Below are 121,896 nucleotides of genomic sequence, written 5' to 3'. Positions count from 1 at the left end.
CGGACCCCGCCCCGTTTACCACCACGAGGGCCCCGCCCACTCATTCGCCTCTGGGCGGGCCCAGGGTGGGTCGGGTCCTCGGGATTCTGCGGACCCGTTTTCTGCCCCATCTCGTCCTGTCCCCGAGGCGGACCCCGGGCCCCCTCAAAAGATGAGCACGTGTCCACTCCCGGCTTGAGTACGGAAGGTGGACTAGGCGGCGGCCCCCACAGGCCCCACCCAATGGCGCTGGCAGGAGACCGGGGAGGGGCCCCGGGCCCAGGCGATGAGTGAGGGGTGGTCGGCAGCTCGGCGGGTTCCGTGCCTTCCCTTCCCCTGCTCATCTCTCCCCTCCCCTTCTCTTCCCATAGCCTCGTGGGAGCGCGCCCCAGACGTAGTCAACCGAAACCGCGGGCGTCCCACTCCGCCTCATCCTCGGCCGCCCGGCAGCCCTCCCGCCCGGCCGCGCCTCGCCTCACGCTCTACGGGGGAGGCGGGACCAATCAGCGAGCGACGTCTCCCTTCCGATTCGAGGCCCCCGACGCGCGGCTCACACCCCGAGCACCGCGCGCGCTGATTGGCTGCGCGCGCCGCCGGTCCGGCCGGGAGGGCGGGGCGGCCAAAGGGAAAGAAGGTGGGGAGGTAGTGGCCCGCGACTCTCCGAACCCCGCTGGCGCCCCGACCCTTCCCGGGTGCTCGGCCTCCTTCCTTCCCTCCTCCGCTCACCCCGTCTTCCGTGCGCGCCGAGCGCTGCGCTCGGCCGGCGTGCCTCGCGCCCTAACGGGCGGCCGGGGGCGCCAATCAGCGGGCGGCAGGGTGCCAGCCCCGGGGCTGCGCCGGCGAATCGGCGGGGCTCGCGGCCCGGGGTGGGAGGCGGGTCTACCGCGCGGCCGCGGCGGCGGCGGAGCAGCTCCCAGCCAGCAGCCAGCGAGCGCCGAGCGAGCCGCCCGGAGGTGGGTGCGCCGCGCCGCTGCGGCCGGCGGCGGAGGGCGCAGGGCGGAAGCGGAGGTGGGCCGGCGGGAGCGGCGGGGGAGGGCCTGGCCGTCCGGGCGGCCCGAGGGGTGGGGGATGCGAGCGGGCGCGCGCCTGAGGGGAGGAGGGGCGGCGGCGGCGGGACGCGCGTCCCCACCCCCTCCCTCCGGCGGGCGGTGGCCGAGCCCGCGCCCCCTCCCCGCGAGCCGGGCCGCGGGCCGGGCAGTGGCTGGGGGGCGGGGCGGGCCGGGCGGCCGCGAGAGTGTTTTCAGTTCCGCCTCCAATCGCCCCTTCCCCTCTCCCCGCCAGCCCCTCATCCCATTCGGAAGAGGAAGGAACAAAAGGTCCCGGACCCCCGGCTCTGACGGGGCGGGACCCGGAGCCTCGGCGCGCAGGTAAAGCGGCGGCGCCCGGCGGGCCCTCGGGGCTAGGGGTGTGTTTGTGTCGGGCTCGGGTCGGCGAGGCTCGCCGCGTCACATGGCCGCGGGGGCTGGGGGCCGGGGTGTGGCGGGGCCGGACGGGCCGGAGGGGAAGGGGTCGGCGCCCGAGCTGCTCCTCCCGGAGCTGGGGCCGGCCGGGGCCCGTCCCCTCCGCCGCGAACGCGCTTGGTAGTTTGTGGTTCTGATTTTCAAAGCCGGAGGGACGGAGCTCTCGTTTCGGGAGTTGTTGGCAAGCCGTGTTAGGAGCGTGCGATACTTCGCTTCCACTTTCCTCCCCCCGCCCCGTAACCTTTGTTAACCATTATAGTCCCGGGGTTCTGAATTGCTTGTGTGTACTCTCACAAGCACGCACACGGCTGATACTCTGCCGAGATCCTTCTGCATTCACTTGTGAAAGTTGCTCTGCGAGCGGAGCCCATTAGTTTTTATCACACGCCTTTAGGAAAGCACGCTAATTGATTCGCGTATTTCAAACTTGGTTTACAAATTGCAACTCTGTTTTGTTTTCTCTTGGGGGATACTGTCCTTGGGTTGGGTACTTTGGGCTTTTACTTAACCTTTTTGTGGTTATGGTTTCCTTTTGATCCCAAACAAAAGGAAAACAATACCTAGGTTGGTTTTGTTGTTCCTTCCTCTTGACCTCTTAAAAGTTAAATACTACCGGTTTCTTGTCAATTAAACCTTTAATTAGAAAAGCATCTCCAGGTAAAACGAGTTTGGAAGCATTATTCCATCAAAATCGTGTCTTGTTTGTTACAGTTTGGAGTGTCCTAAAATTTGTTGTTTTAAACTTCTGAAGTAACACATGTAAAGTAACTGTTAATGGATAAATAAGTGGTCACACAAACTTAACTTGGGAGTAATTACATCTTTCAAAAGTGCTCCTCGAAATTTGAATTAATTTATAGAATTCTTCATAATTCTGTAATCTTTGTTCCTTTTCATTTTTTTCCTGGTTTTATATGAATGGAACCTGTATCACTGATCGTAAGGATGTTTTTCCTTGAGCCACATAAAATAATTAATTTGCTGTTACTCTGAAAATACATTTGCTTTTCTAGTTTTGACCCCCTTTAAAACGTTTTCTTTAGATAGAAGTGTAAGTTAAGTAGTTAAATGAAGTTTGAGGAGTTTTAATGTAAATACATAAATATGCGAAGCAGATGTAACAGAGATGGGAGACATAATGTAAAATAGATTTCATAAATGTATACTAGTTTGAGGATTTTTCTCATTTGCTTTAAAAAAACCATACAGGATATTGGAGGAATTTTCTCAACCAGAAGTTTATTTAGGAAACATTTATATTAAATTAGAAAAGTAGCACTGATTTTTGTTTTTAAAGTTCCTTAATTTTTGCCATAAAATTAGTCGTGGTAATAAATAAGAATATGTTGAGTCTAAGTGCTCACTTAGTACTCTTAATGTTAAAATTGAGTTTGAAGTAGTTCATTGGCAAGTTTTAATCAATGTGATTGGAAATATCCATTTCTGGGCTTGTTTAGTAAGAAATTGCTCTCAGAGCTTTGCTTTTATGCGTTGTAGCTGTGTCTTCTAAAGTGCTTTTGCATTGTAGGTGTTCAGCAAAAGTTTGCTTTTTCATGGTTGTAACTTACCTGTGCCTAGCCGAAAGTGATCAAATCTACACAATCTGTAAGGTTCGTGTAATAATAATCCTGTAAGAAACCATGAGGGGTAATTTCCTGTTGTTTGTGGCTTGTCAGGCCTGGTATGTGTTTTAACTAAGTAGGAATTTGGAGTTGGTTTTGTATATTTCAGCAGTCACTCTTTAATAGGAACAAAAGTTATTTCTACTTCAAGATGGCAAAAGGTCCCCTTTTCATTTTCATATTGTAAATATTAGAATCATATTGTTATATTCACGTTGGGGGGAGATATGTGGCTGCATAGCCTGCTGATCAAAGACCCATTTATTAAGTTTTTGTATTTAGGTGATATTTTCAGTTTTGGCTCTTATAAATGCCTGAATGCTCTCCTTATTCTATTGGTTTTGTACTTTAGGACTCCAAAGGCCTTGTTTTAGAGCAGCTTTTTTTATACAGGTGTTTTTGTAATGCTTATAAAAGCTGTATTTGGCGCAGTCCGGCAGATGGGGGCTCATTCATGTTCTTGGGATGAGAGTCATTTTTAGAGGGTGGAGAGGAGCATGTCTTTCAGATCCCTTGTCTTTTGATGGGAGGAGAGGAACCGTTGTTAAGCTTTTAGTTTTTGTGAGATGAAAGCTGTTTTCCACTAAGTATTGCAAGGGTATGTCAGAAGTGAGAAATCCAAAGATTTCAAAACCAATTCAGGACAGGTTATACATTTATTCAACAAATAACTTGTATTTATTGAACAAGTAGCATTTATTCAACAAGTAAAATAGGCTTTGCTGTGTGTCAGGCCGTGGACTTGGCAATAAAGTATCTAACAGGGAACAAGTATACCCCTGTTCCTTAATGGAATTAGAAAAGTAGAAACTCCTTCTATCTCCTGCCTTGTCCTCCAGTCTTCAGAGTAAGGAAATCACTTTATTGTACAAATTGAGGGAGCTTGCGATATGTTACTGAGCCAGTTTCTAAGGTATGCTTGCGTTGCATACTTTACCGTAGAGGACATTACCAGGGAAGACAAGTGTTAACTCATAGTGTCACTGGGAACAGTCTGTAGTTTGGGGAGGAGCTTGTCATCAGTTTTTCACTATCTCTACAACTGAGGATGTGGCCAGTGTTTCAGAAACACATTTGTTGCTGAACAGGTGAGCACTTGTAGAGCTAAACTTCCTCCGGCCCTAGTTTGACTATCCGTTGCCCTTTAGTTATAGAAAGTGGCTGGAGAAAGAAAGCAAACCTGCATCAGACACATTCCAGTGAAAGAATTGGAAATAAAGTGCAAAGACAATGACCGACATCGAGAGTAAGGATTGGGCTACAATCTCATGTAGTAGGACGGCCATGGGTTGTGGCATCAGAGAGACAGGCTAATAGTTGGTTTCTCAGTTACTATGTTGGGCAAATTGCTTAACTCCTGAGCCTTGTTTTTCTGGCTGAAAATGGTTGTAAGGATACCTGCCTCTTCAGGTTATTACGAGGATTAAATGATTGTGATTGAAGTACCTAGAACATTGCCTCAGACATAGGGTCCTCCCAGGTGATCTGTTGCTCTCTTGTAGCTTTCTTTTTTTTCTTTTTTTTTCTTGAGTTTATTTTGAGAGAGAGCGGAAGCACGAGTTGGGTAGGGACAGAGAGAAAGACTTCCAAGCAGGCTCCACCCTATCAGTGCAGAGCCCGACATGGGACTTGAACTCATGAACCCGGAGATCATGACCTTAGTGAGCCGAGATCAAGAGTTGGGCCCTTAACCAACTGAGCCACCCAGGCGCCATGTCTTCTGGTTGTAGCTTTCAGCAGTTCTTTTTAAGCTAAAGTTCTGGTGATAGGAGAGCCATCGAGACCCTTAATCAGAACCTGTTGGCATTTATTTCAGGTGTTTCTAACAAAGTTATCTAGCTTCTAAACCCGCAGTAGATTAGAAACGAGTAGATTGTGAGTAATGTGGGAGGTTAAGAGGAGTGGAGGGGGGGTGGTGGGTAGGAGGATGGGGAACTGTTTTAGCCTCTGTGTGTCTCGAAAGAAAAAAAACAGATAACAGCCTGGTGAGGATAATAGAGATAATCTACAGGACACAAAACAAATATTCAGAGCCTAACTAGCATGTCTGGGACCATTCAGTGCAGGACCAGACCTGAAAGCGTAGTAATGAATGTTCATCAATTAGCTTAAGCCATGTTTGGGAAAATCTTTTTAAGAGTGCAGTAATCTACATAATATGCTTTAGAGTGTCATTTGGGATGATTAGCAAATGTTCTTAAAGGGGTAGAACATTGTGCCATATAGAATGACTCGTTTTGTGAAAGATCCACAGGACCTACTCTGAGCAAGATGTTTTTCATTTGTTTTGCTATTTAGAGCGCCACTGTTCGTGACTGAGAAGCCTTTCATGCTAGGCCAGTAGTAAAGGTGATCTAAGTGCTGTAGCACCCCATGCCACCCCCTTTTTTTGGAGTAGGTCATTCCTTGTCAGTCTGCAGGGGTGTCAGCTAAAACATTTCACTCAGGCTTCAACAGAGAGTGTGCTGGAGATTTCGAGGACTGAACAAGTATGGACAGTTGGCTAGCCTGTCTGTTGAGGGCTTCTTGCCTCTTATGTGTGACTTTGACCCAGTATTTAGCCTTAATAATTTTTTTTTAGATTATTCTCCTTCCTACCCAGGAAGAGTTACGTTCTAAATCTGCTCCGTTAAAAGCTAATTGGTGACCTTGTAACACATCGCTTTAGCCATTTTTTTTTTTTTCCAGTAGTACACAAGTAATTCAATCTTACTCATTTAAAAATGAGTTTGAGGCTTATGGCTTGTCTCTGATCAATTTTGATCATTATTCCAGATTGTTATAATTGCGATGTATTCAATTAGGGCATATTTCAGTGCTGATTCTAGCTAGTCATGTCAAGGATAGCCCTCAGCTTCAAGTTTCTGTAATTTCATGTGGGGAGAATATAATTTTGCCAAGCTAGATGGATTTAGACACTGCCTTTGATTTGGCCAGATAGCCAGAAGTATTAAGCTAATTCTGTGACTTACATTCTAGAGTACACAGGGTGTACATTCCTCTTAGATGTAACTGAGCCACAGTAGTAGGGCTGGTGCCTGGTAATTTAGATCTCTTTAGTTTGGGCTCTTAAGAAAACAGAGATCCTAGTGAGTGACTTTAATCCCATTAAAATTTGTGAGTTTATTTCATTGTAATATGAAATGGTCACTAATCCTTCTAGGTAGTCCTGTGATTTTTCTTTTTCTTTCTTTTTTTTTTTTTTGTCCTGTAATTTTTCAAAATCTGGAATTACTTTGGCCTGAGGATGAGAGCAGCGGAAAGTAAGTGTAGACTTTAGTTGCTATCTGTTCAGTACATGTGCCCAGTTTGCGTCTGAAAACCTGCATTTCCTTAAATCTGGTGTCCTCCTCCTAACTCCCTTCCATTTTGGGGGAGGGCATAGTTTCAGGCTTAATGTGTTCAGTTGGTAAGGAAGAATAATCTTGGGGGGAGCCATTGGAAGTCCATCAAGTTCGTTACCTTGATTCAAAAAAGATGCCATCTGAGCAAGTAACATAGGAAATCTGTGATCTTGTAATTGCCTGTGTCTAAGGTAAAGTGCATTTTCATATGCTGCTTCAGCTCTTCCAAAAATTCTATAAAGAGATAATGGTTAGGGGCGCCTGGGTGGCTCAGTCAGTTAAGCGTCCTCCTTCGGCTCAGGTCATGATCTCGCGGTTTGTGAGTTCGGGCCCCGCGTTGGGCTCTGTGCTGACAGCTCGGAGCCTGTAGCCTGCTTCAGATCCTGTGTCTCCCTCTCTCTCTGCCCCTCCTCTGCTTATACTCTCTCTCTGTCTCTCAAAAATAAATAAATGTTAAAAAAAAAAAAAGATAATGGTTAAACTTTGTGAATAGTAAGGAAATGCTCTGTTTTAATCTCATGCTTCTTTACAAAATATGGGGCGGTGAATCTGATTTGCAAAGTTCACAGAATAAACTCCTGATAAATGCTACAATGGAAGCAGGGCCGTGAGCTTTCTCCCTTGATTTGAATGACCTATGGAAACTTTTTTGTTGACTAGAGATGTTCTATCTGTGGCAGTGAATGCAAATTTTCCATGCTTAGACCAGCCTTTTACTTCACAGACAGGTGGTTAGGCAGTAGTTCATGTAAACTGGCCATTTAAACTTTTATTTATAAACTGTTTTAAGTATCAGAGGGTTCAGCTTTGAGGTTTGTACGTCATTTCTGCTCTAAGTCAGTAGTTTTCAGACTTAACACGTGCACGCTCGCGCGCGCACACACACACCCACCCAGCCACCCACCCCTGTATGCGCACAACAGCACCCAGAACGTACAAAACATTATGCAATCTCAAAATGTAAGGGGGATGGACGGTTGCGGAAGTCCTGCCTGCTCAGTTGTCCTCTCCCGGGGGGAAACCTTTGAAGCTCCCCCTGAGGACTGATAGATCGCGGAGAAAAACCTTGGCTGTAGACCCGAACTAATATGGTAGACACTAGCCACAGGTGGCTGCTTAGCACTTGAACTGTGACTGCAGTAACTGAGGAAATAAATGTTAAATTTAATTTTAATAGAAAGTTTTGTTGAACAAGCCTACTCTAGACTTTGCTTTGATTGCACTTGCACACCCTGAGGACTGTAAGCGGCTGCTTCAGCAGGTCAAGACTCTGGGAGTTGGAAAGGCATTTGGAGTACTGAATCGTCATGCCGATTTGAGTCTGGGCCAGTGTGGTCTCCTAATAGTTGGAGAGAGAGAGAGAGAGAGAGAGAGAGAGAGAGAGAGAGATATATTTTTTTTTTTAATCTGGGAACGATAAACCAGCATGTAATTTTATGTTTACAAGCTGCTTACAGACATAAAGATTCCATACAACTCTTTCAAGGAGAAAGGAGTAGAACTCCAAGAATAGGTAGTCTCTTTACACAGCAGTCCCTATGTAATGTGGCCTTTCACTGAGCTAATGACCTGCTTTCAGGGTTAAATTCATGCTCTCACTTTAGGTTTTAACAGTCCATAAAATTGAACACATGCATGTTTTCTATTTGCTTTCATTTAAAAGACACCCATCGTTCTCTAGTGGGGCCACCTTATGTTTCCAATGGCAGGGTCTTTCCTTCCTGGCTTACAACTTTGGAAAAGAGCATAGTTACAGTGAGAATCGAGAAGTCAGTTTTTCAATGAGTTGTTGTCTATCTTTATGTATATATATTTTTAATACTTTTTTTATCCTCATTTCTTTGACTAAAACCATTGTCAAAATTCAGGTCATTAGTTGTTTTTTGTTTTTGTCTACCTGTGTAGCACATGTTTGAACAGGATTGCCAAAAATCTTATGGTGATTTTGTACTCTTTCTGGAAGGACCTTAGGTGTTTGAGACAGCACTATTACATTTGAAGTATTTTATGTTGAAAAATCTAGCTTTCTTTTGAAATAAAAATTCATATAGGTATTTGGGGAATATTTTGTATTTGTAATTTGAAGATATTTGAAACTTACATTTGCTTTCTATATTTAATCACTTCCTTTGTTCTACACTTGAACCTTGGAAACGTTTTTTGCCACTCTTTCATATTCGCTTCCTACCTCCCTTTCAGAAGTTACCAGTGAATTCTGAACAGCCAAGTTTAGCAGTCTTTTTTAGTTATCATGCTACTTTTTCCAGTGTTTGTCATTATTGACTAAACTCTTCTTTACTTAGATTTCTTAAAATCACACAGACATGCCAAAGCAGACACAGATTAGGCCCATTCCACCTGCTATAAATGTTGAATAAGATGTAAGAGTTTTCCTTGGTTATATAAATTTTTTCTCTTACGTATATAGTTGATCTAGAGAGGGAGGGGGAAAGGAAGGGAGGAGAGGGAGAGAGATGTTTCCAGGTACCAGAAACTTGGAAATCAGTCAGTGTTCAGGAAAAGCTGACTTTGGGGAGTTTACTAACGAATCCAGTTGCTAGGGATGAAGTTGTAATGATATGACTCTGGGAACTATGTGCTAAGTGTGTGTGTATGTATAAAAACTACTTCAGTATCATTCAAGTATCTGGCCTCTGGGAAAAACAAGCCTCAAAGCTCTCTATGAAGAAACTAGAAAAACACTAGTCTTTATAGATGAACTTACATATCACATGAAGACCAAACATGGTAAATAAAAAGATACCAGCTAGATGTAGAATGAAGGGCTTTTAAGATAGGTAATACATTATTACCATTCAAAATTCAAAAGGTACAAAAGGATATATGGTGAAAAGTCTCTTTCCGAGCCTGTCCCTTGCCACCCAGTTGCCTTTCCAAAGGCTAGTAACGTTACTAGGTTTTTGTGTAATGTTCCAGTAATTCTGTCCATATATGAGCAACTTTGTGCATGTATTACTTTTTAGGACAAAGGGTCACGTATTTTATATAATCATCTTATAGATTATTCCATGTCAGTACATAATGAGTACCCATTTACTTTGGTTTCAGAGTATTATTTTGTATGGGTGCTGTAATGTGTTTGACCAGTCTTCTGTTGACGGACATTTAGGTTATTTCCAGTCTCGGTATTAAAAACAGTGTCGCAACAAATAAACTTAGTTTATTCATCATTTTACACATACATGAGGTAGGTTTCTAGAAGCAGGTCAAAGGATATCTACGTTTATGTATTTATGGAATGGACTTTATTCATGTTTTTGAGTAGGTAGTACATGAATATGGTGCAAAATTCAAAAGGAACAAAATAGTAAATAATGAAAAGTAAGTCTCCCTGAAAACTCCCACCTCCTACTCCCCAGTTCTACTTTCCAGAAAGGGAACCACTGTTATGAGCTTCTTTTTGGTGTATCATTCTAGAGCTGCTGTGTCCCAGCATGTGGCCACCGAGCACTTGGAATATAGCGAGTCAGAACTGAGATGGGCAGCAAGTGGAAAATACACAGGAGATTTATAACATTTAGAACAAAAAATAGAATGTAAAGTATTTTACTTTTTAGTACTGATTGTGCATTGAAATAGTAATTTTGGATATAGTGGGATTAAGTTATTAAATTATTTAAATGATTAATTTTATATTTTTACTTTAGTTTTTTAATGTGGCTAGTAGAAAATTTACGATTATGTGTGGATGGCATCCTATTTCTGTTGGGCAGCCCTGGTCTAAAGAAACTGCACGTGTATACAGACATGTATGAATACGTGAGAATTTCTCAGGCAGTTTTTTTCTTCTTTTGCATTGTAGTCTGTGGGAGCAGAAATCTCTTGCTAAGGTGATGGTTAAAAGAGAGGTATTGGGTGGTTCTTTACTGTATCATTTACTCTTAATCATTTACGATGACCATTGTGGGGCTCATCACAACGCTTCCATTGACTTTTATGATGTTTGTGCACTTTGGAGAGAAGCCTGGCATTATTCTTGGCTGTATATTTTTGAACTTGCTCCCGTTTGCATTGGTTGCCTGTATACCTAGGACACAGCAGTCATCCTGGGATCCCTCTTCATTCTTGGTCATCTTATGAGGTTCCTTCACCTTTTTTCTTTGTTAGATCCCTTATTCTTTTGGCTCTCCTTCCTTTTAATGAAACATGTCTGTCAAGACTTTCCTTGAGAGAGAATGTACTGGGTAAATATCTGGAGATGTTACATGTCGAAAATACCTTTATTCTACCCTGGTTGGGTAATAGAATTCTCGGTTGGAAGTAGTCCCCCGCCCCGAATTATGAAGGCATTGCTCTGTTGACCTCACTTACACTGTTACTCTTGAGAAACCCAAAGCTATTGTGATTCTTTTTAAAATAACTTGTTGTTTCTGCCAGGAGACTTCAGACTTTTCTTTGTCAGTAGCATTCTGAAGTTTCACAGCCACCAACCTGGATGTATGTGGATGTGTTCTTTTCTATTGTCCTGAGGTCTTGATTGGCCCTTTAGGTCTTTCGGTTCAGGGAATATTTCTTGATTTCTTTGATTGACCCCTGCCCCGCTGTTATCTCTAATGTCTTTCTGAAGTCCTCTTTGGACAGTGGACCTCCTGAATTAAGTCCTTCAGTCCTCTTCACTTTTTCTACTATTTTTCATCCTACTGTTGTACTTTCTGGATTTCCTCTACCTTTCCAACCCTTCTATTGATGTCTGCCCTTTCTGCTATCAAGAACTCTCAAGCTATCCAAAGCTCTTTAATTTTTTTAATGTTTCTTTTATAAAACATGCTGCACTTGCTTCAGGGTTGCTCTTGTCTTCCCTCATTTCTCTAGCTATGTTGATGATTTTTACAATGATTTCTTCTCTCTGTATGGTCTCAAATCTCTTGAGTTGCGTTTTTCAGGTTTGGGCCATTTTTTCCTCAGATAATGAGAGTCATCCTTGATTACGAAGGTAGGGGTCCAAAAAGCCGATTGAAAACTGAGCCTGTGGGTGAGGCTTGTCTCCTTTCAGTTTCAGTGTAGAGTAATCTGTGTGGGCTGTTTGTTGGTAAACTCTCAGTATTAGTATCTGTACGTCTTTTCTCTTCAGTCGGGTCAGGCACCCCAGAGTCTTGATCTGACTAAATGGTAAAGGCCTGGCTGCTAGTATTTTGGGAGCCAGAACCCAGTGGAGGAAGGGATTGGGAGTCTGCGTTCAGCATGCAGTGTACTCGCGTTCATTTACTCCCTCTTTTCCCGGTGATCCCCAGGCCATCTCCTAGTCCAGTGAGACTGTTTTACTTTCTGCTGAGAATAAACATTTAGTCTTCTGGAGAGGGAGAGGAACAGGAACAGGTACTTAGTGACATAGATAGAGTTGGAGAGCAGATCTCAGGATCTAATTGCTTCTCAGATATCTCTCACCCAGTCCTGCCTTTTTCATCTCCCCTCTCAGAGCCCTCAATTTTTGCTGTGACTAGTGCTGTCTTTTACTTAACCCTTTGAGGATTCTGCTGTGAAAATCAGGATGTTTCCCCATACCTCGCTTAGAGTTAGTAGAGTTAGTAGTCTCTGATCTGTTCATCCATTCATTTTCCAGTTATCAAAATTTTACTTGCTTTCTTTTTTACCCCTCTCTGTTTGCATGAGATTGTCTTTTTCTAATTCCTTTATTATGGTTATTTAATAAGCTGTGTTTTCACCTGCAACCTACTGATGAAAGTTTTCCATTAAAAAAATTTTTAAGGGTATCTCCCCACCTTCCCCCCCCGCCAAAAGAATTGGAATTGAATGTATAACTCCAAATGAGGATGAGGGAGTGGAAATGAAGAAATTTGATCATTCCAACAGAAGGCAAAAAAGGAGGAAAAAGCAAAGAAGATGCAGAAGAATTACAAAACACAAAATAAGATGATAGAAAATTGGCCCAGGTATTTTAATAAAGCTTGCTGGTTAAAGGACAGTGGCAACTTAAAAAAAAACAAACAAAAAAAACACCTCAAATGCCTTTTATTAGTAGACACAACTAAAAGTATGATGACATAGTTTCAAAGTAAAGGAATAAAAAATATACACTAGGCGTTAGAATTTATATCTGAATCCATTTTGGTCTGCTGTAACAATTGGGTGGCTTGGGTGACTTGGGTGGCTTATAAAAACAAATTTATTTCTCACAGATCTGGAGGCTTGAAGTCCAAGTTCAGGGCACCAGCAGATTTGGTGTCTGGTGGGGACCTGCTTCCTACTTCTTAGACCGCTGTCTTTGCTGTACCCTCATCTGGTGGAAGGGAACAAGGGGATTCCTAGGGTTTTTGTTTTTTTTTTCCCCCCTGGGGTTTATTTTATAAGGACACTAATCACATTCACAAGGAAATGTTTGTGACTAAAGAACTAAAGACTAGCGTTAACTATACAATGTGATGAGTTAGGAAAAGGAAGGAAATAAAGTTGAGAAACATTAATGAAAAAAAAAAGTTCTAATCGGATCGACTGAACCAAAGGTGCCAAGTGGAAAAGACTACGTTTGCCAAGATTGATAGAGGAGGAACAAAAGGCACAAATGCATTAGAAATCAAAAGGGGATATGACTACAGACAAATTGAGATTTTAAAGCTGAGAACACGGTGAACAGCTTTTTGCCTTTAAATTTGAAAACAGAATGCACAATTTCTTGTAAAATAAATTACTAAAATTGGCTTAAGAATAAGAAACTTGACTAGATTATAATTTAAAAACTTAAATTAGACAACTACCTACACGAAAATAAAATTAAATAAAAACCCCAAACCAGGAAACCAAACCCCAAGTGAAAACCCCAGATGGGCAAGTTGTATAGAACATACGAAGAATCCATGATTTCAGTCTTACACGAAATGTTATAGGAAATAACAGAAAACATGATTTTGTTAGGCTACTGCAATCTAGATACCCCTGATGGGACGAATGTACTAGGCAAAGGGAAATGAATAGGCCACATCTCACTAATGAACATGGCAATAAAAATTTTAGGTAAAATATTAGTATTTGCTTAAAACAAAAAACCATAGCTAGTCAGGGTGTGTCACAGGAATGTAAAGATGATTAAACATAAGAAAACCCATAAATGAAATCACATCAAAGGAAAAAAGCCAAATGATAATCTTGATGGGTGAAGGGGAAAATAGCATATGATTATATTCTGTACTGATTCTTAGAAAACTAGGAGTATAAGAGAACTTGCTTAGTTTGAGCAAAGGGTGTTGGTTAAAAAAAACAACAGAAGTGTACATATGACATGATTCCAATTATATGAGTTTCTAGAACCGGCACAATTACTTTGATAGAAATCAGATCAGTAACGGGTGAGGAGGGTAAATTGAAAAGGGACACAAGAAAACTTGATGAGATGGTGGAAATGGTTCTATATCTTGATTAGGATGCTGGTTATGTGGATGTATATATTTGTCAGAACTCCTCAAACTATACATTTAGCATCTGTGCATTTCATTGTATGCAAATTAAGCCTCAATAAAGTTGATTTTTAAAGCCAATACATAAGTACCATGCATTTCTGTATACCAGCGACAATTTAAATTTTTAAAAGTCATTATTTAAAATGGCAACAGAAACTGTAAAATACCTAGGAAAAAATAAAGCCAAAATGTGTGGGACCTTAATGGAGAAAATTTTAAGGCTCATATAATTATAGGGAGATGTATATACTTGTGTTTATGAATGGAAGACACTATTATATATGTCAGTTTTCTTTCTCGTATATTTGGTGTCATTCCAATTAAAATCCCAGGAGGTGAAAGAAGTCACTTTCTCCAATATCAAGAAATATACTTTCACTTTAGTAGTTAAGACATGATGGTATTTGCCTTAAATCTAGATTAATGGGGAAAAAAAGAAAAGGACCCAGAAACACAAGTAGCATTGTAACTGCTAAGGAAGATTCAATATATAGTACTCATATACTTGGTAATCTTTGTTGGGGAGGGAAAGATCTCTACCTCACAACATACACCAAAATACACAAAGCAAAACTTGAGACTTTATGACTTTTAAAAGATGACAACATATGGAGGGATTTTTAAGAAGATACCCACGTAGGGGCACCTGTGTGGCCCAGTTTGTTGAGCATCCGACTTCAGCTCAGGTCATGATCTCGTGTTTCATGATTTCAAGTCCCACGTTGAGCTCTGCTCACAGACAGCTCAGAGCCTGGAGCCTGCTTCGGATTCTGTGTTTCCCTTGCTCTCTGTCCCTCCGCTGCTCGCTCGCTTTCGTGCTCTCTCTCTTTCTCTTTCTCAAACGTTAAAAAAAAAGAAAAACCCACTTCATTTAAAAAAAAAAAGATACCCATTTATACGTAATATTTAAAATATTGATTAAATTTGAGCACATTAAAGTGAAATCTTAGTGTAAAAAGCCACCAAAAGTCACTTGCTGGGTGAAGAGATGTGGCAAGTGTAATTAACAAAAGGTTATTATCCAGAATCTATAAATCAATCCCGTGATTTAAGAAAAAGGTGGTGAGTACCAACAAATGATTCAAAGGAATTGAATCCTGAAAAGTCAATAAACATGAAAATATCCTGAGACGACTTAGTAGTCAGGGAAGTGCAAAACATCAGCAACCCTCCGTGTCACACCCATCCTTTTGGCAAAAGTTCCAAGGGACTAAATAATGTCAAATGTTGGTGACTTGGGGCTAAAGAGGAACTCCTACTTCCCTGGCGGGAGTGACAGTTGCTAGAACCATGTTGACAGTATTCGTAGAGTCTGTGTGCATGGCCTACTCTGCAGCCTTTCAGCTCCTCGGCATATGTCCCAAGGCAGTGGCTTTCGTATGTTTTTTACAGACCCTCTTGGAAAATGTATCTTACGTGTGATAAAAACAATTAAAATTGTAAAATAATTAAATGTACTGTTTTCTATTTTATTGTCTCTACTTTTTATACTTAATTTTTGTCTCTTTTTTCTTTTGCTTTTTAAAAGGAATTTTTCAGAACCAACCAAATTGATTTCACGTTCACCAGTGGTTCACGACACTCAATTTAGAGAAATAGCAGAGGGTGACATACAGTAAAATGTCTGTTTTAATTGAGAGAGACTGATGTATTTCTCACTGCAGGTCTGCTCTTTTGATCAAGAAGTTTGAAAGTTTCTGCCCCTGAACAGCTCTCACATACGTGTGAGAAGGTACACAGACGACTCCTGGCAGCTTGTAAGAGTGGAGAATTGGAAACGATCTAAATAGGAATCAAAAGGAGAATGGACAGTGAGCTGTAATAGTGACACAGTGGCATGCTCTATGACAGCTGAAATGAATGAGCTAGAGTTCAGGATTATATATGTATCAATGTGGATAGTAATAGTGCAAAAAGCAAAGTGACATGAGCGGTATTAATGTGTCATAGAAATTTATAAAATGTGCAAGAATTTAGGGGTACAGTATGTACCCAAACCATTTAAGTGACAACAGGGGAAAATCAGGATGACGATGATCTCTGAGAAGCAAGGAGGAGGGGAATGGAAGTGGGAAGGGGTAGCTAGGGGGATTTGAGCTCTATCCATCTATCATGTCTTATTTCTTCTATCTGGTCAGAATACCCCAGAATGCTAAGAGTTGACAGAGCTGGGTGGGAGGCCCAAGGGTGTTTCCATATTTTTTTTGGTATGACTGAAATATTTAATTTTTTAGATAAGACACCCATTCACAATGAAACCCAAGTACTTGGAAGAATAAACAAATTAAACAAGATGTGTGAGACCTTTCCGGAGAAAATTCTGCAACTTACTGATGGATCATAAGTTCAAAATAAATAGAAATATCTCATTTGCATAAATAGGGATACTCAATATTATAAACATGTTGGTTCTCCACAAAGTGATGTAATCTCAATCCTGTGGGATTTTAAAGATAACTAACATACGTTTGAAAAACGAGGAGAGAGGGACTCACCCTGCAGATGATCAGCTTCCTAGAGAGCCGTAGGAAGTAAAACATTGGGATTCTGGTGTAGGTGTGAACAAGTACAATAAATAGAATACAAAGCCTGCAGTCAGACGTTGGTTTCTAGGGATTTGCTTTGTGACAAGAGCCACGTGGATTATTAAAGGAAAGATAAACTAATGGCCCTGATAAAGTAGGCTGTCCTACAGGAGATGTTTGGTCATTTTCTCACGCCTTAACCAAAAGCAAATTCTTGGTATGTTGGAAACTTAAATGTGAAAAGCAGTACTAAAACATCCACAAGAATATCTAGGGAGGGATATCGTTACATCAGGGGCCTTCATGCCTCAGAGTCTTCATTCGTGAGTAATGGTAGGATGCTTAGAATTGAGTTAATGCTTAATTACCTGATTCTGAGACTAACCTGTTGTGTCATAGAGTAAGCACTAGGTGCTTGGGGGCAGAAAGGAATTTCTTCAGAAAGAAGCAAAGTGTGTCCTAAAAGAGTCTAAAGTAAAAATTTGTGTACTCTAGAAGACAGTATAGGAAAATGAGAAAACATTCTCAGGATTTGGAGGTTTTTTAAAATCTATATTAAGTGATCAGGTTTATATCAGAATAAAAACAATAAGCAAAGAGCAGCGTTGGAGGCTCAAAGAAATGAACTATAGTTTAATAAAATACGTAGAGAGTCCTATTTGTAAAACTGTGTTATACAGTGATGAATAACTTGAAGGCTTTATTTTTGAGTTCAGGATAATCAGACCTTTTACTTAACTGAAACTTTCCAGTGAGTAATCTTCGAATCCTAGTTTTACTGATCTATCACTTGATAAGGTTTCTTATTGAGCTGTACAGATAAAGCCTTCCTGTTGTAATGAATCCTGCTTTGTAAGTCTCACTTATTGCTGGAATTAGGAACAGAATTAGTATCTGAACTTGTTTTTCACTTCTTGCAGATGTTGAAAAAAAATCTAATTTCAGTACAGAGCTTGCTGCCACACTATGGAAGGAAATCTGTATATTCCGTAAATGACTCATTTTTCAATAACTTGATCATAAATCTAGTTTTCTTATTCCATTTTGTCTTCAACTTGGAGCATATTGACATGGATACCTTGTAAAAACCTAAATTCAGTCCATTAACATTTCGTTTCAAGACTGTTGGCTAAATATATCTTAGCTATTTAAAACGTGCAACCGGTTGAAATGTATTATCAGCATTCCTGAAAAATATTTTACCGAATACTTTAAAAATTCTCTGGAGATAATTAGCCAGGTGTCAGCCAGCCCTGGTTACAAAGACATGACGACTGAAGGCTGTTAATGTTCGGTGGTTACATTGTTCCAAAGTGCTCATAACTGTTTTTCTAAGACATGGGACGCGGAGATTGTGTGGTTCTACTAGGCCATGAGGTCTCACAGATGACCCAGAATAGGCTTAAACTTTTCGGGTATTTATTCCCATGAAGAAATAAAATTAGAAAGGTTTCACAGAAAACTTTTAGATTCCCAAGAATACATCTGACCTCAGAAACATTTCTCCCAGAAGAAGTGTTTCTGTTACTACCTGTTACTACCACTGAGAATCCCTTTCAGTTTTGCTGATGATACGGTTTAATTTTTATTCATTTTCTTAGGCTGAATTCTCATAAGTGGATTAACCAAGTTCAAGTGGATTAACCTTGAACCGAAGGTATATATAGATCCTTTCAGACAAATTCTTGTTATATTTTGTTTGTTCTATCAGTTTTTCACAAGGAACAGGGACCCCCTCATGGAACTCAGAGTTTTGTTCGAAGGGTAAAATGGGTGTGGGGCTGGGACGGACCCGGAGAGTCGTCAGAAACCGAGCCTCGAGACTGGCTGCATCTGCTTTTTTCAGCAGGGACGGTTGTCTGCCTTGCTTGGGCACACTCTTGTCTGTGTGCCGACTACCCTCTCCTGAGCCTCTGCGGTCTTCGGTGCTGCCTTCTGGTCACGTGGGGGGCACGGTGACTTACACTAAGGCCTGTGTAGTAGTGACCCTGTAAACCGTAGCCTTCAGACTTGCTTCTCTTTCTGGGTTCCAGACAGCGACTCGTGTGCCACTACACGCTCTTCGGTTTGGTTGGTTAGTGGCAGTTGTCTGAGTCCTCCTTTTCCGGGGAATGTCCTCATCGGGGTGGTGAATTGTCTTGGGAATAATTGAAGGAGGAGACTCTCTTTGGCTCTGTGCTCTGGGCTGGCCTTCCCCTCCCCTGCGGCGTGCCTACCACATTGTTTCCTTCTACGCCATATTGTAGCGATACCTGCGGATTTTGTAACTCCTGGAAACTCTTTGGAAACATGCTGAACTTTCTGCCTGATGTTCTCGCTGTCCTCTTAGGCTTCTGCTCTGGTGTCCCTTTTCTGATCCCTCTCCCTTCTGAAGGTTGAATTAATCAGCATGTTCTCTGTGCTCCAAAAAGACTATGTCACATGGTCCTGAGGTTTACACAGCTGGCTCCCCTTTAGCATGCTTTGTGGCAGAGGAGGAATTCAGCAGAAGCCACAGATAGGCAGGTATACCTTTGGCTGCCCGGTAGTCCCAAACATCTGCTTCGGTGGATTATTACATGTGTTTGATGGAATTTTGTGTGTTTGCTTTATTTTTCAAGTTGTAGTTTTGTGTACTGGCTTGCTTATTTATGGGTAGTATATAGAGTCAACCACTGTAGACAGCTTAACCGTGCTACTCAAGTTCTCGCTGTTCTTTACTTACCTTACAAATCCCTAGCTCTGGGCAAACCTCACCTTCTCGCCATGTCTGCTGTATTGCTAAAGAAAGTCACAGAATCCTGCTTATTGGCTCCCTTCACATTTTTGGTGTCTAAACCACAGCTGGACTTTCAAGAGTTGCCAGGGCAGCATTGTTACATGGTTCCAGGAGATGTCCCTAAAAAAATGTACCCATTGGCCGGATAAATTTATGAAATTTGGCATACGGTATTGGCTCTTCTGGGAGACCCTTGGGACAGTGTGCTGAATTGGGGCTGGGGACCTTAACCTCATTAATTGTTCTTCCCCTTTGAGGGAATGAGTAGGATTATTTATTAGGTTGTGACCGTTATTTTCTAGCAAACTGTCCCAAGGCCCAAGTGTCTTCAGTTGGAAGACCATTTTGAGAATGGTCTTTTGAGAATCCAAAGTCCTTTTTTGAGAATTATATTTCTTTTTTTAGCAAATGTATACCTTTATCACAGCAACCTTACCACCATGCAGATTCCATGCAGTTTTCCATGGAGACAGTCATATCACCAGAGAATATGCTTCTTTCTTTCCAATATTTTTATTTTATTTTATTTTATTTATTTTATTTTATTTTATTTTATTTATTTTATTTTATTTTATTTATTTTTGTCTCTTGCCCTACTGGGCTGGCGAGAACATCCAGGGCTTTACTAAATAGAAGTGGCAACAGTGGACGTCCTTGTCTTATTTCCAGTCATAAGGAAAAGGGATTTAATGTTTCATCATTACATATGTTGCTAACTCTAGGTTTTTCATGGATGTCCTTTTTCAGAATAAAGAACTTCTTCCTCTTTTCTATTTCCAGTTTGCTGAAACTTTTTAATTGCGGATGGATATTAAATTAACATACCAAATGCTTTCTTTTTTTCTGCATCAGTTAAGAGAATCGTAAAGTTTTTCTTTTTTATTACGATAAATGAGGTGCTTTATTTATTTGTTTATTATTTTACCGTTGAGCCAGTTTTGCTCCGTGCGGTAAACCCTGCATTGTAATGATGTGTTTGTTACCTTTTCTGTATGTATAACTGAATGTGACTTGCTGATACTTGTTACAGATTTCCCCATCTAGGAACAGCAGACCTTTGCTTTGTGTTATTTCAGGATCTTGAGTCCCAGGCCAGTTTCTTGCTCCTGTGCCAGTGTCCGATAGCTTTTTCTTCTCCTTATTTCTCAGCATCAGTGTATCCTTGTCTGGGACTGGTGGTGACAGTGTTCCCTGCCTTCTTGTAGCACTAGACTGTGGTTATCGTTACAGGGGGAAAGGCTGGTGTGTGTGTAGCAGGTGGGCAAGTAGGTTCTGCCCCGTCCCCCAATAGTACCATGGCTTTTGCTCTGCTCTTCCCCTTGAGGCATGCTCTTTCCCTGGGCCCTAGGTGTGGGAGGTTTTCCTGATTCTCTCCTCCTAGTTGAAGGCTTTTGTTTCATTTGAGATGCTGCCAAGGCGGAAGAGCTCTCTCCCATCTTTCGCCCCATGCGAGTCTTTTTCAAGAGATCTCAGTTGAAGCCCTTGGAGAAGAGCTTATGAATGAGTGCAGGTTCCCCTTCTGTCTGGATCTTCAGTGAAGTTTTAGCTGTCATCCTAGCTGACACTCAGCCTTTATCTTTACTTATGTCTTTAACATTCAGCCCATTGACTGTGACTGTTTCCTTTGCGCTTGTGGGTTGATATCTGCCATCATTTCCAATAAGTTCTTGACCATTGTTTCTTCATGTATTTTTTTTCTGTCCCATTTTCTCTTTCATCTCCTTCTGGGACTCCAGTTAAACTCCAGTTAATAGATATTTGGTCTCAGATATTCAGGGTTTTGCTTTTTTTTTTTTTTTTTTTCCCCTCTTTGATTTTCAATTTGGGTACTGTTTGGCCTGTTTTCAAGTTCACTGTTCGTTACTGTCTTTTATTAAATTCATCTAAAGGAATATTTAATTTCTGTTACTATAGTTTTCATTTCTAACATTTCCCTGTGATTGTTTCTTTTCTAGCTTTAGTTCTGTAATGAAGTTCCCCGTTTCTTTAGTGTTTTTGTCATAGCCATTTTAGTCTGTTTGATAATTCTAACATCTGGGCCCTGTCTAATCTGATTATGTTAATAAATTCATCTTTTGCCTGTGGTTTGCTATTCCCTGGATCTTCTAATTTTTTTTTTTAAGTTTATTTTTGAGAGAGAGAGCTAGTGTGTGGGAGCAGGGGAGGGGCAGAGGGAGAGGGGGAGAGAGAATCCCAAGCAGACTCTGCACTGTCAGTGTGGAGCCTGATGTGGGGCTCCCTACCACAGCTGCAAGATCATGACCTGAGCTGAAGTCAAGAGCCGGACACTTAGCCACCAAGGCTAAGAGCCGACTGGGCCATCCAGGCACCCCTGTATCTTGTAATTTTTTACCAAAAGCTGAATATTTATGCAAAAACAGTACGGATTGAAGTAAATACTCTTTACTTCCAGAAAACTGCCTATTATTTCTCATGTTAGTTTAATAGACAGTGAGGTTAAATCCATAAGCTGTGTTGTCGGGCTAGTTCAGGGTTTTTGCAACTTTAGTTTGTTCCGGTGTTTTGAGAGCAGATTGAGACTTGACCTTCTGCAAGATTTGTTGTCTGAGTGTGGTTTCAGTTATCTCTTTGTGCTTTATATATGAGCCTTCAGCTTTCTTGAACCTTGGGTGGTTTCTCTGCTTTACAGCCAATTGTCTGTCCCTTAGTCATTCTGCAGTTGTTTTCGCTCTCGTCCTGCCCCAGGCGTTTGTGCGTGGCGAGGTATCTCCGTGCTAGTAACACCATTGCTTTTAGCAGTCCTTCCCTTGGTAGTTCAGTGTCCGGAGTATCTGGGTGGAAGTTTGGGTCTTAGCTCTCCTGTCTCACCTCGGCCCTTTGCAGCTGAACGTCTGAAATCTCTGGGGTTGATTTCTCTCCTTTCTGTCCATTCTTTCCCCCTCCTTGTCAGAGGACAGATTACTTGCATTTGAGGGTATCTCTCAGCTTTCCAGGCCCGTCTCCCAGCCTTCAGCATAATTTGGCAAGCCTGCAGTGGGGCCTAGTGGGAGTGAGTGGCTGGGTGGTACAGGTTTGCTCTGTGAAATCCTTGGAATTTTTGTAGATCTTGTCAGCACGCATGTTGCTGTTAAAATTTATGAAAGGGTAAGTTGGTTTCTCCTTCCCCTCCTCTGTGGTGGGATGATTCCTCCTTAGCCACTCCACCAAGAAGGAAACCATTGGGGGGCGGGGGGGTTGGGAGGGCTCTCTTTCACGGCTCAACACTTTCTGGAATTTAGTTCCACTTAGGTGGAACTTTTTTTTTTTTTTTTGCATCCTGAGCTTTGACAGGTTCAGAAAAACCATGATTTTGTAGCTTTTATCTGGCTTGTTTTGCTTGTTAAGGTGAAAATGATCGTCTGTTGTCATTTCTTCATCCTGATTAGAAGTGGGGCTCCTCCGAAGGAATACTTTTTACTGGGTAGCCTGGCAAATACCTGATCAAGTGTGCCGCCATCATTCTAGCTGGTTTTCTGTAGATGTTTCTTAGAGCTACGTTTCTAAATCTTCATTCTTCTCAAGTCCCAAGTCTCCAGTTCTGTCCTCAAGTGGTCTTGTCTCTTATTTTGGGATTAAAGTCATCCGCATTAAAATTTAATTATGGGGCTTATGAGGAGTGTGGGGAGAATTTATGGTAGGTGCAGCGAAAAACTAAGCACATGACAAACTGAGATAAGAAAGAGTTGTACAAAAAGGGAAACATGATTATATAGTAGTTTACTACCGGTCTCATCAGGTGCTAAACTCCTTTGGGAGATAATTATTAAGGCTGGAGGAAAGTGAGTGGTTGTGGTGTAAATCCTCACGTTCCGTAATCGGTAGATAATACTACCCTGGATGTTTCAGGGGACACCATCATGAGCCTGTTACTTGAGACATAAATAGCAAGAATAAAGGGTAAAGATTTGAGGAATTGTACCTCAGTGTGAGAAGAGGAAATGTATTTGACTTTAGTCACGACGCATATTGTTACTTAGACAAAAATGAAAAAATATTTTTACAAAGAGGCCTAATTGACAGTCTTCTTAAGGGATGGTAAAAGTGAACCAGACCTTGTCTTCACACACTCTGTTTACCTTTATTTTCTAATTCTTGTTGGTTTACTTCACACTTGATGCCTTTTCCCTTCTTCCAACTTTAGGTTTTACTTTATGATACTATGACGTTTTGTTTTTTAAGTTTGTTTCTACCATTCATTTAAAGTAGTAAAGACCTTTTAGGGGCGCCTGGGTGGCTCAGTCGTTTAAGCGTCTGACTTCGGCTCATGTCACGATCTCGCGGTCCGTGAGTTCGAGCCCCGCGTCAGGCTCTGGGCTGATGGCTCGGAGCCTGGAGCCTGTTTCTGATTCTGTGTCTCCCTCTCTCTCTGCCCCTCCCCTGCTTATGCTCTGTCTCTCTCTGTCCCCAAAATAAATAAACGTTAAAAAAAAAAAAATAATAAAGTAGTAAAGACCTTTTCGTAGGAGAAAAAGATCACTTCCGAAAGTTCCTGATTTGATTTCCTGCCTCCTTTTCACGTTCGCTTTAGATACAACATTGAAATTATTACTGGAGTTTGAAGTTAGCCTCTAAACCATCCTTTCCGTATCTCTTCTAGGTTAGATAGAGAAGCGTCTTTTCTCAGTGTGGGTTGCGGCCTTTGGTAAGAGCATGTCGTCCATCTTGCCCTTCACTCCGCCAGTCGTGAAGAGACTGCTGGGATGGAAGAAATCAGCCGGTGGCTCTGGAGGAGCGGGTGGAGGAGAGCAGAACGGACAAGAAGAAAAGTGGTGTGAGAAAGCGGTTAAAAGTTTGGTGAAGAAGCTAAAGAAAACAGGACGATTAGATGAGCTTGAGAAAGCCATCACCACTCAAAATTGTAATACTAAATGTGTTACCATACCAAGGTAAGTGTCGTTAGAGCAGAAGTTCGATGGTCACACTGTTAAATTGCTTAGAGGAATCCGAAGGAACGTCACTGAAATTTTGTTACCTTCAAGTCCCCTGTAAATCGTGATTTTATTAAAAGATGACAGCTATCTTTAACCTGTCGTTTCAGTTTTGTGTGACTAGTTAAGACTGGTTTATTTTACAGATCCTTTTCTTGAACAATGAGGTTTGACCAAGCAAAATAAAATACTTAGTTGTAGTGTTTCAGTCTTCACTGCGTTCATTGCCTAAATGCTTCACTGTAGCGTATCCTCGTGTCTGATTGAATGACATTTGAATAAAGAGTCAGAAAGCTTTTCCTGTCACTAGCGCAGCAGTGACTGACCGTTTTCTCTCCCCTTGGTCAAAAATTTGGTCAGTAAAGAGTTAACGGAAGCTGCTAACACAGTGATGAATTTTACTTCCATAATTTTTGCTTGAGTTGCAGCATGGCTTCTTAGAACAGTCTAGGAGGCAGCTTCTTAGATGTCTAGGGAGTCCGAACCTCACTCAGAGACCTACCTGCCTCTCGTACTGGAAGGGCCTGTTACTTAAGAGGGTGAAGTTTTATTAGCGTAAATCTAATTACTCGATAAGTACCACTGTCAGAAATACTGTTTCTTTAACAGAGAGGGTGTTTTTTAAGTGTTTCACTACACTCGTATGCCTTGCAGGGTTTGGGGAGTGGCAGCATACAGCATTTTCTAAAATGACGTGTGGCAGTGTCCTACGTGTAGGCTAGCATAAATAACGTGACCTCATTCTACTTCACAGGTTTCCCGTGAGCTGTGTGTGGCAAATGCAGTCAAATGCTTGTTGATAGTAGATCCCAGTAACACCAGCCTCTCTACTTGCAGATACTAACAGTAGGATGTTTCCTGCCTTATTTAGTCGGTTAATTAATTACCCGTTTCTTTTACTTTACCTGTTTCGTGTATATCTTCCAAAGAGTCGCTCTTTTGGTTTATGCTTCTGAGTGCCTGCTGAGTGCAGGGCACTGTTTCTAGACCCATGGGGATACGATACAGTATGACCAAAACAAAGTTCCTGCTCTTCTGAGCAAGGACAGATTGTAGCAAGTGGACAAATTGTAGAACTTGAGACGGTAATGAGTGCAAAGAAGACAATGAGGGATAAAAAAGCTGCTTTTGATTGGCTTGTGAGCCTCAAACCGGGCTTTGAGAAGTAGCATCTAGCTGGAGGAAGAGTCTTCTGGGACAGGAAGGAGCCAGTGTAAAGACACCCAGCTGAGAAATAGCTGGTTGTATTGGAGGATTTAAAAGGAGCCCCGTGGAAATGGAGGAATACAAAATGAGTACAAGACGTAGAAGGGGTCAGATTATATAGGGCATTGTAAGGCACTGTGGAAGTGTGGAGTTTAGTCTAAATACAACAGAAAGCAAATGAGGGCTTTGAAGCCTGGTTTTTAATTTAAAGTGTGTGTGTGTGTGTGTGTGAGTGATTGGACAGTGGGTCTGGAAGGAAGGAGATCAAGGGGCTAGTAAAGTGGTCTAAATTCGAGATGCTGGCGGCTGGACTGGCATGGTGGCTGTGCCGACACGTGAAGTGGACAGATTTGGATGGAGTAGACCTGAAGGGATTGGTAACGAATTGGCTGAGGGTAATTAGCCAGTTAGGACAAGTCAAGCTACATTTGTTAATTTTTCATCGTATGGTGTCTGGTATTTCAGTTCAGTAAACATTTATTAAACAACCCACTACGTGTGTGATAGGCTCTTCCTCACCGGAGTAAAAATTCAGTCTTTGCTTTTGAGTTGTTTCTAGAAAGGGGGATAAACTTGACAAAATAAAGAAGATAATCTCATGAGGTGTCATAGGTGTTAAGAAAGATGTTTGCTCAGGGAGTTATGTGCAGAGGGGAGGAATTTTGCCTACTCTGCAGCTTGTGGAAGTTTCCTTCTGGACTAGAATTGGTGCCAGAGTTGAATCTTGATGGGTGTAAGAGAGGGATTTAGTCAAGAGAGGCCCGGTTTGTCCAGAGGGGCGCTGTGGTCTTGAGAGGGATGGTAAGGGGGCTCTAGTTGAAGGATTTTGTGCCAACTAGTACTGAGTGTCCTGGGAGGCTCTAGATCGGGGGTGGGATGTGGTTGGGCTGAGGCTGTGTGAGGAATAAGGAACCACAACGTGAACCTGAACCTGAGCCTGAGTGGGTGAGGGTGGAGTCGCTGAAGAGTCTTAGCACAGCATTGGGCTGCGGTGAGGAGAATGCTCGTGACACTGTCAGGAGTGGAGGCAGGGAGGCTGGTGAGTAGGTTCTCTTCCTCCTCCAAGGGAGCGTGTGTGCAGGAAGACCTGGCGCCATGGTTTTGTGCGCCATCACTGGAGGCTGAAGTGGCCGGTGCGGGGCAGTCCTGACAGGGCCGAGCCTGAGTAGAGCTCGCGCAGTCCCTTCCTTTCAGGAGATCTGGTGGGTGGTGAGCTGGTGATTGAAATGTGTGGAGGTCACCTTGGAATTCTTTTCCTGTTTCCCATTCTTCTTTTGATAGCCTCTTTGAAAGATCCTTCTAGGGTTCTTCTAGGATTTATCATCATTCAAAAAAACATTTATTTTACTCTTTTACCTGAATAGTGAAACTGGAGTGGTGGTGGTTCATTGTCCTGTCTCTTTTACTGTCCAGAGTTCTTTGAAGCTCACAAATTTGACGTGTCTAATTTGGTGGCTTTTGGTTTTCGCTTTTGGAAGACATGTAGATTTGTTAATATCGATTGTTGTCATCAAGAAGTCTAAGTTTCTAATACTGTGGTTTGGTTTCGTGTATTTTATAGAGTTTGCCTCATTTTTTAGTAGTAGAACACTTCGGTTATATCAGATTATTAGCTATTTCTTAACGAAGTGTCCTTAAACGTTCAGGCAACTCTTTACTTATCTAGACTGTAATGTTTGAGGAATAGGAGTGGGAAAGTTCTATTATGGATAAATCCAAACCATAGTTTAGGCAGAATTATTGAAAATACGACACAAAATGGTTTTACTGTGTAAGTTGATGTACTTAAAATTGCAAGGAAATTGTTAACAAAAACACGAAGGTTTTACAAGCCTAAAAATACCAACAAGTTCCTCTGATGAACAGGAAACAAATCCCTTAATTTTTAAAAACAGCAAATGTTTTCTGTTAAGATATCTGTTTTGTTGACTGTTCATACTTTTCCCCCTCGACCCCTCTTCTTTTAACGTTAGAGTGGACCAAAGTTAGGGCAGAAACTGTCCTGGCTTCATGTCCCTCCCACCCCTCACGCAATTACTCTGCCTCCATGGCTTTGTCTCTGGAGGGATAGAAGCTGTGGTTAGGTATATATGTCACTGCCTCTTCCCTGTTGTTGAAGGTGGTGGTACAAAGTGATTCATTGGTAGAACGTCACCTTCCCAAGCTGCAAGGAGCTGAATAGTATAAAAGTAAAGTTTTGTGAGGTTTTTATATCTCAAACACTTTTGAGACCAAGGAATGGAAGACAACTCCGTTGTAAAATTAGAATGGCATTTGATATTTGGGTAATGAATCAATCAGAAGAAGAAAAAAAAAAAGGCTTCCAATGCATATTCTCTACAATAAAGCAAAATCTAAACTGCTGTAGGGTTGGGAACTCTGAAGTTGAAGGAAAAGGGCTGTGAGGTCTAAAAGGGCCATTTTATAATATCCATTATATTGTAAATGTGTAGGAATGAAGAATTCATTTTCATAGACGTGCGTTATAAGGCTTTCCTACAGTGGTGCTTTGACCATATAATCACATTTTTGATCTGTCATCCTAAGAAAATAGGAATATGGTCAGAGGTTGCTGGTGTTCATTGCAGTTTTGTTGGTAATAGCAGAGAATTAGAAAAATCCCAATCCTGATCCTTCATTTTCTTACCTCTGGTTGTAAAGGAAACTTACCAACCCATTTTTATACCAGAATTGAACATGAATAGTACAAGAAAAGTTTATTATACCAGTGTTACTTATAAAAACAGTTGCAAAAATTATAAATAAATATCAGAAACTAGAGTTATTGGGACGCCTGCGTGGCTCAGTCGGTTAAGCGTTCAACTTTGGCTCAGGTCATGATCTTGCGGTTTGTGGGTTCCGGCCCCGTATCAGGCTCTGTGGTGACAGCCCGGAGCCTGAGCCTGCTTGGGATTCTGTGTCTCTCTCCCTTTCTGTCCCCCCACCCCCACCTCAAAAATAAGTAAACATTAAAAGAAAAAAGTAGGGTTCCTAAAAACAAAATCACAAAATCATGACTAGGAAAGGTTTATTGCAGGAAGGCAAATACGATTCAACTGCAGGAAACCTATTAATATGAGATACTCCACAGTCATATTTAAGACAACTCTGGGGCACCTGGGTGGCTCAGTTGGTTAAGTGTCCAACTCTCTGTTTTGGTTCAGGTCATGATCTCATGGTTTGTGAGATCAAGCCCTGCGTTGGGCTCTGCACTGACAGCATGGAACCTGCTTGGGATTCTTTCTCTCTCTCTCTCTCTCTCATTCTCTGCTTTTCCCCACTCACACACATGCACACTCTCTAAATAAATAAATATTAAAAAAGAATAACTCTGATCATCTTGATGGATCTAGAAAGAGATTTTTATCAAATTCTGTATTTATTCATGTTAACAAATTAGAAATAGGAATTTCCTTAACTTGATAAAGCATACTTGTAAAAGTGTTAACACTTAACCATGAATCTTTAGAGAGAATATACCAAATTATTTATGGATACTCTAAAAAAAGGAATGTCCTATAATCTTTTCCTAATATTTATATATAAAAGTGTGTTTTATTTTTATAGCCAGCCCAATGAAATGTTTAAATAGGACTTTTGGGCAATACATAAACTATTTACTCTTTTTTAACCCTTAGAAGTCAATTTTTCTGTTAAAGGGTAATTGTATTTTTATTTTGTTAACAGTCTTTAGAAACATACACATTTATATCTGTATTTTCCTTCAAAAAGTATATTTCTTAAAAACAAAAAGTACGTTCCTAAAAAACAAAACATAAGGTGTACATGATTCAGAATTCACCCCTGTATGATAGGGTGGGAAAGGTCTCCCCTACCCAAGTGTCCCCATCTCCTCACCCACTTTCCCTCTTCAGAAATCATTGTATTACTGGCTCTCCGGTATCCTTCCAGGATAATGTGTTTCTTTTTAATGCTGTTACTGATTTTTGGTTTTGTTTTCCATCTTCTAAAGTTGTAAACATCAGAGTACTTTAAAGTAAATGTGGATTGTCAACTTTGATTTCTAACTTCGTATTCCTACCCTTTTACTTCTCTGTATAACCCAGGAAGAATTTTTAAAGAGAAGTCTTTTGAACCCGAGCAACGGGTTCTTCTTAAACTAGTTCTTTGGTTCTTCTTAAACTAGTTCCTTTTAATTTTTTAGAAGAGAGTAAGAATAACCCTCTTTCCCTCGTTCATACATAAGATATATGCAACTTGTCAGCGTGTGTGTGTGTGTGTGTGTGTGTGTATCAGCCATAATATGTGTGAGAGAACTCTGAAGTCTGGTAACCCATTGAGTCGGCTTCAGTACTGGATGAATGTGGATCCTGAGGCATGTGACTTACTTTTTACTGTTTCTTCACCTGTGAAAAGGGGTGGTAGATACTACCTGAGTACTTCCTCAGTACTATTTTTGGGTCCTTTGAAATAACGTGAGTTTGGTTTGTGAATTGTGAAACACTGTAACCACATGAATGTGATTTATTTGTAATATTCACATATAATCCGCGTCTTCATTTTCCTTCCATTTTTTTCTAAGAGGACTTTACACTAAGTTGTAGACATTAACTTGTATTGTCTATACTTAGACGAAGTTTCTGCCAGGTGACATTGCATTATGTATAATTTAGTTTATTCACACTACAGCATTTAGTCGTAAAATCAATCAGAACAATGAAGCTTTTCATAGATGCGAATTAGAACTTGGAAATTATGGGTAATAGCTACCTTTTATCAGCCTCAGCATCCAATTTGTCATTTTCTATGTGTTCTGTGTCTAAGTTGTGAAAGCACTTCTGATGAGGTGCAGGGTCCTGTGAAACGCAGTTGGAAATACGCTTTGCCTAGACCCTGCGCCTTTATCCGGTACCTACGTTTACAGTTAGGATTTTTGAGGGAGCTCCTGCTGCGGGACACTGGTATTCAGAGCTCTTTTGTGTACATGATATATTCTCACATGGACATTTTTATCACTTACCTTATCAGGGAAAACAGCCACCTGCTCTGGGACTTTTGTCTCTTCATAAAATCACTGAGTTGCACCCAGACTAATTAACATCTGTAAATATAACATTTAACACCTGATGCAATAAGCATTCTCTCCACTTGTTTTTTGTCCCATTAATGTAATGGCTTGGCTTTAAAGAATACATTTATCAACCTGGCTAAAATAATAGGCATTTAAGAAATTACAACCACCTTTGGTTTTGCCGGCATCCTTGGTCTGTGTCCAGTTGTACCTGGAGCCATTCCAGCTTTGCTCGACCATTTCTGTGTTACTAACCACATTCTGGGAGGATTGTAATTATTGGGGATGTTTAACCATACTGTTTACTCCTTCTCTTTCCTGTCCTGTGGTAGAGTGTTTCCAGGCTGATGTGATCCCCACTAGTGGTACACAAGAAAACGTACGACCATCTAAGGGACCTGAAATAGAAAGCACCACACATGGACTGTGGAGATGGAAAATAATAGTAAAACGCCAGTTTAGGGTATCCTGCAATCTTGTTTTAAATCCTCGCTGGTACTTGGGCTCAAACAACTAGATACCACATATTTCTTATGCTCTGTTCTTTTCGTTCTTTTTGTTTTCTTTTGTTTTCCCTTTTTCAGTTTGGATACTCTGTTGACCTAACTTTGTGTTTACTGATCCTGTTTTATGCTGTGTTTAGTCTGCTGTTAAACACATTTAATGAGTTCTTAATTTAAAATACCTTATTTTTCTGTTTTATTATATGTTCCTTTGATATTGTAAATTCTAACTCTCATTTGAAATTCTTCATCCATTTCTGTTTTCCTTAATCTTCTTTAATATTTATAATTTTTAATTTTTTTTTGAGAGAGAGAGAGAGACAGTGCAAGTGCGCATGAGGTCATAACCAGAGCCGAAGTCGGATGCTTAACCAGCTGAGCCACCCGAGCGCCCCTGTATTATTTTAATAGTTATTTTAAAGTTTGTTTGCCAGCTCTAATATCTGGATCATCTCTCGGTCTGCTTTCATCATTGTCTGTTCATTCTTGTGATTATTACATTTTCCGGCCTTTTACATGCCGTGTAATTTTGATCGTGTGCCATATATCGCACGTCAGGGCATTATAGGTGCTGCAAATGATGGTTTTCACAAAAAGTATTTGACCTTTCCTATGTCAGGTGGATGGAGGGGCTGATCGCTTTAATCCGATCGGGGTTGAGCAGGGTTGGGGCTCAGTTGCCATTTATTTGGATTCAGTCTAGCACTGGCTCGTACCTTTTCTTTGAATAGTGCTCTCCTGGGATTTTCATTGAAAGCCTGGCAGGTCTCTGTCACCTACTCCCTCAAACACTGCGGGAGATTCACATCTTTCTTCCATGGTTTGAGTTTGGCTAATGAGCCTCCTATTGATTGCATCTTTAAAATCTGGCAGACATCTTTGAGGGAGGAGAATCCTGTGACTGTCCAAAGTTCTGTTATTCAGTAGAGTTTCTCTTCCCAGACCGAGCCTGACCCTTACCCTATTCCTGGAATCTGCAGATGAGCCCTGGGAAGGGATGGCTCACAGTCCTCAGCTCACCTAGATGGGTTCCTTCTTACAACTTTAGTTCCTCCCGATCTCGTTACTTCAGTAGCTTTCCAATGTCTTTGCACAATTTTTTGTGGTTGTGGTTATCTTTTTCCCCCTAGTTGTTGCAACAGTAACATTAGCCTTCTGTGACCTGCTTATATCTTAACTGGAAGTAGAATTGTAACAGTATGTTCAAATGAGAATTCTTTGGTATGTTTTCAGAGACTCCCAATCTGAGATCAATAGATTGCAAGTAACCTACGTTCAAAACTGAGGTGCTATCTACCATTCAGATGTAGGACTTGCGCAAGGGGTTCCATGAGACAGGTGTTGCTCTGGTTAACCCATCACTCATCTCTAGGCGATATTCAAAAAATGCAGGAGTTTGTAAGAGGGATCCCATATGAGAACTTCTTTGGAGAGAATAGTATGTGCTGTGGCATTCCCCCTTTCTTTCATCCATATTGAGAGACTTCAGGGCAACTCACTCCTTTGACTTACTGAGGTTTGGGAAATAGACTGGTACCTGACTTCCTCCTGAAAATGGCCAACCAAGTGGGAGACCAGAGGGAGCTGCCTCTGCATCAGTAGAATGAAGAGTAGGCCCGGTGAGAACGGCCTGCATGTTCAGGGTTTGATGGATCAGAGATGCGTGAGTTTTCCCAGGGTCCAGGTAGACTTTACTAAGGTAGTGGCAGTTGTCTGGAAGTGATCAAGAGGCCCAGCCTGGAGAGTCAGAGTGACCCGGGCAGATGGGCCGGGGAAGTGCCTGCACTAGGAACGAGCCGCAGGTAAGAGGCAGCCCTGGGTTTCTGACCATCAAGGGACCTGACCACCACGTTACCATCACATCAGATTTCAGTCTGATCAGCCCCATGAGACTGTTCCCTTTTCCTCAAAAATTCCCTCTTCCTGCTGCTACGGGGCCCTTAACGACAGCTGGGGAGTCCCGGAGGAGGTGGAGTTAGCAAAATTGGTAGGATGAAGTTTTCACTTAGATCGGGGTAAAACGTTAGTTTATGAAAAGAGATCTGTTGTTACTCCATGTATCTGGGTATGACTACAACAGCCCGGGGTTCTTTCTGAACTGTCATGCGGGAGCGGGGAGAGCAGATGGACAACGGCTTGTTAGGGGTGAACCGATGTGAGAGAGGGCGGAGTCCACCTAGTCTGGCTTGTCTGGCAAGCGCTCTATGTTCTTGTGGTGAACACTTGGGAATACAAGTTTAGTGGTGCTGGCGATGGGTAGAATGTATGAGGAGAATGGAGGAGCGTTATATGCCATTTGCACAACACATAAAACGTCTTTTCCAAACACAGAATATTTGACCATGATACCAGTCAGCTTATCCAATGAGGCTTTATTTCCAAAGAGACTGTGTTAATTATGATTCAAATTTTCTTCTTTCACCATCTGCCCCCCTCCCCAAACAGTTAGATTAGTCTTTCAGAATCCAACTTTAGCTCTGCTTTTGGGTGGTTATGGGAAGCCCTGTGCAGTGGTGGTCCTCAGGCTCTTCGAAAATTAAGATCCTGAATAATGCTTACATTAGAACAGAAGTATGTAAGACTTTTGACTAACCCCCTCACCCTGTACCTTTTTCTTTTCTGAATTTGGTTTATTTGTAATGGCTTTATATGTCTGTAAGAGGATATAATTTCTCCCTGATTTGATTTACTCCCAAGTTTGCCAGGCCAGTGCCAGAGGGGGTGAAGGGAGGCTATATTTGTGTTCAGGACAATGTGAAAGTTCAGAAGTAGATACCGAACAAAAATTTCTGAGGCAAAATAATTTAAGTAACTAGAAAGAACTTTTTCCTCATAGTTTTTATGTGATGGCTTGTATAATTTGCATTAACACTTATAAATAATACATTTATCTTTATATATTACCTACGCATTTTAACTTCTACATGTAAAAGCATATTGTCAACTTCAAAGTGTGATACAAATGTGACTTGATTTTTATTTTGTAGAATGGTAATTTTTTTAATTGTCAAATTAAAAAAGCTTTCTTTACAACCGAATACAAGCATCACAAAAATGTATGACTTAGAAAGTTGAGTTTTCACAGAATTCTATTCTGTATTGCAATCCTCATTTTATGCATTTAATCTTTTAAAAGATTGGAATGGTATGTACTTACATCTTCTGTTGGGATTTTTTTTTGTCATTTATGATACTTTTTTAAATTGTTAAAAACAACATATATATTAAAATGAATTTAGAAAATCCATCAGCTACGTTATTTAAATGAATACTTCTGAGCCCACTTTATCGTTAGTTTTTTTTTTTTAAGTGAAAAGTTTGTTTTTGGATGAACTTGAAATATGTGAGCAACTATTTTTAGCATTGATATTTAAATCATTTGTAGGGACTTCTGTGGTGGGGACTGTTTGTGTGGGAGACGGTTTTCAAAGGCAGTTGAAACATCTGGCAGAGTCTCAAGGTAGTGTTCTAAACATAACATTTAGAGGTAAAGGTGAAGTAATTTTCCAATCCTTACCTGGTCTTTCTTCTAAGAAGAGCGCTACCAAAACCAGAGAAGAAGAAGAGTATCAACTTTGATTCTAGGGATTCTTTTGTCTCCTTCTATGTTGATTTGCGAGTGGCTGTGCCAATTTACTTGTCTAAAGAATTCTTTTTTCTTGAGAAAGTAACTCTTGGCGCGAAATGTCTAGTTTTTATAATTAAGGATAATCTACGAATGTTTTCCTTCTCTGGGATACTGTACCAAAGTTGTTGTTATTTTAGTTTTGTCTTGCTATGTTTTTATTACTTCTTTTTAATAACTATATAAGAAGCAGACTAGCGTCGATAATTAAGACTACAACTGGCTGTCTGACATGTTCCTTTTTCTTGGTGCTTCTGTTGCCTCCTTTGTCCAGCGGGGTTAATAGGGCCTAATTCGTGGGTTGTTGGAAGCTTAAGTGATATATGTGTCAGGTCTTCATGCTGATATGTACATTGTAAAATGACATCTCTGAAGTGCTGACATCAAGAAGCCATAAATGTAAATGTGTAGCTGTCTAATAAAAAAGCTTCGTGATACACGTAGTAAAACTTGATAGAATTAATGGATCAGAATCACAAATCCGCACTTATAGTGGAGAGTTCAGTTAGGCCAAAAAAAAAAAAAACCCAAAAAAACAGTAAAGACACAGAAGATCTAAGTTACACTATTAACTACTGACTTGATATTTGTAGACTACTGAATCTAATATCGGTGTGATGCACCATCTTCTCAAGTGCTCATGGTAACCTCACCAGAAAGACTATTTGCAGGGCACAAGTCTCAGTAAATTTTGAAAGATTGAAATCGACAGAATATATTCTCTCTCAACAACAGAATGAAATTAGAAATCAATACTGATAAAACATCTATTAAAATATGGAGATTAAACAACACAGTTGTTTGACCGATGGGTTATTTAGAAGAAAACCCTGAGAGAAGTTAGAATATAATTCAAATTAAATGATAATGAAATTACAGCATATCTGTTATGTGGGATGCAGCTGAAACAGTGCTTAAAGGGAAATTTCTAGCTTTAAATAACTACTAGAAAAGTTACCTAAGACTTTATCTAAGAAAGTATAAAAAAAGGTCAAAGAACATGGAGAGTAAGTAGAAGGGAAAGATAATAAAAATAAGAAATTGGTGACTAGAAAAGGGACAGAATTAATTATCAACACCAAAAGCTGGTTCTGTAGAAAGATCAAAAGTTGGCAACCCCCTCTTTGACTAATGACGAGAAAGATGAGAGAGGCCATGAACATAAATGACCTGTTGGAAATGAGAGGGGTATCTTTCTGCTACGTCCTACAGACATTTTTAAAAGCACGATATGCATACACTTTAGTAAATAACTTTATGCTATTAAATTTGTATGGTCAACTTCCTTAAAAAATGTTACCCCAGCTGATGGAAGAAGAAGTGGAAAATTTGGAGCTTACAAGAAACTGAATTCGTAATTGAAATCCTTATCACAAAGAAAACTCCTGGTATAGGTGGTTTTACTGGTAATTTCAAACACTGGAGCAAGAAATAACCTCAGTCTTACAGGAACTCAGAAAAAAAGTTATTTTATGAGGCCATCATAACCCCGGTGCCAAAACCTGACAGATATGGTGCCGCCATAATTAAGAAAGAAGAAAATTGATAGATTAATATTTGTCAGGAACATAGATGGGAAAAAGCCACAAAATACACTCCAGCAATATACAAAAAGAATACATCATGGGTGAGATGTATCCCCAAAATGCAAAGTTGATTTCTAAATTTCAAAAATTAGTGTAATTCACTGCACTAACAAAGGATCAAAAACCTATCACCTCACTTGGTAAAAAGTAATTGACAGAATTCATCCATTCATGATAAACACCCCCACCAAACTAAAATGTGGAATTTTCCTCAGTCTGATAAAGGTCATTGAAGAAAAACTGACAGCTAAGAATACACTTAATCATAAAGTAGAGTTTTTTCCCAAGATCAGAAACAGGACAAGGATGTCCACTCTTGTGTCTTCATTTCATTTCATTATTTTAGTGGAGGACCTAGCCAGTGGAATATGAAATGGAAAAGGCATAAAGATCTGAAAGATTGGGTCAAAACTCTTGCATTTTGTAGATGACATGATTATGTAAGAAACCTTTTAAAAGGAATCTGTTTAAAAAACAGCTACTGAAGCAGATGAGTAAATTTAGCAAGGCTGCACTTTACAGGTCCCATGTATAAAAATCAATCTTTTTCGTAAATATTAATAGCAAACAAATGGAAGTGATATTAAAACAATGCTATGAATAGTTGCAGACTTAAAAGTAGTATCATTAAAAATTAAAATACACTTTTTTTAAAAGACACAAGATCTCTACACTGAAATTTCAAAACCCTGAGGGAAATTAAAGACAAATTGAGAATTTTTCTATAGGCAGGTATACTGTTACCAGAATGACACTCCCTTAGATAACAATTAGAAACTGCACAAGATAAAAAGAAAAACATAAGGCAGTAGAAAGTAAACAAAAATAGACATATTTTGGAGGGGATTTGACTCTTATAAGAACGGGTGAATTTTCTGTTTTTAATAAGCTTTTTATATCCATGCAGAATGTGCAGGATAGCCAAAATGTCCATCGAAAACCCGCTGTTTTTTTTTTTTTTTTTTTTTTGTCCTGAAAAACCAGAGGTCAGAGTTTGGAACAACCACAATGACTGAAGAGTAAGGGGAGAATCCTAGCAAGGAGAAAGCTACGGAACAGAGCAAGAATCCCAGATTCTGCTTAAGAACTTCACCAGAATCACTAGGCTGACCCTTAAACCCTCACATATGCAGGGTAGACTTAGTGCAGCCTAGCTAATGGTAAAAAATTGATTTGACTTACTCAAAGACATAATTTGCAGTTTGAGTACAAACAAATCACTGCCTGCTGGAACAAAACCAGGTAAGACTTACTGGAGAAATAAAACAGAATCTAGCATCTTTATCACACCAATAACAGTGTCCAGCATACGGTCCCAAATTACTCAACATATGAAGAACAAAGAAAATGTGATGTTGTTTCAACAGGAAACCGGTGGAGACCAGCTCTGAGATGACCTACATGTTGGAATTGACAGACATATTTATGAGTTGGAACACTGAGTAACATTGTCAGTTTCTTCCAATTTAGTGTGATTCAAATTCATCTCCTAAAAAACGTGTTTTTGTTTTTGTGGAAATGTAGAAACTTACCCTAACGTTTACATAGAAATGCACAGGGCCTAGTATATTCAAAGCAATCATGAAAAAGAAAAACCAAGTTAGAGGACTTAAATTCTCTTACTTCAAGACTTTCCATGAAGCCACAGTAATCAGTACAGGGTGGTTCTGGCATAAAAACATAGATAAATGGGATAGCATAGATAACTCCAAAGAGAAACATGGTTATTTGATTTTTGCAAAATGCCACAGCATTCTTTGCCAATGTATAATGCTGGAAGAACTGGATATCCATATGGAAGAATGAACTTTGACCCCACCCATACACCATTCAAAAAATCAATTTTAGATGGATCATAGTTCTCTTCTAAAAGCTTCTACTGGAAAATATATTTGAGTTGGGGATAGGCAAAGGTTAGTGTGATTTTTTTTTTTTTTTTAAGGGTATAGAAAGCTGTGGGAGGAATTTGATAAATTAGTCTTCAGTACTAAAGGGATCTCCTCAAAAAAACACTGTTAAATGAATAAGCAAATCACAAAGTAGAACAAAATATTTGAGAAACATATTTCTGACAAGAGGATTGTATCCAGAATTTATAAAGAATTTCTGTAACTCAACAGTTACAGAATTTTGAAAATGGGCAAAAGATTCAGCTACTTCACCAAAGAAGATATACAAAGGGCCAGTAAACAGTGGAAAGTGCAATATTGTTAATCATCAGGAAAGTGAAAATTGAAACATTCTGAAATACCACTGCAGAACCACCAGAATGGTTGTAATTAAGTCAACTGACCACACCAAATGTTGGTGAGGCTGTGGAACAACCAGAAACTCATAGATCGAAGGAGGGAATATAAAATGGTACTACCCACTTGGGAGGAAAGGTCTGGTAGTTTCTTCTAAAACTAAACACACATCTACCCCGTGACCTCTAAGAATTTCACTTCTAGGTATTTACTCAAGGCAAAGCACATGTCCACAGAAAAGCACATACTTACTTGAATGTTCATAGCAACTTTATTCATAATATCCCGGATCTAACAGCAAGTCCGAACCATCAGTAAAAAATGACTTAAAAAATTGATTATGTAATGAAAAACTCAGCACCAAAAGAGTAGACTGCTGTCACATGGGTGAATCTCAAAATCGTTAATGCTGAGTCAGAAAAGCCAGATCCAAAGGAGAATATACTGTATGATTCCATATATAAAAGTTCTGGAAGAGATTAAAGCTATGGCAAAAAATACCCACAGATCCATGATTGCCTCTGAGGATGCTAAAGGGGATGGCAGGGAATGACTGATAAAAGAGCCTGAGGGACTTTCTGGGTGGATGTTCTTGACAGGGTTGAGGGTTAACCCATTTATACAATTGATAAAACAAGATGGCACTCTTAAGATGAGTTTCACGTTCCATAAATATTACCTCAAAAAAGCCCACAAGGGAGCAATGAATTCTAGTTAACGTATGCATGTTTAAGTGTCTAGATTTGAAATATCTGCAACTTAATTTTTAATATATCAAAAAATAAGATGGGTTGATAAGTAGAGGGGCAAGGACTGAGGACAGCCCAGAACTGTTGTTGGAGTTTTCCAGGGAAGTAATGAGCAATGCCAGGTAGGTATGCTGAGTGAGATTAGGATTGGGTAGTTTGAATAGTTTTGGCAGGCTCTGGACTGTAGGGCTCATTCCTAGCTGTCCAGTACCTAGCCCTAGGGTGATTTAGGGCAGGAGGAATATTGGCATGATGTGTGAGAGTTTGAAAGAACAGTTATGGGTATGGGCCCTGGAATGGTTAATTTTTATGTAAGAGAGGTGCACTCACTAGAGAGTCTCTTGTTACCTCTAAGGGTTAGCCCTGTAATTAGCAGCTTCCCCATCAAGGCCCCCAAAGCCAGAGTATTAATACAGAAAATAAGAAAATACAGTCAATACATAGTCCTCTAAAAGATTGAGGTTGTTCATTTATACCATCATCGTGCAGAAATGTGTACCATGAAAAATTTAGGCTCTTAAGCCAGCCAGGGATGGATGTAAGTCCTGGTTCTTATTTCAATAGCTCTGTGACCTTTTGGCTTATTTAACTGTTCACAATTTTTTATTTGAAAAATAATGGTGATGTTAACTTTATAGGGTTGATAGGAGTATAAATCAGATAGTATATGTAAAGTACTTTGAATATGCCAGGTACATAGTAAGTACTTAAAATAAGTGTTGGTAATGTTTTAAGTTTTCTGTAGCCAATGAAAATTTCTTAATTGTTTACTTGGACCTTTCGCTGATTTGTTAAGGACAAGAGTGTTCCTAATGCTCCTTTCTTGGTGATAGAAGGAAGGCAAAAGACCTATCTGGAGGTAGGCATTTTCTTTTTTTCTGTTTCTCAGCTCTTCACTGTATAGTGATGATGACGTACACAGAGAGGTATAGCATGTGTAATTATAGACACTTTATTTTAAAAAAAATTTTTTTTTAACTTTTTTAGTTTATTTTAGAGAGCATGAGTTGGGGAGGGGCAGAGAGAGGGAAACGCAGAATCCGAAGCAGGCTCCAGACTCTGAGCCGTCAGCACAAAGCCTGACGCGGGGCTCGAACACACAGACTGGATGCAAGATCATGACCTGAGCTGATTGAGCCACCCAGGCGCCCCAAGACTTTATTTTATTTTTTTGTTACAGTGATCAGTTCTTGATTCCTGAGCTATTTAAAACACACACTTTAGTCTTCGCTAGTCCTATATGAAATGAAAGGGGTGTTGTGTTATAAGTAGAAATAATTATGGATGGGTAGTTTCTGATTTTTCCGTGGAAGTCCGTATTTCATGAGTACATCTGTAAACAAGAGCTGGAGCCTCGAGTGAAGTTTCTTTTGTTGATACCATACTCCTAATTTGTTACCCCCTTTAATGTCACTCAGTGTGTTCAGCATGCCTTGTAGTCTTTCCACTATGACAACCTGGATTCTTCCTCTTGATTTGTAGAAGAAATACACTCTTTAGGCAAGAAGGTAATGAAAAATAATAAATTGGTAAAACAGTGAGGTTTATTGCTTTTGACAGTGGTAGTTGAGCTGCGTCAGTAAATCATGCAAATAAGGCAAGAACAGTAATGCTTCATGGTATATGAATCAATAAATATACATGTCCTTAATACAGTATGTTAATTAACAAACATAATGTCTTTTGGAACCAAAGTGGTAAATTGTTAACAGAGATGTGCACCTAAAATACTTCTGCATGTATATAGTTGGTAAATTGTACACTAGATTTCAATTTTTAACTTCAGTTTTCAAAGGCTGGTTTATTCTTAGGTGAAGAAAAGCTTCAGTGTGTTAATTTTACTGATATTTACTGTAAAAGTTTACTAGGGAAATTCTGGGAATTTCTGCCGTGTTTACTAACAAGTAAACCTAGCTAATCTGGCTGTTCTGTGATCAGTGATACATTGTATGTCACACGACTTTTTTGGCACTTTAGCGTCCTGATGATTTTAATAACTTTTCCAACTTATTTTTTTTTAATTCAATCTGTATAAGCAGGAAGTTCACACAGGTGATAGGGGATAATCTGCCTTTAAGAAATTGTGTTGCATACAAAGGACTGCAGGACTTGCATGAGATTCTCACATGGGCACGCTTGCTCATCTGTCTGTGTATTGATGCAGGGACAGCATTGTAGATGATTTACGGTCTATTACATCCAATTTCAACATAGTTTGCAACAGTCTATGTTAATTGCTTTAGTGAACAATATCAAACTTTGGTCAGGCAGAATTTATCTGAGATGTTCATGTTTTTAGCCACTTAGCTTGGTATTTTTTAATACTTAAGAGTTTTTAGAGTGTCTTGAAGTCAGATGGTCAAATAAATTAAGGAAATGTTGAGGGGATGTGTCTGGGATAGTGCTGTCATAATGATAATAATAAAAGTCTACACTTTTTTGGGGTATATGACTTCAAGTCGGTTTATTAGTTTAGCATTCTCGGATCTATCCTGTATTATTATTACTCCTAAATAGTTTAATGTTGTGCCGTAGATGCTTTTCACGTTCAGGTACTGTGCAGACATTTCTTGTGGCTTCCCTTAATATTGTTTAAATATATAGAAACAGAATGTAGTGTAAACTTAAGCCTATCAAAGAAGGCTTACGTATACCGAGCTCTGTAACCAAGAAAATTCTGATGTCGGTTCAATGAATGATGCTGTTTTTCTGTTGATACTGGTTTTCTGTTTCCATTGTGGTTGTGGTGCCGCACGCCACCCGTGACTAAAGTTCTCAGGAGGTCAGTGTACTGCCACGTGCCCAGTGTTGCTAAATTCTGCTACTTCTTTTCTCTACAACTGCTGTGAAACATAATTTAAGTAGCACACACCCCGATACCATTTGGCCTTTCTGGTGTGATGTCATCATTTGCACGTTAAGTTGATCTGTTTACCCTTGGTGCTGAGGTGCTTGTAACAGATCCAAACCCAGACGTTGAGGTGATAAAGCAATGAGGACTGGGGCTTATCCCGGTGACCCATATCCCAGGGTATGTGGATATGGAAGTTACTATTATCTCAGAATAAAAATGTAACTTAAAAAGTTACTGTGGGAACCAGACACACCCTTGCAAGTACTGTAGTTGAGATGCCCCAGTATCCGTAGGCTTTAGTCCTAGAAATGCTGATGTAAGTTGGTATTAAAGTAAAAGCTTAGAAAGCTCTTGGTAGAGTGAGAGCGTTGTTTGGTAAGATGTGGACTAGAATCCTGGCCCTGTCTCTTGTTAGGTGTATGACCTTGTTATTTTATTTTCCCTCTGAGGCTGAATTTTTTTTTTTTTAATTTAAAATGAAATGGCAATACATAGCTTGCAGGTTATTATAAGGTCCATAATATTAAAAGTCTTACCTGTACCTGATATGCAGTAGCTAACTCAGGAAGGTAATTGTTATTCCATATTTCATGGATTCCAAGATGACCATGTTTTCACCTTGGGATGGATCTTGTAAGTAAAATTAGAAGAGTTTTTCCTTTTTCACGGAACACAAAATAATGTATTTTAAATAGGTGACGTTCTAGATTTATTGAAATAGGAAATGTGTAAAAGATCTTTTATGTAGTTGTTACCGTCAGTGCTATTTCTTTAACATTTTTCCTGCATTTGTTTCTTTTCACATTTTTATAGGAACTGTCTATACTTGTAATTACAAGTTGCCACTCCTTATTAACAAACTGAAAATCTGAGAGAGCCATTTTTCTGCACTGTTACTTAAAATAGATGTTTTAGTATGATTAGGAGTTTGGTGATCCAGTTTTTAATTTTTTTGTTTTTTTAATGTTTTTTTTATTTTTGAGAGAGAGACAGAGCGTGAGCAGGGGAGGGACAGAGAGAGAGGGAGACACACAATCCAAAGCAGCTCCAGGCTCTGAGCTGTCAGAGCGGGGCTCAAACTCACAAACCACGAGATATGACCTGAGCCGAAGTCTGATGCTCAGACTGAGCCACCCAGGCACCCCTGTGATCCAGTTTTTATGCTATAAAAATACTAATTTCGTCACCAGTACCTTGTTACTAGCTGGTAGGTATGCAGAGATCTTTGGGAGCTCAGGGTCTTATGGGCAAAAATAACATGTGGTTATAAAGAACCAATGTTTAAGGAAGAGGGGGTGATTAAAACTTGCCTGACTTAAATCCCCTAGACTCCGGTTGGTCTTAAAAATTGACCTGGTTTGGTAGGCAAACCGAAAGAATTAATAGTGAAGTCAAAAGGAGGCTAGGAAGGGGCTGTTGATATAAATGCATGTAGAAGAAAATGGGTTCCAAAGGTCCGTGTTAGAGAGAGAAGACATTGTGCCAGAAGAGAATCAACAGGGCTCCAGCTGGCACTTTATCGTCTCCTGCAGCGATGCCCAAAGTGAGCTGAAATGACACAGAATAGGAAATAACAATCTGTACTTACGCTTAGTTAACTAAGGTTAGAAGCAGATCTTTTTATAGAAATGTCAAGATGACTTGACTTGCATTTAATTCTGTGGCAGTATTTTCTTTTGTTTCATTTGTTTCATCATAAAAGGCAATATATTCAGTGGTTTAAAAATTCGTATACATTTATACATACACATACATGCATGCATACCTACAAACAGCAAACATTGAAAAGCCTTCCTTCTCACCTCAGATAACCTCTGTTCGTGTGTGTGTGTGTGTGTGTGTGTGTTTCCTGTATGTGTACACAAATACTTATAGATATTTCTATTTGTCCTTTTTTTTTTAACAGATACCTTACTATACATACTGTATTTGCTTTTTTGCACTTAATATGTATGATATTTTAGAGAGTTTTCCCTGTCAGTTCATAGAGAGCTTTATCATATACTAAATTACTGTATGAATATTTGTGTGTTGCTACTTTCCATTTTGAGTTTCATTGAGTTCTTTTGGGATTTTTCTTTGGTTGTTGTTTTTGTAGGTTCAGTTTTCGAATGGCAAAGTACATAAATCATAAGTGCTAAATAAGATTAGATTTGACAAATGCATGTACAGGGTATCAAGATAAAGAATATTTTCATCACCCAGAACATTCTTTCATACTCTTTCCCAGTGGTTTTTCTGAGGCAACCACTATTTGAATTTTTTTTTTTTTTTTTTTTTTACTTTCAGTTTGGTTTTTTCCCCCCCTTCTAGAACTTCATGTGAATGGAATCATTCAGTGTCTAGTCTTTTATGTTCATCTTCTTTCAGCCAACTAAGTCTTCCTGAGATAAATATATCTCATCCATGTTGTATCAGTAATTCTTTTTCAGGATTGTTTTGCTATTCGAGATCCTTTGCACTTCTGATCAGCTTGTCAATTGTTATAAAAGTATCTTGCTGAAATCGTGATTGGGATGGATTTGAAAAAACATAGACCAATATTATCAGGGAATTAGGGAAAATAGACATCTTAATATTGGGTCACTTGATCTTTAGAGACAGGGTAGGTCTTTGTATACTTAGGTTTCTTTAAAGTTTTTAGATGTTAGTGTACAGGCCTTACATATCTTGCATTAAACCTTTTGTCTAAATATTTTGGTTTTTGACACTATCATAAATGGAATTAAATTTTTTAATTTTCAAATTGTTTATTGATAGCATATAGAAATATAATGGATTTTTATTTTTTTATTAAATTTTTTTTTCCCAATGTTTTTAATTTATTTTTGGGACAGAGAGAGACAGAGCATGAACGGGGGAGGGGCAGAGAGAGAGGGAGACACAGAATCGGAAACAGGCTCCAGGCTCTGAGCCATCAGCCCAGAGCCCGACGCGGGGCTCGAACCCACGGACCGTGAGATCGTGACCTGGCTGAAGTCGGACGCTTAACCGACTGCGCCACCCAGGCGCCCTAGAAATATAATGGATTTTTATAAGTTGCCCTTATATTCTGTAGCATTGCTAAATTTACTAATGAGTTCTAGAAGTTGCTTCAGAGATTTTCTGTATAAATAATTATATTATTGTCCACAAAAGCAGGGTTTCTGTTCCAACTTTCTTGAGATTATTGCCATATAACATGTAAGTTTAAGGTTTACAGTGTGATAGTTTGATGCACATTTACTGCAAAATGATTACATCAATAAAGTTAGCTAACACTTCCATCCCCTCACATTACCTTTTTTTGTGGAGGGAGAGAGAACTTTGTAAGATCTGTTCTCTTAACAGTTTTCCAATATATAGTACAGTATTGTTAAGTATAGTCACCATGCTGTACATTAGATCCGCAGAATTTATTCATCTTCTAGCTGAAAGTTTGTATCCTTTGACCAGCATATCCCCATTTTTCCCACTCTCCAGCCCCTGGTAACCAACATTCTACTCTCTGTTTCTTTGAATTTGGCTTTAAAAAAAGTGGTTTTATTTCTTCCCTTCCAGTATTTTGTTTTTACTTTTTCTTGCCGTATTGCACTGGCTAAAGACCTCCAGTACAGTGCTGATTAGAACTATATCATTGTTGATTACGTCATTAAAGTATTTCTTCCTTCTAACATAGTTTTTAAGCAGTAAGTTTCCCTTTAATCATTACTTTAGATTTAGCACCCCCTCTCCAGTTTCTTATACTGTAGATTCATTGTCATGTATTTTCTAATTTATTTTGTGATTTCTTCTTTGACCCATGGGTTATTTAGAAGTGTGTTGTTAATTTCCAAATTAATTGACCCTTCAAAAATTTTTTTGAAAGAACGAGTGTGCAGCAAGCAGGGGAGGGGCAGAGGGAGAGAAGGGAGAGAATTTTACACAGGCTCCATGCCCAGCATGGAGCCCAACTTGGGACTCAATCTCATGACTGTGAGATCACCACCTGAGCCAAAGTCAAGAGTCAGCTGCCTAACCGACTGAGCCACCTCCGTGCCCCTAATTGACCTTTTTTTATGGCCCTAGCATGCAATCTCTTTTTCTTATTGTTCCCTGTACACTTGAAAAGGATTCTGTACATGTCACTTAGATCAAATGGTTGGTTGATAGGATTGTGCAGCTCTTCTGTGATATATGGCTTTTTTTTTTTTTTTTCTTTTTGGCAGACTATCCAAAGAGTTACTGAAATTTCTGATTGTTGATGTGTTCATTTCTTCCTTTAGGTCTGTTAGTTTTTGCCTCATGCATTTTAAAACTGTATTTATATTTGTATTTGTATTTATATTTATTTAGAGAGGGCACAAGTGGGGGAGGGGCAGAGAGAGATGAGAGAGAGAGAGAGAGAGAGAGAGAGAGAGAGAGAGAGAGAGAGAGAATACCAAGCAGGCTCCACTCTGCCAGTGCAGAGCCCAGTCTGGGGCTCAAACCCATGAAGCCATGAGATCATGACCTGAGCCAAAACCAAGTCGGACACTTAACTGACTGAGCCACCCAGGCGCCCCTAACACTGTATTCTTAGATGCACGTAGGATTGTTAATGTCTTCTTATGAATTGACCTTATTATGAAATAGGTTGTTATCTCTGATAACATTCTTAGTGTTAAAGTCTTATATTTCTGATATTCTGTTTTATTAAGCTTATTGCTTGCATGAATTGTGTATTTCCATTCTGATATTTTCAGCTTATCGGTATACATCTCTTTTGTAGATGTTCTGTATCTTGTATTCATTCTGACAAGTGTCTGCTGCTTATTGGAATATGTGGTGTATTTATGTATTGTTACTGATGTGGTTGGATTTACCGCTTTACCCATTACACTTTATTCTTTGTTTTCTATTATCATCTGGTCATCTTTTATTCCTTCCTTCCTTTGAGGTTAATTATTTTTTAGGTTAATATTTTCATTAATTCATTTTAATTTTCTATATGCATTTTTTTCTCTGTCTCTTCCCCTTTTCAGGGGCAAGGGTTGCTTTCCCAATGACAGTATGAATCCTTAGCTTTGTGACAGTATAGCTGTTTTTAACACGTCCTTTTGTTTCTGTTGCTGTTGTCCTACAAATTGCATCCACATACTTTTAGAGTTACAATTTTTGCTGTAACCAGTCATCCCCTTTTTGTAGAAATTAAGAGAAAAATAATTGTCTTTTACATTTTCCTGCATACTTAATACTTTCTAGTTCTCTTAATTTTTCTCAGTGATTGAGAGTTCTCATCTGTTGCTGTTTCTCTTTATCCTGAAGAACTTTCCTTTAGCATTTCTTTGGGCAAAGTCTGCTACAAATGAGTTTTCAAGTTTTGTTTACCTGAACATATTTTTGTTTTGGCTTACTATATGAAGGATATTTTTGTGGGGTATAGATATTAGGTTGAGTTTGTTTTTCCGTTCAGCTCTTTAAAGATGTCCCATTGTCTTTTGGCTTCTGTTTCTGATGAGAAATTGTTACTCATGTGCTCATGGCTCTGTGTATGTGGATTGTTCCACTCCAGCTGCTGTCAGAGTTAAAGCCAGATACTGTTTCAAGGTGGTAAAAACAGATTTTATTCAGTAATCACAATGGTAGGAGAAGAGCTGAGCTCAGTTTTGATTTGCACAGAGGTGACTGGGAGAATAGGAGAGTAGGCAGCGGGAATGAATAGAGGCTTGAACGGAGTTAGGGAACTGAAAAGTTACCAAAAAAAAAAAAAAAAATGGGTTAGTGGGTTGGTTGGTCAGTGTCAGTGTGGCCGTCTGTGTCTGCTAAATGGCATTTCTCAAGTTAGGCTTCTACCCTCTCTCTGAGGGTAGCCTGGGATACAGAGGCCTTGTCCTTTCTGGTGACTGATTACATTTCAAAGGAATGGATTTCAGGTCCTTGAGAAAGACACTCCTGAGTTGTAGGAGATACATAATACATCTCAAAGAGACAGGAAAAGGATTGACAAGTGCAAGTTTTTAAAATAAATGCTCTAAGGAAAGGAAGTCAGGGGCCTATGGACAAGTGTTGGTTGGAACAAATGGTAACTTCTTTTGGCCGCCTTGACCTTTTCCAAACAGGAGCTCAAAAGGGTCTGGGTCCTATGAGGGACTTGGCCTTAGGCTCCTAGAAGCCATGCTAGAGCTTAGTTAAGTGTCTTAGTGCAGGAGTTTAGATGGAGTCCTTGTGCCAAGAGTTTTGTAATTCTTACCACTTTGAAGATTTTCTTTTTATCTTTTAAGTATTTCGACAGTGATGTGCCCAAGTGTGATTTTCTTTGTAGTTAAACTGCTTGTTATTCACTGAATTTCTTAGAAGTATCAGTTTGATTTTTCACTGAAGTTGAAGATGTTTTAGGCATTATCATTTCAGATATTTTTTTCCGGTTTTTCTTGTTTCCTCTCAGAACTGCACATGTTATTGAGACTATCCTTTTTGTTATTCAGTCTTTTTTATTTTGGTTCTTCTGCTTTGACAATTTCTGTTGACTCATCTTCAAATTGACTGACTGTTGTGTCTTCTCCAACCATCAGGTTCATTTTTTATTTTTGATTTTGTAGTTTTCAGTTCTAGAATTGCCTTTTGATTCATTTTGATAGTTTTCATCACCAAGCGAGATTCCTGTCTGTTCATTAAGTCTGTGAACATGTTCACAGTAGTTACTTTAAAATCCTGGTCTTTTAGGATTTCAGGATCTATTTCTATTGGCTATTCTTTCTCTTGACTAGGGGTAACATTTTCCTATTTCTTCATATGTTTAGTAATTTGTGCTTTTTATACTGGATATTTGGGATGAAATACTGTAGAGACTAAATTCTGTTATCTTCCTCTGAAGAGTTTTGATTTTTGTTCTAGCAGATAGTTTTGGTCGGCCTCATAGTCCAAACTGTCTTCCTCTGATGTAAAAGCAACAGTTGAGATTTTAGCACTTGGTGTTTCCGGACTTCCAAATGCAGGTTTTCAGCAGGCCACATAGTCTCCCCCATGTATATAGTTGACAAATCAGTCGAGGATTTGGGCAGAGTTCACATTCATATTTTGATCCCCCCCTCCCCCGCATGACTCCTTCTTTATAGGATTTTTCCTCTTCTTTTTTCAGCCTCTCTGGCAGCCCCAGATCCATTCTCTGATTATTTGTGCAAGTCAGTAAAACTGTGGTTTTCTGCTTAAGGTCTAGTTGCCCTGCCTAGCTTAGATTGTGGGGCTATCCTTGGATACAGGGCCACATAAATGCATCTCATTCACTTTTCCCTCTCACAAAGGTTTGACTTCCCTTTGATGTTGTCCTTTTGGTCCCTCTCTACCATTTTCAAATGGTTGATTTTATTATATTTTGTTCAGAGGCTGTCATTATTGTCTGAAGGAGGGTTTGCCTAATTAAGGCTACTCTACAGACAGAACCTCTATTTTGTTTTATTCATGTACTCGTTTGCTAATTGTGTACAGTTTCCATTGAGAATTTATATTGTGTTTCAGAGTTCTCTACTCTTCTTTGTTAAAGGTTTCCTGATCATTCCTACTTATTTTGGTATGTTATATTTGGAGTAATTTTGTCTGAGCTTTTTACTGAGATTGTATCAAATAATAAATTCGGCAGAATTGATGTCACTATGATGTTGTCTTCCTGAATAGGAAGATACGCGTTTTTCTCTTTGCTTAGTTTCCTTTGTGTTCTTCAGTAATAATGAAAATGTTTCTTTGTATAGTTTTGCCACATTTGTACTTACATTTATTCCAGGTGCTTTTGTGTTTTGTTATAAATTGATGCTTTTAAAAAATACTTTTTCTTATAGAAACAAGCAAAAATTTTTCTAGCTAGAAGATTTATTTTTAAGTAAACCTTCCAATTGTGGAGAGAGATGTTACCATAAACAGTAGAACTGAGGCTTGAATATACCTTAATATGCAAGTTGGAAAGTGGCAGAGTTAGGCTTGGTGTCTAGGTTGGCCTGCCTGTTGATTGATTGCATGTTCTGAACATAATGTTGATTATTTTCTGATTTATTTCAAGGCTTGAATAAAAGCACAACTTAAGCTTTTCTCTCTTTTAGATTCTGGTTCTGTGTCAGTGTCAGAATTACTTTAGTGAAATCTTCATTCTACTCTCATAGGAGCAGAGTTGCCTCTGAATCTAATCTCTTGTTAATATTTTCCTTGGATTATTTTCAAAGGCTGAAGAGTAAGCTGTATACCTTTCCTTCTGAGGTTTAAATCCAGATTCGTAACACTCTAGAATATAGGTGATTTTGTTCGTGATTTAAGCTACATGGTGCTATATGTTCTCAGTAGACACTTGATAAATATCTTAGAAGAACCATGTGTGGTCATGGGTTTTATTTATAGTCAGTACGTCTTTGGGGGAAAAAGATTAAATTATTTTCCAGTTTCTTGGCTTTTTCTGACTTTTGTCTTTTGGAAAATGAAAGATCGATTTCTGAAGCCTGAAAAGCGAGAGAATCTGTTAAGTATCTTAAAAGGGTGCTGGGGAGTATCAAAAAATGCATTTGTAAAAGCCAACCAGTATAGTTGCTGTGGCCCCCAAGGCATGGCCTGGAAAGTGTCTGGAGGCCCAGGGAGAGGCCCTGGAGCCCAGCAGCCGGGATGTGTGTTTTCGGGCCACAGGAGGACGGCACTTCTCACCGTTGTCCTTTGAAATGTTGATTCAGTTAGCTCTTTAGCAGTGTGTGCACCTGGAGTTTAATCAGTTGTTTGATTTTATTTTCAAATATTGTTTTGAAACGATTCTTCCTCCTCTTTGAAATTTTGATTTTGTAATATGAGAGAAATGGAGTTTGAGTTTGTTTCAGAAATTACCTTTTGACTCTGATTGTTAAGTACAGCTATCTGACCTGAGACATGTTGACAGGCACAAGTTCCCATTCCAGACTGCCTTTGAAGGTCTCCTTCCCTCCTCCCACAGATAAGAAGTTACTTTGAAATTGTGGCAGGGAAAATAGGGAGAATTATCTCTGGGCATGCCGATGTTCTGGAAGGAGATGTGGAAGAAAAAGTTTGAGACCTTTCTGGTCTGTGTCTTTCAGGTGCATTGATTTTTGAAAACGAGACACAGCACATCTTTATATTCATCCTGCCATTTTAGAATTTGGTACTTTGACATATCCTCACAGCAGTTTCTCAGAACTTTTAAGGTGGTTATGCTCTGTTAGAATGACTTCAAAATGCACTTCCTTCTCCATCATAGCAATAAGAGAGCAGTAATAACTTCCAGTAGAACTGAACGTGTGAGTTTCTCAAACAAATAATGTGAAAATATTAACTTTGGGTATGTATCTAATTTAAGTGAAATTTTTCCTGTATTAAAAAGACCAGTCGACATCCATTTTTAGCTAAGTTTTTAAACTAGATTATAAAACGACACACTGTTAGTAAGGCTGGTGGCATAGGTATTAGGTCTTTTGCTGTGAGTAGTGGAAATTGGAAGGGGCATTATAGGTATGATTTCATTAAGCTAGAGAGCATTGGTGTTCACATTTTTAAAACATAATCATAACTTATCTGGAGTCACATGTTCCATTTTATTGGCTTCCTTCATATAGAAAATATAGAAACCAGCACTAAAAGCCCGTGAAAAAGTGAAGCAATGTATATATATTTTCTGGGTGAAGGAAGTATTCTGTACATTTTCCATGTTTTACATCATGGTATTTTGAATAACCATGCTTCCATGTTCACATCAATTTTTTGTTTTTCAATTTATGCACAGCACTTGCTCTGAAATTTGGGGACTGAGTACACCAAATACGATAGATCAGTGGGATACAGCAGGCCTTTACAGCTTCTCTGAACAAACCAGGTGAATATTCTGCCCTCTATGGAATCCTAGCAATCTTGGGGCGGGGGGGCTGTTTTGGAAGACCTGTAAGGGGTTGCTCAGTATCATTTTGCCTAGGATGTTTCCTTAATGTAAATAAGGCATGGCATTTAAAATACCTGCTTGCCAGTATTAATGATATATTAAATGTGTCAGCTGCTGTTTTGATCAATGAAATTCTACTTTTGAATCTTCTTTAAATTACTGCATCCCCTAAAGAATAGGAACTTCGATAATAACTCTGTTCTCATTTGATTTTGAGACTAGATTATAATCTGTTGTTGGCCTAATTTTCAAGTAGATACCTAACCAGTTTTTGCTAAATTTCTTGCTATCATCTAAACTCATCTTCTTTATACTAATAAGTACGTAGTTATTTACCAAGCCCCTCCTATCACAATTCACGCTAGGCTAACTCATTTTTATGTTCTCTTTTTTTTAAAGTCACCTTATTCTCTTTTTGAGCATTTTGGTATATGTCCATTTCATCTCATCATACTCATCACCATCTGCATTTATGTGTGAGCTGTAGGAATATACCTCGGTCCTCAAAACAGTCACAACTGGGTAATGAGTTACATTAGATTGAGTAAGTTACTTTACATCATTGTTGGTACTTCCCATTCCTCACACTAGTGCCTTTTTTTTGATAACTCAGTCACCTACAGTATCAATGCCCTTCAAAGCATCCCTAAATAAGAGTTTGATTTACTCAAGATAGAAGTTGACAAAAAGTTTTTCGAGCAGACTCTATGATCCTTTTTTTAAAAAACTCAATTTCTTCCCAAGTGGTTAGCCATTCATTGACATCTGAGTCATTTACGTAGCCTATTTATGAGAAACATCTGTAGCGTGGTGCTGCTTGCTTTTATATCCGACCCATTAAATAGTACATTTTTCTTCCTTGTACTCACTAAAACTAACTAAATGTCTGTCATTCCTTTCTTTATGCTCGTACTGTATTAATTTAGCCCAGTCAGCTGCGCCTGTTTTTTTTTTTTTAAAGTTCCCACGTTTCTTTCCCCTTGCTTCTCGACAGGTCTCTGGATGGCCGTCTGCAAGTGTCTCATCGAAAAGGACTGCCACATGTGATATATTGCCGATTGTGGCGTTGGCCTGACCTTCACAGTCACCATGAACTCAAAGCCATTGAAAACTGCGAATATGCTTTCAATCTTAAAAAGGATGAAGTATGTGTAAACCCTTACCACTACCAGAGAGTTGAAACACCAGGTAGAAAAATTAGATTTGTTTCCTTGTTTTAAATTAAATGCTTGAACTTAAGTAAATGAGGCACTGCTATGTAATTGCCCCTGGGAAATCTTGGTGTAAAATTGCAATAAATTACCTGAAATTTAGTGTATTATTTGGTAATAATTAAAACTACTTTTAAAATGTTTTAAATATGGGAAAATAAACTTGAGAGGATAAGAGATGTCAGTTTCTTGGGATTGCATACTATTTGACCTCAAAATTACATATCCAGAAAATTCTTTTTTTTTTTTTTGTAATGTTTATTTTTTTTGAGAGAGAGAGAGTGCGCGTGCATGGGATTATGAGGGAGGGAGGGGCAGAGAGAGGGAGACACAGAATCTGAAGCAGGCTCCAGGCTCTGAGCTGTCAGCACAGAGCCTGATGCAGGCCTCGAACCCACGAACTGTGAGATCATGACCTGAGCTGAAGTCTGATGCTTAACCGACTGAGCCACCCAGGAGCCCCTATTCAGGAAGTTCTAATCTCCGGATTCACAGTCTGGTTGGAACTAAACTGATACACCTCTGTACCTGTCTGCTGCCTGAGCTGTTTTCAGTCATTTTATTCTTTAGTATTTTCTTTGAAGCACTTTAATGGTATCATCTGTATCTAAGCAGATTGCGAAATCCACAGCAAGACTTTTAGTTTACTTAGTTAGCTGCATACTTGAAAATTTTTAAATTTTCAATTTCAGTACAGCTATGTTTCTAGAAATGGCCTAAACCCGACTTCACAGATCTTCCTGCAACTTTTCCAGTGGGGATATATGAACTCTTATGGTAACATTATAGTATTACCAGAATGTCCTTGTTCCTCAAAGTACAGGATAAATTGAGACTTGGAAATTTAGATTCTGGACTCCATGGCAAATTAAGACCAATCAGATTTGTCAATTTCTTAGGAACTGATATGAGGCCAAATGGATGGACCCTAAATTTTAAAAATGAAGCAGGCTACTTCCTTTTGTGTGTGTGTGAATTTTTTTAATAAAGGTCTGGTCTGTCCCCCTTCCCTGGTGCCCATCCTGTGCTCTTTGCCATTAACCTGGGTTCCTTTTACTCTTTCAGTTTTGCCTCCGGTATTGGTGCCACGGCACACCGAGATCCTGACCGAACTGCCTCCCCTGGATGATTACACCCACTCCATTCCAGAAAACACTAATTTCCCAGCGGGAATTGAGCCACAGAGTAATTACATCCCAGGTATTTTCACCTTCTGAATCTCCTGAAAATTGGGATAGATAAACAGATTTTGTTCATAAACATTCACGTACTAGTAAATTGTGATTTGACTTAAAAAAAAAATGCTTCTGGATTTTGAATAGAAAAATCTGCTTTGTTGGTTGATTATTTTGTGAAATGTATAAGCCTCGTACTTTAAACACTTTTGTCTGGAGAAAAGTTTTACTTTATATTTCATTTTCTTTTGCAGTGGCTTTAATCAAAGTACTGTGAGAAGCAGAAAAGAAAAGATCTTAGTAAGTTTGTCTTAGTTGTTGAAGCTAAGAGAGATGCAGAATGTAAGCAAAATAACTTGTTCAGGAAAAAGGTATTCCTGAAGCAAGTGTAACTAAAAACCACCCAAATAATCATTTTCATAGATAGCTCGATAATGTTAAAGAGAAATGTACTATGCCTATAGAAGATAAAATATTTTGAGTTCCTACAGATGTAGCAACACTGCTGTACTGAAAATCATAAATCCTCTAATTCGGTTCTTTTTCATCTGGGGCCCAGTCACCTCTGCTGGGAAGTGAATGAATTTAACTACATGGTTCTCAAATTCTGCTCAGATTATTGTAGTACGTGACCTAGTAATACACCACAACGCACTTTTAGTTTTCACTGTTCTTTTAGGAGAACAACTAATATTTTCTTACTTTCTTACTTTGTGTTTCCCTTTTTTGTTTTTTGGGGATCCCCCCCCCCCAGCAGAAATTAAAGGTACCATATTCAAATGGGGATGAAGCTATCCGTTGGATATTTTAGTGTCTCATTTTTTTTCTCCTTTTGTAACAGCGTCTCCATTCCACTCTTATTTTCAGTATACAACAGAAAATACATAAGGAAGTTAGTTTCCAGTACATTTAAAAAAAAGATCTCTTTAATATGTCTCATGGAAGAAATGCTTATTCGTTGACAATTTAAAGACATAAAAAGGATTTTTAAAAATAGCTAAATTTAAGGTAGAAAGTGTTTCCTGATTGTTTTAATGTGCGTAATTTTTTTTTTTTTTTACAATTATTTTGTTCCAAAAGAGGGCTTAAGACTGCCTTTTAGGTTGCTAGGAAACACACTTTTTGAGAAGTTAAGAGGGCAGGGCCTAGAGCCGGGTGGAATGCGAGGACCAGCAGGGGAGGGCAGGACTGAAACAGGTCACTCGCCAGGGAAGACTTGGCCGGACATGGTTGTGTGTGGTGTGGGGGGCACATTTTAAGTCTTTGATGTGGGAATTTGTATTATTCAACAATACTAGGAAACCGAGACGTAAGCGTACAGTCTTGTAAGACACCTACCCGGTAATTATTTGGAAGGCTGTTAATCAGAACGGTTAGTGGTTTTTCCTTGTGGAGATGCTTGGGTTTATTTTCCTTTCTTTCTTTGTTTAGATTTGGTTTATTTTACAAAGTAGCAAATCAAAAGTGGATCACACCTATTTGCCTTTCTGAACAATGGGGCTTTACCCAGCTCCAGCTGACAGTGAAAGTTAAGGGTTCGCTTTTTGTTCCACTTCAAAGGAAATTTTAGCATTTTCTCCAAAATGATAATAGCTTTATTATTTATTATTTTATACAAATAATGGTGAAAAGCAAAACAGGATAAAGTATTTAAAAGTTCTGTATTTCTTCCTGTTTAGACCTTTGAGACATGGATGGTTAAACTGGCAAAATGTAGCTCTGTTTAATTTTATGAGCTTTAACCTTTAAGGTAGTGCATATTGATGTGCATTAGTCTTATTTTTGTGTTCTTTATTGCTTGAGCATTTGAAGGTATTTTATTCTGAGAATTTCATCAGTAACACTTTTAAGGTATTGACACTTAATGAAGAGTTTGAAACTTCAGATTTGCAGTTAGCGTGTTGAAGGGAGAGTGTAAAGGGTTAAACAAAGAAGCCCTTTAACCCACATTTTCTCCCTCTCCCTTTTGATAATTACATTATCTTGAATTGCTTAAAACTATCCAGCCATCTAAATGTTAAACTGTTGATAATCCCTTAAACTTAGTTTTCCTCCTTGAAATTATAGTTGGTAAAATTATAGAAATGTATTTATCTTACACGAAGCCTATTCAGCTATTCAGATGCTTCCTGAATGTAAACATCTTGTTCATAAAGCATCTTGGAAATGACACATTAGAATCTTACTTTTCTTACCTTCAGGGAGTATTTTACCTCAGGTTTGTGCAGTAGTCTGTTTGGATTTAAATTTCTGCTTCAAACACTCAGGATTTACTGGTTAGAAATCCCTGGAGAAGTATACTTTGTAGGTGAAACTCAAGCGAGACCAGGCCTGAACCATATTACCCTATTTTACCCATAGAACCTAATGTGAGCCCGTAGTACTTTGTAATCTGAATTTCATACGTGTGCTGTGTCCTTTAATCACCTCTTAGGTGTAACCCATCGATGATGGCCATTAGTTTAAAAAAAAAAAAATTATAGGTACTAATGTCTTTGAAGCATACTGATTCAGTACTGAGGCATCTTTGAAGTTCTATTTTTGGCTCTTGCCCCAGAAAATATACATATGGGAATGAGCCAGATATGTAAATAATAGCTAAGAAAATATGCCTAGAGAGCTTGATCATATTACAAGTAGGCTTTAAGGATTCACCTATAAGATTTGGATCAAAACCTGAATTTTAAGCCCTTAGTCCCAAATATTGCTTTTTATAATAATGTTATATAATATCCAGAGTGATTCTTTAGTTATCTTTGGTAGTAGGACAAAGGTGGTGAGATGAAATTGCAACTGTGCTTGATTTGTTCTGAACTTTTGTAGAAACGCCACCTCCTGGATATATCAGTGAGGATGGAGAAACGAGTGATCAACAGTTGAACCAAAGTATGGATACAGGTAAAACTTACCTTTCAAAATTCCTCAACAATGAGATAATGTGTTTTTGTCCTGTTTGGAATCCACAAGAATTATTTACAGCTCTTTTTTTTTTTTTTTTTTTTTAATGTTTACTTTTGAGAGAGAAACAGAGCACAGGTGGGGCAGGGGCAGAGAAAAAGGGAGACACAGAATTTGAAGCAGGCTTCAGGCTCTGAGCCATCAGCACAGAGCCCGATGAGGGGCTTGAACTCATGAATAGTGAGATCCCAACCTGAGCCGAAGTTGGATGCTTCACCAACTGAGCCACCCAGGTGCCCCTTACTTATAACTCTTAAATTTAGAGAAGTGGGGATATGCATCAAAAAAAGAACCTTCTGTATTGATACAATCATATTTGAACCATTGAAGGGAGGGCCCTCTTGTCAATGAAAAATTAACACATGCTGCTGTGCAGAATAATTGTTACTGGTTTCTCTCCTTAGATTGAATGAAAATTTAGAAACCCTCAAATACTTTTCTTTTTAAGTATTCTGTACTTCTGTTTAAAGTTTTAGTTACCCGATGAAAAAACGTGTTTGTGGTGAAAAACCATAATGAACCCAGTAACAGATTTTCTGAGGAATTTGCAGATGGGGGATGAGGATCAGCTTTTCAGTACTCCATTTTTTTTTTTAAGTTTTTAAAATGTTTATTTTTGAGAGCGAGCGAGCATGAGTGGGGGAGGGGCAGAGCGAGGGAGACAGAATCCGAAGCAGGCTCCAAGGTCTGAGCTGTCAGCACAGAGCCCAAAGTGGGGCTCAAACTCGTGAACTGTGAGACTGTGACCTGAGCCGAAGTTGGACACTTACCCGACTGAGCCACCCAGGTGCCCCATTATGCTCCTTTAACTTAATAGTGAGTTCTGAATGATAGTAGGTTGTTTACACAAAACACCTTGTACCTGACCAGATTCAGTTAATTCTTAATTTTTAGCTCTCCGCTCCAGATGCAGTGGAGAAAAAGTTTCAGCATGTAATAAATATTACATGTCAAAGCCTTAAAACAGTTCTTCTGCAATAAAATGTATAATCCATCAGAACTAATTAGGTTGCCAGTGAGGTAGTTGTGGTGACATGGTAATTGTCTGATTTCCTCTGTTTCTCCCTGTCTGCAGTCTTAAGGATTGGATACTTTAGTATCACAGCCTGTCAAATTACACCATCAGTTTTTCTACACAGTTTATACTAAAGCATTCTGTAGTTATGATAATCTAAGTTATTTTTACATGAATTAGCATTGACGGGAGTGGGGGGCTGGGGACTGGCTTTCACAATGATTCTGTTGTTCACATCTTTCCATTATTTAGACTCCCAGCTGAAGAAGCCTCTCCTGTAGCAGATCATACTTGTAACTGTTCAGAGTAGTAGATAACCAAGAAATGTAGATAATCTAATGACCACTGGAAATAACAGTGCATCTTAATGCACACTGTCTTACTGCACACGTTATTTGGCTTTCCAAATACATCTTCCTGTCACGCCTGTATGCCAAAGATCTGTATTCTTGAACCGGTCGTGTTCCTTTTTGCCCCATGATGGACAACTGCCACTGTGACATTGAAAAGTGAGTGCCAGGAAAAGATGCTCAACATCATTAGTCATCAGGGACATGCAAATCAACAGCACGGTACCATCCCACTTCACACCATTACATTGGCTAAATCAGAAAGAGACGATAACAAGTGTTGGTGAGGATTCGGACAAGTCGGGAGTCTTCATTTGTTGCTGGTGGGAATGTAAAGTGGTTTGGTTGCTTTGGAAAAGTTTGTTGTTCTTTAAAAAGTTAAATGTAGAATAACAATATGACCTAGCAATTTCACTCCTAGGTATATACCCAAGAAAATTGAAAACACGTCCACACTAAACTTGTGCACAAATGTTCACTTAGGTATTACCCATAGTAGTGCAAAAGTGGAGGCCGCCCAATTGTCCATCAAATGATGAATGGATAAATTAAATGAGGTGTGTCTGTGTGGTGAAATATTATTCAACCGTATAAAAGAATGATGTACTGATCCATGGTACAACGAAGATGAACCTTGGAAGCGTTATATTAAGTGAAAGAAGCCAGACACAGAAGGTCACAAGGATTCCAGTGAGTGCATGAATCCCTATTTGATCATAGGGCTGACACAGGGGAGGAGCGATGAGGTGCAGATAATCATTGGTTATGATAAAGGTCCAGTTTGAGAAGGAGAGAAGAAGTGAAATCAATTTACAACGGATTCAGTGTTTCAGGGTCTTGCTTTGAACCGAGGCTAATATTTCTAATTCCGTTACAGTGGGGAGATGGTACTTTTTGCAAATGATACATGTAAGTTATTTCTCGTAATGACAGTGTACATACTTGATTCATGAGGTGTTAAAAGTTGGTTCAACCACCAGGCTTCTACCCGCTATCTACTCCTCTCTCAGCACTGTAGTGAGTTCTGACTGACGCAGGACCCCAATTTAGAGCAAAATTGAACTCTCTTTAAACTCTGGTTTTTTAGAATTGTGGGAGTTTTCTAGATACTTCCTAGATTTCTAACTTAATTCTATTACAGCCCAAAAGAAGATGCACGATTTCAGTCTTTGGAAATTTACTAAAATTGTTTTATGCCACAGCGTGGCTTATTTGTAGAGATAAGAGTTTCATGTATAATTGAAGAGAAGGTCTGTTCTGCACATGTGATGTTCTCTACGTCATTTCGGGCATGCTCAGTGGTGGTGTTTAGATCTTCCTAATCCCCTCTCATTTTTCTCTACTTGTACTGTCAGTAATGGAGAGGAGCGTTAATGTCTCCAACTCAGATATTGGATTTGCCCTTCTCTTCCCGTAGGCCTGTCAGTTTTTGCTTCATGTATTTTGAATCTCAGTCATTGACAGGTGCACATTTAAAATTATTATGTCCTTCTGATGAATTTCACCCTCATTATAAAATGTGTCTCCTGTTAACATCACCATTTCTTATTTATTTCATTGGTTGTATGGTAGATTTTTCATCCTTTGAGTTTGTTTGTATCGTTGTGTTTAAAATGTGTCCCTTGTGGACAGCATTGTATGTCCTACTCTGTCAGTCTTCGTCTTTTAATTGGAATATTTACTCTCTTTTTATTTCATGTAATTAGTACTATCATTGGGTTTGGGTTACCAGTTTGCTGTTTCTTTTCGATTTGTCCCATCTGTTTTTTGTTCCTCTGTTTATAACTTGCCTGCCTTCTTTCAAATTCATCAAATATATTTATGTTTGAATCCATTCTATTCACTCTCTTGACTTGTTAACAGTAGCACTTAGTAGTATTCTCTCAGTGTTCTAGTGATTACAGTGCCAGTTTGGTCACCTTCTCCTTAGATTGTTAAGTTGTAATATTTTACAGCTTCCTGTGCAGGGTAAGCATTTTACAACACTAATTCCATTCACCTACCTCTGTTATTTGTGCTTCTGTCGTCCTTTATTTTACTTACATGTGTGTATAATCCCCGAAGGGTGTTATTTTTGCTTTAGACTTTGAGGTGGTGGTTTCTTTAAAGGGTTAAAAAGTAACTTTTTGTGTTTACCTACATATTTACCATCTCTGCCCACCCTTCCATTTCCCTGGACACTTGTCCAGTCATTCTGGTGCCATTTGTTGAAGAGACATTTCTTTCTCCTGTTGATTCACCTTGGCACCTTTGTTGGGAGTCAAGTGGTGTATAAGAGGGTCTAACTTTTGGTCTGCTGTTAAGCCAATTCAGTGAATTCATTTCAGATCATCTGTTTTTCAGTTTTACAGTTTCCAGTTTAAAGTCTTGATCTGGTAATTCCAGTATCTGCTTCACATGTAGGTCTGCTTCTGTTGTCTTTTATCTTTTCATTAAGGGTCAGTCTTTCCTGCTACCTTGTATGTCTCATGTGTTCTTTTAATTGGATGCTGAAATAATACTAGAGGGTCCCGTAGATCACATTCTCCCTTGGAAAGCATTCCCCTTTTCTCTCTCTGGTTGCTAAGTTGAGGAGCTGGTCTCTTCCACACGATGAGGAGTTGAGTTGGATGCATGATGATTTAATGTTTTAATCAAATCAGATCACCACAGGCTTGAAAGTAGGGGCAGCCTCCTCCCTCGGCAGGTTTTCAGATAGGAGTGTGGCAAGACTGCAGGACCTCTCACTGCTTTCCAGCCCCGCCCACAACTCCCCCTGCTACCCTGTCCTCAGCTAAAGACCTGTGGGTTAACACTGACTGGCGAAGAGGACTACATCCGTGCTTGGTCTTTCAGATTCCATTTGCCTGTGCGTGGCCATTAAAATGTTACTGGGTTTTTCCTTTGGCAAGCCCAGTCCTGTGTGTGTGTGTGTCCCGACTTGGCGGATGCTCTCAGTGATGAAAATGGTTCCTACTCTCTGCTTACATAGGAAGACTTCATCCGCCTCTGTAAACTAGTTCACTTAGGCTTCATAAATAGATCTCCAGCTTTTTGGTAGCTCTAAAGAAAAATATAATTTTTTGTGTGTTTCCAGTATTTTCTCCTGGTTAATTTAGGATCCAGGGTTTTTCTCCATCTTCTACATTCTAATTATAAGGGAAACCCTGTAGAAGTTATTAATAAAACAAAAGAAAAGCACCTTTATTCTCATCATAAACAGAATTCATTCTCATTGAAAACTTGAAAATGCATATAACATAATAAAGAAGCACATTTTTGAGCTGGAATTGACATATTACAAGGGTCTTTTTTCTTTTTTTGCCTTATCTAGTGTCTCTACCATTTTGTGTCAAATACAGGAGAATATTTTACAGATGAACTTATGCTGCAACATTTTGAATTCTGCAAGTGGGTGTTCATTATAAAAAATTAAAGATAGGTTAAAAAAAGAAAATACAGACATTCCATGTAATTTACATCATCCAGCAATAATTATTCTCTTAATTTTAAAAGGTTCAGTGTTTACAAAGAATAAAAATAAAACAACATTGCAGTGAACATCATAGAAAAAGAGCTAAAAAGTGAGAGAAATACGCACCTAGGATGTCAGATTCTAGACACCTCATTCTTGACTGCTGCACTAGACTTCTCTGGGCTGGTTTCATGACATAGGGAGAAATGAGATTAATGGCTGAGGTACGACTTGCTTGGTAATGAGGTGTAGAGCTAAGGTTGAAGGAGTTACCCCGACATGATTCCCAGTTTCCTGAAAGGTTTGTGAAAGTGATTGGTCTATATTCAGTAAATTAGGTCCTTTTAAAGCTTGCTTTTCAGCAGGTGTGGTATAAAAACAAAAGAGTAGATAATTTTAGTTCTTCAGGGTTTTCACTGTAATATAAAAGCAAATACATTCAGGTGAAATGGCCTTAAGACCTTTAACTGTCCTTTTGTATATGCCTTTTGAAAGATTAATTCTATTTTTGTTGTTTTCATTTGAGATCTGTTCATTTATGGTTGACTAATACACTTGAACTTACTAATATATCTTCAGCCATTAATTTTACTAAAGAAATCCAAACTAATACTCCTCAAAAGAAATTGCAAGATAACCCTGAACATGTAATTCATCTCATACCAAATGAATTCCATTTGGAGCAAACACTTAAATGTTAAAGATGAAACCCTCTAAGTTTTAGTACATGACACTGAGGAATTTCCTAAATAATCTGAACGAGAAATACACAAGGTTTAAAACCATCAGAGACAATATCAACAAGTTTAAATAAATAAAATTTAAAATGTTACTACCACACACCTATGAGAATGGCCAGAATCCAGACACTGGTGACGCCAAACGCTGGTGACAGTGTGGAGCACCAGGAACCCTCATGCACGGCTGGTGGGAATGCAAAATGGGACAACCCCTTTGGAAGACACACTGTGGCAGCTTCTTACAAAGCTAAACATACTCTTACCTTATGATCCAGCAGTCCCGCTCCATGGTGTTTCCCAAAAGAGTTCAAAATGTATGGGCACACAGAAACATGCATATGGATGTGTATAGCAGCTTTATTCACAATTGCCAGAACTTGGAAACAACTAAGAGGTTCTTCAGTAGGTGAATGGATAAACAGACTATGGTACACCCAGAGAAAGGAGTATTACACAGCGCTAAAAAGTAATGGGCTACCAAGTCATGAAAAGACGTAGAGGAACCTTAAATTCGCAATGCAAGTGAAAGAATCCAAAGTGTAAAGGCTACATACTTTATGATTGCAACTCCATGACGTTCTGGAAAAGGGAGAATTGTAGAGACAAGAAAAAGATATGTGATATCTAAGGGGCTCGTGGGGAAGAAGAGATGAATAGACAGAGCACAGGGGATTTTTATTTTTTAGATTATTACATGGTGAATATATGTTATATTCTTGTTAAAACCCATAGGATGTACAACTCCAACAATGAAACCCTAGTGTAAACTGTGGGCTTTGGGTGATAACGGTGTGTGGGTGTCGTTTCTTTGATGGCAACGAATGAGCCATTGTGTGAGGTGCTCGTTGCAGAGGAGTTTGTCCATGTGTGTGTACATGGGTATATGGGAGTTCTTTGTACTTCATTGTACTCACTTTTGCTGTGAACCTACTGCTCTAAAAAAGTAATGTCTGATTTAAAGAATTAATGTTACCTTGCAAGCTATGTCAAAAGAAACCAGAAATGTGGGGAAATAGTTGCAAATGAATGGCCAGTCTTAATAACTGACTTCAAAATTCATTTATTTTTTCTAAAGTTTATTTACTTAGAGTGCACGCACGTGGGGGCTGGGAGAGTACAGAGAGAGAGGGAGAGAGAGAATCCCAAGCAGGCTCCTCTCTGTGCAGAGCCCGACACAGGGCTTGATGGCACAAATTGGGAAATTATGATCTGAACCCAAATCAAGAGTCGGATGCTTAAGCCGACTGAGCCACCCAGGTGCCCCTGATTTTGAAATTTAAAACCACTTATAAATCAAGAAGAAAAAGATGGTAGGTAATAAGAAAATGGACAAAAGTACACGAACGTGCTATTTCTAACAAAAATGAAAATGAAAAGAAAATAGAGTAGCCTCTTTAACCCTATCAAATAGGCAGGCGTCAGAAGGTAGAGGCGCAGAATGAAGATACGCTAGCTCGTAACTTGTGGGACCAATCATTTGGGGAGGTACTTTGGCACTTGTAAAAATGTAATACGCGTTCTTTTTGATCTAAAATTTCCTCATTGAAAAATGTATCCTACAACTACAGGCAAACTTGTATGCAAAGATACACAAGTATTCCTCTAGATGCTTCGGCTTCCAGTACTACTAGAAACCACTGCCTGAATACTGAAGATACTTTCTCTCATTACTGGAAGTCGCAGACTTTAGTGGCAGTGTGAATATATGAGTAGCTAATTGGTTAATTATCCGTTAATCTGCATCTTTAAAAAAAGTTTCTAATAAATCGTTAGCTTACGTTAACATTTACACATTTTACGAGTGATTACAGTGAGCCATTCTTTCTAGATCTGGTCGCTTTTGATAAGTGACAAGTACTTAATAGAGGAATCAATAGCTGAAAGATAAGAATACTTGGGCAGTTTCTTCCATTTCTCATGGTAGCTTTGTTTATTTTATACCAGCTTCAGGAAACGGTGAGTTTTAGTTCATTGTTCTAAATATATTTTGACCTTTCTTAGTTGGACCTGTTGTGACTTGCCAGCAGATTTTTCAAACTGAAGAACAAAAAAAGAACTCAAGAACTTAATTTTTTGTTTGGGAAGACGGTTCTGTCTTCAGAAAAATAATTGTCACCTGTTCTCTATTTTTGGTTCATCGGTTTCTTTGGGGGTTGCCATCTCACCTGTTGCCGCCTGGTATTTTGTCCTGGTTATAATGGCGTGGGGGAGGGGAGACCTGCACGAGGCTGGGGTCTCACCTGTCTTATTCTGCATCTGCACTGTTGCTGTGTTGTTTGAAGTGTGGGGGCTGTGGGTCGTGCTTTTTAGCATAACTTTCCCCAAACGTGAAGAGAAGATGACCAGAAAACACAACGTATTCTGTAATTATAAGATTGCTTAACAGCGTTCACAACAAATGCGCTTTAAAATGTAATTGCATGGAATTAGGTGAAGTAGTCTCTGAAAGATTCTGGTTTTTTTCTTCTATGTTTGTGTATTTTATGTATCTGTGCCCCCTCTCCTTATTGTCTTGATTAGGTTTAACCTGTTTGCCTAAAACAGGAAGAAATGGATAATTTTCTAAGAAAATGTAATTTACCAAAACTGACTCGAGAAAATAGAGCTATCTTAACAGTGAACTTTCATGGAAGGAAAAGAGAAATGTCTTAGGGTAAACCCTAGAAAATTGTTAGCTACAGACAATTTTACACAGGCATTCTATCAAACTATTAAAAATGCTTGATTACAATGCTGTGTAAACTGTTACAGAGCTTAAAAAAGACATAAAGCTTCTAGATTGTCTCCATGAGGCAGTATAACATTGCAGTTAGAATGTAAATCCGCAGACCAGTATTGTTTGGGATTATTGATGCAAAAATGCTAAATAAGGAATTTTCTCTCTCATCCCCAAATCAGCGTCCTACTTAATGGGAAAATATTAGAAGTATCCCCTGAAGGTTGAGAGTAAGTCAGGAATATCCAACTGTCACAACTGTTTTATCGAAGTGTGACATATCCCAAAATGATTCATGAATTAAAACACATGATCGTTTTTAAAAATTCTGCTTAATCAAAATTAGGAAGAGTCAGTCTTAAGACAAATGACCAAATATTTACAACCCATATCATAAAAGGACTAATATCCGTAGTACATAAAGACCCTTGTATAAATCAGTGAGGGTGATCAACACCACTGTAGAAACATGAGCAAAAGAAGAGACTGTTCACAGAAAGGAAATGCAATATAAGAAAGTTTAATAAAGCTGTTCCATGTCACTTATAAGAGAAATACAAATTAGAACTCTACTTGTTAAAACCATGTTTTCACCTGTCAGTGATAACACATCAGCATCCTCCTCTCACCATTTATGTTGCCACCGGGAGTGTAAACTGGTACCACCTCTATAGATGACAGTTTTGGCAAAATCTATCAAAATTGTGGATGTATAACCCTTTGACCTGGCGGTTTCTCTTAAGAGAATGATATGATTGGAAGTATGCAAGACGTACAAGATTAGTCATTGCAATCTTGGTTCATAAATCAGAAGATCGAAAATAGTCTGAGTATCCATCAATATGGGATCATAATACACCATAATGTAAGATTATGCAGCTTATGTTGAGAGAGAGAGGAGGAGGAAGGGAGAGTGATAAATAAACATCAACATCCTTGATAAAGTTCGGTAGTGAAAAAGCAAAGTTCAGAATGGTTACCATTTGTGTATAAAAATCAGGGTGGAAGGGCACAAAACAGTATATATTTGCTTGTGTGGCTCATAGACTGTTTCTGGAAAGGTGCACAAAGAACTGGCAACACTGGATGCCTTTGGGAAGGAGAACTGGGCGGCTAGAAGCTAGGGCTGCTCATACGCTCGTACCTTTTATATATTGAAGCCTCCAAAATTAAATTCACATATCGCAGTTGCCTATTTTGAATTGTTAGGATGTAAACTATCTGTATTATTTGTGATAGTTACAACCAGATGCAACCAGTTTTACAATTATTTGGTCAGAAGTTCTGGAAGTACTTGCAGATCTGTTACAAAATTGACTCCTTTTGTTTCAGGATCTCCAGCAGAACTGTCTCCTACTACTCTTTCCCCTGTTAATCATAGTTTGGGTAAGTGGCAAATACTTCCTCTTCCCCACACTCCCCCCCCCCACACACATTTTATAATATATCCGTTAATCAAATGTCTTCTCTGAAAATTATTTTTCATATACATGAGAAACAGATCTCAATGAATAATCAAATGATTGTTCAAATTAGTGCTTTTTAAAAATGATAATTTGCCTTAATACTATTAAAACTCAATACTATTAAAACATCAATACTATTAAAACAATTAAAACAGTATCAAACCGAATAAATCTTTCTATCCATGGAAATCATATTCTTTATGGAAAGTTTTATGATCTATTATGGCTAGATTTATATGGGTATGTTTATTTTATGATATTTTGTAATAGCAATTACTAATATAAAAAGGTGTGTGTCTGTATATATACACAGACACACAGTCACAAATATGCATGGGGTATGGAAGATTGCGTGTGTGTGTACATTGTGTAGTTTATCCTTGGCCTTCGTTTTACCTCAGTATTTCCCAATTTCTCTGCAGTTTCTACACATGAGGAGTTTATTCTACAAAATGTTCGTGATACTCCTTGGGTCTTTTAATCAAAATTACAGAAGTTAAATTCATATGGTCCATGAAATATGTAGATTCTTTTGATTCCATATTCTGTTTCTACTTACATGCCTTTTGTGTTTTATTACTTTCTGTTTCTTGTATATGCATGGGCTTTCTATTTGTGTAACTAGGGTAACTCACCGAGAATCTCATGTTAAAATAGACAATGTCAAAAATACGTCGTATTTTGTGTTCTATGATTATGATAGAATTTTTCTTCTTGTGGCGTTTGACTCAGTCCTTGCTCCAGCTTTATTCCACTTTATCCTACGAAAAATTAGTTTTATTGTGTAAGTTGATTTACTTTACCCGTGATGGTTTTATATTTGAACAGGAACTAGGATAAAACTACTAGTAGAACATGACCCCCCAGAAAGTCTAAAAAAGATGTTTGAAGATTAGATGACCAAATGAGATGGGGGAAATTTGAAACATTGAAAATCTGGTATGATCTAATGGAGACTGGAGTCTGTGGTGTAGATGTTAAGTCTGCTTCCTGAGCTGCAGCCAGTTTAGGCTGGCATAGAGCACGTACAGATATCTGATGATATTCAATCTTTTCTTGGCTTGAACTGTTCACACAACATTTCTTGCTTTTATGGGTTTGGTTTTTTTCCCCAGATTTGCAGCCAGTTACTTACTCAGAACCTGCATTTTGGTGTTCAATAGCATATTATGAATTAAACCAGAGGGTTGGAGAGACCTTCCACGCATCACAGCCCTCACTCACTGTAGACGGTTTCACAGATCCATCCAATTCAGAGAGGTTCTGCCTAGGGTTGCTCTCCAACGTCAACCGAAATGCCACCGTAGAAATGACAAGAAGACATATAGGTATGTGTTTTTACCTTATGTCAAGAACCAGTGCCGTGTACTCATAATGTGAGCATCGTGCAGTTTGCCACATCAGAAGATTGTGTGCAGAAACGCCTGCCTTGTCTCTTGTCAGTGTGAGTGCACAGCTTCGCTGCTTTCATAGATCCACTGCTTTAATAGATCTGCAGACTCTGACCTTCGGCTTCTCTTTATTTGGCACCCTTGGTTCCGGGAAGTCCTTCGATAAATGCATGTTAAAATTACTTTGCTGCACCTCCACCAGCCATAAAAGTGTCCTGTTCGGATTTTCGAATTACAGTTTTAACAAACCATGACTTTTTTCCAGTCCCCTAGTATTTCCCCCTTCAGGGAATTAATATACTAAATAATTAAATCTGCTCACCCTTAATCGAAAGCAAGATACTTTATTTTATTATTAAAAAAATTTTTTAGTGTTTATTTTTGAAAGAGAGACAGAGTGCGAGTGAGGGTGGGGGAGGGAAGAGAGAGAGGGAGACACAGAAACCAAAGCAGGTTCCAGGCTCTGAGCTGTCAGCACAGAGCCCGGTGCGGGGCTTGAACCCATGAAATCATGACCTGAGCTGAAGTTGGACGCTCAACCGACTGAGCCACCCAGGTGCCCCCGAAGCAGGATATTATAAATAAGAACTACTATTTAGTACGTAGGTCAAAAAATAGTTCAGAGGCTCTCAAAATGTGGTAGTCCCAGACACCCTTTCAGCAAGTTCGTGAGGTCAAAACTTCTTTCATAATGGTACTAAGATGCTATTTGCCTTTTTTTCGCTCTCATTCACTCATGAATGTACAGTGAAATATTCCAGAAGCTACAAGGCATGTGATTTTGCAAGAGATTACATGTAGAATCTGATAAGAATCCAAATTTCTTCTCTTAAGCCAGACATTAGAGAGATTTGCAAAAATGTAAAACATTGCTGTTCTCACTAATTTGGGGGGGGGAGGGGAAATAGTTATTTTTCATAAACATGTTATTTATATTAGTATTTAATAGATGTATTATTTAGAACTTTAAATGAATTATAAATTTTTTTTGAATCTCAGTTTTAATATCTAATGTGCTAAGTTTCCATAGATGCAGTCCACATAAACAGCAACTCTTTGAGTCTCCAGTATTTTTTTTGGCAATGAGGTAGAAAAAGTTTGACTAATATAACTGAACATAGTTCTCATTTCCTTAAAGTAACCTCTTTTAACAATAGTTTGCTTCAGTTTCTAATGAATTAACTCTGACCTCTTGTGAGAAATAATGCTGGTCACTAAAGAGCAAGTATCATTCCACAAACGTGCTGTAACTTAAAGAGGTCTGTTAATGTTGCTTTGTGTGGAATTTCTCAAATCTTGCTTGATGTATAAATTTTGTGTAATCTTAGGTGTCTTGTGGGTAAGGAAGGCTTCTGAGTACCCACCCTACGTTAACTAAAATAATTCTGGTTTTGCCTGTGTTTTAATTGGGGTTCTGCATAAAAATTCAACAGGTTCCCTCTACCGTATTTACTTCTCTACATAATTTTAGGTTGCCGTAATTATTGGATCTTTTTACTTTCAATTTCTAACTTATTGGGTGGTTTTGATGAGAGACTATAGCTTGGAAAATCTCTGCTTTTTGGATTTAATCTTTTCCTGATGGTCAAGTGTATGTTTGGTTGTTTTACAAATATTCTGTGGTCACAAGAGCAGGGCATCAGGTTCTGTGTTTATGCATTAAATGTTTTCTTAGTTTTCATTTGCTGTGTAACATGTTACCACACGCTTGCCAGACTGAAACAACACGGATTTATGATCTCACAGTGTCTGCAGGTCAGGAGTCCAGGCATGGGTTAGGAGTCTCCTCAGGATCTTATGAGGGGAAATCATGGCATTGACTTTGTCGTGTCCTCCTCTGGAGCTTGGAGGGCCTCTTCCAAGCTCACATGATTGTCACAGGGTTCACTTCCTTCAAGTTACAGCGGCGAGGTCTTCATTTCCTGCAGACTGACAGCTAGAAGCTGTTCTCAACAAGTGGGTGTCCCCTCCATTCCTTGCCTCGCGGGCCCTCTGTCTTCACGGTCAGCAGCCGAGAATCTCTGGTGTTGAAACCTCTCGCTCACACTTTGAATCACTTTCACCAGGGACAGCCCCGTCCTTTTTAAGGGCTAGCACCTGCTTAAGTCAGGCCTGCCAAAAGAGGACCTCCCTTTCTTGTCAGCAGATTTGAGACCTTAATTACATCCGAAAAATTCCTTAACAGCAGCACCTAGATTCGTGTTTGACTGAATAATAGAAAAGATGTCTGCACACCAGGAGTGAGAACCTTAGGTGCTGTCTGAGATCTCTACCTTTCACAGTTGGTTTTTTAAATCCTTCTATCTCTAATATTTTGTGTGTATTTGTCCGATTCTGAAAAAAGTATATTAAAATCTTCCAGCATAATTTTTTCTCCCCTAGTTCTGCTTATCTACCTAGGGATTTGGTGGTCACCTTAATATAATTGTAAAAATGGCAAATGACACTAACTTCTTGATGATTTTATTCACTTTTTTCTTAACCTTAGTGGCATCTTTAAGGAAATACTGTCTATTATAACGAAGGTGTATTTATCCAAACACTTAATTCCTTTAGACTTAACTCCATTTATTTTACGTGTTTTAAAATAATATATAATTTGTATGGAATTCTTTACATGTACTTTTTTACATCGTTTACGTACTTTTGACAAGTGTGTATTTTTTCAAATCAATAAAATCATTGTTAAAAAATCCTTGGAAAAATACAGAGTGGTATGTTTCAATGTTAGACCTCAGAAAAGCATTGCTATGGAAAAGGTTATCAAAATACCTTCTATCATTTTAATCCTCCTCCAAGAAGACTCTCCCAAAGTCATACTGAAACAGGAGATGTTATGAAACTAATCCCATATGTATTTTGTTTTAGGAAGAGGAGTACGCTTATATTACATAGGTGGAGAAGTTTTTGCAGAGTGCCTAAGCGATAGTGCAATCTTTGTGCAGAGCCCCAACTGTAATCAGAGATACGGCTGGCACCCGGCAACAGTGTGTAAAATCCCACCAGGTATGGATGCATCTGTGTCAGCAGACCTGTTGTGTCAGCGCGCTGAGCTTCTCTAGTTGCTATTAATTTTAGGAATCAGGAGATGATTGGCGTCCTTGCATTTTAAGATCTGTAGCCCCTTTAAAATTATTTTCTTGATCATGATATTCTTTTCACACAATTTTTTCTTTTTTTTTCTTTCTTTTTTTTTTTTTTTTTTTTTTACTTTTTTCAATCGTAGGCTGTAATCTGAAGATCTTCAACAACCAGGAATTTGCTGCTCTTCTGGCTCAGTCTGTCAATCAGGGTTTTGAAGCCGTGTATCAACTAACTAGAATGTGCACCATAAGAATGAGTTTTGTGAAAGGGTGGGGAGCAGAATACCGGTATGAAATACATATTCAGTTCTTCAGTTTCCACAATGTTTGATTCTTTTCTCCCCCATTCTTTGTATCTTCTGGAGTTCACACGGATCTATTTTCCTTAAGGTTATGGAGTCAGAGCATATGCAAAATCACAAAAGGGAGTTGGAGGTCTCTACGTTCAAAACTACTGCCAGTTCCTATGCTGGCAGTGTAGAAGACAGAATTAGAACCTGTGCAGACATGCGCTGTAACGTAATGCAGGGTGTTAAATACCATAAAAGGGGTATATTTGAAGGCTGTGTCAGTTCGTGGAAGGAGAGGCGCTTTCACTGAGGCTCTGGGAAGGCTTCTTCTGATAGAGATGCCACATGGTCTGGATTCTAAAAGATGCGTAGGATTTCAGTTAGGGGTTGAAGGGTTGGGCCACAGTGATCCTGGCAACAGAATCCAGTTCCGTGTCGCTGGAGTATAGAAGCTAAAGGAGAAGGCGGCTGGATAGACAAGTTGACCAGTTGAATAGAAGGTTAAGAGGTAGAACTTTATTCAGTAATAGAAGGGGGTACTTGTTAGGGGCCAGGCACTGTGCTGTGTTTTTTGTTTTTGTTTTTGTTTTTTAACTTTATTTGTTTATTTATTATATAATTTATTGTCAGGTTAGCTAACACCTAGTGTATACGGTGTGCTCTTAGCTTCAGGAGTAGATTCCCGTGATTTATCACTTACTTTATAAAACACCCAGTGCTCATCCCAACAAATGCCCTCCTCGATGCCCATCTCCACACACACCCGCTCCCCAACCCCGCCACTCCCTTGATCCTCAGTTTGTTCTCTGTATTTAAACGTCTCTTATGGTTTGGCTCCCTCCCTGTTTGTAACTGTATATTTATATTTATATTTATATTTATATTTATATTTATATTTATATTTATATAAATATTTTCCCCTTCCCCATGGTCTTGTCCTCTGTTTTAAATGCAATATCTCACTCATTTCAGCATAGCTAAGAATTAACTGTTTCTGTTCCCCTTTTTTTTTTTTTAAATAAGGTTGCAAAAAGTGGTTCAAACGAATGCTTATTTAGAAATAGGCTTAGAAAAGATTTGATAATTTGCCCAGGGATGCACTGTAAGTGGCGGAGACGGGGGACCTGACGAAACCTCTCCTTGACATTTAGCCCCCTCTCTGAAGGTAGTAGTAACAGTCACGTAATTGAGTTTTACAAAGGCTAATGTGTCAGCAGGGGATAAGATAGATTAAGTTATTACCAAATTAAACAGTGGATTGAATTCCACATCAGAGAAAGCAAAGACTTCCTCAGCATAGTTAAGGCTAGAATTTTAAGTAAAATACTTAGCCTTTCTGCCGCTCATACTCCTCACTCTCTGAACGCCTGCATATGAAAATACTCATATGGTGTAGTAATAGTATTCCTGTTTCGTCCAGTAGTTTGAGCCCTTCTTCAGAATGTATTTCATTTCATTTGGACCTGATTCTGTATCTTGAACAAATTTTGGGAGGTGTGTGCCTCTTGGGATCATGAGACTTGAGGTCGGCTGGTCAAATGCTTTTATAAGAAATATATAGTGTGTTATATGTTTATATCCTAGAAGGAAGACTTGTCATTATTTTGTCCAAGTTCTATTGGTAGAATAATTAATTTTGTGACTTTTCTCTTTTATTTTAATCATTTCCCTTTTGACATATGATGCCTTTAAAGAATGCCGAGTTCCTTTTTGCCTTGGACTTAAATTGACCTGAGTTGATATTAAAATTTAAATTTAAATGGTTACGATCTGATACCAGGCTTTTAGGTCACACATTTTTTTCTTCAAAAGATTAGAATATTACAGAACATGGGAGCAGAAATTTAGCGGAATTCAATGTGAACTGTAGAGCTCGGAGAATTCCACATATGTCCGTAGGTCTCCTGCTAACCACACCTTTATTGGTGGAGAGAGGTACTGCCCTTCATGCATGACGGACTCTGCCGTTCATTAACTCAGAGAGAATTGAAAGTCTGTAATTATGAGAAGCAGTAACACACAGTATGTTTTTATTTGTATAAAGTCCGATAGATCTACCTTGGGTAATAAAGTAGTTTCCTTTAACATTTCCTTTAACAATAATGTCAAATACTCCTATCTGTGAACTATTGGCAGTTACCAGGAACCTTTTATCCTTATTGACAGTGGAGCTGAGGAGGTAGAGCTAATGGTTACATTTCTAAAACTACTTTTCAGTTTCTTAAAATGCCAGCATGTTTGCCAACATTAAAAAAAAAAAAACAGGAAATACAGATGTGCAAAGAATTGATACTTAATTGAGAAATATACCTGAGCTCAGTGGATTGATACTGAAGTGAATAAATAGGGGGATAAAGAAGTTTTTGGGTGCATTTCTGTGCCCAAATACGTATAGTGACAACCTTCTTAAACCTACTTACTTCCAATTCAGTGACCCGGATTAAGAATTATTCCCTAAGGTTAAACTAATCTAGTAATGAATGATCTGATTCAAAACAAACTGAGAAATACCCAGAAGTCCACAAATGACAGGATCAAAATTAAAAGGGATCCTGGCAAAATCCTGCAGAATGCCTGATCTGAGGGAGAGATAGAAGGCAGGGGAAGCTTTATGTGAAGAACAACAGAGAACAGAGGGGAAAATGAAGAAGGGTCAGTCCTGCCTCTGTCTCATGGATAACGTGAGTGAACTTGTGAAATGTGCCAGTGCAGTTTTAGGCTGCATCGACCAAAATGTAGTATCTAAGTCAAAATAAGACGCTGAGTCTGTGCAGATCAGATTTGAGACTGTTGTATTGTGTTCCATGTGTCATGTTTTAGGAATGATCACATATCAACATGTCTTAGTGTACGTCTCAGACCCTGAGACAAGGATTCAAATGCAAGGAGTTTGTTCAGGAAATGGAGGAAACACTGGTAAGGAAGGAGGAAGTAGGGAAGTGAGGTAGGGGAGGGAAGGCAGCCAATACCATTATTAAGCCATCTACTATGTTGGGTGGGTCATTAGAGCTTTTTCCGCCAGGGAAACTTGGGAAATAGTAACGAACGTACAGAATTATCTGACCCAGAAGGAAAGGAAACTGGACATTTAAATGCCAACCCCCCTGTCATTGGTTGAGGGCTGCTCCAGGGAGGTTAGTTTCCTAGCACTTGCGGTCTGATACACGTGTGGCCAGAGCAGAGAAGTTCTCAGGCACCGAAATTCAGACACATGCAATTGGAAGTTGGCTAGAGAACACTGAAAAATCCAAAGGTGCTAGTGGGGCACTGACACCATCTGCTACAGAAAACCACATCCTTTGAAATACAGTTTCAAATTCATTGAGCATGTGTCGCTTGGAGATGAAGAGTTGATAATGGCCTTTTCCCATGTTTGAAGAGCTGTCCTGCTAAGAAGCAAGCAGACTCACCAACTTACTGTATATAATAAATAAGAACTAAAATCAGTATGTGCGAGTGACAGGATGTCATTGAACAATTTGTAATTCCCAGTCTCCCATTATGTCGAAGTACTAGAGGTGTTTCTTATTAAAAGCCTACATGATGTTTCTAACAGGGATGTTTTTCTTTGGCTTTGTCAGGGAAAAGCTGAACTCCAACTCTTAACATTCTGTGATAAGCTTAGGTCAGAATTCTGTTTTGTTTTGGTATACTTGAAATTTGAGCCCTGTTCCATTTAGACTTTCTTTGGTATTTGAATATCCTCTGTTCTATGGTTGAATAGTAGTAAGATATATTCTGGTTTGCTTGGGGGCAGTCTGGTTGGAGTCTCTTGTCCTAGCATGATTATTAATAGTGACTACATTCACTCTTTTTTTTTTTTTTAATATTTATTTATTTTTTAGAGTTAGAGAGAGAGAGCGAGAGCGCACATGCACGCACAAGCGGGGGAGGGGCAGAGAGAGAGAGGGAAACAGAATCTGAAGCAGGCTCCAGGCTCTGAGCTGTCAGCGCAGAGCCCGACGCGGGGCTCGAACCCACTGTGAGATCACGACCTGAGCGGAAGTTGGATGCTTGACCAACTGAGCCACCCAAGCACCCCTGATTTCCTCTTAAAGGTGTCTCATTTTGGATGGTAAATAGTCAGGTCACCCTCCTAATTTTAATCTGAAGAGAAAAAGATGTTTTTGTTCATCTCTTTAAAAGCAAAAATAAATAAATAAAATAAAAAGTCATTAGAAGTATTTTGTTAGACTTTGAGGATTAAATCGTTTTCAAAGTAATCGCTATCCAGACTGAATGCTTGTTCAAAAGGATGTAGGTTTTAGTATATACAGCTTTTTAATTTATCTGAATTCTTAATGCATGTAGCTAACTAAACATAGCCATGTTCTTTTCATTTCATAATTATTTTCTTGTATTCTCTTAAATAGAAGGCAGACGGTAACAAGCACTCCTTGCTGGATCGAACTTCATCTGAATGGGCCTCTGCAGTGGTTGGACAAAGTGTTAACTCAGATGGGATCCCCTTCAGTGCGTTGTTCAAGCATGTCCTAAAGCTTCGGCACCAGTCAAGCGCCATCAAAAGACTTAATGTAACAACTCTTCTGTCATAGTATTTGTGTGTGGTCCCCACGGACTGTTTACTGTCCAAAAATTCCAGAGAGAAAACAGCACTTGAGGCCTCATCAATTAAAGCACCTTGTGGAATCGGTTTCCTATATTCGAATATTAGATGGGAAAATTAGTGTCTAGAAATACCCTCCCATAAAGGAGAAAGAGAAGATTTTAAAGACTTGACTGATGTCTTGCTGGGCATAAAACTGAGTGTCCCAAAGGTTTATTAATAACAGTAGTAGTTATGTGTACAGGTAATGTATCATGATCCAGTATCACAGTATTGTGCTGTTTATATACATTTTTAGTTTGCAGAAATTAGGTGTGTGTGTGCTGCTTCTTGATTTAGGCAAGCCTTTATAAAGTTACAGTACCTAATCTGTTATTCCCACTTCTCCGTTATTTTTGTGTGTCTTTTTTAATATATAATATATATCAAGATTTTCAAAGTATCATTTAGAAGCAGATTTCCCTTGTAGAAAAACTAATTTTTCTGCCTTTTACCAAAAATAAACTCTTGGGGGAAGAAAAGTGGATTAACTTTTGAAATCCTTGACCTTAATGTGTTCAGTGGGTCTTAAACAGTCATTTTTTTTGTGTTACTTACTGCTAAATCTCACTGTAACGAAACATTGCAGAAAATCTTTCCAGACCTCTTCTCCGTTCCCGCTTTTGCCCTGATACCAAAACTGTGTAGCATGACATCCATCACTAAAATGGTGGCACTGATACTGCCAGCACCAGTTAATTCTGGGGCACAGTGCGAATTCATATGGAATAAACCCCTCCGTCTTGCAGCGAATTTCAACAGATAGTAATTGACTTGCGTAACCAAGCAGTCTGGTGATTTATCCTTGCACCTCATAAAAACGCAAATGGCAGTATAATTGTTTTCAGGGATATGCTACAATTATTTCCCTGTATTTATCCTTTTTTTTTTTTTTTTTTTTTAAGCCAGTCTCTAGATACAAACACTCTTTTTTAAAAGCTATTTTAAAATACTTCAATAGCAGACCTAGGGCTCTTTGAGTTTCGTGTGATTTAGTTACCAGGTTGTATTATGAAATGGACCTTTTTGTAAATGTAATTGCTTCTGCACAATACCCACAAAAGTGATGCTGAGGTATGATCAGCAGATAAGGGCCATTTGTTTTTAAAGTATGTTGTATTAAATTTATAAAGTGTTATTTTACCTAATTGTGAATTGAGAATTTTAAAAATTGGGGGAGAAGCAGTTTAGCAAGCTTTTTTAGCTTATAATTACCTACAGTCGGAGGTGTTCTTAACTAATCCTGAAAATGTGGTTGACTGTTATACCCGCTGACGTTTTATGCTCTGCCATGAGAGGAGGTTCCAGACGCTCTGTTTGTAGTCCATGCAGCAGCAGATAATCCTTATGTCTAATGTTAAGTCTGCAGTTTAAACAGTTCTTGTTTGCATCTCTTTAGAAGTGGGAAACAGCCACTCCTGACCCCCTTCTAGTAAATTTTCATATTTTTGAAGATAGACACCTTTGGTACTTGTTCTTTGAAACCATATTTAGCTGTCTCTGTAGGTATCCTTTTCAGGGCTCTCAGTATTTGATTGTTTTCTATTAGATATTCCCCCATTTTCCTGTATTTGTGTGTACATGTATGTGTTCATGTAAACCTGGTATGGTAATTTTTTATTCTTTCAACGAATACTTACTGTTCACCTGTTATGTGTGCCAGGAACTTTCTTTGCCTTGGGTAAAGGTGAACAAGACAAATCTGGTCCCTGCCTTGGCTGAGACATCAGTTACTATGACCCTTAATGAGCTTATGTGTCTATGAAGGAGATAAACAGGGTACTCTGGTAGAGCATGGCAGGGAAGGCTTCTCTAAGGAAGTGATGCTCGAGCTGACATTTGATGTGAGAAGGGAGTAAGCCATGGCGGGGAGCCAGGGAGATCGGCCTTCCTGGCCAAGAGAACGACGTCAAATGCAAAGGCTCATTTTGAAGGAAACTCACTGTTGAGTATTAATGCTTATGTAGAAGTCTCTGCACAGATCCAAACTCGAGGATCAGAAGGGTTCTGTAATTTCTAAGAGTTGAGGGTGGCCTTACTTTGTGATAGATGGCTTCATGTGTTCAGGTATGACCACTGTCAGGCCGGCTGGAGATAACCCAGACCAGCCTCTGCCCCTTTGGAAGAGTTGAGCTTACTTGAGAGCTTGGGGTGATGTTGGGGAGCAGTTCCAGGGACAGAGAACAACCTTCTTGAAAGTGGTAGAAGGTCCTGGTAATCAGCTACTCTTGTGCCGATGTTTCAAGTGGAGCAGTGCCAGCTCTAGCGTCTCAGGAGTGATGGCATCTCTACAACCGTGTTGGGATTCTTCTCTGCAACATGAAACTGAGACTCAGCTCTTTGGAAATATCTGTAGTACTGGGACCTTGCACCTGTCGGGCAGTTGACTCTGTTGGTGTTCGATGACTTTACGTGCTTTTTAAGGAGATGCTGTGTTTACATTCTGTTTTGTCTGCTGCGGCCTAATTTTTGTTGGTTCCCTGCCCCCCCCCCTTGGGGTTGTTTTCATTCTTCTGAGTGATAAGTTCTCCTGTCTGTTGAATTTTGTCTTTATTTAAGTTAGCAACATTATTTAGAATTCCCCCTCCACAGCGCCGGTAATTTTCTCTGTTTCACATGAGAACTGAGTGAACATATTTTCTGTCACATTTCTAAGATGAATGGTGGTTTGCACAGCAGAGTCCATAGAGAGACGTCGTAGGGAATCAGAGGCTGGTGATGTTCCCACTGACTTTGGTTTAACCAGTGGCAGCTTCCTTTTTATCCTATAATGGAGTTCTATTATAGATTTCTTTTTAAAAAAGAGTTTTACCGCTTTAAAAAAAAAAGTTGAAAAGTCTGTGTAAGCACTGTTTAGGATTAGAACACATGACTGGACTTCGGCCCACTTTTTTGGAACAACCCTACCTGTGTTCTTTTCTCCTACTTCAGGGAACCTTCCTGATTTGGTTTGAGCTACGCCAGTTATACTAATTATACAGTATGCTACCCATTCATTCCGTGAACATTTACTGATGTCTGCTCTTTATCCAGCCACGGTGGAAGGTGCTCAGTAATGAAAAGATGACTGGGATTTAGTCCTGGCCCTCAAGCTGTGGAGTTACTCCTTTTCTCAGGACCTGCCACTTTGCCAGAAGGAAAACTGCCTAATTTTTCTCAAAAGCTAAATACTCGTATTCTGTACTCTTAATTCTGTATCCCAAGTATATCATTGCAAATTGTTTAATACCTAGTTTGTTTGCTTAACTTTAAACCATATCCAACTTTGCTTGATTCTTCTGCCTTTAAATGTGTCCGATTTTCTCCTTTGTAAAAATTACTTTAATTTCGGTTTATTTGTGCCTTTTAGGTCAGTTTTAATGAAGACTAAGACACTGAAGGTGAAGAACAATCAGTCTGGTCTCTTGCTAATTGAAATCAAGGAAAGGATTATATATACCCAGTTGGTTTCTCTACCTCTTCCAAAAGATGTCCAAATACACCTTTAAGATCTGTCTTCCCGCCCCCCCGCCCGCAAAAATGCTTTTGAGCATTTATTCAGTAATCAGCACCCTCCCCAGTCTGGTTGATGGTGAGTTATAAAGTAACACAAGAGAATGTTCACTTTGCTTAAAATTTGCCTTTATGTCCACTTGCTTTCATGGCTATACATGATAATTTCACAGACTACCCCCTTCCACACCATCTCCTCTGTCTCTGTAGATAACTAGGTAGTCTGTGGACATAAGCAACATGTGATCTTTTCTCTTACTCTGATCCAACTCACCAGTGTTCAGACGTGACAAATTTTTGGCCAGTTTCTTTCCTTCATGAGCTTTACTCTGCTAAATTCTTGATAATTCATCAACTGAATTGTATCCTTCCTCCCTTTCTCATGACAGAACGTATCCCTAGTGGTCTTGCTGGCTGCCCTCTTGCCAACCATGTTTTATCTGCAGACATCAGAATGTTTCTCTCCATTGACCTTTACTAAAGACCAAAAACGATGGTGCTTTTCATACCCAGGGTCCTAATTCACCATGAAGGTTGATGTTGTTCCAGTTGGTCAGTCACTTAAATCTTAACAGATGGCTGAGAAATTCTCTCCAGTTAAATGTCTTTGTGACTAGTAAATAGCATGAATTACAGATTCTATTTTAAATTATGTTTAGGGTTAGGAACTTTTCCAGCAGTTGCAACCAATGATTTTCCTCTAATACCAGCCCATTTCCACCTTGGAGCGATTGGGTTGTTGTTAGTACGATCAAGAGTAATGACGACAGTGAGTGGTCTCTAGAGGTGGTCAGAATCCTACTGTTGAGTTCCTTTTATGTCTTTTCAAGCTTTCATGAATATTTTATGTGTTCAGACTACCTTTTATGTGGGGATTGAGGGACAAATCATCTCTTGGAGTGGAATTCCTGTGTTTGGAGCCTCAACCAGGAAACGTCAGCTATACTAGATATAGACAGCCTCATGATAGCCTTTATGGTAAGAACTTGTCTAATTTCTTGAATAATTTCTTGTAATTTTTTGAATAGGAACGGTTTTATCTTGGATATTATAGCTAACTTTATATATAGCATAACTGCCTTAAATCTTTTTAGTAGGAAATAAATTCTATTGTGTGTGTGTATGGATTTATAGATACATACACACTCCTAGGAAAACCTTAACAGTAGGGGTCATTTATCTGCTTACATTTTAGCATCACGGAGTAATTCTGTTGTTTAAATCTCGGATCTCACTGAGAGTTCCTTAATTTGCTTGCAGACATTTTCTTTTCAGACCTTCGGAGTACTTTATTTATTCTGCCAAAGTCCTGATTGGCGGTTCGGTTAGTATGCCATTTTTAGGCAGCTTGATAATGAAGAATCATAACTGGAATTCTTTAACATCAAGTAAAACTACGATAGACACCCATTGATTAAATTATTATACGTCCAGTGGTCTCTGGAAGGTACTAGAGTAGGGTTAACTTTTTTTTTTAAGTGTCAGATTGCCATCCCCTGTTTTCATCTTAGCTTAAGATTGCTGAGCTGCTTAAGATACCTGGGAGGTAGCACTACCAAGTTAAATTCTCCTGTAGTTAAGGGCAGCCTGAAGGTGGTTCAGACCTGACTTTCTTAGCTGTGCTCAACAGAAATGGATTTTCCAAAGTTCTTTGGGTCATCTCTGATTCACAGACTCCTGACCAGAGTGTGTTAGCCTAAGTTAACTTCAGTGTCCATTGGTTTGCTGCCATGAGATCTGTAATTGACCACACATTTCAAGCACTGGTGGAGACAGAAGGGCCCTTGGAAGAATAATGCTGCTGTTGATGGGAGTGAGAAGGATTCGTTAGCACCACACAAAGGACGTATAGATTTTTCTCCAAAAAAAATCCTGCAAAATCATCTTCTCCTACCCTTCAAAAAAAAAAAAAAAGAAAGAAAGAAAGAAAGCTCTTTGTTTCTCCAGAATGTTCAGTGAGAAGTTAAGGATTTACTTCCTATTTCTAATTAAAGATGATCATTCATTGAACCATGAAATGCATAACATACTGATATAAGAACAAAAGTGAAGTCTTAGACCTCGAAAAATACTTCATTATGTATTTTGCGTTTCACACTCCACTTTTCTTCTTTCTCTCTGTGGCTTTAAAGCTTTTGGCTATTTTACACTGTTAGTCACTAGATAACTTGCCATATTTCTGGTTCTATATTAAGTTCTACCCTTTACAATGCCGTAGCAGAAAGTTGATTCTCAGCATCTGTCTGTAGGGATAGAAGTCTTACTAAAAGTCTCTTCCAAAGAGATTTTCATTTTCCTTTTTTCAGTAAGTCCCTTAAGAAATATGTCGGTCTCGTTATTCACGTTCTTGGATTGTTCAAACAAAAGAGTACATTGGTGAGAATAGGGTGCTTTTCTGGTGAATGTATGTACCTGCTTTAAGAATGTAGTCATTTGTTGGTTTGTGTAACTACCATACACACAGATTAATTGAAATTGGGGGAAATCATCACATGTAGCAAGTAGGTAATCTGCATAGATTTAATTTTAAAAATCCTGTTTCTTGGCAAGACGCAGAACCCAAATTGGTCACTTTTTAGACCAAGTTTACCTCAGGCTTCATTGTTGCTTCTCTGACCCTGACATTTAAGGCATAAATATTTATATCTTTTTATTAGCGATAGTGAAGCTGTGACACGAACCATTTTTACACAAGAGGGCAAAACAAGAAAAACTAGAGATTACGCCGAAAGCAGATGTGCAGTTGTTGAACTAGATCACAGCGTTGTAGGCAAAATAAAAATGTTCATATCTGAGAGTACTCTTTGCCATCACTTCCCAAGGCCAGGCCTTCTGGCAGAACGCTGTAAAAAGTAACAATTCCGGGCCTTTGTAATCTGAGGGGAGTATCTCCAGTTGGCAGTCTTTTCAATATATGAAGCAAGAATGTGGGAAATAGTTGGCAAAGAGTGTTTTCACCTAAAAAAAGAAAATGAAAAGACATATAAAACTGAATTATTCATTTAGCTCTGAAAATCTCAGAAAGATTCAGTGAAATACTATATAACTGGACCAAACGAGAAGAAGCTTTAGAGGATTTGTCTGAAAACAGGTTTCAAGAATGAACTTTTGTACACTGACCACAAATTTGCTTAGGTACCACCAACTGTTCTTATAATGGACACCATTAAATAAAGAATCCATGGACTTCTAGGAGCTTGCCATTAGCAATGCCCTAAAAGTGTTTTTTGAGCTGATGTCCTCATAGGTAGCTTTATGATCTTGAAAATTCTTACCTTTTACCTAGGGATACAAGGCGAAAGAGTGAGTGGTGTTCTCAGTGTGACCGGCGGCCCTGGGACACTTGGGACTGAGGTGTTCCCTGCATGTAGGACTTTCAGTTCCAAACCTGGGAAAGTCCTGAGTGCGCCGGGAAGAACTGTCACCCTAGGTGTTCTTACGACTAACCCTCACTCCCTAAAACATTGTGATGGTTACAGTTAAGTTCAGCTGCCTTAGGGCTTGTCAACATTGCTGATACTTGGATGTGTGTCCTCCAGTCACTTACTACTGTGGACGGAATGTGAGATTCATAACAAAGAACAGCAAATGGCACCAACGTGGTGGTGACACTTCACACTTAGTAATCCAGGGAAGGTAACCAGGGGGCTAATGAAACAGAAGAGGCAACTAGATAGCTAAGTTCCTCAGAACCTGTGTGTATATGGAAGTACAAATCATGTCTTTATGGGGTTAAAGCGAATCTGAAATTTACATGGTTCACAGTAAGAGAAAACTGAGTGGTATTGTGGATTTCTTCTCGCTTGAGAGAAAATACGGCCTTGGATGCTCTAGCCTCTGCTACATTCTGCAGACTGTCCTGCTCAAGAGGCCAGGATGTAGTGTTTATTCTCAGTGACTGTTGTATTGAGATTACTAAATGCATCGGCCAATGGCAGGGGAAGAAAGTGGGTGTCCGGATCCAGACTGAGCGGTGCCCTCAGTTTTGGTAGCCCCCTACCCCTCAGGTGTTTACCAGCTAGAACGCCAAGCACGGGAGGTGAGATTTTTCTAATACAGCATTAATTTTGTAATGCAATATATGAGGGATGCAGTCTGTCGTCGTTTCCCTGTGGTAGTCCTCGGAGCCTGCGTCCTCTGTGCACTGTGATGTAGATGGTAGGTGTGTTCTTTGTAAGCTTTAATCCTATGGTTGTCAAAAGTATGATGTGGTTCCATTTTTTTCTTTTTTAAACGATGAGCTGAGGCTTTATTGCAGCTGGTTTTCAAGTTAAAATTGTGAAATACTGATTTCCTTCCCCTCGCCCACACCAAATATTTTAGTCTATTTAAAGTACAAAAAAAAAATAGTTCTACTTAAGAAAACATTGCTTAAACGTCCTGTGATTTCTGGTCAATTTTTATATATATTTGTGTGTGTCTGTATGTGCTCTCACTTTTTACCTTGTTTGCTCTCTACCTGTGTTAACAGTACTTTCACCATTGAAAGGTGAACATTTTTCCTAGCATTAAAGAAAAAAAGCCATTTGAGTTGTTTACCATGTTATTATGGGACTAATTCTTAATTGTTTTAATTGATTTTAACGTAAACTGATCTTTCTTAGAGGGGATTATATTTTGCTGTCCATGCCCTAAATTATATGGAAACAAAAAAAAATTGTGTGTGTTTCACATAATGGCAGTATGATACGAAGAGTTCATATTTTTCTTTAAGTTTTGTTCTATATAAAAAGTTTATTCTACTCCCCTGGCAGACAGATACACACTGCTTGATATTACACCCCACAGCACACCCATAACACATACCCCCCAGTGCCGGTAAGTTACACGGTTTAGTTTCTTTCAGAGCCTGTTTGTGCCAAATTAATGAGCTCCAATATGTATCAACTGCTGTAAACAAAACAGACTAGAAGGGGAAATTCACCTTTACTCTCAGAATGTACTCCTAGCAAAAACAACAACAACAAAAACCTTTTAAGCAAGATTCCATTGAAAAAAGAGTAAGCCACAGCTTACTCATAATTAGCTATAGTGTCACAAAATAATTGAAAACGCTAAAAACTTTTTAGATGAGCCAATTCCTCTGTGCCTTGCAAGAGCTCAGCTCCTAGGATGAATCAATACTTCTGGTTAGCAGACTGCTTTCTTCAAATCATTTAAGACAGACGCGCTTTAGGATGTAACAAAAGGGACTTCACAAGCGGAAGTACGTGCTACTCTGCTTGGCATTGAACAGTCTAGGAACTAGCATGGTTGCATCAACAATCTTGAATTGGTAGAAACCTATTTAAACAAACCCTACTTAAATTGCTACTCCATGGAACTTTATAAACCATGTGAAAGGAATCTTCCAGCATTAACTACATCACTGCACTAGACAGACGGCAGGAGAAGATCGTTTTCCATTGTCACCTCACCCTGGGAACGTTCCTGGCTCATTAACCTGTTAGTGACACTGGTTGTCTGCACTGGGAGATTTCCATAATTACCCTAGTCTCCATAATTGCACATGCTTACCAAAGGGCTGAAGAGTAGGGGAGGAGTATGTTGGATGTTTGGGCTTTATCACCATTTGGCAAATCCTTTCCCCTCCCCCCCCCCCCCGCCCTTGCTTCAAAATAGATTGAAAGCCCCTTAGTTTGGGAAGCAGATCTTTTACTATCAAAATGATGTATTCCAGTGCTGTCATTTTAAGCACCTGATACATCCGAGGGTGAAGACCGTGTTCATCTGCTACTCAAGAACATACTTGTCCCGTGCAGTTGTCCAGCTTCCTTTCCTCCTCTTCATCACAATATAAAGATGAGCCCGACCTGAAAATGAATAGTTCACCAATGTAGGAATCCCAAAGAACAAAGGCATATATAAAAGCTACTCTCTGCTATGATAAATGGGTATGGAAACGTGTAGAATCGCTTTAGCTGATGGTTATTTTGTGTAAAAGCGAATGTCATGTTGGTTTGCACATAGGAAGGCATTTCCAAAATCAACCACATTACTAGAAGGCAAGAACATTGAATCCGACTTAATGGGTAACAAGTTCAGTAATAACCAACAACAGACTAAGCCTGCCTTTAGGAAGCTGCAAACAAACCATGTGTTTCTGTGCTCCAGTGCAAGCTATGTGACCTTACGGTTGGTTATGGGATAATGGAGTTTGAGATAGGGATTGGCCACCGCTTCTGTGTTCTGTCTTCGATAGTTTTGTTGGCTGCCTCTGCACCTACCTTAATGCTATCCAGTAATAAGGTTGCTTAAAAAGTTTTGAAAGTAATTTAGGAAAGACGATCCCGGAGGAGGAAGAAGGTGCTTCTGAATGATGTGCGGTAAGAGAATGGACAAAATACCATCTAAACACAATATTCAAGGATGCGCTGAATGTGGACGGATGGAGAGGACTTGAGAAGCTGTTCGAAATGAGGTCTTGGAGCCAAACTCTTGCTTGTGACTTTGTGCACGAAAGCGGGACGTCGCAAAGGATAGGAGAATACCCAACATAACCCTGGCCAAGTACGGGCTGCTTGTTTGGGCATGGGGAGTTGAAACACGTTCGTGGGTGTGTGTGTGTGTGTGTGTGTGTGTGTGTGTGTGTGTGTGTGTGTGTTAACCGAAACAACTTTTTGCTCAACGTACAGCTGGAGATTATTAATGTAGAGAACTCTCTGGGATTTTATGCAGAATGTTGTGTGTATGTAGGTTTTTCTGACAAAAAGTAGCAATCATCAGAGAGGCCTTAACCACTGCCCAACAGGAATTCTCCATTGAGATCCCCTGTCTTGAACTTAAGCTAGAGTTTACTCTGATTTTAAGTCTTGTTCAAGTTTTATTCATGAGCTACCTTATCTCTAGACTATATTTGATCACACTTTCAAATATACATGCCATGTAAATAAGATTTTAATGCTAATGATGACCTTCTAAATGATTGCAGTTTTTAAGTATGTTTGGGCTGCGGTGGCTAAAAACAAAGATTTAAACAAGCCTAGCTTAACATCTGGAATAAAAGTATTCTAGGTTGCCTTTTTATATTGAGAATACTTTCATATTGAAAAAACAGATGAGGTGTCTTCGTTTTACCCAAGAACCACAAACTACATCGTTCCAACTTTTAAATCAAAATCTTGAATAATAGCATGTGGTAGCACCACATTTTGAAAACGTACTTAGTTGATCACAAACACATTTTCTAAGGAATTGAGTTTTATAGAGATAATTGAATGCTTTCATCTGTAACGGAATTAGCGGCCTGCAAACCACTGTGGTTTCTTCCTATGCTCTGAAGTTGTCAAAGGGGACTTTTCCACTGCAAGATTTCTTGTATAAAGGAAGTACGCAGCAGAGGAAATTCAGTCTTTAAACTCAAATGACAACCACTGAGAAAATGTTACACTCTAAAAGCTTAACTACCTTTAAAGCATCTCTTACTGTTTCAGTATCCAGGTGCTTAAATTTTACATACATATGAAATCAAATATGTTAATAAAGTCAAGCTAGATTTGGCAAACTAAATTTGGAGTTTCTAGCAACGTCTGTACAATTTCCCTCGTGGAGCAGTCCTCATCTGCCAATGTCAGCTTCATTCTCTTCTGTGTCCTGTCCCCCCCCCCCCCTTTCCCGTTCTGCCCCTAAAACCTCCTGCACATAAGCCCCCAGAAAACTGCCTTATCTTACAATATGTAATGGATTTGTTTGCATATTTTATAAGGCCTGAGATCACAAACAGGGGTGATGTCCTAGGATCTGGCCTGTTACTACATTCTTTAAGAGACTGCCTTTGAAAATTGGTGCATATGTTTCCGCTATTCCCTAATTTATATTTACACGGGGTATTTTTCCCTAATTAGTATTCCCACCAAGCAACAGCTGATCTTCATATATACAATTTACATATTTAGTGATTGGCTGAAGAAGAGGGAGGTTGAACGTAAAATCCTATAAGATAAAACTGGGAAATAGGGGATCTATATGATTTAGTCTCAGGTCGTCTGGGTGTTTCTCAGCTGGGAATAGCATTATCCTAAGGGCCATTGAGGCAACAAGAATGCTGAGTAAGGGTGAAATGCTGTCATGGTCAAATACTTCAGTTATCTTGGATGATGGAATAAAAACTCACTTGTGTTCTTTAAACAAACTTTTTCTGTCTTTGATGACTTTGGACAGAGTACCATTCTGCTAGTTTGAAGCCTTGGTGATCATTTCTGATGTAATGGGAAATGGCACTAGGTCTTGGGTTTGGGCCCTGACTCTGCCAATTTATGGTGACGTTAGATAAATCATGTCATCAGACTGCCTCGCGTTCCTCGTTTCCTCAGATTCCCTGAAGTGAGGAAGTGGCTTTTCAGAGTGCCTATGGGGATTAGCCCAAAGTGGGTGCTCGGTGATAGATGACTGAATCTTCATGGTGTGCAGGAGAGGGGAGGGTAACTGTGAGGTCTCTACTCCCGGATCCTTCTCTCGGAAAAGTTGGGAGACATGTCACACTCCGAGGTGTCAAGCGAGGCAATTCTCTCTTGCCACCCAAGTGATGCGTAACAACCCCAAAAGTCCAGTGACGTGCAACAGTAAACATTTATTTAGTTTAGGAGTTTGATCAGTGATTCGGGGCCGGGCATCTGGGCACTTCTTCTGGTCTTGCCTGGCTCACCTCAAGGCAAGTCGGCCCTGCCTGGGGCAACTCAGCCCTTCTGTGTTCCTGTCCTCCTCCATCAGCCAGCCCAGGCATGTTTGTGTGGAGGTGGCCGAGGGCAGCACCAGCACCCAAGGCCACAAAGCCCCTTTCAGGTCTGCCTCCTTTATGCTGACCAGCATTCCCCAGAAGCAAGCCACAGGGCTGAGCTCAGAGCAGAAAGTCACCACGGAGTGAAATGGCAAGGGGTTGGGGGTGGGGGGGTGGGGGGGGGACAAGGAAGGATGAAGAACTGGGGCCCTAAATGCACACTCCACCACACCCATGCTTTGTGTTGTCGGACGGGTCTGCTTGTTTGCCAGTGAGGACTGGAACACGTGGAGAAGCTGAAGAGATCCCAAGCCGGGGTCTGTTTGGTTCAAGTGTGTTTTCATTCCCAGAGCATGCAGTAGATGCCTGTTCTCACGTATACCATGAAGGGGAGTTAAAAGCAAAGGAATGTGTTCTCTGTCCGCTCTTGTAGGTTCATCGTCGCCGCTGCTCCCGCCGTTCTCACATGACTGGAATTCACACCCGCTCAACTCTGAGCCTTGCTTGTGCAGAGCTAGAAGAATCCACCTCACAAATGAGGTAACAGGAAGCATTCAGTTCAGAAGAAATGTTAATGATAAACATTTACATTCATTAGTGCCACTTCCAAGACATTTGTGGGACTTAAATGTGGTGATGCAGTCTGCACCCCTGCTGTACGTACTGCACGGTGGCCGTTTTGGAAGCATGGAATGCTTCCGGGGAGCTTCACCAAGTAGTTAGCAAAGATCTGCTTGACTGATCGCGGTATGTTGTACGGGATGTTGTAACCGACACAAATCTTTAAAAAGGAAACACTGCAATCATCTGTGGCCTGTTTCTGTATTGCAAGTATCAAACATTGTCTGGGGAGGCTGAGTCCCTGCGATGCAGGAAGTTAGGAAGTGAGCTTCTCTTTGGTGGGACAGCTGTGCTGGGTAGCCCTCGAAAGTAAAGTTGACCTCAGCCTCCAGCTTTTGTGTGTCCAGCATTTATTTACCACGGTTTCTCAGAGCACTGAGTACATTTCTCCTTGAATATATATTTAAATGGGCGCCCCTTCCCCACACTCATTTAATGGTCACACAACTCCCTTTGATTACCACGTTCATGTAAATACACCAAAGTTTTTTGTAGTCTTACTGGCAACCCGGTGAATGGGACTTTTTAACATCTTTGTTGTCTCTAATATACCCATTTTTATGAAATACAGAACCGCCTAACAAAAACCTCACTCAGATCATAACAATCCGAGAAAAACACTGGTGTATATTTTTTCCATTCTTTACTTTGGATGTGTATATATATTTAACAGGAAATGTTTGGAGCTTCTCTAACAGCATAGTTAGAGCTATTGAAAGTCGTTGAGAAAAATCTTAAAATACATCAACCCATTCAGCAAGCCATAGTGGACGTTTAATATAATTTCTTTTTACTTGCTTTGAGGAACACAAAAGATCTGTGTTGGTTTACTTAAAACTTGGGCTTTGAAATTAAATACAAACATTTTGGACATCCTTTTCATGCACGATTTTTTTTTTTTATGTATCTAAATTGAGCTTATACTTTGATTAGTGGATTTTTGGCAGCAAATATCCCTTTATCTTAAATATCCTAAAATTGCGCAGTGGAACCAAAGAATTTTAGTGATCAGCTATCATTAAGCGTTCAATTATAATGAGTATAGAAAGTGTATTGGACATACAGATTATTCAAGATGTCAAGTGAATCAGTAACATTACATTAAAACATTTGCGATTACTTGTTAATGTTTTGATAAATTGCTTAGGCAATTATTAAGTCAAGATCTGTCTTTTTTCCAACTTACAAGTGTGTTCAGAAATACTATACATTTCACATATAATCTGAAAGGATGGTGAGATGCTTTGGGTATTTTTGTTAAGCTACATGGTTATATAAGAACATTTTTTTCATAAAAAAAACCACAACTGCTGAACAATACATAGGTACAGTTGAAAAAAATTATATTTCCTTCCATTCCAGCCCATCTCTACTGCCTTCCCTGAAGAATTTTTGGTATTTTGGTATTTTGGGTCTTTACTAAATGTGGAATGGAAGCTAAAATTTTCAAAGGAAGCTGAACTTGTCTCCGGGTTCTGAGAAGCCCCACCGTGTCTTTACCATCTCTTAGGTGACCCCCTGTGATTCCCACCGTGACTCTCCAAAGCCTTTCTCCTCACCACCGCGTCCTGCTCAGAGGAAAAGGTGACTTATGGCAGGGCTCAGCCCTGTGCCCTGAGACCTAGTTAGTTCTGCACGGCTTGTCTAGAGTGCTCCCAATCAGACATTCCTTCTCAGATTTTCATTCCAGGTGCCCCTTTGCCCGCAGCCTCCACTTTAAAAGACAACAGGAAAATGAAGACAAAGTTCCCTTGCAACCTGCATGACTACTTCCTGTCTCATCTGTGTGTAGTCAAGTGGATTGAGACTAGCGGATCCCAGCCAGCTCCGGTTCCTGTCCCAGCTCCCCACTGCACTCACCTGCTCTTGCCGTGGTTGCGCTCGGGCACTGCCCTGATCTTTTCCCTCAGACCCAGAGGAAGGGATATCTTGTCCCGGGCTGATGCTCGCATCAGTGCTTGTGCTTCCCATATTGGAGTCACAAGGAAAGCTGTTAAAATGCAGCTTCCTTGCCCCGCACCCCTCCCCTCTCCCCAAGGATTCTGACTGTGTAGGCCTGGAATTGAAACACTGGGATCTGCATTTTTAGAAAGCCCGAAGCGATTGTCAGCCGGCAAACCACCGCGTTAGACCACGTTCCCTGTGGGCTTTCAGACCTTGCTCCTTTCCCACCTCCCACACGTTCAGACTCAGACTGTGCAAACAAAGCTGTAGTTTCTTCATTCCATACCACTAATTTAAAATCTCTCAGGAGCCCCATCAAGCCTTGGGAGGGGGTGGGAAGAGGTGGATGGCCTTAAACTTGCAAATCAGAGATAACTCCTTCTCTTAGTCTGTCTCCGGCTTCAGACTGCCTCCTTAGAATAAACGCTCAGCTTCGTCGAGCCTCCCTTTTCCTCCCCGAGACGGCATCTAACAGATGGGAGAGGAGAGGTTATGAAAGTGGGTCCTCCAAGGCTTGCGCGCAGGTCCTTGGGCAGTCTTGCTGCGGTCTCTGTCATTGGCCTCTGTCAGTGCTGAATCTGCTGGGTGATGTAAGTGACTCCCTGGCTTTTGCTCACATACGTGTTGGCGTTGTCCTGCCGTTGACCACAGCTCTGCCATCACCTCTGGTCTCACGGTCTTCACCTTCAACGGTCTCCATTTTCCAACACTAAGACTGTTTATCGGCGTGGCCTTTGGGGGTGGGGGATGGGGGAGGAGGTGGGAACTTGGGGATATCCTGAACATCCTGCTTAAGCTTTGGGAAGCCGGCAGCATTTTCTCCGACTAGCTAGACAGCTCCCTGTACCATTGGTGAGCCAGTGCCTCTGTGCTGCTTGGATGTGTCTCAGGCACAAGGAGTGCTTCTCTTGAGTGCTGGCCGCCTTGCCCAGGCTGTGCCTGGAAGAGCAGCCCATGAGCCCACCATGTAGCTTCCGTCTCCCCTCCATCCCTACCGCTCTGCCCCCCATGCACATGGGGTTTGACCCCAGGAATGAAGACACAGTCACACGTGTTCTTAACTTCCTTGCAACCTACTCTTCCTTTCTGAATCTCTCTCCCTGCCTTAGGAGTCATTCTACTTTGTCCCTAACAAAGGGGCTCTCCTTAGATCTCGTAGGGGCTAAGTTCCTCCTGTCTGTGGCTTAGAGTAAAATTACCCGTAGAGTCGTCCAAACTTTACCTTTAGTATGGGAATGGGGCCCTTAGAATTTGACACTCCCCTTTCCTCCTCCATAAACCCTGACTTTCAAGACTCCTTATCATCTTTCTAGAGATGCCAGAGAAGAACAAAACCATACAAGACCCCAAGGGTCACAGCTAAATAGTAACTGTTAACTGCCCGAGTACACATCCTTTCCTTTCCTGCCATTGTTAACCTTCATGGCCTAGCTTTAGTGGAAAGACTACAGATGGGGGAGACAGCCACAAGGAAAACGGGGTCTGTAAGGTTCTCAAAGTATTGGCCCAACAGAGACATGCTCGCCCTGGACCTGCTCTTTCGAACTTCAGTGCTTGCCTGTTCCATTCTTCCTTAGAGCCTTGAACATCCTTCTGTTGACGGCTGGCTGTAACCCTAGTCGTTCTGCAAAGCCTGCTTCAGATACCACCCCCACCACAGACCTTTCCCCTTTCTTCCCTCACTCTGTTGCCCCTTGTGAGCACTCTCTTCAGAATGTGTTTATAGCAGTGAGAGAGCCTTCATCATATTCTAAGTAGGCCTGTACGTGCCTGACATTTAACTAAATCGTGAGCTCCTTTCTGCCTTGGAAAGCTCTCTGGCCTTCCAAATGTATCCGTTCTTCAAGACCCAGCTGGGGGTCCTGGGGGACACTGTCAGGGGCACCTAAGAAAGGAAACTTGGCGGTGAGTATGCATGTACAGGGAGCCTTTAGGAAGAGTGGTTTAGATTCAATTGTACCTCTTACGTTAAAGCTCCGTAAGAGCAGAGGCTAAAATCGGTTTTCCCCAAACGTTTCTTTTTTTATATATGCTACATCTTCGCGTCCATTCCAGCATTTCCAGCAGTGGCTTATGCATAACAGGCAGGCAGTGAATATTTTTGATCAACTGACAGGTGCTCAGAAAACCTAGCCCGATTGATTTTCTTGTGATGCCTTCCTTTCCTGAGAGCCCATTAATTTTTAAGTTGTTTTCCTCAAAATGTTGGTATGCTTCCCCCAACCCCACTTTTTTTTTTTTTGTCTTCCGCGGGATCCCATCCTGATGAGCTGCTCTCATTTTCTCTTTTGTGATCACAGGTTTTGGCAAGCCTTAAAATGTGCATTTGGGGTGGGAGCGGTGTAGAGAGACAGGATTGGAGACCAACCCATTTTAGCTCGTACAAGTGAAGTGGTCCCTGAAGGGCGCAGAAGCGTGTCTGTGAATTTCAGAGATAGTTTCTTTCACAGCCGTGTAGGCTGCCTGATGGGGGAGGCCATAAGCTCTGTGGTTGTCACCCTGTCCCCAAAAGCCAGATAGACAGCAAGTAGTTCTTACCTTCTTTATCGTACATTTGGGCCTGGGGACTAGAGGTCAGACAGGTCTCAGCTGAAGCTGTGGGTACTGCCGAGGGATCCTGACGAACACCCCTCGGTGCTCCAATCCTTGGGGGATGGTAGTGCTCATTCCGAAGGAAAAACCTCTGAGTCAGTAATTACTGTCTTCAGAGAACGAGGCAGGCGCAGAAGTTGTTTGGGCATGAGAAAGCCGTGATTCGCATCCCCCGACTCACGTGCAAGGAAGACGGTGCTGAGCGCGGATGATGGTGCGAGAGTCTCACGGTTCAGCCATGGCTGCTCTTGCTGATACATGGGGTTATTTTATGCACATTTCGAAATCAAATATATTGGTGGGTCAACTTGTCTTCTCAAAACACTGATTTTGTGCCTAGCACTCTGGGTCCTCCGGGAGAAAGGCACTACCTGCTTGGGAGGGTCTTGATATGCCGTCGTGGATGTAGCCAGTACAGGTTATAAAGCAGTGTGGAATCAGAAGATCGAAAGCACAGGCTGGGGCACGAAGTGCCATAGGGTCTCAGCAGGAGTAATGAAGGTGGACTGCCGTAGGCAGAGAGGGTGTAGCATTTGACCTTGAGAACACAGCAGAGGCACGGTGGGGATGTGAGCCATGGAGGGAGGTGGGTGCAGGGGTGAGTGGTAGAGAAGAGGGAGGAGTGGAAAAGAAGAAAGCCCAAGAGGTTCTGGAATGAACAGGGACATGGCTTGAATGGTGGCCACTTTGTTTCTTTTTATGTATATGGACTTTGGAATTTTCTTGGTTCCTCGTATTCCTGGGCCAGGCACCTTCTTTCTAGGATAAGAAGCCATCCCACACACCCTGATTACCTGACTATAGTATTTTCCAGTGGCTCCTCTGTGACTTTGCTCAGATGAACTGGTCTGGCTGGCCGGGATGACAGGAGCCCTCTGACTTCATGTCTGCAAGGGTATGTGTTTCCACTATATAATTAGCAGCACTCAACAGACTGTATCAGCCCTCTTTAGGATGGCTTTTGGCAAATGGGATAGAACTCTATTACACATTTAAATTACACTCAGTCTTCTCTTTGAAAGGTTTTCTGCAGCAAGACCACTCCTCTCCATGTTCAAGTGTATCTCAGACCTTGAGTCAAAAGGAAGTAGGTAGCTTGTTCTCTTGGGTTGAAGAATTAAGAAGAAATCTCCACCCAAATAACAGGTATGTGGCGGGGAAAAAAATAACATCCCTCTCAATGTTTAATCATCAGGCCAGGAGAGGGCCAGGGAAGTGCTTGGTAATGGGGAAACCTCAGAAGATTTAAAGAGAATTACAGCCCAGACAAGGCTGAACATTGGATGCCATCCAACAAAGCTCTTAAAAGATGGGAGTCACTGCCCTGTTCTTGAGCTCTGACCTGGAGGGAAGAGGAGTCTGGGAGACCTGGCACAGACACAAGAGTGCTTCATTATCTTTCTGCTTCTGGGTCCTCTTTAGCTCCCTGGGAAGGGGGGCCCGGGGTGGGCTGTTCTTCATGAGTGCACATATCTATACCTGCTAGTCTCATGTGCAATCCCCTGCGGGTTTCCTCAACCTCTGCCCAGTTCAGTTTCCAGACTGGAGGGATGATACAACGCCACTCCCACCCCCACTGATCCTGCCGGCCTCTGACCTGGAAAGCTGTGACATCCCTTTATGACCAACTGACATCTACCATATGCTTTAGGGAACTGGATAAAGGCAAAGGTGGGGATCTGGGGCCAACTAGGGAGAGTAGACTGCCTATGTTCATAGTCGTGCAGAACTTCACCCCACAGACCGTCTCCCACAGAGGTGCCAGAAGCATTACTGAGACTCTTCCATGAGCACCGCCTTTGACACCTTTCATCATGTGGGTCAGTGGGCAGACTGTTGGAAATAGCTATAAATCACTGGGTTGGTTCCCATAGAAGGTGCTGTTTACTGTTAGCAGTAAAAGTGGCACTGAAGCAATGAAACTGGTTTTCCTTGTGGTTTGTCAATTGATTCTGATATCAATTCTTAGAAGTCCAGAAATATTTCAAACAAACCAAGGTTCACTGAGATATGGAGATAGCCTTGGGTGTAACCAGTGTTCCAGGCACTATACTATACTATAATATATATATATATATATATATATATATATATATATATATATATACTACTAAGCACTATACTATACTAAGGGCTTTACATACATCATTTCCCCGAATCCCTACAACACTCCTAGTAATGTTCCCATTTCACTGATGGGGAAACTGAGTCACACACAGATCAAGTGTCTTGCCCAGGGCCACTCAGCTGGTAAGTGCTAGAGTAGGGATTTGAGTCCAGGATTTTTTGAAGGCAGAGCTTAAACCCTCAATCCTGACACCGCATTGCCTTTCTCTACGTTGAAGGGCATCTCTCATTGGAAAATAATTTAAGAACTTTTACTCAAGTCACATTTCCTATGTGCCATGAGGTCAGAGGCAGTCTTCTCTTTTGTGCCCCTATGGAGCTGTGGAGAAATAGAGGCTCAACCAGGTTGAGCAACTCCCCCAATGTCAGCTGGTTTTAAGTGGCAGACCAAGGATTTGAGCTAGAAGCTTCCTGGCTCTGCTCAGCCCCTTTACCACCATCTGGGGGGATGTGGCTTCTGTTTTCATGGGAAGGAAGGAGGATCAGCTGAGTTTTCCTCCTGTCACCATCCCTTCCCCGTCTCCTTAGTCTTACCCACTGTTCCACCAGCCTTCCCTGCTCTGTAGGGTCATCTCCCTTGGGGAGATGGGGCTGGTTGGTGATCAGAACAGCCTCAAGTTCAGGGTGGAGGATGGGCACGGCTTTGTACAGAGAAGGAAGAAGCAACACCTATGTGGTTTCTACTCTTTCTGGACAGATCCCCACTTTGGGCTGTTGTATTTGGGGCACTCTCTATGGTGAGTCTTAGGTTCTCTTCCCAGGCTATAGCTGATAGAAGAAGAACACCAGGACTAACAGGTAACAATTGTAAAAGTGCTTCACAAACTAGAAAGGGGCCGTAAAGTTTAAAAATGTAGATAATGCTATTTATTCATTTGTTCCTTCATGTATTCATTTTTCCAGATTGAGCCCTCTTGAGATTACCTCTTTTGGGGTATGCTACCACCACAGATTTATTCAGGGAATATCAGATACAAATTATCTGAGGCAATATATCACAAACACATTGTGAAGGATGGGTGGAAATGTTGCATTAGAGCACTGTGTTGGTTGTGATTTTGCACAGCACATTGAGCTATGCATTGCTAATGGGAGCTATGCATTGCTCATATGCACATGAGCATATGCACATGAGCTATGCATTGCTAAACATGTCATGGGAGGTCACTGAACGTATCGTGGTGCATTATCAATAAAGCCTTTAGTTATGTATATTCGCCTGTGTTACTTGGTGACCCACCCTGTACAAAGCACTGAACAAAGGAAGGGGGCGGCAGAGCCCAGAGCCCAAGCTGCTGTGAGCACACAGGGAGTTATTTCCACCTTGAGGTCTGTGGCTTCTTACTTGCCTGCCCCCAGGTCTATCCATGCAACTTTTCTTCATGGTGTCAATGAGGTCAAAGTACACGGTGTCATGGGATCAAAGGGTTGTCCACGCATGAACAAGATAGAGTCTATACAAGAAGGCTCCCAGAGTACAAAAGCTTAGCTAAATCCCAAGACCCCTCTAGCCAGCAACACCCCAGGAAGGGTGGAGAGATATTTGATATCCTTGGAGTTAGGTGAAAGCCTGTCCCAGAAAAAAACCCTCCTGTCTGCCTGCCAAGTGACTGTCATTTCCATAATTAGTCATTCTTGTTAGTGGCTCCCAAAGTCTCTGGTTCACATGCTCATATTTATGGGCTGGGGCAGGGTTAATCCACTGATTTCTTAGTTTATTATTAGGATAAGAATGAATAGAATGGGGAGCATAAAACTAGCATAGGTCTAGAGACCTGTGTCCTATTCTGGGAGCCTTGGAGGACAGTGGTGGTATAGTAGGGAGTGCCCTAGCACCTGTGCTCAGTGGATCTGAAAGGAAACAGCTTGAAAAGCCTGCCCCATATGCTTTTCACCCAGAGCAATGATTGTAAAACAAACATCCCATTACCAGTGCAAGGTGGAGTTGTTACTCATTATATCAGTTAGCAAAAAGGACTCAAAGTAATGGGGACATGGGATGGGCAAATTTTGAGCCTGATGGGTGGAAGAGGATGTTGATGGGCATATGAGAGAGAGGCTAGGGGTCTAAAGGGTCACCCTGAAAGGTCATTTGGGTGGAGACACTGTGATAGTAGTCCTTGAGAGAGTTTAGTGCTGTGTGTGTGTGCATGCACACATGCGTGGAGGGAGGATCTCCGAGAAGGAGTGATGGCATAATTGGCTTTCAAGGCAGGAGTGGGAAGCAGGAAAGAAAGGAAGACTAAGGAGAAAAGACCCTAGAGTTCACAGAACCCGTGCTGCTTCCCGTAGGTTAACAGGTAGGGCCAGTGGAAAGGTGGAGTCCTGGAGAGTGGGACAGGAGGCAGGTGGGATTTGGTTTCAAGACTATCATAACTAGAAATGACTCGGTACTGGGTTGGAAACCAGGAGATCTAAGGTCTCATACCCACTTGTCACTAATAGCTATTTGGTCTTGGCAAGATCCTTCTCCTCTCTGGGCCTGACACAGGCATTTTACTGGTATGGTTTCTTCTTCGACATTTTTAAAAAATTAATTTATTTATTTTGAGGCAGAGAGCTTGAGCGAGTGTGGAGGGACTGAGAGAGAGAGGGAGAGAGAGAGCTGTCAGTGCAGAACCTGAGGCGGGACTTGAACTCACAGCTGTGAGATCATGACCTGAGCCAAAGTCAACGCTTAACCGACTCAGCCACCCAGGCACCCCCTTCAGACATATTCTTGAGAGAAAGCAGCACACAGACGTTCTGGAGCAGAAAGTGTTCAGATGGCCATGGAGGACACACTACTTTTCACATGGCCACCCAGGTTCGGTCACCAACAGCTTTCTGCCAAAATACACAACCTGAATCTAATCATGGTAAACAGTTGAAAAACCCCAGTTTGGAGACATTCTAGGAAATAATTATTAGCAAGAAGGTAGAAGACTAAGTAAGATAAAGACAGAGAGGTAAAAATGAGTCTTGAAGACTATTTTAAAGGTCTTTGTGGGGTTTTAGGCAAATAAGCCTGAAAGCCAGTGATGGGTTTTGAGCTGAGAGTGGCATATCGGTATAGAGGCAAGGATAGAAGCCATGTGAAATAACCCAGGCAGGAGACATTGAGGACTTGGACCAGGGTGATCATGATAGAGGTGGTGAGAAGTGATTTTATTATATGGTATTTCAAACATTTATAAACACAGAATAGAATAACAGATAACCATATACCCATCACCTAGATGCAACAATTACCATCTCATGGCTGATTTTGTTTCATTTATATTCCTCCCCACTTTCCCTTTCCATTTTCTTTGTATGCAATTATCAGATGTTTTATTTCATTCTGGATATGCATTCCAGAATTCACTGACAAATTGGATGTGGAATGTGAGGGGAAAAGAACATGGACGTCTCCAAAGTTTGCTGTGAAGGATGGAGGTACCATTTGCTGAGATGGGAAGACTGTACATGGAGGAATTTTGTGAAGGAAATGATCAAGAGATTCTGTTCATGTATAGTTTGAAATTCCTATTTGACATTACAGAAGCTGTTGGATATACAAGTCTGGATATCAAGGAGAGATTGGGGTGTAGATATAAATTGGAGAGTTGTCAGATGATAGCTAGTATCTAAAGCCAAAAGATTGAACCTCCAGCCTCTGGTAGTCACAGAGTAGCTTCTCTCAGACCAACTCTTGTGCTGATGATAATAACAACTCTGGAGGCATGGGAGAGCGACCTAAAGCAAACAGCTACTGGAGGAGATTCAACCCTTTAGAGAAGTGAAACACATTAAATGAGACCCACGTTTATACAACTGTTTTCCTAAGGGTGTTCACTGGCCCACACAATACACGGTGGAAGAACTCAAGCAGAGTTCTTGCTGGCTGAGGCTTCTAGAGAAGCTGGAAATTGAGGATGAGAGGGGGAGTTATAGGGCAGGGAGCCCTGTAATATGTATAGAAACTTTTCTCAAGTCCTTTCCTGACTTCTTAACTGTGCATGCGGGGCTCAGAACTCCAGGTGCCTCAAAGAAAGCAACAGCTGGAAAGGTGATAAGAGCAGAACTGAGCAGAAATTTCAGCTTCTCATTGCACTCAAGTTAGTGGGGGACTTGGTTTCAGACTTTCCGTGGAAAATCCAGAAAGCCCATGATTTAGGAGTAAAGATATATCCTGGGACTGAGATTCATTCTACAACTAAGGACAAAAGTGAAATAAACCCACTCTTTATTTCTGTACTGTAATAGGTACTAAAACTAGGCCATCTCAGGTTTAAGATGATCTGCTAGTAATTTAACAGCTTGTTAGAATAACATACAATATTCTTCAGAGGAGGATAACAGAATCTACAGCCTTACAATAAATTTATCATGATGTCTAATATACAATCCAGAATTACAAGAAATTTTTAAAAATAGGAAGATGTAACCCATAGTCGAAGAAAAAGTCAACAGAAGCAGACACAGATATAACACAGATATTGGAATCAGCAGATAAGGTCTCTAAAATAAGTGTGATAAGTCTTTTAAATTAATGGATTAATCAGTAACAAGATAAGAAATTTAAGGATTAATAGGAAAACTCTCAAAAGGAACCAGATGGAAACCCTAGAACTGGATTATATAATATATGCAATAAAAAATTCAGAAGATTGGAGGTGCCTGGGTGGCCCAGGTGGTTAAGTGTCTGGCTCTTGATTTTGGCTCAGGTCATGATCTTGAGGTTGGTGGGATTGAGCCCGGTATCGGGCTCTGCCCTGGCAGCATGGAGCCTGCTTGGGATTTTCTGCCTCCCTCTCTCTCTACCCCTCCCCTGCTCACTCTCTCTTTCTCTCTCTCTAAATAAATAAATAAGCATTTTTTAAAATTAAAAAGTTGGATACAACTGTGTACTTGAAGACAAGCCAATATCCAAATGAAGCACCCAGAGAAAAAGATACTGGAAAAAAAACTGAAGATAGTCTCAATGACCTGTATCAAAAAGTGTGACTTTCATGTAGTTGGAATTGCACAAGGAGAAAAGAGAGAACAGGACAGAAAAACATTTGAAGAAATGGTAGCCAACATTTTCCAAGTTTTCTCAAAAATAGCAACCCACAAATCCAGGAATATCCGTGAATCCAAAGCAAGCTTTGAAAAAAAAGTACTAAATACACATACTTAAACTGCTAAACCAACATACCAAATATGGGGGAGGAGGGGCAGATCTTAAAAATAGCAAGAGAAAAAAACATTCATCGCATACAGGGGCACGACATTAGGAATGATGACTGACTCCTCATCAGAAAAATAAGTTACTAGACAATGAATGGATCTTTAGGGTGCTGAAAGAAAAAGCCCTTGTCAACCTAGAATTCTATATCCTGCAAAAGTATGTCTCCAAAAAGGATACGAAATAAAGACATTTTCTGATAAACAAAAGCTGAATCTGTTGCCAGCAGACCCACACAAGAAAAGAGACTCAAGGAAGCTCTTCAGGCTGAGAGGAAATGATACCAGAATGGAAATGGTACTAGGTAGAAAGGGATGAAGAATTCTGGATGGGCAAGTATGAGGGTGTCTTCTTGGTCTGCCATAACGGAATACCCACAGACTGGGTGGCTTAAACAATAGAAATTTATTTCTCACGTTTCTGGAGGCTGAGAAGTCCAACATCAAGGTGCCAGCAGGGTCCGGTTCTGGTGAGCGTTCTCTTCGTGGCTTGCAGATGGCCACCTTCTTGTTGTATCCTCACATGGCAGAAAGAGAGGGCTGTGGCCTTTTCTTCTTCTCATAGGGTCACTAATCCCATCATGAAGGTTCTATACTCATTACCTAATCACCTCCCAAGCCCCCCCCCCCAGATACCACCACATTGGGGATTAGAGCTTCAACATATGAATTTGGATGGTGGGGAGGGATACACGCATTCAGTCCACAGCAGTGGATAAACATAAAGTCATGGGACGGATGATATCTCCAAGGAAGTGGTATGAATAGAGAGAAAAGAGGTAAAAGGACCCAGCTTCTGGGTAGTCCTTTCTCAAGAGGTTGGGAAAATGAGGAGGAACTAGCAAAGGACACTGATGGGAAGCTGCCTGAAAGGAAACAGGAAAACTAAGTGAATATGTGGTGGGGGAAGTGAATGGTCAACCCATCAATTGTGCTGATGTTGTGAGGTCTAGTTAGGTGAGGATGGAAAAGTCATCACTGGGTTTAGCATCCTGGAGGCCATTGATGTGTATGACAGGAGTTTATCTGGTGCAGTGATGGGAATGAAGGCCTGATCAGAATGAGTTTAAAACAGAGAAGTTTAACAACGGAAAAAAGAAGAATAGTGTCAGTAGTAGCCCGCACTGTATGCTCCCTTCCAGGTGAGGATTAAATGGTAAAATGCTGTAACATGCCTGGCCCACAGCAATGGCCCACGATTACCTGGTTCTTTCTCTACCTCTCTCTAGAAGGAGGCCAACACTGACCTGTCCCTGCAATAGAACGGACCGCGTCTGTGGTGTTGAGGGAGAAAATACCAGAGTTCTATTGTGACTGTTCCTCTCTCTAAGCCCCTTACCCAAGGACCCCGAGCTCTGGCTGGTTGTGGGGTCTTGTGGTGCACTGCTAGAACACTGCTGAAATCTGGGACACTGTCCCACCATATTAGATGTGAACCCGGGAGAGAGGTCCATAAAACCATATCCAAAGTGCCAGCTCCCCAACCCCATGTTACCATGGATGGACTTCTACTCAGCTTGGCTGCTGGCAGGATTCTCCTGCCTGGGTCCTCTTTCTCCCTGCCCAGTGGCCTAGATGGCAGTGATTCAATTAGAATGCTGTTGGCTGAAAAGAACAGACACTCCATTCAAAATATTCTCGGTAGTAAAGAAGCTTAATGTCTCACAAAATAGAAGTCTCGAAACATCCTAGGCGCTGTGTTGCACGAGAGTGAGTTATTTCCTGTCTCTGCTATCTCCCCCATGGGTTCATTCACACATTCCTTTATCCAACAAATATTTGTTGGGGGCCTACTGTATGCCGAGTACTGCTCTAGGGGCTGGGACTACATCAATGTACAGATGTGCATACAATGTACATCAATGAACGGAACAAATAAGATGTCTGCTTGTGGCATTTACATTCTCTTTTGGGGAGAGAGATGAGAGGAAAAAAGGGGGGCACATATGATACACAATATGGAAATAAATCAAGTCAGGCAGGGGTCTATAAAGTGACAGCAGTTGTCAAAAGTCTATTTTATATAGAACGGTGAGGGAAGACCTCTCTGATACAGGGACTACCTCACAGAGACTTGTGGAAGCAAGCCATGTGGGTCTCTGGGGGAAGAACATTCCAGGCTGAGGGGAAAGCCAGTACAAAGTGCTCCTGTGGGAGTTGCTTAGTGAGTTTGGGGGCATCGGGATGGCTGAGGTACAAACCTGGAGGGACGGAGAACCAGTAGCAATGGACCAGATCACACAGGCCTCTGTAGGTTATGGAGGGTGCACTGGGTTTTACTCTGCAATGGAAGCCTTGGAGGATTGGGGGAAGAAAATACCTTGATTTAACTTGGCCTTGAAGAATCACTCCATCCTGGAGGAGGACAACGACAGAAGCAAGGAGCCCGGTTATGGGATGTGGAGTCAAGGAACACTCCTAGTTTTTGACCTCAATGACTCGAGGAATGGAGCCACCAACAACTGAGGCAACAGTGAACACAACCACGGAGGTAGGAGCAGTGGGTTTGGGTGTTAAAAATCAAGACTTTGGTTTGGGACATGTTTAATTTTGTCCAAATGGAGCTGTTGGTCGCGTAGCTGCCGCATATGTGAATCTGAAGTTCAGGGGCGATGATGGGCCCAGAGAGGTCACTGTAGAGATTATCAGGATGCAGGCAGTGCTCAATGCTGAGTGTCTGTGAGGCCACCGAGGAAGTGAGTATGGATGGAAAGGAGGTATGAGGATCAAGTCTTGGATTCTCTGACATTTAAGAGTCAGATTAACCGTGTGGGGTGGGGTGGGTGCGGTGGAGGGGGGCCAAGGGAGAAGGGCGGTTGAGGAATTGGAGACAGAGCAGAGCAACAGTTTGTAGAAATTTTGCATATACAGGAGCAGGTGCGAGGTGGGAGCTGGAGAGGGGGTAGGGTCAAGGGAGTGTTTCAGGATGAAGATGAAACCTCATGTTTGACTCTAAGGAGAATGGTCCAGCAGAGAGGGGAAAATGGGGGGGGGTGGTGTCAGGGAGACAGAGAGGTATTCAGGAGTCCGTGGCATCTAGGTCACAAGCAGAAGAGTCTCTGGATGGAAACACAGAAGGCTCAGATCTGGGGAGAGGAGAGAAGGCAGAGTTGGTCGCTTTGGTGCTGGAAGTATTGAGGGGTTTCTTCTGGTTGCTTCTGTCTCTTCTGTGAATTAAGGACAGTCATTGGCTAGAGTGGAATTGTGTGTAGCAGGGAGCTTGGGCATTTGAGAAGGGTGGGAAAGTCATCAAATAGAGGTAGGGGTGGGGGGGGGACCGAATGGACGGGCCAGATGGAGCCCATTCTAGGTAGAATGGCATGCCCTACAAGAGAGGCTGTGTGCCCGCGTGTTTGGTAGACTGCATTATTTTGCGAAAATATTCACAAGCACTCAGGGGGCCGGGGGGGTGGAGAACTCTATTTTCCTGCCCTAAGGACACTGGGCTTGGCCAGAAGACTTGCACAGATCAGTGAGTTAGGAAGGGAGGTGATGTGTGTCCCTTCGAAGCAGAAGCTCTGTGACATCAGGCGTGTTCATCATGTTCTCTTTTCTCTCGACCCCGAGGCTGGCCCTATCCCAGACAGAGGCTGCTCCATCAAGCTGGACTGGAGAGGGGACCATGGGCGAGAGCCACCTGCGGCTCACCTGTCCTCTCTGAGTGGAAAGTGAGCCTCTGCCATGGCGGGGCCCTGAGGCCTGGGGGATGTTTGTGACGGTAGCGTGACCGGGGCTGACTGATACAGCCTGTTTGTATGCTTCTCTCGAGCTCTGTTCCCTGCCCGAGTGCAGGAGCGGAGACGACAGACTCTTGATTTCCCCAGCACTGGGGTTTTGCTAGAGAGGCATGACAGAGGGGGCAAGGGACGAGGAGACCGAGGGAGTGTTTAATGAGGCTGAGGCTGGGCGGGAAGGGAAGGAAGAGAGACGCCAGATTCATCCTGAGGTTCTTTACTATACTTATAGCTTCAGGAAGGCTGCCAGAGACAATTGGGAGGAAATCTTCCCTTCTCATGTCCCCGAGGAGAATTGTCCCTGTGCCCAGTTGGAACTTCTGGCAACACGGAGAGTCATCAAGCTTTCTCTTTGCAAGGGCTCATTTTAATTTTCTTTCCAGCAGAGCCCCTGCTGCACCCATTCCTGGTACCCACTTTTGTTTTGTCCTTTGGAGCTTGAGATTGGAGACTGAGAGAGAGAGAGAGAGAGAGAGACACACAGAGAGAGAGAACACATGCTCCTTCCTGTCCAGTCAGACATTTTGGAAGCTGGGCAGGCAGGAACCCGGCCTGCCCAACTCCAAGTTGATGTTTTCCTTATACATGGTAGCAGCAAGGGGCTAGAAGGCTCCCATCCTCGTGACCCGCCCCCACCCCCCTTCTCCTTATTAGAGAAGCCAGATGAGCCTACAGCCACGGGCCCTGCCCACAGACACGATCTGCGAGTTCTGGCACCAGCCTTCAGGCCCTCTGCCCAGCCAGCTCTCGGCAGTCCTGCCTGGATGACTCTCCCAGCCACCCACCCTTCTGGCCAAAGACACTGGACAAGAGCCCACATGTTTCACGCTCCTCCTCAGCCTCCATTTGGGCACCAGCATTTAAAAGAGGCTACAGGACGGAAGATAGGAATGTCCAGACAGGCCCCACTTCCCAGGATCGTAGGGGTACGTGCCTCAGCTGGGCCAAGCCACCCCCCCTCGGCCAGGCATCTCTTCCACAGGAATCCGGTCTCACTCCAGACAGACGCTGTGGGCCTGCCCGGCACCCTCATCCGCCCTTGGCAAAACTCGCCCTGAAGGCAGGGGCACAGCAGGGACGACCCCACAGCCAGGGGTAGGGAGGGGCAGGCTCGAAGAGCGAGGGTGTGTTTTACAGAGGGAAAGCTGGCCCTCAGCGAGGGGAAGTGGCCTCATGCCACGGGGTCCGGTGCTCTTTCCACCATGTCTTAGCCCCGGGGAGAGGGCCCTGTGCGCCCAGTGTCGTGTTAGCTCGCGGCCTCAGCCAAGCTGCGCTGCCTCTTCAGGCCTTTTCCCTGTGACACCTGCCTCAGCTGACTGGTAGGCCTTGCCCAGGGCTCCGGGCTGGGCTCTCTCAGGGCATGCTGGGACACCGGAGTTGGGGGAGCAGGGGAGGCTGCTGCATAGAGCAGGCCAGTGGGGGTGGGGGGCCACCCCTGCCAGACTTCTGCGTGGTTTCCCAGGCTCTTGTAAAGGAGGGAGGCTCCTTTGGTATTTTATAAAAAGCAAGCGTGCCATTTGCTCAGTGACCCCAAACATCACCTCAGGTGCCTTTGAGCAAACTCTGTGTGCGCTTGGGTGAGTCGCTTCTCTTCGCCTCAGTTTCCTCATGGGTTTTTGCCTTCAGCGGTCAACCACGGTGACTCTGAGAGGGCAGGACACCGGGCCTGGCTCAGAGGGGCCCCACTCTGCCACACGGGGGGAGGGCCAAGTGGGGTGTCTGGCGGTCGGAGAGGGTCAGTGGGCAGAACTGATACCCGTGCCTGCCAGAGACAGTGACTCACCACCCTGGGGCTCTGGGCAAGTCGGGCAAGCCAGCCTCAGTTTTCCCAGGTGTAAAATGGGCGGCAGGCCATTTTCTCCCGTGGGAGGGCCCGGAGGGCTATAATTACAGCAGGGTGTGTAAAGTCCTGGGAGCCCACGACGGGCGTCCTGAGGAAACCGGTGGGATGGCCTTGGGCCTCAACTGGCGAGGGGAATTGAGAAATCCCTTTAGAAGAAAGCACGCTGAGTGGGGGGAGGGACGGTGAATGGCAAGCCAGGGAGAAGGCTCTGGTGCCCTTGGGAAGCCATCTTAGCACACACCCAAACCCTCTCTCAGAATGCAATCAAGTTGTTGCTTCTGTTCATACCAAAAGGGCCTTTTTAAAATACAATTAGGCTCTGTTTTATTATGTGTGACAGACGAGGCCATTAACCATTCCGACTATTAAATCAGACTTCATTAAAAAAAATGGAAGTAACTGTAAATTGCCTTGGGTCACGATCGTTTGGAGCGGAGACATTGCAAAGAAAACCATTAGGGAGCTGTCTACCATCAAGAAGTTAATCAATCTGACACCTCTCGGTGGGGCGTGTGCACCCGAGGAAGGGCTGCTTGCTCGCCTCTCCCCAGAGCCGGGCTCCTGGGGCCGGGAGCGGGGGCCCGACCTCTCTGCTCTCCAGAGGAGAGCCAGGACCCAGGCACCGAAAAGAACCTGAAAATGCGGGGGAAAGGGAATTTCTTTTTCCCAGAGAGGTTTTGTTGGTTTCCTTTGCTGAAAAATTATCTAAATATATCAAATGTGATATCGAGTCATACATAATACATTTTTTTTTAATGTGTTTGCACCAAAAAGTGACTTTAGAGCTATAAGGAGCAGTGCTATATATAAGATAATGTGTCTCCCCTACATCCCAAAGTTGGGTGGGGTGACGTCTATGGACTTGCTGGTTGTCACAGTTTGTGTCTCTCCACAAGGCCTCCGGAGCCTGATGTTGGCTGTGGGTGGGTCCTGAGGGGAAGGCGCCTGTGTTGGGGTGAATCTTGGCCCCCTCTCCTGTGTGGGGGTGGGAAGGAAGGGGGCTGCAAGAGACCAGAGGAGACCCAGCCCCTGTGCCTCCTCTGCCCGCCCAGAGGAGAGACCCAAAGCCTGGTGAGACCCAAACCCCAGTGCCCTCCAAAGGGGAGCAGGGCCTGGCCTGGGACAGAGGGCGCCCAAAGAGGGCCCCCGGGCAGGGTGGGTGGCAGAGTTGTGTCTGGGGCAAGTGGCCAGCCTTGAGATGGCACCAGGCAAGGGGTGGGCCCAGGATACTCAAGGCCGGCCCAGGCAGAGGGGAGGGGTAGGCTTGCCCGGGACGTGGGCCTGTCTACACAGGGGTTTCCTGGCTGGATATTTAGTCCAAGCCCATCTTGGTCGTGTCGGGGGAGTGTGCCCATCCGGGAAGCTGTCAGCTGCTGAGAGCTTGCTCTGGTGCCTTCCTTCCGGCTTTTTCCTCCTTCCTGTCACCCTGCTAAACAAGAGGCCTGGGACCCACTGGGCAGGAGCTCTCCTTCCTTCTGGTGTGGTCTGGGGGCCTTCAGAGGCCCGCACAGAGCGTGTCTCCTCCATGAAGCCTCCCAGGCTCTACCTGGGCTGTACCTCTGTGCTTGGGACCCTCTGGCCCCCTGAATTTCCTCCTGCCCTGCTGGCACTGACAGCTGTTAAATCAAGTAGTGCTTTGCCAATACGTCTCCCTCCCAGGCTCCGTCTCTCTGTTCCAGCACACCCCGCCCTTCCTTGTCTTCTGCTGAACTGCTCTAGACAATTCCCTACAGCCCAGGGACATGGCTCGGACCCTCAGGACCCTTCAGGACCCGTCCCACATTCTTCTCTGGCCTTCTTGGCCGCAGCTCTGCTCCAAGCTCTTAGCACTTGGGCTATGGCTCCTTCCAGTCTCCCTAACTCTGTAGCAGCCATTCCCTATGTCTGACTGTCCTCTCTTCCCCCACCCGGGGAAATCCTACTCCTGCTGTAAGGCCCAGCCGTAGGCCACCTCCACCTGGAAGCCCTTCTCAGATCTGCCAGAGTTGATGAGTCACGCTGCCCTCCCCGCCTCCCTGTCTCCCTCCCTCCCTCCCTTCCTTCTTTCAACAAAGAGGCACCGAGCAGCTTCTGTGCCAAGCCCTGTAGCGGGAGCTGAGAACTCCAAGGCGAGCAGGACAAGGTCTCTTCCTTCACGGAACTGGCATTCTGGGTGAGATAATCAATCAGTGTAAGCCTAGGAGGTGGGAATAAGTGCCTTGAAGAAACATAAGGCAGCGTCAGGGGAGAGGACAGGGGGCGATGGGGTGTGGTCAGGGAAGGCCTCCGGCACCGAGGAGTTTGGGCAGCACCTGCAGGCAGTGGGGGAGCAGATATCCATCCACACAGAGTGGGACATGCTCTGTGTTCCCACAGCACAGCCCCGGGCCCGGGGCGGCTCTGGGGCCTGCTTTGTATCGTGCTGCCGCAAGCCAGAGTCATTCAAGCTTCTGCTTCCTCTGGCCTTGGGAGCCACTCGTGGGCAAGGACTGTCTCATCGCTCCCTGGATCTACGCCGGAGCCCAGCCCGGCATTGGGCACAAGAGGGCAATTGCCACGTGCCTGCAGAGTGGTGGGACGAATGGCTGTATGACACAGGAGGAGTTGAATGAATTTCTGGCCTCGTGTGGGGCACCGCAGGGTCTGTCTCCAGGCATCCACTAATGCTCCCGCGCCCCAGGACAAGATGACAGGGTGCTCCCTTCCCAGGAGCTCCATCCTGGGACTTCCTTCTCTTGCATGAGAGGCTGACCACCCAGAACGTCTCAGGAGCCCCACGCGGCTCTTTCCTCCTGCTGCTCGCCAGGGGCCCACACACCCTGGAGATCGGCACTGTTGCCAACCGTGGTGATTTCAGTCCTTCTGTTTTTCCTTCCTGGAGACCAGGACCTTCCTGAGGTCCGTCCGTGCAGAGCTCCTCCCAGGCGCTCCTCGGGCCGTTTCCTCCACAGGCTGCTCCCCGGGGAGGAGTGAGTCACCAGACCTGTCTCTGTCCGTCTGCAGAGGGGTAGAGGCTGCGGTGAGGCACTAGGGGCAGGGGCCTGGCTTCCAGGGGGTGGGGGTCCCCACTCGTGTTGCCTTTGGCCCTTTGCTCATGGCTCAATAAAAAGCAGAGTTCTGTTCTAACTTGGAGCACGTCTAAGTGATGGCCCAAGCCTGGCAGGCCTCTGGTTTTCTCTGGCAGGGAAGGACCTTTTCACAGCTTTCTGCCCGGGGAGGGCCTCTGTCTTTGGAGGAAAAAGACTTCCTGCTCATACCTGCTGTGGCTGGTTAACAATGAGACACCAGGAGAGGGCGCCCGAGGACCGGTCAGAGCTCTCATCCTGGGGTCCCTCCTGCCACTCAGCCCCCAGCCCCAGCCTTTGGGTCCCCTGTCCCTTGGACCCAAACCCGCAACTCCCAGAGCCCTGACGAGCGAGAGGGCCGGATGATGGGCTTCTGGGGCAACGGCCTTTAACAAGCCAAGTCGTCTTTGCAATCATGTCTCCCCCTGGACGCCTGTGTTCTTCACCTGGTAAGTGGGGATTAAAAAGAAGAATGAAAAGAACCACCACCCCATCTTGCCAACCTCATGGAGCATGAGGCTGTGTGAAGCTCCAGGCAGCTGAGGCTGGAAGGCCTGGCTTAGAAAACGCAGGGTACTATGCAGATACAGGCTGGTGGCTATTTTTTCTTTTCCCCGATAAATACAATGCCAGCCTGCGGAGAGACAGCCAGTTAAGGGAAATATATAAGCCTTTACAAGGGGAGAAAATGAAAGATATTTACGTCAAGGTGAATTTTCTTTAGCAATAACAAAAAGTCAAGAGCTCAGTATTAGCAGTTAACCAAAAACTGTCACCCAACTTTTTTTCCTCTGCCGTATTACAGAAACACACAGTTTACGGAAAAAGAGAACAGGGAGAATGTTTACTTGTGAAATAAACGGAAGACGGCAAATTACTGAAATACTGCATCAAGCCTACCATTAGCGGCCACTTTGTTCTTCGACTTCTCCAGTTTGGAATTACAGCATTTTCACACAGCCACTGCCAAGCGCGGGAACATCCGTGACTCCAGGGGCCTAGTCCTGACTCAGTTCTGACTCTGTCTCTGGTTCAGAGGTGGCCTCCAGCTCTGAGGACACGGGTCCTCTCTTTGGTGTCACCGTGACTTTCACCTTGAGTGCAGTGATGCGTTACTTCACAGCTCCCTGGTCCTGCAACATCAGCGAGCGGCCGTGACTTCAGAGTTTGAAACAAGAATTAGAATCCGCATCCAGGAGGTGGTAACTGAGGAAGGGACCATCCTGCGGGGTTTCTTTAACACGTCCAGCCCTCATTCCCCGCGACCCTTGCGAGCAGACTTCACTCTCCTCAACTGTCCTTTTGTGCCCTTCCATCATGAGCATCTGATGGTCTAGTGTCCTGCCCCCAGAAGAGGCAAGAGCAGCCATCAGCTGGGCCCTGGCCTGTGAGCCTTCCAGACTGCAAACCCCACCCTGCCCCCCGCCCCACCAGACTCCCCCCTTCCCTCCTGTAACAGTAGACGATGGGTCCCTTGGAGGCTCACTCCGCTGGTGCCCTGGCCGCGCCGTGTCTTGATGTCTCCTTCTCTCTCGGATCAAAATGCTCCAGTCTTTCCCATCCCCTCAACTGCCCGCCTTCTGCTCTCATTCCCAGTCGGGGGTGTCCACACATCCTCCTGCCCTCTCTCACCTTTCCTGATCCTCGGTTCACTCCAGAGGGAGATTCCTGACACTGAACCTGCTCTTTTGGCACTGTCTTTGCAGGGGTCACCAACGGCCTCCATGTTGTTAAACCCATCCGGCCCAACTGAACACCTATCCGACTCACCCTCTGAGTCCCTAACAGGCCAGTTTCCGTCTTGGTCCTTCTTGAGTCCCTCCCTCTGGTGAACGTCAGGGACCCCTTTCTACTGGTTGCCTTTCTTCCTTCTGTTTCCTTTGCAGGATTTTCCACACTCTCCCATCTGACTGCTTTAAACGCTGGAGGTCTTCAAGGCTCTGTGTTGCATCCTTGTTTTCCTTTGAATCTTTTTAGTCTAGAAAATTTCAAACATAGACAAAAATCGAAAGAACAGGGTAATGAACCCTTGGGTACACACCGCCCATCTTCAACAATTGCCAATTTAAGGCGTAAATATTCATAATATTCATCCTTGCCCTGGTTTACTTTTAGGTAAACCCCATGCTACGCATTATTTTACATGTAAACATTTTGGTATGTTTGCCTAAAAGATAAGGACTCTCCAAACATAGGCTTGATATCGCTAGCGCACTTCATGTTTATTTAACAATAACTAGTTAGGTTGTTGGGCTCTCTCTCCTTCGGAATCCCATCTACGTCCATGGTCTTAAGCAACCTGCATAGGCCGCTGACTCCCAGGCCTAAATCTTCAATCCAGACCTTCCTTTCGGCTCCAACACCCTATTTCTAATTCTCTATTTGACATTTCCACAGGCCGGGCTTGGAGGCACCTCAGGTTTAACGTGTCCTGAGTAGAGTTCATGATTTTCACCCTAACTCTGTTCCTCCTGTGGGCAACCCTGTCTTGGTATACAGCCTTGGTCTCCAACCAGGCGCCCACACCGGGAGCCTAGGCGTTGTCCTTCACACCTCCTTCACCTTCACCCCCTCGTCCAACCCATCACCAGGTCCTGTGAATTCTTCCAGCAAAATATACTGACAATCCATTCACTTCTCTCTGCATAGCCATGCGCCGAGCCCCCACCGCCCACCCCCACCTGCAGGGCACAAACCTCTTGGTGGCTTTGCCTCTCTCACTTGTGCCCTCTGCTGAGTCTCCGTTACTCCCACAGCAAGTGCATGCTGGGTAGGAAAATGTCAGAATAACTAACAATCCGGCCAGTTAGTAAATGATCACTGCCCTGAGCCACTCTCCACCTCAGGGCTCCACCCCCATCCCAGCCACCAACCTCCTTCCATGGCCAAGCAAGGGACCTCAGTGACCTTGCTGCGATTGGAGGCTATGTGCTCAAATACTTAAAAAGTTCACATGGTATTAGGATGACATAAGACTTTAGGTAACTTCTCTAGTGAGATTCAAGGGAAAATCCAGAAACTTCTGTGCCTCTACCCTCCAACAGCCAGAATTATATATTGACAATATGTACGTAGCCCTATCTTGGAGGGGAGAGGTGGTAGTGATGGGAGGGGAGGGGAGAGGAACTTTTGGGGTGCTGGTGACTTTCGACTCTAGATCTGGGTGGTGATTACACCAAGGCATTCACTTTATGAAAATTCATTGGTCTGAGCACTTACAACTGTATACTTTTCTACTGGTCTGTTCAATTTCAATAGAGTTCACTTAAAAAATAGTACCCAGAATTTCCCTGTGGTTGCTGCTCAAGAGGGGAGCAGTCTCTTGATCTTACTGTTTCTCTTGTTCACATTCTCTCCAGAAGGTTCCTGCACCGTCACGGGCTCCCGTGCCATCACTGAGGAGCTTTGTCTGTCTTCCCACCCCATGGGTCACCACCAGGGGTGCTGAGCTGATGATCAGTGAATGATGGGGTGGAACACAGGCCTCTTGTCTCTTACGTTTGCCCTTCAGCCTCCACAAGATCAACAACTTCAGGCTATTCAAGCAATGGGGAATATCTTTCCCAGGGGCTAGGAGAGTTTCTGGAGTTACTGACAGCCAGGCCAAAGATTTAAGTTCAGGCCCTTCTGCACTGCCCCTTGAACCTCACTGGGAGAGTTACCTAAAGATTCAGGCCATTAAAATAAAACCATGAAAAGATTCTTGATCTCACAGCTAGTAAGTGGAAATTCACATTCAAATCCCAGGGAGTCACCATTTCATACCCATTAGCTTGGTAAAAATTCCGAAGTCTGATAATACTAAGTGTAGGCAAGGATGCGGTGAGTTCAAACGTTTACAAGCAGGAGTATAAATTGGAGAGCACTTTCAAGAGAGGTTTGGCAATACCCAAAAGAGCCAAAGATGCCCCTGCCTCCCTGACCCAGGCATCTCCACTTGTAGGTCTATACCACAGGGGAGCATGGGAGACTCATCACTAGGAGAATCTTCTTTTTTTTTTTAACGTTTATTTTATTTTTGAGAGACAGAGAGAGCACCAGCAGAGGAGGCCCCCCACACACACACACAGAATCCGAAGCAGGCTCCAGGCTCTGAGCTGCCAGCACAGAGCCCAATGTGGGGCTCGAACTCGTGACCCGTGAGATCCTGACCTGAGCCGAAGTCACATGCTTAACCAACTGAGCCACTCAGGTGCCCTTGTTGTCCCATTTCTTAGAAGTAAAAATCTGAGGTAAATATGGTGTATTGGTAACTTTGATAAAGCCAGATAGCAAAAGGGGTTTTATGGTCTATCCTTGTCTGGATGTTTGATGTTTTCGAATAAAATCAAGTAATGGAAAAAGTTACTTAGACCTCTCCAGGGACGGAGGGCAGGGGGGAGGGCATGAAGGATTCGTCCCTCTCCAAATGCCTCACCTGACCCAGGTTTGGTCTTTGCTCCCCAGGACCTCCCCCTCTTCTTCAAGAAGCTTAGTTGGAAAACTCTAAAGCACAAAGTGGAAATTTCCACACGTCTCCCCGGCTGAGCCTGTCAGTGGAGTCCTTTCCTCAGCCCCACATCCCACCCTGAGCCCTTTGGCGCCCCCCAGTGCAAGCAGCCGCGGTGTTTGGGAGCCAGACTGGCTGGGTCTGAATGTGGGCTCCCCCAGCTACCTGTCTGCGGGGCCTGGGACAAGTCACTCCAGGTCTCTGTGTCATAGGATGGAGGGAGACAGCTGGAGAGGGTTCCCTTTCTGCACCAAGGGTTTCGGGGAAACATGGGTAAGCTGGCCACCTGAGCTCTCTGCCGAGTTCTCCAGAATGGTCACGAACCCCGGGCACCTCCAGGCTTGCCCCTGGAAGGTGTTACGGCCACATGGCCTCATGGCCTGAAGACACCACACGGGTCCCTTCCATCCTGACTGCTTTCTCTGCCCCTAAGTACTTTCACGTGCGTGGCCTTCTGCGACGCTTGTAGGACTTGCTGAGATGGGAACGGGGTCATTGCAGATGCGATGGTTAAGATGGGTGGGCCCTTATCCAATACGGCCTGTGTCCTTATAAAAAGGGGAGATAGGGAGACAGGTGCACAGGGAGAGAACACCATGTGACGGTGACGTCAGCTATCAGAGCGATGTGATTACGAGCCAAGGAAGGCCAAGGAAGCTACAGCAGCGTCGTGGAACAGACTCCCTCACAGCCCTCAGAAAGAGCCCACCTTGGTAACACCTTGATCTTGAACTTCCAGCACCTAGAACTGAGAGACCGTGCATTTCTGTTGCTTCCCCACCCCATCTGTGGTGCTTTTTATGGCAGCCCTCGCAAACGAATCCAGGGACTGATGTTAACCACTTTACGACGACGGAGGAACTGAGGACCCCCCCGAGAGCCGTCAAGGTCACGCAGGTACTGAGAAAACTGAGCTAGCACTTGATTCCTCTGACACTGTCACAGGGCGTTTGACAGTTTATACGAGGCAATCAGTGATTTCATCAGGAGCTGGGAATAAAAACATGTTGCGATTTAGTCTTCCACTAAGCGTGACCAGTTACAACTGCTTTCTGGGTGGTCTGTTCTGAGCTTGATCTAGATGGTATTTGGGGAAAACAATACTTTCACTTATCACCTGCGTAAGATCATATAACAAGCCAAATGAATATCATGGGACCCATCGTAAAGACTGCAGCCTTCAGACATGCTATCAGCATGCTGGGTAATTAGAACGAGACTGGCATGTTAGGCAGCTTAATTTACGGTCCCTTTGGCATCTTGGCACAGCCTTGGCCTTCTGATCCAGGCGTCCTTTTCTGCTTTATATCCTTGGGTGTGGATGATTCTCAACTTCTTTCCTTGGGAGCAACCCCCCCCCCCCCTTCTCCCTGCGACTCCGCTGAGCCGGTTCCCACACCGTGCTGTCAGCCTGCCAGGGGAGTTTTGGAGTGCGTGGAGGTGGGAAGGGCAGTGGCCATCGGTGTGGAGGTCTGCAACACATATTTCCATCGATCGTTGTGTGGCCTTGGCCAAGCCAGCTCCCCTTCTGGGCTCTGGTTTTCCCACCAGTCAACTGAGGGGCTTGGACAGGAAGGTTTGCTCTTGCCAAACTGGGAGGAGCTTGGAGATCTGCAAAGAAGATAGAGGAGGCCAAGAGCGGGGCTGGCTCACCAGCTATTTTTGGTGTTCAAAACTCCCGTAAAAGTGGTGGGTTTTTCTCCATCATGAGCCTGAGCAGGACATCCGGAGGTTGGGCATCCGTCAGCTCAGCTTGGTCCTCTAATTTTGCCCATGCTCACCGGACCCTCTTGGGTGAAAAAGGCAGGAAACATGAATTAATTCTAATTTGTACAATGTAATTGGTAAGCAACTCTTCCAATAGACGTCTTTTATTAAAAGACATCTTTGATTCTGAAAACGTGGAGAACAAGGGAGCTGGCGGACCCCAGACGGCTGTCCGCTCTAAATGCCTGTGATCCCAGTCCTACACCGGACTGGTGCCCTCAGGCTCAGCGGTCCAGGTGGCGGGAGCCCAGCATCTGTGACCCGTCTCTGATGTTCTCAACAGCTGTGTCCCATAACTTCCCTCCCTCCCCTGGTCATGCCACATCCTCTCTCTTCAGGTTGTAATTGAGGGTCGTATGCTCTGGAAGGGTTTCCAGCCCCAGCTGGTTGCCAGTTGCTGAGATCATCCTTGGCCGTGTTTGTGTACCTCTCCACGTTGAGAATGACTCTCGAATATGTCTTCGTGTTGCATGTGGCACCCCTTCACTGCAAGACGCGCAACTCCTTGAGTATCGGGACGGGGCTGTTGACAGCCCGTAACTGGATCTGGGCCATGGATTCTTCCAGCCTCTGGCCAAGACCTCTGCCTCTGGCACTGTGGCATCAGCTTCCGTGAGGAAGGGTCTCGGGGGAGTGAATCGGTGATGGCCAGCGCAGCTAGTGAGGGGCCGAGTCGGAAAACAAACCCAGGCCTGGCTGATTTGGTAAGCAGTGTTCCCTTCTCTGTAATGATGTCATATGCCACACCGCAGCCCATCTAGCTCAGGGGGGCTGGGGGTGATGGACTCAGGGGGCAGGACCGGCTTTAGTGGAGTTTAATAACAACATATAACCTTCGTGGGGCAAGAGAAGTGCTTTCCTGAGCTCCTAAGGCATCCAGAGGAACGGCAGGGTCAAGGCCAGCTTTAGAGGCCGGTGGGGAGGTCTGCTTAAGGTCTGGGCATGGCTGATGCGGGCGGTCCACCTGAGGTGAGTCCCAGAGGCTCACTGGTGCAGCGTGGAGAATCAAGATCACAGGGAGTGCTGTTGTCTATCCATTTCCTTCTTTTCCTCTAACGATAGAATTCCCTCCCTTTTTTTGAAGTTGGGCACGTCACTGCCCCACCTGAGGGCTACTTTCCCCCGACTCTCTGGCGATGTGACTAAGTTCTAGCCAGTGGTTTGCAAGCAGTAGTGAGGAAGTTTCCTTGAAGAGAAGGAATGTTCCTTTAGCTTCCCCTTTCCTTCTCGCTGCAATCTGGAAAGCAGACGTGATGGCTGGTGTTGGAGCAGCAAACTTGGCCTTGAAGTGACCTCGTAAACCTGAGGGGACCACAGCATGGAAGGTGCCGCTTCACGACACTGTGGAGTATTATACTAACTAGAGGACTCTATCTCTGGATATCCTATCTCTGGATTTGTGGGTGAGACACATAAGTTTCTTTTCCTTTTTTTAATGTTTAAGTTTATTTATTTATTTTGAGAGACAGAGAGAGATCGGGGGAGGTGCAGAGAGAGAGGGAGAGAGAGAGAATCCCAAGCAGACTCTACAGAGTACAGAGACTGTCATGGGGCTTGAACCCGCGAACCGTGAGATCATGACCTGAGCCGAAACCAAGAGTCAGGCACTTAGCCCACTGAGCCACCCAGGCGCCCCAGAAATAAGTTTCCATTTTGCTGAAGCTGTGGTTCCTGTGGAGTTTCTGTCTCCTTATCCCAAATTCCAGAGAAAACTTAATTCTTTTGTTTTTTCTTTTTTTTTTTTTTTTTTTTTTTGGTAATTCTTCTGATTGCCTTTTGGTGCTGGTCTGTCCTGAGCGCCTCTCTCACACTTGCTAAATCTCCCCTGTTTCAGCGAAGAGAACAGAGCTCGCTGAGGCCCAGAGCCTTTGACAGGAACTAGCATCTAACTCTAACTCTAATTTACTGACATTGTTTTGTTTCTATGGTATTTATTTTTAGGTTACCATCTACTTAAGGTAGGTGATACCCTTTTCCATTTACAATAGTGACGTGAGGTCACTTTCCTTTTAAAATAATTTGCTTAAGCAAAAACAATTGAATTGATTTAACAGACATTAAGTGACTAAGAGTACAGTTTATGGCTATGATGGCAGAATCGAGGAGGTTATGACGATGGCAGAATCAAGGAGGTTATGACGATGGCAGAATCGAGGAGGTTATGGCTACAATGGCAGAATCGAGGAGGTGGCTGGAAGCTGACTAAAGCTGGGGAAATACGGGTGTCGCTTGTGCTGCTTTAGAAAGGATTTCTTCCTTCAGTATCTTATGGTTCTTGTTTTTGATGATTCACGGTATTCTCGTAGTAGAACTACCTAATCCTTGAGGGCAATAATTTGATAAATACTCCCATGGACCAAGCATGATAGTTAAGAGTATGAGCACTGAAGCCAAACTTTCTGCGTTCAATACTTTGCTCCTGCAATGATCAGCTGTGTGCCATGGGGCAGGCAACTGTACGTCTCTGTGCTCGACATCTCACCTGTACGATGGAGCTGATGACGGTATATAAGGCACTGAACTGGGTAGCTGACATCCATTAAGTGTGCAACAAATGGCCGCTGTTATTCCTGATGCTATGTCTGACTTGAGCACATCAGGAAGTCCGTGTTGAAGGCTTTATACTAAGCCCTTGGGTATCGAGTAACTCTGTCCCGATGCTCAAGAAGTTTTAAATCTTATTTTTTTTAACTTAAAAAAAAATGTCATTTATTTTGAGAAAGAGATCGAGAGCAGCTGGGGGAGGGGTCAAGAGAGAGGGAGACAGAATCTAAAGCAGGCTCTGAGTTGTCAGTGGCCTTGAACCCATGAATGGAGAGTTCCTGACTTGAGCCGAAGTCAAGAGTTGGAGGCTTAACCAACGGAGCCTCCCAGGCACCCCAAGTTTTACATCTTGAAGATTTTCCCCAGTTTTTCTACTAACATTCTGTTCCAGCTCTAGTCCAGGATACCACATTGCATTGATCTTCACATTTACCTTATTTACCTCTCTTCTGTAACGGTTCCCTGTTTTTTCCTTGTCTTTAATGATCTTGCCACTTTTTAGCAGCACTTAGGAGTCTGGTATTTTACAGAATTTCCTGAAGTTGGTTTAGTAAAATGCTTTCTCACAAGTAGGCTGATATTATAGATTTGGGGGAACAACACCCAGAGGAGACATCTCACTGCATTATATCACGGGGTATATGATGCTGATATATCTTATTACTGGTGATATTAAACTTGAGCCCTTGGTTAAGGGGGTGTCTGCCAGGTTTCTCCACTATACAGTTAGTATTTTTCTCTCTTTATACTCTATTTATTAGAAGAGAGTCTATATTCAGCCCACACACATGGGGAGAGAAATTAAGGTCCACCTCCTGAAGGAAGGCATAACAAAGAACCTGTGAATATATTCCACCACAGTCATAAACAAATATTTTGAGGAAGATATTTTGAAGCTATATCCTGTTTTCCCTTAAACTTTCACCCACTAATTTGAGCATTTGTTGATGGATCTTGCCTGCAGCCATTGCCATTGAGATGTCCGAATGGTGATTTTCTATTTTTCCGATTCATTCTACATTTATTCGTTATGTATCTCATTTCATCCCCACCCTGTTCATTTATTTTTTCAATTATTTGTTTATATCAGTATAGACCAAAGGATATTTATTTTATTATTTGGGATATAATTCAATACTAACACATTGGGAGCTCTTTTAGAGTGGCCTAAAGCCTTTGACATGCTCCCATAATTTTTTTGAGTACTTCCTTACTTTCAGGTACCATAGGATGCTCAAAGTTCATCTTGTATTTTCCCTGCCCCAGCCCTGGGAATCAACCGTTTCTCCAAAAAACTCTGGTTCAGAAAATGGTATTTAGAAACCAAGATCTGAGCACTAGGTGTTCTCACTGCAATTGTGGTGTTAGTGTTTCTAAATCCTTTCAGTGAATAGATTTAGGAATGTATGTCTATGTACTAACTTGCGTGAACCCATCTCTCTCTCCCTCTCTCCCTCCCCCATCATCATCATCATCATCATCATCATCATCATCAATTAGTTTCTGATATCTCCAACACTAATACAATACAACCAAGTTTATTCTAGCCTTCCTTTATTTCTCTTGCTTAATTGTAACTTCTTTCTCCAATAGTGACAAACCTCACTCTCAGGACTAATAGCAGAATGGAGAAGACAGAAAAAAAAAATCAGTGAATGTAAAAGTTCACCAGTAGAAATGTTCCAATCTGAAGAAGAAGGAGAAAGATTTCTTAAAAAAGAACAAGCCCTCTAGGATTTGTAGGACAATAGCAGACGTCTACTGATGTCTGAGAAGAAAGGAGAGAAATGATGGGGCAGAAAAAATATTTGAAGAAATAGTGACTGAAAATTTCCCCGATCTGCTGAAAGTCATGAATTTATAGATTCAAGAAATCCAGTGAACCCCAAGGAAAATAAACGTAAATAAAACCACATCTGGATGCATTATAGTCAGAATACTGAAAACTAGAGAGAAAGAGAATATTTGAAAGCAGCGAGAGAAAAACAACACATTACATAGTGGGCAACAGTAATTTTGACACCCACAGACTTCTTGTGAGAAAACATGGAGTACCAGAAAATAGTGGAACAACATCGTTAAAGTACCAGAAGGAAACATTGTCAACCTAGAATTCTATATACAGCAAATATATCCCTCCAAAAAGAAAGCAGACACTCTTTTACAATGCCAGCAGATCTTCACTGGAAGAAAAGCAAAACAAGTTCTTCAAGCTGGTGGGAAATTATACCAGAGGGAAACTTGGACCCCCAGAAAGGAATAAAGAACACCAGTAATGGTAAATGTCTGGGTAAATATATACAACTATTTTTTCCTCTCAATTTCTTTAAAATACATGCGGTTATTTTAAAACGAAATTATAATAGTGTCGATGTAGATGTAATACACGTGACAACTACTGTTTAAAGAATGCTGGGGGTGGGGTAGTGTAAGGGATAAATGATGGAACTATACAGTTGCAAAGTTTCCACATCTGATGTGAAATGATAGAATACGGACTGAAAAATCAAGAGTGTGTGCTATAATCCTTACTGCAACCTCTAAAAATCATGCAACTATTTATATTTAAAAGATATATTAAATAGATATATTAAATGTAATTCTAAAATACACTTAAATCGTCCAAAGTAGGAAGGAAAGGGGGAGTAAACAAACAAGAACAGAGGAGACGAACCAATAACAAATCATAAAATGGTAGACCTGATTTCAATCATGTCAATAATTAAATGTTGATGGATGAAGCAGTCCAGTTAATACATAGTAATTCTCATTATGATTACAACCATTATCACTGTGGGTTGCAGGAGAGTGAGGGCATCTTTCTGATCTGATTAATCTTCTAGAATATCATTCAACCCTGAGCACCTAGGGTTTGCTTTGGGTTATCTGCTGCTTCTGGAAAAGGCTGCCTTGTCTCCCCACCAGGCAGTGTGCTCCTGAAGGGGACCATCTCTCTGCTGAGTTCCCAGGCTTGAGGACAGAACTGGATGCTTATGGCATGGTCCTGACCAAATGCAGAACATCCCAGAATCAGCACCCAGGAGGACACAGCCGTCACGGAATCCAACCTGACAAATGTCTCAGTCTCCCTTAATAGAAATCTCTCATCTAAGATTAGTTTTTAAACAGATTTCTTAAGGTAATTAACGTGCACATTATATTTTTAAAAACTTGGCCATTAAAAGTCAGCCTTCCTCCTATCCTGGAACTATAAACGAATAAACCCAAAGTTTTGCTATGTGTTCAGTCTGAACCCCCTCCTGGGGGACAGGTGGCAGGGCGTGGGGTGGGGCTGGACACACCAGCGACAGGAGCAGTTGGGTTTTGCATTCTTCTCTGCTCAAGCAGATGTCTGCCTCATGTTCTTTTTTTAGCTTTGGAAACCAACTTCCTGGAATCTATGTCCTCACCATGGGCAAGCAATAATAGTATTCCAGAAAGCTTGCTTTTATGGAGGAAAATCCAGCTAAGCATAGTGGGCTGGTCCTGCCAGTTTCATAAAACGCAGAATTTGCATGAAGAGGAAAGTCCTTCATAACTGAGAGTTGAAGGAGTATGGGTGGGGGAGTGTAGCTAGAAATAATCTCTGCTGGTTAAATTTAGGGATTTAAAAAACAAGCCACTGGTGAAAC

General features: G+C 41.8%; 1 protein-coding gene and 1 long non-coding RNA gene across 6 annotated transcripts in view; both read left to right on the top strand.

Annotated features, from left to right (window-relative positions):
* The first annotated feature begins 792 nt into the window (after positions 1 to 792).
* On the top strand, positions 793 to 84,178 carry SMAD2 (SMAD family member 2). Of its 5 annotated transcripts, XM_027068918.2 has the most exons (12): positions 793 to 932; positions 1,261 to 1,346; positions 23,719 to 24,007; positions 51,554 to 51,643; positions 52,701 to 52,894; positions 53,983 to 54,117; positions 56,916 to 56,990; positions 66,658 to 66,711; positions 67,907 to 68,119; positions 71,051 to 71,188; positions 71,409 to 71,553; positions 75,929 to 84,178. In XM_027068918.2, exons 3-12 carry the CDS (start codon positions 23,772 to 23,774, stop codon positions 76,050 to 76,052), a joined length of 1,404 nt encoding a protein of 467 aa, XP_026924719.1. In that variant the 5' UTR covers positions 793 to 932; positions 1,261 to 1,346; positions 23,719 to 23,771; the 3' UTR covers positions 76,053 to 84,178. The 5 variants fall into 5 exon arrangements, with proteins under 5 accessions (XP_026924719.1, XP_026924723.1, XP_026924721.1 ...); XM_027068922.2 differs by lacking the exon at positions 51,554 to 51,643; XM_027068920.2 differs by lacking the exon at positions 1,261 to 1,346 and having other exon boundaries at positions 794 to 932.
* A 32,671-nt stretch (positions 84,179 to 116,849) lies between these two features.
* Positions 116,850 to 121,896, top strand: part of LOC113602350 (uncharacterized) — a 5,454-nt gene continuing 407 nt past the window's right edge. Inside the window, exons 1-3 of the long non-coding RNA XR_003423779.2 lie at positions 116,850 to 117,123; positions 119,858 to 120,542; positions 121,190 to 121,896. The exon at positions 121,190 to 121,896 is cut by the window's right edge and continues 407 nt beyond it. This is a non-coding gene — a long non-coding RNA (uncharacterized LOC113602350). The remainder of the gene's footprint in view (positions 117,124 to 119,857; positions 120,543 to 121,189) is intronic.

Source organism: Acinonyx jubatus, chromosome D3, assembly GCF_027475565.1.
Source record: "Acinonyx jubatus isolate Ajub_Pintada_27869175 chromosome D3, VMU_Ajub_asm_v1.0, whole genome shotgun sequence".
In the NCBI taxonomy this organism is placed as follows: Eukaryota; Metazoa; Chordata; class Mammalia; order Carnivora; family Felidae; genus Acinonyx; species Acinonyx jubatus.
Note: the sequence above shows the minus strand (reverse complement) of the source record. Positions and strands in the feature narration are given on the sequence as shown.

Coding starts and splice junctions, on each gene's coding strand:
- SMAD2 (XM_027068918.2), top strand. CDS start 23,772: ATGTCGTCCATCTTGCCCTTCACTCCGCCAGTCGTGAAGAGACTGCTG. Junction 52,895..53,982: donor CCAGAGAGTTGAAACACCAG/GTAGAAAAATTA, acceptor TTACTCTTTCAG/TTTTGCCTCCGGTATTGGTG. Junction 66,712..67,906: donor CCCTGTTAATCATAGTTTGG/GTAAGTGGCAAA, acceptor TTTTTTCCCCAG/ATTTGCAGCCAGTTACTTAC.